The 135,166-nt window shown below is 46.0% G+C and overlaps 2 protein-coding genes and 1 non-coding gene across 3 annotated transcripts; 2 read left to right on the top strand and 1 right to left on the bottom strand.

The window, feature by feature from the left end:
- The first annotated feature begins 16,442 nt into the window (after positions 1–16,442).
- On the top strand, positions 16,443–75,481 carry MYH13 (myosin heavy chain 13). The gene is made up of 40 exons (XM_041772186.1): positions 16,443–16,491; positions 23,601–23,818; positions 25,952–26,095; positions 26,180–26,336; positions 28,210–28,237; positions 28,324–28,435; positions 29,704–29,796; positions 31,718–31,781; positions 31,873–31,971; positions 32,081–32,184; positions 34,501–34,639; positions 37,750–37,868; positions 38,629–38,778; positions 38,907–39,077; positions 39,836–40,145; positions 42,996–43,069; positions 43,170–43,257; positions 47,197–47,314; positions 48,865–48,988; positions 49,947–50,083; positions 51,721–51,976; positions 54,322–54,564; positions 56,163–56,339; positions 57,607–57,752; positions 57,857–57,947; positions 58,959–59,348; positions 61,407–61,533; positions 61,615–61,733; positions 63,946–64,142; positions 64,518–64,701; positions 65,247–65,412; positions 66,273–66,397; positions 67,400–67,708; positions 67,799–68,002; positions 70,313–70,438; positions 70,730–70,900; positions 73,123–73,227; positions 73,326–73,421; positions 74,927–75,061; positions 75,383–75,481. Exons 2-40 carry the CDS (start codon positions 23,615–23,617, stop codon positions 75,395–75,397), a joined length of 5,817 nt encoding a protein of 1,938 aa, XP_041628120.1. The 5' UTR covers positions 16,443–16,491; positions 23,601–23,614; the 3' UTR covers positions 75,398–75,481.
- A 34,706-nt stretch (positions 75,482–110,187) lies between these two features.
- LOC121500575 (60S ribosomal protein L37-like) lies at positions 110,188–110,537 on the bottom strand. The gene has a single exon (XM_041772389.1). The coding sequence runs from the start codon at positions 110,535–110,537 to the stop codon at positions 110,244–110,246; it is 294 nt and encodes a 97-aa protein (XP_041628323.1). The 3' UTR covers positions 110,188–110,243.
- A 6,810-nt stretch (positions 110,538–117,347) lies between these two features.
- LOC121501074 lies at positions 117,348–117,474 on the top strand. The gene has a single exon (XR_005990512.1). It is a non-coding gene; the product is annotated as a small nucleolar RNA SNORA25 (small nucleolar RNA).
- Positions 117,475–135,166: the final 17,692 nt, after the last annotated feature.

The raw sequence follows: 135,166 nt of genomic DNA, 5'->3' as shown, positions 1-135,166 counted from the left end.
ATAAAATAAATGAACCAACAAAACAAACTCATAAACAGAAAACGGTGGCCGATGGAGGGGAGGGAAGGGTGAAACAAGTGTAATAGCCTCCAAATAGAAACAACCCAAATGTCCATAAACAAGTGAATGGAGAAACGAACTATGGTAAATCTGTACAATGGAATGTTACTTAGCATTAAAAATAAATTACTAACATATAAAAAAGTGAACAAATCTCCAACTAATTATGCTGAGTAAGGTAGACAAACCCTCCCCCAAAAAAGTGTAAACTCTATTACTCCTTTTACATAAAATTCTAATATATAAAAACTAATCTGTAGTGACTGAAACCTGATCAGTTGTCACCAGGAGGAATTACAAGAAGCAGAGGACTTAGGGATAATAGGACATGTTCATTACCTTGACTCAGATGATGGCATCACAGCATACACATATGCCAATACACTTTAAATATGTGCTTTTATATTATGTCGGCTATACCTCCATAAAATTGTTTAAAACTTCTCATTGAAAAAAAAAAAAAAAAAAAACTTCTCATTGAGGGAAATAATACAATCACCATGTTTTGGCAAAATTAATAATCTGAATGCTGTATGTCAAACTTTAAAGCTAGAGTTTTAAATTCTGATAGGAAGTGTATTAAATCTGCTTATCGGTTTGGTAGAATTAACATATTTACTATGTTGATTCTTCCAATTCACGAATGTGGTATGTCTCTCTATCTGTATCTTCCCTGAATTCTTTAATCAGTGGTTTTATAGTTTTTGACATACAGAATTCCACTTTTTTTTTTTTAGATTTACATCTAAATTTTTCTTTTCCTTTCTGTTTTTTAGCTACTATAAATGGTACTATATTTCTAACGTTGGTATCCACATTTTCATTACTAGCATACAGCATATACAAATACAATTGATTTGTGTATGAAACCCTACTGAACTCACTTAATAGTTTTGCGGGGTTTTTTAATAAATCCTTGTGATTTCCTACCTAGACAAACATGTCATCTAGGAAAACCACATTTCAAAGTGAATCTAAATTAAAATGAAGTCCAAAACTACAATAATAAATTTGGGAGAGAGGACAGTCTGAGATTTTTACCCCAAAAATAAAACCAAAATTATTGAAATAAGTTTATTTTGTTATATTTTACAAGATTTAGCTTGTAATTGCAACTCTCTGCTAATCTTTAGACTAAATACATGCTATAACATCCCTTATGCTGAATTCTGCAATGCAATCACAAAGAATGTCCTTTTTTGCAAAAATGTGTGATGGCTTCATTGGTATTTTTAAGGGCCTTCCTAATCCTTTGATTCTGAACTCATTCTTGTGAAACAATTAGATCCATTTCAGTTCAATTGTTAACTAGTTAAGTTCAATGCTGCTGCATTCATATTGATCAATGGCTTTTCAAAATTCAAGCAGATTTCTAATACCACTTCCACCAACTTCATTAAATTCTGCAATTTTTGCAAGTAGGTTGCTGCATTGATTATGGCATATTTACAACATCTGATGATCATGATCATTAGTATTTTTTGCTTTCCTATGAAAAAACAGTCTCCATCACTGTGGAGACTCCAACAGCAGGGACTCCATTATTGCAAACCTTAAAACATCTGTAGCCTTTGACCACAAAATTTACTATTTTGTAAGTTTCATAATTAAAGATATGCATAAACATATATGTGCACATAGGTTTACTAGAATATTCCAAGGAACAAAAAATTTGAGCACCATAAATTCCTAACAATAGAAAACCAGTTAAGTATGTTATGGTACATTCACAGGATGGAGTGTTAAGTAACTATTAAAAAATCATGATGTGGGGGTCAGGCCTGGGTGGCTCAGTCGGTTAAGCCTTGGACTTGTGGTTTTGGCTCCGGTCATGATCTCAGGGTCATGAGATCAAGCCCTGCATCAGGCTTCCTGCTCAGCCCAGAGTCTGCCTGAGACTCTATCTCTCTGCTCCTCCCTCCCCCCCACCTCTCTCAAGTATATAAAATCCTTAAAAAAAAAAAAATGATGTGGAAGAAGAGTTAACATACAAAACTTTTCATCATCTCTTAAATTTTAAAGGCAAGACACAAAAACATGCCTATTGGCTGTGTATATGTTTAAAAACTTGTTTTAAAAAAATGTGTAGAGGGCAGCCCAGCTGGCTCAGCGGTTTAGTGCCACCTTCAGCCCAGGGTGTGATCCCCGGGTCCCGGGATTGAATCCGTCCGGCTCCTTGCATGGAGCCTGCTTCTCCCTCTGCCTGTGTCTCTGCCCCTCTCTGTGTCTCTCATGAATAAATAAATAATTTTTTTTAATTGTGTAGGGGGCAGGCTGGGTGGCCCAGTGGTTTAGCGCTGCCTTTAGCCCAGGGTGTGATCCTGGAGACCCCAGGATCGAGTCCCATGTCGGACTCCTTGCAGGGAGTCTGCTTCTCCCTCTGCCTATGTCTCTGCATCTCTCTGTGTCTCCCAAGAATAAATAAAACCTTTAAAAACTGTGTATATGTTTACAAATATGGGGTGAAATAGATCAATGGAACAGAACAGAGAATCCAGAAGTGGACCCCCAACTTTATGGTCAACTAATATTCGACAAAGGAGGAAAGACTATCCACTGGAAAAAAGACAGTCTCTTCAATAAATGGTGCTGGGAAAATTGGACAGCCACATGCAGAAGAATGAAACTAGACCATTCTCTTACACCATACACAAAGATAAACTCAAAATGGATGAAAGATCTAAATGTGAGACAAGATTCCATCAAAATCCTCGAGGACAACACAGGCAACACCCTTTTTGAACTTGGCCACAGTAACTTCTTGCAAGATACATCCATGAAGGCAAGAGAAACAAAAGCAAAAATGAACTATTGGGACTTCATCAAGATAAGAAGCTTTTGCACAGCAAAAGAAACTGGAGAGTATTATGCTGAGTGAAATAAACCAATTGGAGAAGGACAAACATTATATGGTCTCATGCATTTGGGGAATATAAAAAATAGTGAAAGGGAATAAAGGGGAAAGGAGAAAAAATAAGTGGGAAATATCAGAAAGGGAGACAGAACATGAAAGACTCCTAACTCTGGGAAACGAACTAGCGGTGGTGGAAGGGGGGGGTGACTGGGTGGCGGGCACTGAGGTGGGCACTTGATGGGAGGAGCATTGGGTGTTATTCTGTATGTTGACAAATTGAACACCAAAAAAAAAATAAATTTATGAAAAAAAAAGAAACATTTAACAAAACTAAATGACAACCTACAGAATGGGAGAGGATATTTGCAAATGTCGTATCAGATAAAGGGCTACTATCCAAGATCTATAAAGAACTTATGAAACTCAACACCAAAGAAACAAACAATCCTATCATGAAATGGGCAAAGGACATGAAAAGAAATTTCACCAAAGAAGACATACACATGGCCAACAAGCACATGAGAAAATGCTCCGCATCATGGGCCATCAAGGAAATACAAATCAAAACCACAATGAGATACCACCTCACATCAGTGAGAATGGGTAAAATTAACAAGCCAGGAAACCACAAATGTTGGAGAGGATGTGGAGAAAGGGGAACCCTCTTGCACTGTTGGTGGGAATGTGAACTGGTGCAGCCACTCTGGAAAACTGTGTGGAGGTTCTGCAAAGAGTTAAAAACAGATCTGCCCTATGACCCAGCAATTGCACTGCTGGGGACTTACCCCAAAGATACAGATGCAGTGAAACTCCGGGACACCTGCACCCTGATGTTTCTAGCAGCAATGTCCACAATAGCCAAACTGTGGAAGGAGCCTTGGTGTCCATCAAAAGATGAATAGATAAAGAAGATGTGGTCTATGTATACAATGGAATATTACGCAGCCATCAGAAACGACAAATATCCACCATTTGCTTCGACATGGATGGAACTGGAGGTTATTATGCTGAGTGAAATAAGTCAATCGGAGGACAAACATTATATGGTCTCATTCATTTGGGGAATATAAAATAGTGAAAGGGAATAAAGGTGAAGGAGAAAAAATGAGTGGGAAATACCAGAAAGGGAGACAGAACATGAGAGACTTCTAACTCTGGGAAACAAACAAGGGGTGGTGGAAGGGGAGGTGGGCAGGGGGTTGGGGTGATTGGGTGACGGGCACTGAGGCACTTGGCAGGATGAGCACTGGGTGTTATGCTATATGTTGGCAAATTGAACTCCAATTAAAAAAATATGTAAAAAAAAAAAACAAATATGGGGTGAAAAGTACAAAAGAATTTAGCCCAAAATTTAGATAAACTCCTAAAATTTTAGGAGTGATTTAAGTTTTTCCTTTGAAGTCTGATTCAATTTTTCAGTCTTTCTGTAACATAAACGCTAGCTGTGGAAACTTTATTTAAGCAATGTCTAGGCCCGACATGAGGTTTGAATTCACCACCCCGAGATCAGGAGCCCCACACTCCATGGACTGAGCCAACCAGGCACCCCTGGATCTTGGAATTTTTTTAAAGGCTCATATTTTTTAAGTAAAGAAACAAGGGACGCCTAGGTGGCTCAGTGGTTGAGCGTCTGCCTTTGGCTCAGGGCGTGATCCGTGGTCCTGGGATCGGGTCCTGCGGAGCCTGCTTCTCCCTCTCTCTGTGTCTCTGCCTCTCTCTCCGTGTCTCTCGTGAATGAATAAATAAAATCTTTAAAAATAATAATAATAAATCAAATAAACAAAAGTAACTGCTCCTTACGGAGATTTCACATCCACATCTCCTCAAAGAGGTGCATATAACTGAGTAGAAAGGTGAAGAGGAGAGGGTCATTTGATGGATGAGCTCAGTAGCACAGCTGCTAAAAAGCCGCTGCCCTCCTCCAAGCCTTGGGAGGGGATTAACATTCCAGGGCCAACACAGCAGCTGTCAGGGAGCAAACCTAAATTCTGCCTCTGGGGCCGGGCCGTGGCAGAGGTTAGGCACATGTGACACATACCAGTGTCCCCGGCCACCTTCGCGGCGGCCTTCAGGGGTCACATTTCCCTAAGCGGGAAGCCCAAGAGTCAGCCGTAGGCAGAGAGAAAGAACTTGACTAGAGGATGGAATTTACCAGCCTTGGTTCCTCCCCTGCCCTGCAGGGTTCCCAGGCCCCGGCAAGATGCTGCTTCGGAGCCCACCAGGAAAAACAAAGCCGGCCCTGTGACGAAGGGACAGAAACAGCTCTCTTTGGGGGAAGCACCCAAGAAAAGCGCTTTTCTTCTCTTGCGGGCCGCCTGACCTTCACAGGAGGGCGGCCTGTGTCCTCAGCCCCTTCACGGAAACCAGGGTTCAAGGTTCTCTCTCTCTCGCTGCTCTGGGAGACGGGAGTCCTAGCTGCAAAGGTTCAAAGGGCAAGGGGTCAAAAGGGGTCAAATGAGGAGACACGGGGTGAGCAGCGCGGATGGAGCCGTGGTGCCTTCTGAGCATCACAACCCTACACTTCCCCAGGATTCCACCAACAGCGCCGCTGACGCCCAGGGGGCAGAACCCGAACTAGTTTCGGCATGAGATCACAGAAGCACATTCACTTTATAACCGAACCGCATGCCACGCGGCTCAAGAACTTTCCAGAAATGTTCTTCGGGCACCCCACCCCCACCCCCACCCCCCCGCCTTCAAAATTCACTCCCCAGTCCCAATCTCATCCCTTCGCCGCCGCGCTGCCTCAGGAGGCTATTCTCTGTCACCTCCAGCAAGAAATGAATGGGGGCGCAAACCCCGCCCGCCTGGCGAACCGCCGACTCGCACACTCACTGTACGGGTGCCGCTGTCGCCTCACGCCAGGCATCGATCATGGCGGCGGACCACTTCCGGCCTTTCCATCATTCCACCCAACTCCTCCCATGATGCTCTAGGGCCCACCGGAAGTGGCCCCTCCCCTCTCTGGGAATTGAAACAGTGTTTCTTTCCAGTGGTCCGGCAGTGTGTCCGTCAAAGCTCAGGAGGGGTGTCTTTTCCCGCGTTTCCAGAGCCGTGACCCAACACCCCCCCATCCAACCCCCAACCTGAGAACCAGCTTTTTATCCCCCCTGCCTACACAACAGTGTCTTCATGAGCCATTTGTTGAGTGGAGAGCAGACACCAAATTCTGCTCTGCAGGAGGAAGCAGAGCTGCTTATAATAGGGCCAACACTCGGCACACAGCAAAGAATAAAGCTGCCATGATAATAGCTGACATTTAAAACCCAAAGTCCTTACCTTCGCTTACAGGGCTCCAAACCATCTGGCCCCTGGCCACCTCTGCCACTTCATTCCCTCTACTGTTTCCCTGGCTCCCTTCACCCCTGCCCTACTGGCCTTTTTCCCCTTCCTGTGCAGGCACACTCACCTCCCAGAGCCTTTACTTCTGTTTCCTCTGCCTGGAATAGAGTCCCCCTTTGATGTTCTCGTGGCTTGCTCCTTCACTTCACTAGGCATCTGCTCAAATATCACCCCTTTGGAGAAGCTTTCCTGACCAATCTGTTTAGACACCACACAGCCACTATAACCTTACCCTACTGTTCCTTTCCTTTGGAGCATTTATCACTAATTGACATCAGATAAGCAGTTGTTTGTTGTCTGTCCCCAGAAAACAATGCGTACATATTCGAGTAGAAGATACTTTGCCTATTTTGTTCCCCAGCACTTACAACGCATAGTAGATGCCAATGGATGATGAATAAATGATTGAAGGAGTGCATGCTCGCTATGTTGCTGATTCTGTGCATTACAGCCTCAAAATTAACAGTTCCAGGTATGAATTTTGTCACCTTCCTGGCTTGGTGGGAGATCTCAAGTTGGTTCCATCTAGCCCCGTCTCAGCCAGGTGTGACAGCGTGGCCATCATACCCCCAAACACCTTTGAAGTAGGGTGATGAACTTAATCTGGATTTGCCTAGGACTATACTGATTTTAAAACTCAAAGTCTCAGGAACCTCTTTGATCCCACACAAACTTGCTCAACCTACTTTTCAGTATCCTGGCTCCATCTTGCTTGTTTTGTTTTATTGTTGTGTGTGTGAGTTTGTGTTTGGGGGAGGGGCTGCTGTTGACTAGAAAGTGTTCTGAGCCATCTGAATAGCCAACAGGAATATGGCTAAATGCAGTGGATAGTATGGGAGGACTGGACGGACAATGGTCAGACTGTGGTCAGCCAGAGAGCTTCACCAAATAGCAACACAAAAGAAATTAAATAATAACAAAGAAGACCTTGTCTCGGCTTCCAGAGACCTCTGGCACTGACAAGAGAAAGCTCTAGAGAAAGCTCTGGGTTTCTAAATCTCAGGCTGTCCCGGTGACATGGCCCCACTTATTATTCCCTTTCCCAAACCATCGAGTCACTTCCATGGCATATCCTGCCATGCATCCATTAACTCAATTGTCACAAGAACCCCATGAGTTACGTATTGTTATCATCCCCATTCTACAGATGAAGAAACAGGCTCAGAAAAGTTAAATATTTGCCGAAACTCACATAGTTTAAATAATGAAGTCAGGATTTGAACCTCAGTATTACAATTCTCAAAGTTCACTCTTAGTTATTACAATATGTGCAGATTTAAACCATATAAATACATATTTTGGCTATGTCCAGCGAAGAATATATACATTTTACAATACATCGTTTAATACCTAAACAGTTGTAATTAGAAGTAATTGATCATGCTGTTCCTCATTTTAATGAGTCTTTAAGCAACTGAACTAACCAAAACAGAACTAATAGATGAAAATGACAGGAAATTGACAGGAGACCCTAATACTCTCAGGCATTGATCCAGGTTCTGAGGCCAGAGAGGGAAGTCTCCAGTTCACTAAACAGACCTAGCTGGTAGGGTTTCTTCCTCAAACACAGTATTCCCAGACCATCCACACAATCTCTCCATGTTGTTTCAGACAAGGATGCCTGGTTTGTGTGTAATTCTGAGAAGCATGTATAATTTTGAGAGCATTAGTGTCTTACAGGATCCTGCAAAGCCAGAAGCAGCTATCTTGTACTGAAAAAGACAAACTGGACTCGGAGACAAAGATGTTTGTCCCAGTTTCCACTCTGCCACTGACTAGCTATGTGACTAGTCCCTTCACCTTGCCAAGCCTCGGTTTTCTCTCACATAAAACTGATCAGTCCATTTCCTCATTGAGATTTAAGGAGAATCTGTTAAAATGATTCTCTTTAGGGACACCTGGGTGGCTCAGTGGTTGAGCATCTACCTTTGGCTCAGGTCCTGATCCCGGGGTTCTGGGATCGAGTCCCACTTTGGGCTCCCTGCAAGGAGCCTGCTTCTCCCTCTGCCTGTGTCTCTGCCTCTCTCTGTGTGTCTCTCTTGAATAAATAAATAAATAAATAAATAAATAAATAAATAAATAAATAAATCTTTTTTTTAAAAAAGGATAAAATGCTTCTCTTGATAATCCCCCATCAACTGTGCTTTGCAAAATTTCCATGCATAAAAGCCAGCAGTGAAGAAAGGTATGTGTTGCATTTGAACAAGTTCTGAACTAGGTCTCTTTGGTTTGGGAGTAGAATGGGGGTGGGGGTGTCTGTTTCTACCTTTAGCATTAACTAGGTACTTTGCCCAGAACCTCAATTTCTTTTTTTTTTTTTCAGAACCTCAATTTCTAAGGTAATTTGTAAGGTCAGAGTTGTTTAGATAATATTCCAAGTCCCCTTGTTCTGCAATCTAATGTTCTCATCAAAATCTTTAATTAGGCAATGCGGATGTGAATTTGTGCCATTCACTAATGTACCTGTCCATAACTTTCACCCAGAAATTTCTGTTCCTGGCTGAGGAACTTCCTGCTGCTTTTTAAAGGTTCATCTGTTACATAAGCTCTTACATAGCTATGAGGGGTAAGGTATGATCCCACTATCAGCACAATTAATTGACCTTTCTTCTCAAGTAGCCCTCTGAGGAATGACCTTGGTCACACTTGTTTCCTAGTCTTCTCTATTTGGCCCTGCTACTGATCTGTCTTTCTTGCACCATCCAAATCTACGGTTCCTCCGAATGCATCTTGTGTTGTGATTGGTGGAGAGATTTACTCCTAGGAAAACCAGGAAAACTTTTTCCTCCTCCTTAACACCTGTTCATTCCTTAATCTCTTGCATTCAAAGCTTCCACCCCCACCATCCTGCTGACATTAATGTCAAGATCATCTCCCTGACCAATCCAATGCCCTTTTTGGCTCTTGTTTTTCGCTGGCTTCTCTGTAGTGCTCTCCGTTAGATCCTCTCTCTTGAAAATATCACCTCCCTTGACTTTTTTTACACTAATAATAAAGGTCCCTTCACTTTTGAGTTGACAAGCTGATTTTGTAACAAGAATGGAGAAAGGCTTCATTCACAGAACTCATCTGGAACGTGGGAGAGATGAGATGCAGGTTGGTGTGTGAGCTATGGACTATGGGGGATAGTGGTGGGATAAGGATGAGACCCCCAAAAGGGCATATGAGTATAAAAATAGATAGTCACCAAACTTGCTAAGGCCAAAAGTGTCTTCTTTACTTGAGGACTTCTTTTTTGTTGAGTAACCAGATGAATAGGATAGGAAAGCAGGTCTATGACAGAGCTAAATGGCTCCATAACAGAGGAACAACTGGGTGCCAGCACTGGTTGGGGGAGACACCCCAGGGGAAGAAACAAAGTAAACCACCAGCATCCATGTGACGAAAAATGGACTTTGTAGAGTGACATTTCTCTCTTTTTAAAAATATTTTATCTAGGAACACCTGGATGGCTCAGTGGCTGAGCATCTGCCTTTACCTTAGGGTGTGATCTCGGGTCCTAGGATTGAGTTCCACTTTGGGCTCCCCTTGAGAAGACTGCTTCTCCCTCTGTGTCTCTGCCTCTCTCCGTGTGTCTCTCATGAATAAATAAATAAAATCTTTAAAAATATTTTTTATATCTATTTATTTGAGAGAAAGAGAGAGCACAAGCAGGGGGAGAAGCAGAGGGAGAGAGAGAAGCAGATTTCCTTCCAAGCAGGGAGCCCAATGTGAGGCTCCATCCCAGGACCCCTGAGCTGAAGGCAGACACTTAACCAACTAAGCCACCCAGGCAACCCCAGAGTGACATTTCTGATGTACACTTTGAATACTTAACTCTAGGGTTTGCAATAGAACCCTCTTCTATGTCTCCTCTATAGAATCTTCAGTAGAATCCACATTGCTCACCTGGGTTTTTAGTGCTAATGGATTATTTGCTTTGGTTTATGTCAAGGATGACACAGATGGAGACACAATGTTTGTCATTGTCTGAAAACAGACTGCATACAGAGACAGCCATATCTAGATGGAGATGACAGTATTTCATTTGATCCCCACACCATCCTCATTGTTTGAGCAGAAACAGAATTATCTACATGCTTTTGCAGCTATAGGGAAAACACCATAGTCGCTAAAAGGGGTGATGTGATTTGCCACAGTCAATAAATGGCAGAAGTAAAATATGGACCCATTGGCTCTTTGGGCTCCAACAAGACCTCACTAAGATATTTGTTTATCTATAGAATGGGCTTTTCCCCCATTCTTTCTGTCTTCATTCCCTTCTCCCACTCCCTAAACATGCAGCCTTCCTCTGAAAGCTAAACCTCCTTGATGAATTCAAGTGTTGCCCCATACAAGTGACAGCCCTCCACCACTGCCCCTTCCCTATAGACTTACATCTTCAACCTTGACTTCTTTAAACTTTAAACACTTGCCCCTCCCATAATCTCAACCTCAATATAGCAAAAATCTAAACTCATCTTTCCCTTCTTCTGTGTTTCCTCTGGACTGGGGTCACATCCCTAGATTCCCAGGTTGAAATGAGGACTAGAAGAAAGGCAGGAAAGGTCCTTCCTCCTTCCTCAAACCTGACAGCCATCAAAGTCCCAGGGATCCTGCTTTCAGGGTGTCCCTTGCGTTTTATCTTCCCTTTCATTTTTTAAAAAAGATTTTATTTATTTATTTATGAGAGACACAGAGAGAGGCAGAGACATAGGCAGAGGGAGAAGCAGGCTCCCTGCAGGGAGCCCAATGCAGGACTCGATCCCTGGACCCTGGGATCACAACCTGAGCCGAAGGCAGATGCTCAGCCACTGAGCCACCCAGGTGTCCCTCTTTTTTTTTAAGGAGGCACCACAACCAGAGTGGGGCTTGAACTCATAATTCTAAGATCAAGAGCTGAGATCAAGAGTCAGACACTTAATCGATTGAGCCACCCAGATGCCCCTTCTCTTCCCTTTTAAATCTCATTTCTATCTTAATCTTCATTTTACATCATGATTATTTTTTGTATTCAATGCAAGTAGATGTTAATATATTGATATAATGTGGGGTCAAGGCTTCAAAAAATAAGCCTACAGCACCCAGAGGTCTTTTCACCTCTGGGGTTTAGTAGTATTCTTTTCTTGCTATACCTAAGTGGGATAGTGAGGCAGAAAAACTTTGATCCACACAATGTTCTCCTTGAATCTGCAGGATGAACTCAGAGATAGCAGGGTACAATCACTGTGAAAGCCATCCCCCTGGTACTGAGGGGAGTTTTCACACAGATCTGAGTTTGTAGGGGCATCCAGGGGATAATTCCAACTCTCTAACTACTTGCCTGCACCACAGGCTCTGACAAACCTGTGTGATCATTTCATCAAGTTTTATAGCAAGGTTTTTTAAATAGTTGCTAAATGACTCTAGGCTCCCCTGGGTTCTCCCCTGTCCATTAAACCCTACCATCAGCTCTAGAATCATCTTCAAATATATATTCATATATATGCTCACTTTTCTATTTAGAACCTCCAAAGATTCCTGAGTGATCTCAGAGCAATGTCCTGACTCCTTCACTGGGCCTTGGAAGTTCTTCACAAATGAACCCAGTTCCCTTGTCTGGTCTTTATCTCCATACTACCCACCAGCCCTCCCCAACCCTCTCTACCAGGCTTGCCTGACCAACCTTCCTGAAATATACCTTGGGCAGTCTTGCTTCAAAGCTATGATCCCTAAGCCTAGAACCTCCTCCCTATTCCTCTCACCCATGTAATAATCCCTCTTTTTTAAGGCAGGGCACAGAATAGGGGTGCCTGGGCAGCTCAGTCAGTTGAACGTCCAACTGTTGACTTTGGCTCAGGTCATGATCTCAGGGTCATAGGATCAAGCCCTGACTCAGGCTATGCACTCAGTGGGGAGTCTGCTTAAGATTTCCTCTCTCCCTCTCCCGCTGCCCCTCCCCCTGCTTGTGCTCTCTTTCTCTCTCTCTCAAATAAATAAATAAATCTTATTTTTTTTTAAAGTGCACAGAATAAAGGAGACAGCAAGAATTTAGAATCAGAAACGCTGGATTTCAGTTCTGGCTCTGTTGCCCACCAGCTGTGGGGTCTTTTGGCCAGTCACTTAACCCCCTTGGGCCTCAGTTTCTTCTTTTGGGAAATGGGAATAGTAGTAACCTGAATATGAATATTATAAACCCCTGAATAATAATTGAATATGAATGCAATAAACTCCTGAATAATAATCTGAATATGAATACTATAAACCCCTTATATTGTAGAGAAAATCAAGCATAATAAAATATACAAAACTGCTATGTAAACTGGAAAGTACTACAAGAAGGTCATTATTTTCTTTACAGTTCCCACTCCCCTCCAGATCCCTTTCTCCTCCAAAGAAGTATCACTATCACTGGTAACAATTCGATAAGATTCTGCATATACAACATATTTTATAGGTGTTTCAAATGCCCTGTACATCCATCTAATCCACAGCACATCCCATGCATTTGGCACTTGGTTTAATGGCGGAAGAGTGGTTTATCCTTTCCCATTCATGAGCTCTGTCCCCATACCCCTTAACAGCTCCTTTGGGAGCAATGACCCTGTTCCACATCCCCATTCCCCATTGCATCAAAACTGATGTGCTTGCAAAAGCTACAGATTATAGGCACAGGCTCTCAGGCCAGAGAAACTTTGAATCTCATCTCTGCCACTTACTAATGTGGCCTTGGGCAGGTTACCTCAATTGTCAGTGGTCCAGTTTCATTTTCTATAAAAAGGTCAGTAGAAAAATATTAGCATTTACCTCACAAAAGACACTATTATGAAGCCTCAGTGAGCCAGTAAGGACAAAGCTGGTATGTGGTAAGTTCTTAATAAATGTAAGTCATGACTAGTGAATGAGACCAAATCTGATTCCATATTCCTTCTTATCACTTCCCAAGTTCTCCATGAATCTTCTCGACTCATTTATTCACTGGAACATTTACTGAGCATCTGCTACATGCAAAAGGCTGTCCCTCAAAGGAAAGCAGCTGTGTTTATGTCTGATGGCTCTGGTGCTTTCTTCTGGGCCAAATGCTGCTAAGGAACAGAAACAACCTCTATGTGGATTACAGCCTTCAGGCTCCCCTCTCATTTTCTGGAGTAGAAACTAAGATGGTGATCCACCACCAGATCTTTGCTGAAAGATGGCTCAGATGGTTCTGATCCCTTAATATGTGAATATTTGTGGTGAACCTCTGAGGCGGGGAACAGGGTTTGCCACGTTTCCTAAACTCAGTTAACCACGGGACTATTTATTTCACAGTTTCCCCCAGAACCAGCATTCTGTCAAACCCGCTTTGGAAAAACACCATGTGGAAGTCCTATTCCTGTCTATTCCTCCTCTACCCACAATTTTATCTCGACTCTCACCAACTGTCCTTTGGCAATACCCCGCCTGTATGAGACTATTCACAGGAGGACTGAATGAGAATCTTGATTCAGCAAACATTAATCACATACGATTTAAACAGGTCATTTGGTCTTGCTGTCAATGGGTGTAATTTCCTACATATTTGAACATCACTTCTATCTGAGAAAGAAAAATCCCCAAAGACCATGTATTTTCATTAGAACTCCAGAACTTCATTCAGAACCTACTGACTCCTACTTTAGCCTGATCTGAATGAATTTTGTAATCTGCTTCCTTGATTATGGCAGATTAGAAAGAGTAAAACCAGGCCAGTAGAGGCAAGCATACGAACCATACCTGAGAGGTTGGCCGTGAAGGTGGAGATTAAAAAAACTAAAAAATAAACACAATTCATAACAATCTAGAAACAATCAACATATGGAAAAAACCCTGCCAATAAACCCCAATATCCCAGATGACTGCATTCCATCATCTCCCAGATGTCTGAATGATCGAGAAAAAGTTAAATTCTACTCAAGATACAGATTTAAAACACAAGATAATATGTAGTACATTTTAGAAAGCCTTCTTTCATCAGTGGATTTTTTAAATAATAAATAACATTTAACACTGGATGTGTTAAATGGTCCATCTTAAATTTTCCAGAAATTTCTGAGAAGAGCTGCACACCATCCCACATCAACGCTAGGTGGTTGAGTTGGAGTTCCTGTCTGTGCTATCGATCTCCCATTGCTTGACAATTCATCTTGTGGTTCTACCCTTCACTGACCTTCTTAGCACACTCTGCCCCAGTGCACTCAGCCCCTAGGACTCTCTAAGTCTCAAAGATCTGTGTCCAACGTCAAAATCCCTACGCAGCTGACTTGGCATTATGCAGCCTCCGCTGGTCATTTATCCAAGTAATTTAACAAGAGTGAGAGATCAGGGCTACGACGCATTTACATCTCACAAGTAAATGGTGATCCCCCAAATATAGCCAAGTTAGAGTGCTGGGCTGGCAGATTTGGAAGTATAAAGGGTACTGGAGGCCCACACTCTTGAAACTGCCTCATCGCGGTCTCTCAAGGTAAGTGCTCACGAGTGTCCACTTGTTTGCTCCATGTAACTGTGATTAAACCTGGTCAGGTCAAGGAGGAACAGCCACACAGTAGTCTTTACTGAGGACCTACTAAGTGTAAGGTCTGGTGTTAAGGGCAAGACGGGGCAAAGATAGTAAGACAGGTAATTGCCTTTCAAGATACTTTCACAAGATGTCAAAAAACAAGAACATAAGCAATTATGAGACCAAATAATAATAATAATAATAATAATAACCTGCAGAATAAAACTGAATATGATGCTCAACTCAACTCTCCCTCTCCCTAATTGTCTTGGTCAGTGTTATATCATGCAGTTAGCAAATAAACATGCTAATTTGTGACATGTCTTCTGTAATTGCCTTTAACTATCATTTGAAATTATTGTGGTTACTTAAAATTTTGTTCCCACATCAGGATTTCTGGGAGATGATTGCAGGAAGAAATCCTCCCAAGCATTTTATCCCTCCTAGGATGCACCACAGTCTGGTCATTATTGGCTGGTTTCCAGACTGGTCTTGTGCAGCATGCCTTGTGGACTGTAGACTGGGTTGTGTCTGACTGCACTTTGCATTGCTCACAGGGGCTCCAAGCTTGGGAGGCTTGTGACATTTTAATTCCAGGCCACCATCTCCACCAGAGTACTTTCTGTCATACGTTCACAGGGCTAAGCGGACTATTGGAGCTTTCTCTGACCCATCTGTCTCATTTTATAGAAGAAATCAAAGTTCAAAGAAGTTACAAGAGCTTCTTAACAGAGCCAGTATTAAGAAACTGAGATTGGGTCACTAAGTCTTATTTCTTTTAAACTAAGGATTCAGGATGTAATCTGTAATCATTTAATTTTTTCCTGAAAAATTGATAAGAAGTTTACAGGATAACTGGAGATTAACAGAGACTCATGAAAGAAAGAGAAGGGAAGAGACAACCAAAATAGTAAGCCAAGTGTTGAAATATCTCTTCCTGCCCAAATGGCATTTCATGACATGGTCCTCCCTGGTTCCACGGAAGTACTGCATTATAAATGGGAAGTTTCTTTAAATTAAATTTGATGTTGGAAATGTTCAGACTCTCACAGCTCTCAGAGATCATCATGGAGGTTATAAACTCCTGGACCTGAGATGCTTTAGTCCTAGATGAATTTTCAGCTGCCCTACCTACCTTCATCTTCTCTAGGAGAAGTTAGAATAATTTAAACGAGTGCTCCTCCTAGATCCCTTAAAGGAGTCTTGCCTACAATTCACGACTTACCTGCCAAAAGAATTTGGCTACTGGTTCCAAGCATCCAGATTACAGTTTGGATCATTCCCTCTCCCTCCTTTCTTTTCGCCCTGACCACTCACAGCCCCCTATCCTCCGCCCAAAGTATCTCTCTAAGTCCCCCTAACATTTCATTTAGGCTCCTTGAGAATTTGTGTTACTCTTCTTTGTAGAGCAGAGATTGTCTTTATTCTTCTCCGCACCTCATCGTAAAGAGCTCACGTAGTACTTCACACACAGAAAATGCTTTTAAAAAAGTATTAATCATATGTTGTAATCAGCTAATTATTTAAAGAGTGATCATTTCAACCACAGAGTGAAAATGGCAAATATAATTCCATCCCACGTCTACTGTGTATCTATTTAAAAATAGAACTTGGAGCCAGCCAAGTTTCTAGATGTATTTAAACTCTTTGTAGTTCATTTGTTCTTTGTTTTTGTTTGGTTTTGGTTTCTGAAATAACTCCCAAGAAGGCACTTTGTTCCTGAAGGACGCTGACCATCACTTTGGGAACTGAGAAGGTAAGAATTAATTTCAACCAGATTGGAAATGCAATCATGAAAATTAGCAAACATTGTTTTACGTATGTTCATTCTTACTGCACTCACAAGAAGCCGAAAATGGAGGGCATTGAAACCAATTACTTAAGTATTCCTTAAAGGCAGATTTCAAAATATGCGGGTTTTATCAAAGGAAGAATAGCTCCCCAAATTTGCTTATCATACTAATAAGCATAAAATACAGTGCAGAATTTTGACATGCAAGCTCCAGGTCACTATAGTTAGTTGGCCCAGAACATGTTTATACTGTTACAATTCGGTTTTCACACACAGGCTAACTTTGCTACTCCTTGAGCAGAGTTTGTACCCCTGAATCCACCCAGCTGTGCCCTTACTCACAAATAATGCTGAGAAGGGACATCTGGGTGGTTCAGTGGTTGAGTGTCTGTCTTTGGCTCAGGGCGTGATCAGGGTCCTGGGATCGAGTTCCACATCAGGTTCCCTCCAGGGAGCCTGCTTCTCCCTCTACCTGTGTCTCTGCCTCTCTCTCTCTGTGTCTCTCATGAATAAATAAATAAAATCTTTAAAAAACAAATAATGCTGAGAGAATAAAGAGAGATCAATTCAAACCTATACTCAGTGTAGTAATAAAAAAAATCTTTTAAAAACAACCTTTCCTTGCCACCTCTTGCAAAATTTGTGTTTAATAGAGACAATTCTAGGTGAATTAGAATCAAGGAAAGCAAAATATGATTGAGTCATGCCTCCACCATTGTTGACAAGATACAGTGGCTGAGAAATTTCCAGGAGACGGATGAAAGTCAAGAGCAGCATCGGGTGTCCTCAGAGCAAACAGAAAGGAACTCAGAAAGTGGCAAATGGAGATTAAATGGGCTGGGACGGCTGTCTCAATGAGAAGACCCCTAGAGACAGGAACAGAATTGATGGTTGAAGGAACACAGCCGTGCAGGAATATAAGCAGGTCAAGTTTTTGGAAGAGAGAAGGAGCTAATTAGGAGACTTTTAGAAGATAGCGTCCAGGGTCACCATGAGTCACACCTAGAGAGTTGGATCAGACCTAACAAGGCAAAGCTTATCAGCCAAGAATGAATGGTTTTATCCTTAGGTCCTAGAACACAGGTGCACAAATATGGCAAGAAGATTTGACTTAGCAACCGCACGCAGGCAGAGGATTGAGGGGTTTTGCTTGACAGTGAGCAGTGAGTCAGCAGTGTGATGATACTGCCAAAAGGCAGTCACCATCTCAGGCATTACACCTGGGTCAAGAGAGGTGAGGCCCCAGGCTGATGGAGGGTGACATGTGGTTTGGATGTCACACTTTGAGAGATTAACAGGAGTGGGGTCACCATGACAGTAAAGGAGATTCAGAAGCACATCACGGAAGAAACAGATGAAGATCCAGCTGGGGTTGTTTAGCATGGAGAAGGTAAAGCTAAGGAGAACACAGAGCCACCATCAAATGAGTGCAGAGTCATCTTCTGGGAAATGGATTTGAACTCCTTCTGCTATTACCGAGAGCCGGAGCGAGGATCAACTGTCCTCAAGTTACAGAAAGCCAGATTTTAGTCTAAAACAAGAAGCATCTTCAACTTGTGAAAACTTCCCAAAAGGAAAAAAATATTTCCTCAAGGTGTTCAAGTAGGCGGGATAACACCTTTGTGAGAATATTGCTGACATGATTCATGCCTCATCTAGGCGGTAAAATTAGGAGATAACTATGTTCTCAGTCATGGTTAGAGTGGTGGCCAAAAGGAGAAAAATCTCCACCTCCAAAGTGGTCATGACTTGAAGCGCACATGGAATCTTATTTCTCTGAGATGCCTAAAAGTTGAGTTTGACCAACAGCTATTATAGTTAGTTCAGGCTGTATTCTTATGCTATTGTCACACATTTTTTTTTAAAGAAGTCTTTTTTTTTTTAATTTTTATTTATTTATGATAGTCACACACACAGAGAGAGAGAGAGAGAGAGAGAGAGGCAGAGACACAGGCAGAGGGAGAAGCAGGCTCCATGCACCGGGAGCCCAATGTGGGATTCGATCCCAGGGTCTCCAGGATCGCGCCCTGGGCCAAAGGCAGGCACCAAACTGCTGTGCCACCCAGGGATCCCCTACTGTCACACATTTTGTGATACCATTTAACACCAGTACTGTGAATTCACTTAATATTTTCCTTTACCTCATTCCTTTCCGCCCCCCCCCCCTTAGGTTTGTTTTTGTGGGTTTTTTTTTTCTTTTTTTAAGAAAAGCCCAAAGCAGGGCTTGAACTCAGGACCCTGAGATCAAGACCTGAGGTGAGATCAAGCGTTGGATGCTTAATCGACTGAGCCACCCAGGCACCCCTCCTTAGATTTCTTTTTTAAAGTCACCCCACCAGCATAAACCAACATAGCAAATATTACACTATCTGATCAAGTTTAATTTTCTTTACATTTTTCACAAACTATTATCTCTGAATTTGAAAAACATCTTACAATCAATGAAAGGAGCACTATAATAAGATGCATTTTTAATTTCTGAAATAATTTATCTTACAATTGATGACAATGAGATTTTGATAAAATAACAGATTTAATGAGCACATAATTATTAAAATTAAGAAATATTTGCCTAAAGTCATTTTAGGTATGATCAATGGGACCATGGCATAGTTTTGGAAAACAAATAATGACTTAAGCTAGTAATTCCCGAACATCCCTGGATTTGAGGCCCTTGGGAAAAAATTCAGATTCTCCAGACCCAGCCACAGAGATTCTATTACAGATAATTTTGATGTAGATCATTTTCCAACACTTTGGATACCATGCTTAATACTAAGGCATGCTAAATCATGTATGGTCATAAACCTGCAACCTGATAAGAATCCCTCATAGTGCAACCATTCTCAAGAGTGGCCTATGGATCTTTGGAGATTCCCAAGAACTTTTCAGGAGGAACATGAGACCCAAACAATTTTCATGATAATAATACCTAAACACTATTTGCCTTTTTTTCCCTGTGTTAACCTAATGATGTGAAAGCAAAGGTGGATAAAATTTCTGGTGCGTTATTACAAATCAAGGCATGCTACTAAACCAAGTCATTGTCATTGCTATACAACGGGCAATGAAAAACATTTTTATTTTATTTAAAAATTTTTACTTTGAGCATCTGGGTGGCTCAGCAGTTGAGTGTCTGCCTTTGGCTCAGAGTATGATCCCGGGGTCCTGGGATCAAGTCCTGCATCGAGATCCCCGCAGGGATCCTGCCTTTCCCTCTGCCTGTGTCTCTGCCCCTCTCTCTGTGTCTCTCATGAATAAATAAATAAATTTTTTTAAAAAATTAAAATAAAATTTAAAAATAAAAAATAAACATTTTACTTAAAAATTACTTGAAATTTCCAACAGTTAAAATTATTAATTCTAGTATGATTCAATTCTCACATATATTTATAATATTCTCTGTGATGAAATGGGAAGTGTGCATAAGGCACTCTAGCTGCGTACCAGAGTTTGATGGTTGTCTTGAGGAAAAGCGCATGTACAGTTGTTTGAGTTGCAATACAAACTAGCCACTTTATTCATGTGGTATCATTATTACTTGAAAGAACTTCTAGTGGACAAACTGGTTTTTCGGAGTTGGCTATTTGGCAGATATATTCTGAAAAAGGAATGAAGTGTGCTTATCATTTCAAGGAAAACAACTGACAGCATTTGTTACTAATGATACACTTAAGCTTTCAAACAAGAATGAGAATTTTGGAAAACTTGCACCTGCTATCACTAACTTGACAACTTTCTAGTACTTAAAGAATTTCCTAATGAAATCAGTGGAAATATTAATGATGGTGATTATTTTATATTCTATAATGAAACATGTCAACATTCAGAAGTTTTGTATAATTCAGTGAATCAAGATTTTCCAAATGACTAATGTATGATGTTCATCCATGGGGAAAGATCCATTCAGAGTTCAAAACCTGACCAATGGGTAGAGTACAAAATATTCATGGATACAGTTTCAGATCTTATTTCACATTGCAACTAGCCCTTAAGGAACTACCACTTGTCAAGTTTTGGTATAATATCTAAGGAGAATATTCACAATTATTTAAAAAGACAACAAAGGACCGCACCTAGGTGGCTCAGTCAATGGAGCATGTGACTCTTGATCTCGGGGTCATGAGTTCGAGCCCATGTTGTGCAGAGATTACTTAAATAAATGAATAAAGGTTTGGGTTTTTTTTTTTTTTTTAAGAAAAGACAATGAAAATGTTCTTTCCTTTTCTAAATTCCATACCTGTATAAGGCCAGATTTTCTGTATTTATTTCAACCAACCCCCCAACCCCAAAACAAAAAAAACCTTACAGCAACAGACTGAATACAGAAGCAGACAGGAAAATCCATCTGTCTTTTATTCAGTAGACATTAAAGAAAGTTGTAAAGGGGCACCTGAGGGGCTCAGTCCGTTAAGCATCTGCCTTCTGCTCAGGTCAAAATCTCGGAGTCTTGGGATCAAGCCCTATGTCGGGCTCCTTGCTTGCAGCAGAGACTGCTTCTCCCTGCCCTACCCCCCTGCTTGTGCTCTATCTCTCTCTCTCTCTAAAATAGATTTTAAAAATCTTAAAAAGGATAGTAAGTTGTGAAAACGAGAAGCAATGCTACTCTTCTCACTAATTTATTTTCATTTTGGAAAATACAGTCATTTTCATAAGAATGTTATTCATGTTAACACGCAATGCAAGTTCTAATGTAATAAACATCAATAAATATAACCAACATAAACCAACCTCACTGGGTTCTCAATTCTTTTTGAGAATGTCAAGGGATTCTGAACCACTGCTGTTGTATAAACCCACTTAAGCCACACACAATACGGGGGACCATGGTTAGAGAAGGGGTAAGCTATGTGCATGAATTCTTCTTCATCTGTTAGCTAGGAAGTGAGAAAATTTAACCCGGCAGGATGGCTGTAGGCCAGGAGCCCTCTTTGTGGGAGCCCTACTGAATTCCTATGAAAATCTAATCACTGCAGTTCAGCACAGCCTCTGGCCAAAGTAAAACTAAGATATAACTTAGCTGAATAAGGTCCAGAGGGAAGCAGATGCTTCTCTTTCTGTAGGAATAAAACCCCACAGCAGGGCAGGACGGAATAATAAAACAAGTCACCAATGAAGAGCGATTTCATAATGGGTGAGCAGGGGGAGGCCGACTTCCCAGAGAGAACCACAAAATGTTCAGTTCTCCTGCTTTTAATAGAAAACATAAAAAGCCTTATTAAAAAAATATGAACTTTTCTTAAGAGAGCTATGGGGATACGTGTGTGTAACTTCACTCCTTAATCAGTTACAGGAGAATGGGTGGGAAGGGAAAGGGGAGGAATCAGGAAGAGGAACGACATGGGGAAAAGAAGTGGAGGGCTCTGGAGGTCAGAATCCAGAGGGAGCGGGACAAGCAGATGCAGACTCAAAAAAGGAATCTGAGAGCCACACAGACTGCAGAGGCCTTAGAAATGAGCTACACTTGCTACCTCATTTAAATCAAATGGACAGGACAGCCCCTGTGGCGCAGCGGTTTAGTGTCGCCCGCCTTTGGCCCAGGGCATGTTCCTGTAGACCCTGAATCTAGTCCCACGTCAGGCTCTCTGCATGGTGCCTGCTTCTCCCTCTGCTTCTCTCTCTCTCTCTCTGTGTGTGTGTGTGTGGGTGTGTGTCTATGAATAAATAAATAAAATCTTTAAAAAAAAAAAACAAATGGTTTCTTTAAAAAATCAAATCAAATGGACAGGGACCCAGAGAAGCTAAGTGGTTTGACCAAGTGCAGTGCTAGGAATCTAAAGCCAGATTTTCTGGCTTCTAAGTAGGGAAAAACAGATAAAGGCCAAAGAAGGGGGAATGGTTTGGGAAGAGACTGATAGGAGGGATGGGAAAGAGAGAGTGGGAGAGAGAGGCAGAAACAGGAAGGCACTTATACACACACATACACGCATACGCACACCAGCCAGTGAGTTTTAAGGTGGGTATTAACCTAATTAAGCACTGCTTGTCACTGCTACACGCAAGTGAGGTTCGGAGATCACTGCACTAGACCTGATTCTTCTTCTCACGTCTGCTATGTAATCCCCTGGAGATCTCGTTAAAACGAAGCTTCTGATTCTGTAATCTGGGATTGGTCAGAGATTCTAACACACTCCTGCGTAGGACGATACAACAGATTCAAGGGCCACACTTGGAGGAGGGCGCAGGTCAGCCGTTCTCAGACATGGTCCCTGGATCAACAGCATCAGCATCACCTGGGAGCTTGCTAGGAGTGCAAATTCTCAGGCCCCATTCCATACCCACAGAATCAAAACTCTAGGGTTGGGGCTCAGCTGTTTGTGTTTTAACAAGCCCTCCAGGTAACTCTGGTGTATGTTAATGTTTGGAACACTGCATTTGGCCATCATGCCTCCCATCAGCTCACTACCTGTAATGTGCTAAGCAAGCATGGCAAGACTTTACATTCAAGTCATTGCTATTCATTGGACCCCCTGAAATTTCTACTAGGAATTATTGACATTCCAATAACTCTTTTCAGATGCCCTTAAGATTTGGGGATGTTGTGACACCTGGGTGGCTCAGTGGTTTAGCATCTGCCTTTAGCTCAGGGTGTGATCCCAGGGTCCCAGGATCGAGTATCACATAGGGCTCCCCAGAGGGAGCCTGCTTCTCCCTCTGCCTATGTCTTGCCTCTCTCTGTATGTCTCTCATGAATAAATAAATAAAATCTTAAAAAAAAAGATTTAGGGATGACGCTGAGATCACAGGGTTCAAACGTGATGTGTAATTAAGGAAGTGCTTCCCAAGTCTCCCCTTCATTGGGCTTACCTTAATTGGGCTCAATCTAGTTGGCTCACACTTCCTTCCACTCAGGGATGAAAGCAACCCTTCGAATGTTTTTCTTAGAGTACAGTCTCACTTTCAGCTCACTTCTACTTGCCTGATCTAAACCCCTACACCGGGTTCTGGATTCCTTGGGAGCTAAATAAATCCCAGGAGCTTTTGATCGGTCTGCATGGAAATAACAGGGTGAGACCCTTCCCATTCAGGCATCATGCGAGCTCCAGACTCAGCCATCTCCCTGGTCTTTCCAGCACCCCCTGCAGTCATGAGCTCTGATGCAGAGATGGCCATTTTTGGAGAAGCAGCTCCCTACCTGCGGAAGCCAGAGAAGGAGAGAATCGAAGCACAAAACCGCCCATTTGATTCTAAGAAAGCCTGCTTTGCAATGGATGATAAGGAAATGTACGTGAAAGGTATGATCCAGAGCAGGGAAAATGACAAAGTCACAGTCAAGACCCTAGATGATCGGGTAAGTGTTGATTTCAGATGTCCTGGGTCATTTGGGCATCCTCACTAGCCATTCCAGTGGGATATTAGAAATCACATGCTGGTCCATAGGAATCTGATGATAGAACATGACTTACAATAATCTATTCCATAGTGAAGTGAAGTGACAGGTGATGCTCCTATCGCAAACACCTTTATTCCCATTTCTTTCACTTTTCCAGGACTTGGGCTTTGAGAGTTGTTATGATGTTTGCTTTGGAGAAAGGGGAAGGTGAGGGTGACAGATGTTGGACCATTTAAGGGAGAGATTGGAGCTGATCACTGCTGGGTAGTCCGGGCAAATATCCTTCCCTAGGCTTCAGAGTGACTTCCAGAGAAAGCACTGGAGATGATGCCTAGCTTAATGTAGAAAATTACAATGCATCATTCAATTAAATATTGACTGGACACCCATCATGTCTAGCATCCATCACTTTGCAAATTAAAGCAAATCTCGGCACCTGCCTTCCCAAAGTTGACCATCTACTGTAGGAATCAAGATGTGCCTGGCAGGTGTGACTCTCAGTTTACAAACTTAGGCATACGAGACACATCTTTATTTTATTTCTTGTTTGTTTGTTGCACTTAATGTCTGATTTCAGCCTCTTTTCACTGGGAGGGAAATAATTTTTCTTCAGTCATTCTTGGGGTCTCCTCCTATGGGTGTACCTCATTTTCTGGACCTTACACAGTACCACACTGAGGGTCTTGTCTCCTCTCTGAATGATCTGCTAAGAAACAAATCCTTGAAGCTTCAGAATGAACAGATCTTTCCATCTCCCCTTGTGCTACTTTGGGTGTCTCTCTAGGGTAGGGCAGTGGGACAAAGGAGTCTCCTTTCCCCAAGAAATTTGGCATGTGGGGCACCTGGGTGGCTCAGTGGTTGAGCATCTGCCTTAGGCTCAGGTCGTGATTCTAGGGTCCTGGAACAGAGTCCTGCATCAGCTTCCCTGTAGGGAACCTGCTTCTCCCTCTGCCTGTGTCTCTGCCTTCTCTGTGTCTTTCATAAATAAATAAATAAAATCTTTAAAAAGACAGAGAGAGATTTGGCATGTACCAACAAATCCCCCTACCTTTTGTCTTTTCACTAAAACCCTCAAAGCTTTTCTAAGGACTTAGGCTTTGGGAAAATAGAATCCAGAAAGCCTTTTTTAAAAAAATATTATTTATTCATGAGAGACACAGAGAGAGGCAGAGACACAGGCAGAGGGAGAAGCAGGGTCCCTGCGGGGAGCCTGATGTGGTACTCGATCCCAGGACCCTGGGATCATGCCCTGAGCTGAAGGCAGATGTTCAGGCGCTGAGCCACCCAGGCACCCTGAATCCAGAAAGCCTTATAGGCTTTTTCTCTTTTCTGCCCTATTTTCTACCTCTCCTGAACTAATGGTGTGCAGAGTCAGCTGTATACTTGAATGGGGGAGTTGAGAGGGGGCAAACCCAGAGAAACAAAATTAAGTAGTAATCTCAGAAATACTGTTCAGCCATGGACCATGCTCCAAGTTCAAATGTTGTAACTATTATAGCAGAGCTGTTATAATAGTAATTCCGTTACAAGGAATTATGAAAGTCTTGAAAAGATGAAGAGACAGGAAATATGGCATGGAAGAGGTGTCCCTTGAGCTGAACTATGAGGGTTTCTGAACATAATGTCAATAAAGATATTCCAGACAAAGGAGCAGAGGTGATGAGGTGTAAATGCACAGAATACATTGGAGTATTCCTTTCCAACCTTCCAACCTTTGTCTCACTGAAGCACCCAAAGCAAATGGGGTAAACAGAGGCAAGCTTCCCTGGCCTTGTCCATGCTGAGTCCTACCTGGATCCTGAGGGCTGAAAGGCTCTGTTGCTGTGCACATCTGTAACTCATTCTTGGCACCAGGTGGCACACTGACTGGGCGGCATCAGACCAGCACTGGTTACACAGTTTGGCCAGAATTGGGTTAACCAATGGCAGTTATGTGTGGATCATCTCTGGGAATGAAAATGATCCATGAAGCTATTCATGGTAATAGGGTAATTACATCACAGTCTTTCACTACTTCCACCACACCAAGCAAAGCAGAGTTCAGATTATTGGCTCTCCTATCTATCATATGCTTTTCCTCTCAATCCCCAGACCCTCACTTTGAACAGTGACCAAGTCTTCCCCATGAACCCTCCCAAATTTGATAAGATTGAGGACATGGCCATGATGACACACCTGCACGAGCCCGCTGTGTTGTACAACCTCAAAGAGCGCTATGCAGCCTGGATGATCTATGTGAGCACCTTTCAGCCTTATTCCATCTCTCTCTTTCTCTGAGTAAAGACAAGATCCACATGTTGCACTTTCTGGTTTTCTCAGACCTACTCCGGCCTCTTCTGCGTCACCGTCAACCCCTACAAGTGGCTGCCAGTGTACAACCCTGAGGTGGTGACGGCCTACCGAGGCAAGAAGCGCCAGGAGGCCCCGCCCCACATCTTCTCCATCTCTGACAATGCCTATCAGTTCATGCTGACCGGTGAGTGATTTCTTCAATCCCTATCTTTTATTTATTTTTTTGAAGATTTTATTTATTTATTCATGACAGACACAGAGAGAGAGAGAGAGGGAGAGGCAGAGACATAGGCAGAGGGAGAAGCAGGCTCCATGCAGGGAGCCAGACATGGGACTCGATCCCAGGTCTGCAGGATCACACCCTGGGCTAAAGGCGGCGCTAAACCACTGGGCCACCAGGGCTGCCCCAATCCCTATCTTTTAAAATAGTTTTTAGTTAATTATTCAAGTCTTTTAGCTAGACTGGATCTTAGCTAATTATTCAAGCCCTTTGGAGACCTTGATTATCTGAATGCAGTGATGGTCGAGGTGACCTTAGGAGAGTCTGATGATTCCATGATGAAAAGCCAGAGGTGCATATCTCCTATTAGCAGCCATGGTGCATAGGTCAGTGCTCATGGCTGAAGCCATGCTGCATAAATGCTTATTTGGGGGAACACGGAATACAGGAAGATATCCTGCCGCTACCTCCAAAGAATCCCCCTAACATGAGCATGCTTAGAAGAAGACCAGATTAGTAACCTGGAGGATGTAAAGTTAGAGAACTGGGCATAGCAATGTCCCTGCACTGTCTTCTTCCCTAGACTTGGGCTCCTCTTTCTCTTCCCTAAATTTCGAGAATGGCATAGGAAATAGGATGTGGTAACATGGGTCATGCCACCATGTTTCATGTCACTCTCGCCTTTCCCACTTTCACCTGACTTGGTTTGGTGCAGACTTAAGAAGCAGAAGCAAGGCTCTTAGATCTGAAGACAAAGGCTCATCTACTAAACCTTGGGTTGCCCAAACCTCAGCCCTTCCTCTCTCACACTCAATCCTAACCATTCCTACATACTTAATATCTTTCTTCAAATTGGCTGAAGTTGCATCAATTTTAAAAGGAAGATCGAAAAAAATAAAAATAAAAAATAAAAAAATAAAAGGAAGATCGATAACACTATTTGTATGAATTTCCTAGGGCTGCCACAACAAGGAACCACAAAATGAGTGGCTTACACAGCAGAAATTATTGTCTCAAAGTCTGGAAGTGGAAAGTCCAAGGTTGAGGTGTCAGCAGGGTCCTCTCCTCATAAGGGCTAAGAGGCAGAATCTGTTCCCTGCCTCTCTCTCTCTCTCTGTTTCTAGTGGTTTGCTGGCCATCCTTGGGGTTCCTTTGTAGAAGCGCCACCTTGCTTACATGGTATTCTCATTTATGAGCATCTGTTTCCAAATCTCTCTTTTTGATAAAGGTCCCAATCGTATTGGATTAGGGCATCTCCCTCCCACTCCCATATGACTTCATCTTCACTAATAACATCTACAATGAACCAGTTTCCAAATAAGGTCATATTCTGAGGTCATGGGCATAAGCACCTGGACAGGTGAATTTCAGAGGGAGGGGGAGGGATACAACTCAACTCATAAACGATTGTAAGTGGAAACCCATGATCACTTTCCACAAACATGGAGTAAAGGTAAAAGAAAAACCTAATGACAGCCAATCAGTGCACACAGATTCTAATGAGGAGCTGCGTCTTCCCACGAGCCTTGAGTCTGAGACTTGCTCTCTTTCTTAGAAAAGGAGATGAGAAATTGCTGGCAAGCAGTTATAGATCTATGAACAAGAATCACATTTCCTCCACGGGATTCACTGTTCACTTGCCATGCGTGGTCCGTTACACATCCCACATTTGGGAAATCTACACAAATTGTCTCCAGGAAGATTAGACACATCCAAGTCTTCACCAAGCTAGTTCACAGCAAAGCCATGTACTCCAACCACCCCCACTATTGCCCTATTTTTATATCCCATGCATTTGCTGTTTCTTTATTTTGTTTTCTTCCCTCTGCATTTCTAGATCGAGACAATCAGTCCATCCTCATCACGTGAGTAACCTGTGTTCGCAGCATGATGACTTGGAAGCCAGAGTTGTCCCTTCCACTCCTTTATCTTATGTGCTTTTCATCGACAGTGGAGAATCTGGTGCAGGGAAGACCGTGAACACCAAGCGTGTCATCCAGTACTTTGCGACAATTGCAGTCACTGGGGAGAAGAAGAAGGAGCAGCAGCCAGGCAAGATGCAGGTGAGCAGCTCCCTGCACCTGGAGATATGCTGGAATAAGGACAGCTTAAAGATGGGGTGAGCACCAAGGGTATGCCTAGCTCAGTGCTCAGCAAGATGCATGGCACAAGGTCTTGTTCCGGGGGTGCTTGTGGGGCTAGGCAGGAGGGGGTTCCACCTGGTGGCCCCAGGCAGGAGCACTGGCTCTATCAGTAACAGCCCAGCAACCCTGAGCAACATCCCATGCTCCTCCAGAGAAGGGAAGCTTTAGGCTCTCAGATGGGAGCGTACATCAAAATCACCAGAAGGGCTTGTTAACAACCAATTGCTAGGCCCCAGGCCCAGAATTTCGAATTGAAATTCCTAACTCACATTCACAGTCCTGCTACTTCACATTTCTATCATGATCCCACTGTTCATGCAATGGGTCTAGGGATCACACTTGGAGAACATGGGGTGGGACAGTAGTTTGAAAACTGCTCTGGAGGCAAAAGGATAAACAGTCATGGGGAGTGAGAGTAAAAATTCTGCATTCTATAAGCAGACTTTTTAAAAGATTTTATTATTTATTTGAGAGAGAGAGCACTAGAAAAGGAGTGCAAGCATGAGGTGGGGGTGGGCAGAGGCAGAGGGAAAAATAGGTTCCCCGCTGAGCAGGGAGCCTGACACCAGGCTCCATCTCAGGACCCTGGGATCATGACCTGAGTCAAAAGCAGACACCTAACTGACTGAGCCATCCAGGTGCCCCAATAAGCAGATTTCTGAGCAAAAATTCTCATGAAATATATTTTGTGACTTAAAAATATTTTTTTGAGAACTGCTATTTCTACTGTATGATCTTTTCAGTGACTTTCTATTATATTTAAACTATTATTTCTATTCTATTTATACTATTAATTCTATTTATACCTCTGAACCCAAATGTCTAATAGAGGGGTCATGATGCATGCAGTAACAGAGGTATGTATTCTAAAAAATCCATGAGTTATAATGGAGTGTTATCAGAGAAGAAAGACAGTCTGAAAAATCAAGAGGAAGCCTGGAATCTGCTATGGCCAGAGTCACTGATGCTGTACTAAGGAGACCCTCTGCAGGATGGGATTTGAAGCCTCCTCAGGTGGTGGGGGCAGGGCCCATGGGTTCCTTCACCCATCTGCATTGGCCTCCAGGCTGAGCTGGTCAGCATCTTTCCCTGGACCCTGACCAGAGCATCCACACTTTCAAGTCACCATGGGCTCCTTCAGAGGATACTCTTAAGTCTTCCCTTTGCTTTTTCTTGTTTATTTTTAGGGGACCCTGGAAGATCAAATCATCCAGGCCAACCCCCTGCTGGAGGCCTTTGGAAATGCCAAGACTGTGAGGAATGACAACTCCTCGAGATTTGTAAGACCCAGTCCAATTTTAACCACCTGCCTCCCCAAGAACCAAACCCTCTCTTCAAATGCTGGAGATAGATATATATTTTTTTAAATCCCACATAAACTAGAATAGAGCCAGCCTTATTTTACCCCTAAGTGATTTAGATTAATTGAGCCCTTCTGGGATAATCTGATATACTGAAGAGTGTGTTGGCTTGTTGTCAACAGAGGGAGGATTTACCTGCTTGTTTCTAACAAGGCAGCGTTAGCTCTGAGCATCCTGAAGTCACTTGGTCTCTCTAGGTGGAAGCATTTTAAAATGCTGAAGTCCATTGAGCACTCTCCATTGCCTCGTTAACCACGGAAACCGTAGTGTGAATTAAGTGAATAGGTTTGAACTCCTCCAGGTCAAAAGGCATTGGGAGAAGGAAAAACCTGGTGAAAGCAGGAGAGCCCACAACTTGGGAATACGTTGATGTTGAAGATACTGAAGGATATGTTCTATCCTTCAACATTTCACTTAAGATTGGCCCATCCAAAGAGGCATTTACCTACCCCCTGCCCCACCAAGGGCAAATAAACAAATATCCAGCCCTCTACCTAATCTCACTGTACCATGAAGTGAACAACTACCATGAGGTGAAGCCCTTACTTATGCCTATAGTTGCAGAAGCATGTCAGGCCTTCACACATATAGAGAGCTTGATAATCTCAAGCTTGTGTTTTATTATTGCTTCTCAAGGATAAAATGGTCCCTGATGTGAAAGTACATACAGATATCAGGCTGTGAGCCCTGACCTGTCTTTCTTTCCCTTGGTCCTCTGTGCATTGCCCATATGCACATCTCTCTTCCTAGGGTACAACTAAAAACTCTTGCTTGTAGAGGATCTGGGTGTGTTTTATGCAGCAGAGATATGCATACATACTTGCACCAAGTTCATTATTGCACTAACCTGGCACCAGCTTAAAGTGGAAGAAAATGCTTTACATACCTACCCCTTGCCACTCTCATTTAGTACATGGGCCTCTCCTCTTGGCCCTGAACCAGAAGTCACGAAAAACCCACTGTGTTATTTTGTCTACCTTCCACCCAGCAAACAAACATTTGCAAGCTAAAACTTGCATCATCTTCCACTGAGAAGCTAACAATACTGAAGACCAAGCCTTACAGTTCACTCATAACTCCACTGACCCTTCACTGACTCTCCCTGAGCTTCATTCAGAAAATATTGAGAATGTGATGGTGGAGTACTGACTACATTCCAGCTTCTATGGGTGAGAAAGAGAAGGCAACATTTTTGCCTTCAGATTTGCTCACAGTGTGGTAGAGCTTGGTCACTCATAAAATTTCACCTCTTGCCTCCCCCCCTCAAAATGGAGGAACTCAGACTCTGAATGCATATTTTGGTAGCCAGAGAGCCTGGCCCAAACCTGGGAACTAGGTTTGCCTGTAGTAAGTGGTAAGAAAAACCAAAGCAAGAAATCTCACAAGGAATACCCAGAGGAAAAAAGAGAGAGAGAGAGAGAGAGAGAGAGAGAGAGAAGGAAGGAAGGAAGACAGACAGACAGGCAAAATGGCCCAAGCAGGCCTATCAAAGGTATCATGAAGCATTTGGGAATCCAGGTATCAGAGAGCAGGATAAAAACCAAAGGGACAGTCAAGAGTGAGGTGGCCCCAAGCAGAAGTTGGAGAGGAAGCCCGCAGGTGTCTCCAAAACTGGATGAACAGAGCCAGATGCTTTGGGTAGAGCTATCTGAGTCTGGCTAACCCAGCTTGGGGACTCTGGGTGCCAGGCAGACAGAGAGGAGGGAAGTCCTCCACTTCTGGCATCACTTCTTCCCCGACCCTACCTTTCCCACCCGTGGCTGGTAGCAGGTGGCAAAAGCCAACCACAATACCAAATAAATAAAATAACTGTGATGTTTGTCAACCTGCCATTGGACAGGGGAAGTTCATTCGGATTCATTTCGGAGCCACAGGAAAGTTGGCATCAGCGGACATTGAAACCTGTGAGTCCTGGCACCATATCGGGCACCATGGTACTTGGAGACACAGCCACCTCCCAGACACCTGAAACCACATTCTTTCTTATTACCTTAGATCTCTTAGAAAAATCCAGAGTGACATTTCAGTTATCCAGTGAGAGAAGCTATCACATTTTTTACCAAATCTTGTCAAACAAGAAGCCAGAACTAATCGGTAAGTTCTTGGGGGTATTGGTCTCATCCTCTAAACCAGGCACCTTGGGCAAACACCCAGAGTGCATCATGCATGTGTGAGATGCTAACGGGACCTTCGTGTTTCACAGACTTGCTCCTCATTTCAACCAATCCCTTTGACTTCCCCTTCGTGAGCCAGGGAGAGGTCACTGTGGCCAGCATTAATGACAGTGAAGAACTGCTGGCAACTGACGTAAGCATTTTCTTTCCTTCCTTCTTAATTCCAGCACAGAATTACCAAGTTTGTGAACTGAGAGGCATCCTAGCAATCTAAGCAGAAACTGGGACCCAGGGATGCTCAGTGAACAGACCCTAGATCTCAGAGATCTCAAGATGTTGAGACAATTAGCCCAGATTGCTCCCCTCCCCACTCAGCTCCACCTCAGGAGATGCCAGGGGGGGATACAGAAAGTTCTCCAAAACAGGCCTCCTGTTCCATTCTCTAGCATGGTAGAGTTGTGTTTTGCATGTATAAGGTTTTTGAAGGTTTCGTTGGAACTTCTCAGGCCATAAAACCATCTGCATGGTTCTTCTTTTTTTTTTTTTAAATATTTAATTTATTCGTGAGCGACACAGAGAGAAAGAGAGGCAGAGACACAGGCTGAGGCAGAAGCAGGCTCCATGCAGGGAGCCCGATGTGGGACTCGATCCCAGGACTCCAGGATCACGCCCTGGGCCAAAGGCAGGTGCTAAACTGCTGAGCCACCCAGGGATTCCCCCATCTACACGGTTCTTGAAGAAAATTTTAAAAATACAGTAAAGTATCAAGCAGGAAAAACAACCCACTGTGTAGCAGATGTTCCACACCTCGTGCTACCTGCCTCCTCAGACTCACATTCGGCTCCCACGTCCTTAGTGCACCTGTCAGGCCTCCAGCCATTAGCTTTGGGAAGTATTTCCAAGGTTAAAAACTAGAATAGCAATAATAATAATAATAATAATAATAATAATAATAAGTGCATTGAGCATGTATATGTGCTAGGAAATGAGTTGAGTGGTTCTCCCTGCTTTATCTCATTTAACCCCTCCAAAAACCTCAAACCAATAGGTATGACTATTGCCTCATTTTACAAAAGTGAAAGCTGAGTCTTAGAAAAACACACACAATTTGCAAATGTCGGAACACTTGAAGCCAGATCTGTCCAACCCCGAACCTGTATTTTTAACCAACAGACACCATCTCTAAGCAATTAATCTTCCTCCAAGCTTCTCCTGGGTAATGGTCTATGGCCCAGCAGAGGGGGATTGGTCTCTCTGAGGGTCTGCATTCCCCAAGAGGTTCCACAGACAGTAACCCTTTCGCCTGGTTCCTTTCGATGTCAAGTGAAAGGTTTTCTCTTTTAATCCCTTCCTACGACACAGAGATGCATTTGTTGGGGTAGGATTTGGAGTCAAGGAGGCCATCGTGGCTCAGGACCTCTCCTCCCCCAGGTGGGCTCCTGGCCTGGACTCTCCCTCTCCCAAAGGGGGCGCCACCCCAAGAGTGCCTCATTGTTCCATATCATCCTGCTGACATGGACTTACCCGCTCACTGACCTACCAGCTCACCAGACCCATCCATACATGCCATCTCCACCAGGGGCGCATCACTTAGGCTCAGGCCGCAAGCCCTGCTGCATAATCAATACATCTATCCAAGGGAAGGATTTTTTGCTTAAATCTTTGTGGTAGGACATGAGCCAAACGGCTATAAAACCAAATCAGCAAATGCTGTAGGCTCTGAAATGACCCGACGCTTGCTCCAGCCCATTTTATCACATGCTACCTGTAGGTCACTTACCCTGTTAGAGCCTCAGGTCTCACCTGGAACTTTGGAAAGATCCACATACCTATGAGGTTCTCATAGCAACTTGGTGAGATGACATATAGATGGGTGCCTAACCCCGGGCCTGTTAGAGCCTCAGGTCTCACCTGGAACTTTGGAAAGATCCACACACCTATGAGGTTCTCATAGCAACTTGGTGAGATGACATATAGATGGGTGCCTAACCCCGGGCCTAGCACAGGGAGAGCTCTGCAAAAGTTTGCCCCTTTCTTGTTTGAAAAATGATGGCATTCTCTTCGATGACCGCCCCTTCCAGTTCTAATAGCCAGGAGACCATATTGTCTCAATTCTGAACAACACCAGAATTTCTGGGTTACAATGCCACACTCTCAAGCTGTTGGGCACTATTTCTCAGACACTCTTCATGAGACTTCCTTCTTGTGGTGTCACATGATGGTTCCCAGTAGCCTCATCCAGAAAATAGCCCCAAACATATGTACAGCAGAAAAGGATTCAAATCAGTGCTTATTGGATGGAAGAAAGCAGTCATCACTTTTTCTTCCCATAATCTCCACCTTTCCACACAAACATGTTAAAGAAATGGTTTCTAACCCCTAACTTAACATATCACCCTGTCATCTACTTCTTTGGGCAAATGCTATCTCACAGGCTGTACAGAAAGGGTGAGGTCTTGACCAGGGGCAACTGAGTCCCTGTGACAACTATCCTTTCTCTAATTCCCAGAATGCCATTGATATCCTGGGCTTCAGTTCAGAGGAGAAAGTCGGGATCTACAAGCTCACAGGGGCCGTCATGCACTACGGGAATATGAAGTTCAAGCAGAAGCAGCGGGAGGAGCAGGCCGAGCCAGATGGCACCGAAGGTAATCACATCAATGCAGGGACTGGCATCTGACTCAGCACCTGTGCTTATCTATGGATGGGGCCCCATGAGATACGCTCTGGGTTCATCCCCAGAGCTGCTCTTCGAAAGTCGCACAAACTGAATGTGAGGTGTCCAAAGCTCATTGATTGTACTTGAGCTGGAGAAGTCCAGGAATCGTAGAGTGGTGGACCCTTGAAAAACAAAAGACATCATTCTCATGAATGAATAATCACTGTTCACACCGCTACCTCTCACCATCATGGTTTACCTGTTATCTTAAGGGTAGACATTTACCTGTTCTGTGGACTTCAATTTCTCTCTGTACATCCTTAAAACTCAGAATGCTGCCCTAAGCACCTGCGCCAAGTGAAGAGGTTTCCTCCTCCTGTTGCCTTCAATTCCACTCTGACATCTGTTGAACTTGATCCTGAAACAAGGACTGGTGTACCAGTGTCCGCTCCTCCCCACCTCAGGACTCTCACCGGGGTGATCTCCCCACCCCCTCAGCCTGGTCCTGGAAACAGAGCAGAGGAAAGTAGGAGGGGCTACCAGCAGTAGGACCAACCCACTATATGCCCTGCTCATCAGGCCTCATTTCTCACACTATGTCTTATAAGCTCTGTAAGTAAAAGGCTGGTTCATCTCCAATAGTTCTACCTATTTTAACATCCCCCATGATGTGTGAAACAGTGTGTCTTGAGCCCCAGATGATAGGCAGGAACAATAGCCTTGAAAGAAAGGCCAGGAAAATACACGTGACTCTATCACTGCCCACAATGGCTCACCTAATTAGGCTAAGGTTGCCCAGGATGACCTCTTTTTATTAATTCCACGTCAACTGTTAGTGACATCATCATAGGAATAATAGCCCATCAACATTCACTGGTTCAACTCCACCTCCCCACTCTCCCAGCCCCCACCCCCCCACTCTCCTCTGCAAGTGGAGGGGATTATGCAGGGAATGTACCAGGGGGTATCAATCCTTGGGGCCATGTGGGAATCAGGCCTGTAGCAGTGTGCCAGACAAGCAGCAACAGAGAAACTCAGTGTTCAGAGCAAGAAGCACTTCTGATTGGGATAATCAGGAAGTTTTCCTGGAGGAAGAGGGTACTGGCTTGAACTTTGAAGGATGGATAGGATTCTGAAAGGTGAAGAGGGAGGAGAGAAAGCAGTCCGGGCAGAGGAAATAAAATGATGAAGGGGGCACGGGAAGGAATGTGATGAGACTGAACCCCAGAGTGGTCCACTTTGGCTACAGAAGAGGATGTGTGCTGTAGATCTGTAAGAGATGGGGATTAAAAAGTGATCATCTTGGTATCGGTTGGAGAAGGCCTTGAGTGCTGGGATAAATAGTTTAGAATGTACACGTAGGCACCGGAAACCATGAACTCTCCACATAGCAGGGGAAGTTCGTGTGAATTAATCTGTGATCAGTCAGGTTCACCAAGAGTGTGGGTCCTTGAAAAGAAAGTGTACCAGCCTCCTCAGCGAGGGTGGATCATATGATAAGTATCATGGCCCAGTCCCCCTTCCAGCCCTGGAAGCCCCGTGTTCAGTGTGTAGGAGCAGTGGGGGCCAGAATCTGTCTCTGAGGTCCTCTGATGGTGACCAATCCAAGTGAATATTTGCTGAATGCTCACCACACACCAGGCCCATTTCACAACAACCCAACCGGTGGGGTACAGCCACAACCCCTCCACCCCAGTTTTCAAGTGAGAAAAATGAGTAATAAGTAGGCAAGACCAAAATCTGAATGTCAGGCCATCTGAGCCTAGAGTCCAGGCTCTCTGCCGCTGTACTATTCCAAACAATGGAAATGTCAGCTATTTTGAAGGTGAAGTGAACAGGATTTAATGCCTATCTGACCACAGGCATGTCAGGGATGAGGAGGAAGGATGTAATCACCCCAAGCTTTCAAGTTTAAGTGACAAGAAGAATACCACCCATCTACAGTGCAAAGCGAGAGAAGGGGATAGTTTGAGCCAAGAGGAAGGCATATATTTGACTTTTTATTAAGCACTTGACAAATACAGTCCTGGATTTTCATTATCTCATTCCCCAGCCATCTCTAGGGTAATGGTCCCAACCAAAGAGGGGCTGTCCCTAGAGGAGTAAGATTTCTCTATCCTCTGGATAGAGGATGTACTTGGCAGACAACCAAGTACATCCCAAAGTCAACTCAACTTCCAACAAACTATATGAAATTGCCAATTCTCAACTGCTTTTGACCCTCTCCTAACACCTGAAGACTGGGTCAAGTTTTGTAGTCCGTTCTCAGCTATGAGCATGGCATCTTGCATAAATTTCAGAAGCTGCTTAACATGTATTGTTAACTATCCAAATGGTGCTTCCTTTAGTCATAATAGTATTTTGTTGAATTATCATAGTCCAATGTCACTGTGTCACTGTATCCTCTTAAAAAATGAAATTTAGGGGGACCTGGGTGGTTCAGTCAGGTGTGCATCACTTGATTTCAGCTCAAGTCATGATCTCAGGGTCGTGAAACTGAGCTGCACATTGGGCTCCATGCTGAGCATGGAGTCTGCTTAGGATTCTCTCTCTCCCTCTCCCTCCATCTGTCTCCCCTACTCTCTTTCTCAAAAAAGAAAAGGAAGGAAGGAAGGAAGGAAAGAAGGAAGGAAGAAATTTAAATATCAGTAGGTGAAGATCAACCTTCAATTCAAGATTGCATCTAGAAGGCAAACTGGCAGTTCTGGAAAACCTGCATCCCTGGATTATGAGATGGAAGCTTCCTTGGACAATTCCAGTCCTGATGCACAGAGGCCAATATAAAAACACCAGAAAAAGGGGGCTTGGGAGGCTCAATTGGTTAAGCATCTGCCTTTGGCCCAGGTCATGATTCCAAGGTGTTGCGATCAAGTCCCATGCTGGGCTCCCTGCTGAGCGGGGAGTCTGCTTCTTCCTTCCCCTCTCCCTCTGTGTGCTCACTCTCTTTCTCTCAAATAAATTAATAAATAAAATCTTTTAAAAAACATTTTAAAAAATACCCATAAGGATTATAGGGAATATTTCTAGGAGGTCCCAGGGCCAGAATGGCCCCATCAGCCACTGCCATCTTTGTGTGACACCATTTCTCTCTTCTTTCAGTGGCTGACAAAGCTGGATACCTGATGGGTCTAAACTCTGCAGAAATGCTGAAAGGCCTGTGTTGTCCGAGGGTGAAGGTTGGGAACGAGTATGTCACCAAAGGGCAGAATGTCCAGCAGGTAAATGGAGACACTCTGAGTTCAGCCAACTCGGTTATTCTGCTGTTTTAACCACCATCTCAAGGTTCTTTCAGTTGCAGGTGTCAGAAATACATACGCAACTGGCTTCAGCATTAAGGGAAATTTCATTCTTACACCCTAGGGGTAGCTCAAGGAATGCAAATCGAGAAGTGGCTTGTAGCCAGGAACTGAAAGACCCCTCGGGAGTGGGGCAGGCCTTGGGCAGGTCCTCCCCTGGGGTTCCATGAACAGTCATTGTTCTCCTTCTCTTCTATATTCTCACTAGGCGGACAAAGTCTCTGCATCCCTCCTGCCCACGGCCACCCCATAGCTCACATCTCCAGTTGACATCTCCATAGTTGAGCCTCCCACAAGACTGAGACAAGTGTCTTCGGCCCCAATTCCAAACTGAGAGAGCAATACTCCGTGTAACCCAACTTGGATCAGAAGTCCACCTCTGGTTCAGTTATGTGCGGCCAGGGTCTAGAGTCATGTATTATAACCATGGTTGTTAGAAGACTTTGTAAATGAGATAGTTCTCAGAGGAAGGGCAACACCCTAAGCCAGCAAATGTTTTAAGAAATATTATTAATATTAATTATATTAATTAATTATATTAATATTAATATTAGGTTGGACTATATGAAGTTGCCAATCTCCAACTGCTTTTGACCTTGAAGATGTCATTGTCTTCATGCTTCAACTTAATACAACTATAAAAGCACTAATTTGAGGGCTGGGTGGGTGACCTTTCTTCCAGGTGACCAATTCAGTGGGTGCCCTGGCCAAGGCTGTCTACGAGAAGATGTTCCTGTGGATGGTCACCCGCATCAACCAGCAGCTGGACACCAAGCAGCCCAGGCAGTACTTCATCGGGGTCCTGGACATTGCTGGCTTTGAGATCTTTGATGTGAGTTGTTTGAATAAATGGCCCTTTAAGTTGTTTGAATAAATGGTATTCTACTTTGTGTCTGCTTTGCTGAATCCCCACTGGATTTTCCAAACTCACTCAAACTCTTTGCTATTTGCAACACCTAGTTCAACAGCCTGGAGCAGCTGTGCATCAACTTCACCAATGAGAAGCTGCAACAGTTCTTCAACCACCACATGTTTGTGCTGGAGCAGGAGGAGTACAAGAAGGAGGGCATTGAGTGGGAGTTCATCGACTTCGGGATGGACCTGGCTGCTTGCATCGAGCTCATCGAGAAGGTAGAGAAATAGAGGCTGCTCCCCAAGGTCAGCTCCTCCTTGGTTGGGACCATCATCTCTTTGCTCTCACTCTACCCTGATAATAGAATGGTGATCCCAACTCTACTCTTCCAGCCTTCAGATAGCTGAGTCCCCTTGCAGAGAAAAGTGTTTGGAAAGCATGCATAATGCAGACACCTAAAGAGGTACATGGGTGGTTAAGATCCAAGGGCTCAGTTCTTCTCAAGGATGGGAATGGGAGCTCAGGAGGAACTATGGCATTGCAGAGCTTTTTGACTTATTCGAAGACCCAAGGAAGATAGACCAGTGGAGTTCTTGGAATAATGTTACTATAAAAATAGGGGACATTAATAAGAAAAAAAAGAAAGAAAAACGAAAAGGAATTCCCACAATGTTTTGATCACTGGTCCTGTTGGAATGAGTTTATCTTCCTAAGGTGGCTACTAAAAAATCCAGACATTATTGTTTCAAAATGACTCATATTATTTTATGTCTTTGTATGTAATTTTCCCTTTTTTGGAAGTGGGATAAGCCTATAGCTAAAAGTGAGCTACCTTTATATACATACAGTTTCTTTCCACGTTCATTTGTTCAACAAACATTAATTAAGCACCTACTCCATGCCTAGCGCTGTATGCTGCAGTGCTCCTGGTGACAGAGCCATAGCACCAAAGAAGTTGTGTTTGGCTCCTGCAGACAACAGAGTCCTTGAAACACACTATTAAATGCTGAGTCATGGCCTGTCCTCCTACTTTCAGCCCATGGGCATCTTCTCTATCCTGGAAGAGGAGTGCATGTTCCCCAAGGCCACAGACACCTCCTTCAAGAACAAGCTCTATGACCAGCACCTGGGCAAGTCCAACAACTTCCAGAAGCCCAAGCCTGCCAAGGGCAAGGCCGAGGCACACTTCTCACTGGTCCACTATGCGGGCACCGTGGACTACAACATTGCTGGCTGGCTTGACAAGAACAAGGACCCCCTGAATGAGACCGTGGTCGGGCTGTACCAGAAGTCCTCGCTGAAGCTGCTGTCATTCCTTTTTTCCAACTATGCTGGTGCAGAAGCAGGTGAAATTCTTTCTCTCCTCCCCACTGCCCTGTGCCCCGTGTGGAAAGCTCTGTGTAATTACTTATAACCCAGAGCTGCTCCTGAAGGACCAGGATTCAAGTGCGAGTTTCAGACTAAGCTGGATGTATCGGTCTGTCACCGATAATCAATTTTCTCTCTCCTATTCTTTCTCTGCCTTAAGAGATTGAGCTCTAATAGAGGTAAACAGGGCCTCTCAGGGGACAAAAGAGCTGATACCACATTTTTAAATACCTTTTTAAAATTGAGGTGGGGTGGGTGGCTGGCTCAGTCGAGGGCACATATGACTCTAGGTTCAGGGGTCATGAGTTCGAGCTTCATGTTGGGTGTAGAGATTACTTAAAGAAAAGCTTCAAAAACTGAGATATAATTGACATGCCACACAATTTACTCTTTAGAAAATTCAGGGGTCTTGAGTATATTTACAGGGTGGGCAACCATCACCGCTATTGAATTCAAGAAGGCTTTTATCAGCTCTGTCACCCCTTCCCCTGGTCCTGGCAACTACAAATCTCCTTTCCACTTCTATGACTTTGCCTATTCTGGTCATTTCATGTAAATGGAATCATATGCTGTATGGGCTTTGGTGTCTGGCTTCTCTCATGGAGCAGAATGTTTCTGGGATTTGTCTGTGTTGGGACATGTATCAGTATTTGACTTCTTTTTATAGATGGGTGATATTCTAGTGCATGCATAGCACACATTTGTCTCTCCACTCACGAACTGATGAACATTTGGCTACTGTGGATCATGCTGCTAGGAACATTTGTATACAAGTTTATCTGTGGGCATATGTTGTCAGTGCTCTTCGATGTATACCTAGGAGTAGAATTGCTGAGTCATATGGTAACTGTTTATTTAACTTATTGGGGAATCTCCAGACTGTTTTCCAAAATGGTTGCAGAAGCCAGTATCACTTGTGAAGTTTACTCATATTTTAAAAATAATTGCCAAAATAGGGTTTGTAAAATTATGGACTATCTTAAATGCATCAAATTTTAAAGTTAATGTTCTTAATGTGAAAATACAGGCAATATAATCATTCATTCTATAATTAGATCATTTTTTTAAAGACTTTATTTATGCATGAGAGACACAGAGATAAAAGCAGAGACATAGGTAGAGGGAAAAGGAGGCTCCGTGCGGGGAACCCAATGCAGGGCTCAATCCCAAGAACCCTGGGATCACAACCTGAGCTGAAGGCCGATGCTCAATCGCTGAGCCACCCAGGTGCCCCTAACTAGATCATTTTATTTTTAGTTTTTTTTAAGATTTATTTTTATTTATTTATTTATGATAAACATAGAGAGAGAGAGAGAGAGAGAGAGAGAGAGAGAGAAGCAGAGACACAGGAGGAGGGAGAAGCAGGCTCCATGCTGGGAGCCTGACATGGGACTCCATCCCGGGACTCCAGGATCACGCCCTGGGCCAAAGGCAGGCGCCAAACAGCTGAGCCACCCAGAGATCCCCTAATTAGATCATTTTAAAAGCAAACAAGTAGGGGCGCCTAGGTTGTGCAGTCAGTTAAGTATTCAACTCTTGGTTTCAGCTCAGGTCATGATCTTGGGATCCTGGGATCAAGACCCACATTGAGCTCCACACTCAGAAGAGAGTCTGCTTGAGATTCTCTCTCCCTCTCCATCTCTCCCTGTGCTCTCTCTCTCTCTCTCTCAAATAAATAAATAAATCTTAAACAAACAAGAAACAAAAACCCTTCAGCTCTGTCAAAAGAAACCCAAAAGTCCCATTTCAGGGTTTGTAGGATGTGGCCACCACTAAGAAAAAGCACTGTGCACTGTTGGTGGGAATGTAAATTGGTGTAGCCACTATGGAAGACAGTATTGGAGGGTCCTCAAAAAATTAAAAATAAGGTTACCATATGATCCAGCAATCTCACTTTGGGGAATATATCTGAAATGAACAAAACCACTATCCTAAAGAAATATCGACAACCCATGTTCACTGCAGCATTATTTACAATAGCCAACACATACAAACAACCTAAGTGTCTATCAACAGATGAATGGATAAAGAAAATATGGTGTAAGGGTGCCTGGGTGGCTCAGTCCGTTAAGCATGTGCCTTTGGCTCAGGTGATGATCCTGAGGTCCTGGACTCAAGCCCTGCATCAGGCTCCCTGCTCTGTGGGGAGTCTGCTTCTCCCTCTCCCTCTGCCCCTCCAACCCCTACTCATGCTCTCGCTTGCTCTCTCTCTCTCAAATGAATAAATACGATCTTTTTTTAAAAAAAAAATATGGTGTACTATTCAGCCATAAAAAAAGAGAAAATCTTGGATTTGGGACAGCACGGATAGACCTTGAGAACATTATGCCAAGGGAAATAAGTCCGAGAAAGACAAATCCTGTACAATCTCACATATAGGTGGAATCTGAGAAAACCAAACTCACAGAAACAGATCAGACTTTGTGGTCACCAGAGGTGAGAGTGAGGGGTGGAGGAACTGGATGAAGGTGTCAAAGGTACTAACTTCCAATTATAAGATAAATAAGTTCTGCGATGTAACATACTGTGCCTACCTGGCAGGGACTATAGTTAACAATACTCTGTTGTATATTTAAAAGTTGCTAAGAGAGTAGATCTTAAAAGTTCTCATCACAAGAAAAATTGTAACTGAGTATGGGCACAGATGGCACCTAAACTTAATGCAACTATTTCAAAATATATAAGTGTATCTGTTATGTGAGTACACCTGCAAGTTAGACAATGTTCTATGTCAGTTATATGTCAATGAAACTGGGGGCTTTTGGGGGGGGTGGGCACCACTGTGTCCTCAGGGCTGCATCTGACACACCCTCTGTGTCTGTCTCCAGGTGATTCCGGGGGAAGCAAGAAAGGTGGGAAGAAGAAAGGCTCCTCTTTCCAGACCGTGTCGGCTGTGTTCAGGGTTTGTGTTTTGGCAGCTTCCCCGTTTCGCTGATTTTCTGCCCAGTGAAATGGCATTTGCTGATAAGGTATAAATATGCTTGTTCCGATTTGTGTCCCAGGAAAATTTAAACAAATTGATGACCAATTTAAGGAGCACTCACCCTCACTTTGTGCGATGTTTGATTCCTAATGAGACCAAGACTCCTGGTGAGTAAGGATCCATCAGAACAGGACTCCCTGAAATGTGTGCAAACTTCTGCGTGTGTGCGTGCATCCATGTGCACGTATGTGTGTGTTTCCCTGAGAAGAGGGGTATGGTGTTTATCACCTCTCAATATCCTATGAAGTAAGAAGGCCAGATTGAGCAAATAAAAATACCAGATGCCCTGTTAAGTTTGATTTTGAGATAAACAATGTCTTCCTGTAAGTACGACCCACGCAATATTTGGGATACACTAAAAAATGATTTACTGTATCTGAAATTCAAATTCACCTTGGCATCCTGTATTTTCTCTGGCTCCCCTACTCTGAAGTCATACAGAAAAGAGCAAAGTAGGTAGAGAGGCACATCAGAGCTGGGACTCTCCTAAGGTTCCCCAAAGGTTCCTTTCCCCCAAAGAGCACCTTTCCCCCAATGAGATAGGTGTTCCACTGTCAAAACAGCAGCAATTCCACCTTTTCCAGAGCCTCTATGGTATGCAGTTACTCTATCATCTCTCCTGCTTACAACAGCTAGGTAAGCAGAGTTCTCTCCACTTTACAGATGGGAAAACTGAGAATTATAGATCTAGAACCCTCTGCAGTGTAGTAGGACCCTTAACCCTCACTCAGTCCCCGATTCACAAATATTCTTAGAGGGTAGCTGTGTCTCAGTGTCATCTGTCACAAAGAGAAAAAGACACGGTCACATAGATCAGTGGTTCCGAGGCAGCTCATTTACAGCCAGGTTATCTATCCCAAATGTAAGTGTCCTGCTTCTGCAATGTGACAGGTGAACAGAGGGTTTCAAAGGCCTGAGGGAAAAAACAAACAAAACAAAACAAAACAAAACACCCTAAAAAAAAAAAAAAAACGAGCTCCACCTGCCACTGCCCATGGGACCCCCTAGCTGGGTACTTTAGCTTTCTGGGCTATAAAATGAGGATTAAAGTGGCATTTTATGCATGCATTCACTTAGTTAGCTATTCATTTATTTATCTAATGAGTGCTTATAAACTTTGTAAATATTAATTCACTCAACTTGCCTTACGGGGTTGCTGCGAGGATTGCATGAGTGAGTGCACGTCAAGCATTTCAAGCAGGGCCAAGCACGTTGTGAATACTCAGTCTATCTGGCTGCCAATTATAACAACTATTAGTATTATAATTACAAGAAGAAGAAGAATTGTGATAATAATGTTACGGATGATAATAACCATGAGGGAAATGATAACATTGTGGGGGAAATAATTGTATTACTACATTAATGATGATTGTATTGTTTATTATATAGTACAGTATAATTATATTATTAGTTCTTATTCTGATTATAATAACCATCATTATGATAATAATCATATTATTGTTATAGTAATATAATGATTATCAATATAATAATTCTCGTTACCATTATTATTATTACCAAAAACCAGACATTTTAATTCTCCCAACAACCATGTCTACTATGTGTAGTGGACTCCATCTTCTGTGAAAGCCTATGTCAAAGGCAAAAGCCAGCTGGTGCACTGTTTGGACTCGCCTTGTCAGGGCAGGCTACATCCCTCCCAGTGCACCCAGCATGGCCCATTTATCCTCCAGTGTCGAAACAGAGCTGTATCTCTGGTTATGCATCAAACGAAATTGTTGGCCTTCGTGTAGCTGGTTTGTCATCAAGAAGATGATTTGTTTTTGAGCAACGTGTCTGCACAAATCAAATGTGCCATGGCATGACTGGTTCATCAAGCATCTGCCCACAAGCATCAGGTGACAGGGAGACAGATTGCCCCTCACCTGGGGCAACCTATGCCTCTAGGTTTTGGCAATCCACTGGTTTCTTTTTTCCCTTAGATGGTAAATTGTGACAAAATCTCCATCCCTTCCTCTCTGTTTTGTGTCTCCTTTGTTCTGGCACCCCTCTGTTTTCTTCCTCATTTCTAAGAATAGACTAAGACTGATTCAGGAGCATGAGCGAGGCTTTGGAAAGGACCTAGTGGGGCGTCTTCATTTTCTAGAAGAGGGGATTGAGACTGCAGAGATGGAAGTGCCTGCCCCAGGGTGTCCAGAACTGCGGCAGGAGTCGTGGTCCTTGATCAAACCTCAAACGGCTTTTCCCACCCCGGGGAGCACACTCGGTGCATGGTGGCCTCTCTCGCATGGGGAGCGAGGGGAAAGCTTGGGGGAGGACTGGGCAAACAGGCTGAGCTGGTTTGGCTTGGCTAGTTTGGATCATTTCAGTAGGCCACAGGGTGCGGATGCTGCCCTGGTTGTCTGGTGCCTGGCCTGGAAGTCTGGAAGCCTGATAAGGCAGTGGTTGGGGGATGCAGGGTTTGGGTTGGTCAGTGTGCAGGGGTGTGAGATGCGTGCTCCCAGGGGAGCAGTTTGCCATCCTAGGAACTGGCTCTCGGGGGAGGGCAGTCTCTCTCTCAGGCCCGGCAAGGCCCTAGGATGCCAAAGCATCACACGATACACACCGCGAGAAACACGATTCACACAACTGCCCACGAAGCTGAGATGGCAGGAGAAAGGAATTTGTTGGAGATGATGAATGAGGGGTAGCAAGAAAATTATTTAGTAGCAGTAATGTGGTAAAGACAGAAGGGGACTTTTTAGAAGTTTTGCACATGGGGGCAGAGGGCAAAGAGGATTCTTTTACACGCTTTTCCAGACACTGTCTCCTCCTGGGTTGGGATAGACATGGAGAGACCCCTGAGAGAAGTCAACCCAATTTTGAGCTGCACCAACAGCAGGGACCCCAAGGAAGGAGGGAGTCCAGTCTCAGCTCCGCAGGAAATGGGGGACAGAAAGTCCAAGGGCATACAGCTAGAAAGCAGCACAGCTGGCATCTGAGCCCCTCAAAATCCTCATCCGAGAAATATACTGGGAGTTGGACTGGGTGACCCCTCAGGTTCGCTCCCACAAGAGGTCCTCTGAGTGTCTAATGTGTTTCTCCTCAGTCTTAACCACTGCTTTCTCGAGAGAATCAACAGCCAGTGGAACCTCCTGGAAAGATGGAAATATTCCACATCTGTGCTGTCCCATACGGCAACCACTGGGTACAGGACACACAGCTAGTGCAGCTAAGAAAAACTTCTCATTTTAATGAATTTTAAATTTAAATAACCACAGGTGGTCAGAAACTATTGTATCAGATGGCACAGATCCAGCAGAACAATGATAATTGCATAAATGAATAGTCATCTCTCCTCCCAGCCACCAAGGAAAGCTGTGAGCCTCCTAGAAGTTTCCAGAAGGTTCATCAGAGACAGTTTGAGTGCCCTCTCTCCCCAACAACCTACGCAAAAGTCATTATGCAGCCATACTACTTTTCCTAACCACTCACACAGCCCCAGAACAGAATTTTCTCAGTCCTCATTTGATTTGTGCCTGACCCAAGAAGATCCCTGGTGAGGGCTTGTCCCTATGGGTCCTCTTCTTCCTCCCAGAGTTGATGCTCCTTCTTCCTTCCCAGAGCTCATGCTCAGCAGTTAGCAGATGATCATCCTACATTCAATTCCCTGCACCCTCTGGCACAGGTGTCCTTCTCTCTGTTCCTCTGCTCCCACTAAAGGCACAGCCCACAGTTGCTACATCACTGACCTTGAGTAAAGAAGGGCATCTCAAGGTATCTAACGGGAAGTCCAAGAGGTACCCATATTCATTCTCTCCTCCTTTGGAGCCTAGCTACAGACTCAAAGGCCATGAACAGGGTAAAGACCAATATTTTGGCTTTTAGCCCAGAGCAGTGGGGTGCTCGAGTGTCCCCCAGGAAGCTGGGATTATTTCTACTGTGAGGACTGTAGTCGGGCTCCAGGCATTCCCAACCTCTCCATTGTAGAGCTGACACTAACTCTTTCCACGCAAGTCTGGGTGTATTGGCGTGTGTTCTGGTGGCCGTCAAAGACACTGAAAAAGCCACTGACATATCCCCCGGGGACATTCTCTCCCCAGGTGTGATGGACCACTACTTGGTCATGCACCAACTGCGCTGTAACGGGGTCCTGGAGGGCATCCGGATTTGCAGGAAAGGATTCCCCAGCCGGATCCTCTATGCTGACTTCAAACAGCGGTAGGTCACCTGGCTTTGCATCTCTCTCCTTTTTTTTTTTTTTTTTAAAGATTTTATTTATTTGAGAGAGAGTGAGAGAAAGAGCACAAGTAGTTGGGAGGGGCAGAGGGAGAGGGAGAAGGAGGCTCCCTGATGAGCAGGGAGCCCAATGTGAGGCTGGATCCCAGGACCTAGGATCATGAGGTCAGTTGAAGGCAGATGCTCAACCAACTGAGCCACCCCAGGGCCCTCCATCTCTCTCATATTGAGAGTGCCTTGTGCATCTCCCAGAGGTGCTCCATGCACTGGGTGTTTGGTGAGCTCACAGCCTCCCAGAGTTTCTGTGAGCCTTGTTTTTTGCTGGAGGGAGGATCTACGCCCAAAGTGAGTGCTGGGCCAGGATCAGAGCCTCCACCCTCAAGCTTAATTGTTCCCCCAGAACAGAGTTTCTCCACTTCTGCACTATCAACGTTTAGGGCTAGATAATCCTTTATTGTGGGGGTTGTCACGTGTGTTGTAGGATTTGAGCAGCATCCCTGGTCTCTACCTACCGTGTTGGGAGCAAACCCCACCCCACCCAAGCTGTGACAATCAAAAATATCTCCAGCCCTTGCCAGATGTCCCCTGGGCAGGAGGGGGAGGAAGGGGACGGGGGGGGGGGGGTTTAAGTTGTCCCCAGTTGAGTTCCGCTGCTCCAGACCAGCTCTCTCTTCCCAACTGCCATCTGAACCCACAATTCCAGGCCTTGTCTGGAGTAGAGGAAAGGAAAGGACCCTAGAGACCCTTGCAGACCACAGATCTGCAAGTCACTGATGATTTCAAGGTTCCTCTACATCAGATAAGAACTCTTCCCTCTGGGGGCACCTGGGTGGCTCAGGTCATGATCTCAGGGTCCTGGAATCAAGCATCACATTGGGCTCCCTGCTTATAGGAGGAGTCTGCTTCTCCCTCTACCTCTGTTCTCTCTCAAATAAATAAATAAAATATTTTAAAAAAAGAACTATTCCCTGTGGAAGCAAAATTCCGGCTGTGTAGCCCCTCAGACAGACATGCTGTACAATCTGCCATTTCCTCCTAAGGCTGAAGCAGGAAAAGGTTCTTGAAGGCCTGGCCTTAGGTAGAGGGACAGGACTTCTCTCTGGTATGGGGCCCTTCTCAGGAGATTGAATCCCTTCAAGAAATTTTGTCCCTCAACCGAAACCACTCCCCACCTAGCGCTGCCAAACAGACAAAGTGGGGGCCCTAAGTAGATGCTAGGCCTGATCCAGCTTCCAAAGCCAGACTAGATTGAGGTAACTCTTGTTACCTAAACCGAGGTGGCTCTCCAGAGTCTGTGTCCACGCTGGGGAAGGCCTATATGCCTGAGTCACTGCAGAATGGGCTGGGCCGTGGCAGGGCTGAAGACCCCTGGGCACAGAGGAGCAGGGTGCAGCAGGGTGCAGCGCTCAGGAAATTGTGAGGAGAGAACACCCTCCCAGCTTCATGCAGCCAGAGGCCCTCTGTCCCTGAGACTTCTCTCACCCAGCTGCCAGCAGGTGGCCCACCCACCACTCTCCCCCTCCCCAACCCAGGTACCGGATCCTCAACGCCAGTGCCATCCCTGAAGGGCAATTTATTGACAGTAAAAATGCTTCTGAGAAGCTTCTGAGCTCCATCGACGTGGACCGGGAGCAGTATAGGTTTGGTCACACTAAGGTGAGAATATCTTAAGCTGGGACACCCTACCTCCACTCCACCCCCATGTAACCCATACCCCTGGGGCTGCTTGTCCTCTGGTAGGAGGAAAGGTCTTTCCCTGTCCAGCCAACCTGATGACCCCATTGCATAGGAGCCCAAGCAGAAGGAACCAGGGTCTAGGTATGGAGAATCCTGTTTCCATGTTGGTTTCTAAGTGTCTAGAGGCTTCTCCACCCACCCTCCCACCACTACCCTCAGCAATGGAAGAAAGCAATAAAAAGTTCTAGTGTCCTAAGAGAGCAGAACAAAGGCATCTCGTGTGGGACTTAAGAGCCAAGGAAAGAGGAGAATACAGCAGACTCCGGGAACCCAAGGGTGATAAGGCTAGTCCTGACCTCGTGGGGTTACAGGTAGGGCAAGGGAAACAAAGGCTCCCAGAGGGCAAGAAACCTGCTCTTGAGGTCACAAGGACAGAGACAGGCAAAGGCCAGCTTCAGATCCTGGCCTGTCTCCAAGGCTCTCCTTCCTGGAAAGGGCTGGCCGGGGCCTGTGGAACCCCCAAGGGTGCCCTGCTTCCTCGGAACATGGGCCAAGGAGGGCCGTGGGTGAGTGGGCCTGCAGGTAGGACCAGTCTTCCCAGATGGGCAGACAGAGGGGAGGACAGGGAGGCAGACTGTGAATTTCTCCTAACCTGGGCACAGCTGAGCTTTGAGGGTACTTTCTGGACTCCTCTTTGCCGCCTCCTGTGTGTGAGCTCTGGCCCAATCCGTCCATGAGGATTGGCAGGCCCTGGGACGTCCTATGGGAAGGGCCAGAGGAGAAGCCACCGTGGGGTGCAGAGGACTGCCAGCCCCAAGCCGGGGCTCCAAAGGCGGCGGGCTGGGTCGGGCACACACAGGCTCCCAGGGTGCAAGAGGGGTGCCTGGCTGGCACACGGGCTGAGAACAAAGCAGGGCTCGTCTCTTCTGTGATGCAGGTGTTTTTCAAAGCTGGGCTTCTCGGACTCTTGGAGGAGATGAGGGACGAGAAGCTGGTGACCTTGATGACGCGCACTCAGGCCGTCTGCCGGGGGTACCTGATGCGGGTGGAGTTCAAGAAGATGATGGAGAGGAGGTGATTCGGACCCTTGGCCCACCTTATCCTGCCCTCCCCACTTCACAGCTGTTTTGGTCTTAAAGCATCAATGTTTTCTTTCATTCACTGGACCAACACCTGCCAAGGAGCCATTCTATGCTAGGGACCCTGCATGATGCTGGGAATACAGAAAGGAACCCTGCCAGGGTACCTGGCGGGGGGCTTAGTGGGTCAAGCCTCTGCCTTCAGCTCAGGTTGTGATCTCAGGGTCTTGGGATCAAAGCCTGCATTGGGCTATTTGCTCAGCAGGAGAGTCTGCTTCTCCCTCTGCCTCTCTCTTTCTGTGCTCTCTCTCTCTCTCTCTCTCTCAAATAAATAAATACAGTCTTGAGAAAGAAAGAAAAAAAATCTGCCTTCCAGGAGCTCAGGGATAGGCTGGGAGCGGACCCCTGCATGGCTGACCGTAACACGCATGACAAGTACAAAGTCAGAGTCACATTTGGGGCGATGCGGCATAGTGATAACAAGCCCTCAATTGGGCTGGGAGTTTGTGGGGGTGCTGCAGGGGTCAGCAAGAGGAGAGAACTCTCGGAAGGAAGCTTTGCACAGCCTGGAGGTCACCGTGGGGCAAGCAGAGGGAGAGGCACCCAACGCAGGCTCCCCTGCACCCTGTTAATGAGGCTAGACCCGAGCGTCTGGCTGGGAAGCCACAGAAAGCACGTACAGGGACTAGTGAGAGGATCAGGTTTGCAGAAGGTGACAAGGATCTGAACTAATGAGGAGTCCACCCATGAGGGAGCAGGGGATGCATTCAGAGGACACTGAAGAGTCTTACTCCTTGGGTAATTCAGCAGCAGTACTAGGGATTTCAGGAGGGGTAAACCTTGAGGGGAGGCCCATTCTCGCCTATTTCCTGATGCCCTATATGGCTCTAACACTGGTGTCACCACATGGGCCACCACTGTGCACCTTGCAGGCATCTAGCTGGGTGAAGAGAATGGAAGCCAGCATGGAAATGGGGGAGAGACGACCCCTTAGCAGGCGCCAGCTTATGGGAAAGAGAAGCATTTTTTCAGGCACACGTGAGCTGTGGGGGATACAGCGTGAGATACAGCAGGTGGCACTGGGACAGGCACTAGTCAAAATCAGGGAAGTAGGCCATTCTAGGAGGGCAAGAGTCGGGGAGACCGCCCGGGCGTACACCCGCGGGTAGGCAGGAAGAGGAGCCCACATGCCGAGTACCATGAAGCCGTGAGCACGGAATCAAAGGCAATGGGGTCTTTCAAAATGGTGAGAGTCAGCCGTTGAAATGTGGGAGAGGGGCGCAGGGGGCTTCGGCTCAGGTCATGATCTCAGGGTCCTGGGATCCAGTCCTGCCTCGGGCTCCCTGCTCCGCGGGGACTCTGCTTCTCCCTCTCCCTCTGCCCCTCCCACCCGCTTGTGCTCTCTCTCTCTCTCTCTCTCTCTCTCTCTCTCTATCAAATAAATACATAAATAAAATCTTTAGACTCAGGGCACTAGGGATGAAGATGCTCATGGTGTCGGGAATCAGGACCTCGGGCATCGCGGGGGTCTCCAGGGAAGGGTAAGGGGCATGGGCCCCCCACCCCCGGAGTGGGCAGGGGTGGACAGCGTCCTTGCCATGGGTCATTAACCCAGCCCACCTCAATGTCCAGGGAGTCCATCTTCTGCATCCAGTACAACATCCGCTCCTTCATGAACGTCAAGCACTGGCCCTGGATGAACCTGTTCTTCAAGATCAAGCCGCTCCTCAAGAGCGCGGAGGCTGAGAGAGAGATGGCCACCATGAAGGAAGACTTCGAGAGGGCCAAGGAAGAGCTGGCCAGATCTGAGGCTCGCCGCAAGGAGCTGGAGGAGAAGATGGTGTCCCTGCTGCAGGAAAAGAACGACCTCCAGTTGCAGGTGCAGTCTGTAAGTACCTGCCCGCCTCCCGGGTCAGTTAGAAACAGTAGCGAGGCCCAGGCCCCTGCAGGTGCCTCTATTCGAGAGGCCGTGGTGCCACCTAGTGGGCCTACGGAGTACTGCAGCTCCCCCTGCGGGGTCCCAGGACGGAGGGGGCGAGGCTTGGCCGCTGCCGAGCTGCAGGGTGAGCTCCTCTGCACAGTGGATTCTGCTCACCCTCATTTCTGTCCGTCTTCCACAGCGGCGTTAGGCCTACTTTGCTGTGGACATGAGGGCACTGTGTCTGTCCCCGTAATTAAAGCCTGTCAGGGATGCACCAGGTCTTAAGAAAAACAAAAATTCCAAGTAAGTCACTACAACAATTCAAATTAGGAGTGATCGTATATACTTGAGTTTGGGTAATACGATTATACTAAAAATGCCTTGAAGATAGGCCCTTTTTAAATCAAGAAGATAGGGACCCCTGGGTGGCTCCGCGGGTTAGCGCCTGCCTTCAGCCCAGGGTATGTTCCTGGGGTCCTGGGATCGAGTCCCACATTGGTCTCTCTGCAGAGAAGCCTCTGCTTCTCCCTCTGCCTGTGTCTCTGCCTCCCTCTGCATCTCTCATGAATAAAAAAATACAATCTTTAAAAAAATAAAATGAATCAAGGAGGTGGGGGAAATGAACACTCTGGCAGGGCAATTTTATCAATTCATGAATGAATTGCCCTTTTTAAATAAACCCCCAAATGCCTCACATACAAAGCATTTTCTCCTCCCCTTCTTATTCTCCCAATCAGTACAGCCAGCGTGGTCATTGGAAGCACTTTCCCAAGCTGAGTGGGAGAGAAGACAAATTTTAGAACCAGGTAGCTGGATTTATATCCCAGATCCTCCATTGGATAGCTGTGTGGCCTCGGGCAAGTTTCGCAGCCTCTCTGTGCCTTGCTCTTCTCATCTGTAAAATGGGCACAGTAATAGGATGCACATCATAGGGTTGTCAGGAGAATCGGGTGAGTCCATGCTTCTGAAATACCTGGCACATAGTACATGCTCAATTAACACTGACGCTTATTCTTACCCATAATCTTGAAATGTGGGCCCAGTTTTTACAGCACTCTTACACAACACGGTATAGCCCGATTATTAGCTGATCTTGACCTATCCAAGAGACTCATTACAGAGCCCTCTGGGACATATCTCTACATATTCATTTTATTACTATTTTGAACTTCCTGCGCTGTGGCTCGAGGAGGCAGGGCTCACAGGGCATAGACTGCAATTTTTATTGGAACTTAAAAGGTAGTAATGTTTTGAAAATACCAGGTAGCTTGTGGTAACGAGTAGATGAGTCATTTTTCAAGTGGTGGTAAAAGGAAGAGTGAAATGGCCGGCCGGGCGATTTGGGGCAAATTGGCAGAAGCCTCGTGAACTGTATGGAGTCCTGTGCTTGAATTATTTCAGGTGAATTTCTATTAAGTGGATGTCCTTGGTGGTTAAAAAAAGGTATACCAGGATCCCTGGGTGGCGCAGCGGTTTGGCGCCTGCCTTTGGCCTAGGGCGCGATCCTGGAGACCCGGGATCGAATCCCACATCGGGCTCCTGGTGCATGGAGCCTGCTTCTCCTTCTGCCTGTGTCTCTGCCTCTCTCTCTCTCTCTCTGTGACTATCATAAATAAAAATTTAAAAATATATATTTTTAAAAAGGTATACCAATGAGATACAAGTGATGTGCGTGTGTGTGTGCATTTATGTATGTGTGTACGTGCACATGTGTGCACATGCGTGGGTGCATGTCTCTACACATGAGTGTGTACACAGACATGCACCCGTGCATGCAAGTGTGTGTGCATATTCATAGGTGCACATGTATGTGTACATGCGTGAGGGTGCATGTGTGCACGTGAGCATTGTGTGTGTGTGCGTGAATATATATGGGTACACATGTATGTGTACATGCACAAGGGTGCAGGTGTGCAAGTGTGTGCGCGTGCATGGGTGCATATGTTCGTTCATGTGTTCACATGAGTGTGCATGTGTGCGAATGTGTGCACATGTGTACATGTGCATGAGCGTGTGTGTGAATATCCATGGTTGCATATGTTCATGTGTGCACATGTATGTACGTGCGTGAGTGTGCATATGTGCATGTGTACATGTGTGTTCAACTGTGTATGTAAGTATGTGTGTATGCATGGGTGCATATGTGAATGTGTGTGCACACCTGAGTGTGCATATGTGCACGTGAGAGCGTGTGCGTGCCTGTGACCCATTCCTTGCCATAGGTCCAGGTAGTGGGCTCTTGGAGGGCAGAGCACTTCCCCTCACGGGGTTTGCTGTAGTCTTATGGGAACACGATGATCTGGTTCTTTCAGGAAACGGAAAACCTGATCGATGCGGAGGAGCGCTGCGAGGGCCTCATCAAAAGCAAGATCCAACTGGAAGCCAAAGTCAAGGAGCTGAACGAGAGGCTGGAAGAGGAAGAAGAGGTGAATTCTGACCTAGTGGCGAAGAAGAGGAGCCTGGAAGATAAATGCTCATCTCTAAAAAGGGACATCGATGATCTGGAGTTGACACTGACAAAAGTGGAAAAGGAGAAGCACGCCACCGAGAACAAGGTGGGCAGTGCCGGGAGTCCTCACAGCTTCTGGAATGGTCCTCACTGCCTCCCAGTGGGGAGCAGACGTTGCCCGGAGTCAGAGGTGGGAGCAAGCGGACAGGTGGTGAGGTCCCACCAAGTTCTGTCCTCTGCCTTGTTGTCTACACTGAAGGCTCTTGTCAACCCTCCTGCCTGGCTGGGTGTATCCCAGACTTCCAGCCCCAGACCCTCCTGCATGAAGCAAGAGAGCCTGGAGAAGGGTGGCATCTTACTCATCCTTGTTTGCATTTGGCCCAGGAAGAGCAAACCAAAACACCTCCAGGGGGCGGGTGGACAAGGAGGGAAGGAGGTAGGTGGCCAAGGGGGCAGACAGCTGGATGACACCAGGCACTGGCAGGGACCCTTCGTGCATTATAGGCAAAGTGCAGAGTATCTGGAAATACCTGGTCAAAACGAGAATCCTCACCTTTTACAGAAATCCGTGAAAAATCACAGCACTTGATTCACGTAATAATAGTTACTAATGAGGTAGAGTAAGGGAGGGGGTTGACCTGGGGTGAGACCACCCAGGGTTAGTGTTGGATGGACACTCTTGAGTTGGGTAAGGGACAACGGGGAGGTGTCGAGACTGCGGCAAACGGGTGAGCACCTGCCCTGTCCAAGGCAGCACGCCCGACCCAACAGCTGCCATGTGGGAATGTGAATCCAGCATCCCCAGAGCTTCTAATTTTCCATCAGCAGCCAGGAATCCGGGTTTTATGCGAAATTTCACTTCTTTTTTCAATATTGATAACTTATTGAGAAGTTGTAAACTGGGACGCCTGGGGAGCTCAGTGGTTGAGCGTCTGCCTTCCAGCTCAGGTCATGATACTGGAGTCCCGAGATCGAGTCCTGAATCGGGTTCCCCCCAGGGAGCCTGCTTCTCCCTCTGCCTGTGTCTCTGCCTCTCTCTCTGTCTCTCATGAATAAATAAGTAAAATCTTTAAAAAAGAAAGAGAGAGAGAAGTTGTAAACTACTGTATGAACTAGAAAATACACGTCCGCGGCCAGATTCAACCAACAGGTCAGGAGGTTAACAACCTCCTCCCTCATACGTAGGTTGAGGTTCAACTTAGGCCTTGAAGCTTCATGTTTGGTGCCCCTCTCCCGCGTCCTGGCGGCCCAGGCTCCCATTCTAGATATTCTTGCAGAGACACTTGGTATCTCTCCTTACTCTTCCTGCCTTAGTCTGAACCCCAATAGCCCAACCCGGAAAACGCATTCCCATGGGTACATGGTGATACATAGAGATCAATGGGTGGCCCTTCAAAAGCATCCTACTTGCATTTATCAGCACCCTCCCTTATAAGACATAAAACCCTCTCTGGAGGAATGTTCCTAACGGGAGGATCCGAGGCTCCTGGGCAGGCCAGAGAGGAAATTAAGACCTGAGGGGCTGCCAGTTTCCGAATGACACAGCCAACAAGTGAACACCTGCCATAGAGCTAGAGAAGCAGAAGCCAAAAAAGAAAGAAGGAGAAGAAAAGCACAGGGTGGGGTGGGGGAGACACACCAAAAAACCCAATAGCTGTGGATTGAATTGTTTAAGCACTCCATATTGTGTTGGTATTCTCACAGGTCAAGAACCTTTCTGAAGAAATGACAGCGCTCGAGGAAAACATTTCCAAACTGACCAAAGAGAAGAAGTCTTTGCAGGAAGCCCATCAGCAAGCACTGGATGATCTTCAGGTGGAAGAAGATAAAGTCAACGGTCTAATCAAAATAAATGTCAAGCTGGAGCAGCAAACGGATGACGTAAGGACATTTTACTACTGGGTTCTAACAGCTGTTACTCTGCAGAGGCAGGGGTTAGGGCTTAGGAAGGGGGAGTCTCACTTCTGATTCGGAGTCAGACTCGCTGAGTCTGGACCTCGGCCTGTTCTACATGAGTCTGGAATGCTGAGCCAGCCACTTAAAGTAAAGTGGGGGTAAGACCAGCTCCACCTTGGAGGGTTTCCACCAAAAGCTCAGCTTCGGGGGCGCCTGGAAGCCTCAGTCGGTGAAGCCTTTGCTTTTGGCTCAGGTCATGATCCCAGGCTCTTGGGATCAAGTCCCAGCTGGGCTCCCTGCTCAGTGGGGAGTCTGCTGCTCCTTCTCCCTGCCCCTGCTCTCTCAATCTCTCTCAAATAAATAAATAAAATCTGAAAGAAAGAAAGAAAGAAAGAAAGAAAGAAAGAAAGAAAGAAAGAAAGAAAGAAAGAAAGAAAGTTAGTTAATTCAGCACATAGAGCTATCACCATCATCATCATCATTGTTTTTAGCATCCACTTGCAGGTCCTTGGGTTCCAAAAGCTCTGATCCTGTTCTAACATTATTAACAATGAGTCCTGTTTGTGGCCATGACAATTTTCATTTTTCCCCATCATGTTTCATTTTTGTTCTTCTTCTTTTGTTTGTTTAGTTTCAGAGGTAGAATGCAGGGATTCATCAGTTGCATATATGTTCTAGGTTGCAAGAGCCAGGCCTGACGTTTTCAGGCTTACTCACAATTGTTGCTGGAACTTGTCCAGATTGCATGTTCCCCTGAGCAGGCGTGCTTCACCCCTACAGCCCTGGTCCTCACACACACATGTGTATGTACACACATGGACACACACACACACACACACAAATTTGCCCTAATCTCCCTACGGATGCATGGTGTTGGTTGGGGAGGAGTGACGGTGCACAATCTAGACCCTCATGGGCCTGGCTGTAGCAGAGCCCATCCACGGAAGCTCCCCCTTGCTCCCATCTGGGCACGAGCATGCATCTATGGGCACCATGTTTCTAGGGAACGTGGCCTAGGACAGGCCAAGTGGGAATCAGTGGAAAGAGGCACCAGAAGGCCTCCGAGAGATCCAGCCCCTTGGGGTAGCCTTTGCTGGAGGAGGAAAGAGTGGAGAGGCAGGGGAGACTTGCTCCCTCCTGGGGCCAAAGACCAGCAAGCACACTCCCAGGAGCCCAAAGTAGACCGCCAGTTCATGTGCATCCTCACTGGCTTGAGGGGTCAGCCCCAACCTTTCTGCCTGTGTCTCCCCAGCTCGAGGGCTCCTTGGAGCAGGAGAAGAAACTGCGGGCAGATCTGGAGAGAATAAAGAAGAAGTTGGAAGGGGACTTGAAACTGTCCCAGGAATCCATCATGGATCTGGAAAATGACAAGCAGCAAGTGGAGGAGAAATTGAAGAAGTAAAGATTTCGTGTTTGACTTCTGTGTCTGAGCCCAAGTGCCAACTTATCCCTTTAAATGGCTGGGATTTTATGTTATTTTAAACATATGCATCTATTTTCAGGAAGGAGTTCGAAATCAGTCAGTTGCAAACCAAAATTGACGATGAACAAGTGCACAGTTTACAATTACAAAAGAAGATCAAAGAACTGCAGGTAGAAGTGCCAAAACCTTCTGGAACCCTGAAAACCCTCTGGAGGGGCCCCTCCTACCCTTTTGCCTTTGTTCCTTTTGCTGCTTATTTTCTCTGTGTCCTCGGAGCTGGAGAGGATGTCCTGTCCTTTTTATTTTTTCTGAAATTAACACTTTGATTTTGCCAGTAGCACACACATAGATTTCCTTGAGAATATCGCAGTGTTACCAATAAGGCTAAATAAGGATATTGATAAGGACACTTTGATCACCACCTATAATCCCCCTTCTCAGAGGTCATTCCCACTTTCAGGTGGATTCATATTCTTCTGGATCTTTTGCTACAGGTTTATGTACGCATTTAAAACCCAAAGAGGGACACCTGGCAGGCTCCATTGTTAGAGCATGCAACTCTCAATCTCAGGGTTCTGAGTTCAAGCCCCACACTGGGGTGTAGAGATTACTTAAAAATGAAACTTAAAAAAAAAAGACCCAAGGAGACTATATATGGAAGATATATATATAGAGAGAGATATATGTGTATATATATATGATACACATATACATATGGATATGTCCATATATATTAAAATATAAAGAAACAGGAACATAAATATATGCAAGCATATATTATCTATCTTTGCATGTATATTTATGCATGTAAATATATTCATTAAATAGATGTAGATTTTATATTCTATATGCTTTATATTTTTTAGTTTAAATATGGTAATACAGAGATTATGGTTCTGCAACTTGCTCCTTTCATGCAGCAATGCATCCTGCAGAGCTGGCCGTGGTAGACACGGGTCAAGTCTAACTGCTCATGAAGTTCTGGAGCGTGGCTCCATCATGGTGGATTTGGCCGTTCCCCTACTGATAGACATTGGGATGGTCTCCAAGTTTATTCCTCACTACGTGAATGTTATGTAGTCTTTCCTTTGTGATGCCCACCCCCAGCCCCTCACCACCCTGCCCCTCCCAAAGTGGGCTGCTCCCTTTTCCCAACATTCCTGACGCAGTGACCCTTTCAGGCCCGCATCGAGGAGCTGGAGGAGGAAATCGAGGCAGAGCGCGCCTCCAGGGCCAAAGCAGAGAAGCAGCGCTCTGACCTTTCCAGGGAACTGGAGGAGATCAGTGAGCGCCTGGAAGAAGCCAGTGGGGTCACGTCTGCTCAGGTGGAGATGAACAAGAAGCGGGAGGCCGAGTTCCAGAAACTTCGCAGGGACCTGGAGGAAGCCACCCTGCAGCACGAAGCCACCACGGCTGCTCTTCGGAAGAAGCACGCGGACAGCGTGGCTGAGCTCGGGGAGCAGATAGACAACCTGCAGAGGGTCAAGCAGAAGCTGGAGAAGGAGAAGAGCGAGATGAAGATGGAGATTGATGACCTTGCCAGTAACATTGAGACTGTCTCCAAGTCAAAGGTACCTGAACCCCTGCTCTTAGCAAACGTTGAGGTGGCCACATACACCACCCCAGGGAGCAGGAGAATTTGATCCCCCCAAACTCACTGCCCATTCAAAACTGAAAAGCCCTCTTGCCTTCTGCCTGACCCTAACCCCCCAAATCCATTCCTGTCATTCAACCTTGACACAATGACCCACTATGACTCAAGGTCTCATCATCCTTCCAAAGTTTCAGAAAGCTTTCAGAATCTTCCAATCCATTGGTCATTTTCTAGAACTAAACCTGTGGATGGATTGCACCAAACGGCTTTCTACGTGCCACCTCCTTAGCCCATGGTATTGATCTCTGGGAGGCATAACCAGCATGAAGTTATGTGTGAGAACAGGGGTAGATACAAGTTTTGTGCCACTTGAAGCATGTGAAATTCAGGAGGGGAGGGTCTCTCTAAGAAAACATATGCAAAATTATAAATACAAAGTTAGGCATGAAAGCAAATATTCATTTAGAGTAGAAAAAGAAGTTACAAATTACTGGCACCCTGGAGACTCAGATCTCTGTCTTCTGAGACCTCTTTAAGCCATTTGCCAGTGATGTCTCCCTACAGATATATTCTGCTTGCATCTAGCCTCCCTTCCCCACCTGGAAACTTCTATACCACCTGCATGATCTAGGGCCCATGCACGTGAAGGTCTTAAGCTCCAACCTCCCCAGCTTCCTGGTAAACCCACCCCTGTGTTTGACTTCAGGGCAAAAGCTTCCTTAGAGAACAATGGTGGGCTCTTAGATCCATGGGGCCTCTTGCTGTCCTACTTTAGGATCTGGACTCCCACAGCCTGGGCTTCCTCTTGATTTCTTTCTCACTGTTTGATTGCAACTCCTTTTTCTCTCTTGCTTGCTTCCCCATTTTTCTGCTCTTCTTGGCTTTTTCCTCCCTCTAAGGAGTTATGTCTGTATGTATTCTCTGTCTCTATCTTTGTCTCTCTCCCCTGTAGCACCCAGGCCAAGTTGCAGGGTTTTCTGGGTTAGAACAGATGACACCACCACCCACATGCAGCACCTCCTTGCCACCTCCCTTTCTCTGCCACTGGTTCATGCTATCTGTTCTCAATTTTAGAATCCAGTGGAAGAAGTACCTATATTGCTTTATATTTTTTAAATTGTTGTATCCTTTGATTTTTCTCCTTGTGAGTTGCTGTCTCTTTTTCAGCTATCCCATATAAAGTTGTTTTATGTTCATGTGTCATTTTCTTAAAGATATCCTAAACCCCTTGAAAACTTCCTTCAAATTTAATATTCCTGCCTCTTATACCACCATCTTTTACTTCTCATTCTGAGGAAAAATAGATGCTCAACATATTTGTTTTATGTTATGAGTTAGGAGGAGGGAATCTACAAACTTCACAAAAATACAGGCCAACTAGAGGCTGGGGGAGTGAATCCCTCCATGCCACCTCCACCATAGGAATCCTTTGTATAAACAAATGAAATATTCAACACTATCATCTGAATATACTGCTTTCAAATAAACAAATCAGGTGGTAATATTCACATGACAACAGAATTACTTATATTACAAGAGGATTCTGGGGTTCCTTTGAGTAGCATCTTCTCAAAGGTTTTTTTGTTTTTTGTTTTTTTTTATAAACCAATCAATACTTATCTACCTAAAGCTATTGCTCCAACCTATTGGTGGTGACTAAGCAATAATCACAGATAAAAATAAAGCAGATCTGAAGTGATTATAATTTTTTAAAGATTTATTTATTTATTTATGATAGACATAGAGAGAGAGAGGCAAAGGAGACACAGGAGGAAGGAGAAGCAGGCTCCATGCCAGGAGCCCGATGTGGGACTCAATCCTGGGACTCCAGGATCGTGCCCTGGGCCAAAGGCAGGCGCTAAACCACTGAGCCACCCAGGGATCCCATGATTATAATTTTTTAAACTGACATTTATGTGCTCTGCATTTTTATTTTTATTTTACCTGCCAAGGGGCTAGACTATCAAACTCCCCAGCTCAATACACCAGAAACCCATTTTTCCCATTAATGTTGATTTTTTTTTTTTTTGAAAAGAGTAACGTGGAAAGAATGTGCCGGACTGTAGAAGACCAATTTAATGAGATCAAAGCCAAGGATGACCAACAGACACAGTTAATCCACGATCTGAACATGCAGAAGGCAAGACTGCAGACCCAAAATGGTAAGGATGGGCAGGGCTTCTCTAGCCCAGCCAGGCCACGAGTCAGCGACAGTCAGCAACACTCATGCATCTGTTTGGTAGGGGAGCTGAGCCACCAACTGGAAGAGAAGGAGTCTCTAATTTCACAGCTAACCAAAGGCAAGCAGGCCCTCACCCAGCAGCTGGAGGAGCTTAAGAGGCAACTGGAAGAAGAAACCAAGGTAAGAATGCCTCTTTCTGAAATGGCAGAGTCAGAACGAGAAGCCACAAAAACTGTTTGGAGGCAATGCATGAAGTCTGATGCTTCTCCTCTCTACTATGTGGCAAGGTGGGAGCCCATTCTTTGAGGCTATAGGACTTTGGCGTTGGATTTCCTTCCTCAGAGTCAGGGTGCTCCATCCTCTGGGCTCCTCTGTCCCTCACAGGGTGGTCTGATAAACACCCCTCTCCAGCCAGGGCATCCCCTCCCTGCCGCCGCCCCAGCTTGACCATCTCTGCTGCTGTGTATTCTTTCACTCTGCTCAGCCATTCATCCTGGCCACCTGAAATGCCTTCCTTTTTCTTCCTCATCACTCATGTGTCACCTGCTACAGCACCCGATTTTAAATTCTCCTCCTTCAAAAAGACTGCACAGCTTTCAGGGGCATGCTTGGGACATAAACATGACACCATCATCGCGTCTTGACTTTAATACCTAGATTTTATGTTCATAATGCCCATCTCCCCACTGATCTGTAAACTCTCAGACAAGAATAATTTTTCCCTAGTGGTAAACATGTACAGTGCACAGTAGAACAGTACACACATCAGGTGCCTAATAAATGCTGTCAATGTGTGTTCAAGCATGAGAATAAGAATCCAGGAGTCTACAAAATTACGTTCTGTGATTTTGAGATTGCCATGCACCGGGTGGGACTTACAAGGCAATCTTCTAGAATTTTCCCAGGCTCTACTTCTTCAAAAGACGAAACCAAGCATTTTATTAGTCTCCCATCTTTCCACTATATGGTAAGGGTCTTCAGGGAACTGGGGCAGGGTTGTGGCAAGACCCAGAGTCTGAACAAGCAGTGAGAAAATCCATTACAGGAACGAGGCTGTCTTCTGGCCAGGGTACAGTAGCAACTGAATTCTCTTCCTTGGGCAAAGTTTCGCTGTCTATCTGTGTTTCCAAAAAGATGGAAATGTGCACATGACTGTGCTGGGTGAACAAAACTTTCTTTGATGGTGGCATCAAGTGTTGTGTGGGGCACTTGGCTGGCTCAGTCTGTAGAGCACACAACTCGATCTCAGGGTTGTGCATTCAAGTCCCACGTTTAATGTAGAGATTACTTAAAATCTTAAAAAAAAAAAAAAAAAGGTGTTTTGTGATCATCAAGAGGAGAGCTAAATTGTCCTCCTGACCAAGTAGGAGTATGCGAGGGAGGCCCCTGCCCAGGAAGAGGTAGGACAGCCATGGAGACAGAACAGCTCACATCAGAGTTCCCCGGTGTGGGGACACAGCCCCTGCTGACACCAAACAATGCTTTTGGGTTTTTCATGGCGACATCTTTCCATAGCATTGCATCAGTAGCAAGAAAATTATCCCCTTTCTAATTCTGTTTTAATTCTTCTGATCACATAAAGAAAAGAGCTCAATTTGGATACTGTCTCTCTAGCAAGGGCTCATTTTTCTTATCAAGGTGTACAGAGAGTGGGCTTCAGGCACAGAGCCGAGCCACAGCGACCAGGACCTAGCTAGAAGGGGATCGAGAACACTGCTTTATCCCTGTTGCTTTTATTCTTATGGCTTCCTTCTGCTTGTGGCAAATGTTAGTGCTTGTTTATTTAATGTAGTTTAATAGTTTACTGGCAAAATCTGAATATTTAAATACAATCAGGAGGGCAGCCCCGGTGGCGCAGCGGTTTGGCACCGCCTGCAGCCTGGGGTGTGATCCTGGAGGCCCGGGATCGAGTCCCGCGTTGGGCTCCCTGCATGGAGCCTGCGTCTCCCTTTCCCTCTGCCTGTGTCTCTGCCTCTCTCTCTCTCTCTCTATGAATAAATAAATAAAATCTTTAAAAAAAATACTAAATACAATCAGGGAGTCAACTTGAAAAAAAATTAGATAACACAGGACATACGCAGGTACGGCTAAGTTTGTAAAGGCAGGTCGGGAATAGTTCACATTGGGAGAAGCCGGTTTATTTTATTTTATTTTATTTTTTATTTTTTTGTAAAGTTATTTTTTATTGGTGTTCAATTTGCCAACATATAGAATAACACCCAGTGCTCATCCCATCAAGTGCCCCCCTCAGTGCCCGTCACTCAGTCACCTCCACCCCCCGCCCACCTCCCCTTCCCCCACCCCTAGTTCGGAGATGCTGGTTTAAACGAAGATACTTTGGCTTGGTAAGGGCCAAATGTCTTTGCAATCTGCTACCACCATCCTCCCACAGGCCAAAAACGCCCTGGCCCACGCCCTGCAGTCCTCCCGACACGACTGTGACCTGCTGCGGGAACAGTATGAGGAGGAGCAGGAGGGCAAGGCCGAGCTGCAGAGGGCGCTGTCCAAGGCCAACAGCGAGGTGGCCCAGTGGAGGACCAAATATGAGACGGACGCCATCCAGCGCACGGAGGAGCTGGAGGAGGCCAAGTACGGGCTCCCCGGCCACGGCAGCAGAGGTGACCCCAAGACATGAGTGAAGGGACAGAGAATTCTTCCTGCCTTGAGAGACCCTCTCTTCCTTCCCATGCCCTTGAGTTTTTGTTTAGCATCCAGGTAGGGCATCCCTGTCCTTCCCTTGGGACTGTCCTTGTTCCCTTGGCGGCTTCTTGGTGACCAGCTTTGCCACCAAGCACTTTGGGATTCTCTAGGTGATGCTTAGACCCTGCCCACTCATCCAATTCTAGGTCTGGCTCTTACCAAGTTCCAGCTCCAAATGGACTGCCCATCCTTGTCCGATCCGACAGGTAGGTCTGAAATAGTCCACCTTTGTCAAGTTAAAAAAAAAAAATCTGGTTCTCCTAGGAAAAAACTGGCCCAGAGACTCCAGGAAGCAGAGGAGAACACAGAGGCTGTGAGCTCCAAGTGTGCCTCTTTGGAGAAAACCAAGCAGAGGCTTCAGGGGGAAGTGGATGACCTGATGCTGGACTTGGAACGCACCAGCACAGCCCGTGCCATCCTAGACAGGAAGCAGAGGGACCTTGATAAGGTCTGTCCCCAGGGAGCCTTGGCCTCTCACACTTGGATGTGTATCTGGGAGGTCCCCCGAGCATCAAGTCATAGTGTGGGGAGTGGTTTGTGCAATACGTGTTTGCTTTGCTGACACTTCCAACAAAGTGAATTTTCAGTTGAAGCTAATTCAGATTACTTCGAGATCCAAATACCTTAAAGAATACAGCAGATGCAGGCGCCTGGAGGGCTCAGTTGGTGAAGCATCTGCCTTTGGCTCAGGTCATGATCCTGGGGTCCTGGGATCAAGCCCTGCATCAGGCTCCCCGCTGGCCTCTCCCTCTACCCTTCCCCCTTCTTGTGCTCTCTCTCAAATAAATAAAAGAGAAATCTTTAAAAAAATAAAGCGGATAGCCTGTAGGAGCATGAGTCTGAAGCCCGTGCTCTAGAACCACCCTGTCTCTTGAGTCCATAGGACAGAAGGTTAAAACCTTGGCGTTGCATCCAGACAGCCCTTGTTTTTGTGGCCTCTCCCAGGTGCCTTGGTCCTTCCTGCTGTTCATGTGTCCCTTTGTCATCTCCAAGGTCCTTGCAGAGTGGAAGCAAAAGCTGGATGAGAGTCAGGCTGAGTTGGAAGCTGCTCAGAAAGGATCCAGGTCGCTTAGCACCGAAATCTTCAAGATGCAGAACGCCTACGAAGAGGTGGTCGATCAGTTGGAGACGCTGAGGCGGGAGAATAAAAATCTGCAAGGTGAGCTATCCATGCCACCCCAGGTGTGCACCTGTCCCGCTCTGGCTTCCTTCCTCCCACTGCCCCACAGGACCCTCCTGTCTGCTCTGCTGACCCTGGAGCTCAGCCCTGCTCATGTCACAGACACAGTGGTGGCTAAGTCTTAGTCTTGAGTGAGTTGCTAAGCTCACCTCTTCTTGGACAATGAGATCTTTCACGAATCTGTCCGTACACGGCTCTGTGTCCTTGGGCATGTCACCAAATCCCTTAGGACCTCGGACTCCTGATCCGCAAAATCAGACCAGACCCGATGCCCCCTAAGGCTCCCCTCTGGTTCCGAAAGACTAGGACTCTATATTCTGTGCTTTGTCTCCAGAATTTTCTTCTCTGGTCCTCACGGTGACCGTTTTTATATACTTTGCGAAATTTTAGGGCCACACACAGCAGTGTTCTTGCCACTCCTGTGTCTGCATAGTTCAGGTGAGACAACACACCTGTGTCGTGCTGATACCTCACCTCAAGGGCTCCACTGTATTGTCTCCCATATAAACGTGAATGAATCCCCAATCCCAAATTGCCAGGCAAAATGCCTCTGCTGTCAACTGGAGCCTGATAAAACAAGCTAAATCAGGATGTCTGGGTGGCTCAGTCGATTACGACGCAGGTCATGATCCCGGGGTCCTGGGATGGAGTCCAGCTTTGGGCTCTCTGCTCAGCGGGGAGTCTGCTTCTCCCTCTGCCTCTGCCTCTGCCTACTTTCTCTCTCTCTCTCTCTCTCTCTCTCTCTCTCTCTCTCTCTTCCTCTCTCTCCCTGTCAAATAAGTAAATAAAATCCTTAAAAAAAAAAAAAAAGCAAGCGAAATCAATCCTGTCCTTTGCAGAAGAGATTTCCGACTTAACCGAGCAGATTGCAGAAACCGGCAAGCATCTTCAGGAAGTGGAAAAGAGCAAGAAACAGGTGGAGCAGGAAAAGTCAGACCTCCAGGTCACCCTAGAAGAGGTGGAGGCAAGTGTTCGGGATGTGACCCGCGGAAGCGCAGGAGGGCAGGACACCAAAGGAGTGGGGAGCCACTGGGCCTTTGGGGTTGCTGCCTGCCGGGAGTGCGGAAGTTCCGTGGGGAGGAACATCCAGTGGTCCCTAGGGGACCAGCTGTGCTGTGCTTCATTTCCTGGGTGTCCCCTAGTTTATCACTTCTCCCTCTTGGAAGATAAATAAATAAATGCGTTCATTATGTCCTTGCTGGCTTCCTCTCAGGAAGCAAGAGCTCAGTCACGAAACATCCTGAGAGCTGGCTCGGAATTCCTCTGCTTTATACCAGAGTCACACGCCAGATGGACTTTGGGAATTCCATCAAGTCAAAGTAGGCCCAGTGTCCTGAGGCCCCAACCAGTGTGGCCAGTGCAGGGTGGAGGGTGGAGCTATTTCTGGGGGAAATTTGCATAATGCAGGGTGACCTGACCTGACCGGAGAGTGATTAACCTGTCCCTCCAGAGGATTGGTGGTCTCCTGAGTTACAGCTGCCTTTAAAACACACACCCAAGAAAAGTTTTACTAATTCAAAAAGGTGCTCTGTCCCTCTCCAGACATAAAATTGTTAATAACAAATGCAAAGTTTTGGTTCCAGTTTCGTTACTTGTTGGGATATTTGAGGGCACATTGTTTCTCCTCTACTCATCTATAAAATGGGTAGAGTGATACTGATTTTATCATTATCGGGAAGGAAAATACCTGTTCAAGTAGATGGCTGCTGGGGCACCTGGGTGGCTCAGTCGGTTGAGCATCTGCCTTCAGCTCAGGTCGTGATCTCAGGGTCCTGGGATCAAGCCCCACATCCTGTTCCCTGCTCAGTGGGGAATCTGCTTCTCCTCTCCCGCTGCTCCTCCTCCTGCTCTAGATCTTGCTCGCCCTCTCTCAGATAAAGAAATAAAGTCTTTTAAGAATAAAAGAAGAGGACTGCTCATGACTCCCCCTATACGCACCCCCCCATCACTCCTCTGCTTTTATCAGGGCTCCTTGGAACATGAAGAAAGCAAGATCTTGCGCGTCCAACTGGAATTGAGCCAGGTGAAATCCGAGCTTGACCGCAGGGTTACCGAGAAGGATGAAGAAATCGAGCAGCTGAAAAGAAACAGCCAGCGAGCAGCAGAGGCCATGCAGAGCATGCTGGACGCCGAGATCCGCAGCCGCAATGATGCCCTGAGGCTGAAGAAGAAGATGGAGGGGGACCTCAATGAGCTGGAGATCCAGCTGGGCCATTCTAGCCGCCAGGTGGCAGAGACCCAGAAGCACCTGCGCACAGTGCAGGGCCAGCTCAAGGTGAGCACGTGCGTGTGCGCGGGCTCAGGTGGGCCTGGCGGGCGTTGCACCTGTCCTGGGCTCCGGCCTCACACCTGGCTTTCCTGGAAGGACTCCCAGCTGCACCTGGACGATGCCCTGCGGAGCAATGAGGACCTCAAGGAACAGCTGGCCATCGTGGAGCGCAGGAATGGGCTCCTGCTGGAAGAGCTGGAGGAGATGAAGGCGGCCCTGGAGCAGACAGAGCGGACCCGCAGGCTGTCGGAGCAGGAGCTGCTGGATGCCAGCGACCGCGTGCAGCTGCTGCATTCCCAGGTGGGTGCCTCCTCCCTCCACCCGGGGCCCACCCTGGGCCCAGGTAGGACCCACCCTTCCTCCCAGACTAGCGGTCAAGACCAAGGTGCATCAAGCTTCGCTCTTGGAGGGCTGGCTGGCTGGCACAGTTCAGTAGAGCATGCAACTCCTGATCCCAGGGTTGTGAGTTGGAGCTCCACTTCGGGTATAGAGAGTACCTAAAAATAAAATCTAAAAAAAAAATAAAGCTTAGTTCTTGGAATAACTATGCTCCAGATGCACAGATTTCTGAGCTTTATTTAATCTGAAGATAAAAGGTGCATGCATCTTGTGGGAAAATCAGAGAAAGGAAGGATGAATGATTCCATCAAGGGGCTTGGAGGAGGCTTAGACGGGGGAAGTTGACAGCTAAGCCACAGCCTGGGAAAATTAGAATTGCATTTCAAAATAATTATTTTTATTACCTTTATGAAAGTTTTTGTTGTTTGTTTTTTAGTATATGTGCCGCCGAAGAGAGCACAGTTGTTGTTTGTTTTTTAAGGAGATAGAAGTTTCTTGAATACGCCGCAAGGGAGCAGTGAGCGGGACAGCAGAGGCGAGGCTGTCTGCCACCTTTATAAAAGTTTTCTAAAAGAAAAAAATCTTTGTTAGAAAATAGAATATAAGCAAACAAATAGAAGAGAAATACCAACTACCGTGTTACCATTTTGAGATCTTTCATTCCAGGCTCTTGTCCATGTGTATAAGTATTATACTTTTGTAGAAATGTGATCAATTTTTTTTGCAACGTCTCATTTGAATTTTAACACTTTGTCACAAATGTATTCCCACACCTTTAAATAGTCTTCTAGGACTACTTTTTTAAAGATTTATTTTAGGAAGGGGCACCTGGGGGACTCAGTGGTTGAGCATCTGCCTTGGGCTCAGGGCGTGACCCCAGAGTCCTGGGATCAAGTCCCGCATCGGGCTCCCCACAGGGAGCTTGCTTCTCCCTCTGCCTGTCTCTGCCTCTCTGTGTGTCTCTCATGAATAAATAAAATCTTTTAAAAATATATTTATTTGAGGACGAGAGAGCACATTCATGCATCAGTGGAGCAAGGGGCAGAGGAAGAAATCTTCAGGAGGACTCCCTGCTGAGTGCAGACCCCCCACCCCCCCCCACCCCCTCCACGCAGGGCTCCATCCCAGGACCCTGAGATCGTGACCTGAGCCGAAACCAAGAGTCAGTCGCTTAACCCACTGAGCCACTCAGGCACCCCTCTATGACTATTTTTAATGGCAGATAAGTGATCCGTTACAGTAGGGTGGTATGGCACTTTTATTTAATTGGTCCTCCATGGCTGGATGTTCTAAATTATTCCCAATAAAATGTTTACAATCAAAAAAATTTCTATGATGAACTTAACTTCTAATTAAAAGTTCACATTTTCCCCATTATTATTGTTATTATTATTATTTCCTTATTACTCCTAGAAGTAATTAGATTGCTGGAAGCAGAATTTCATGGTCCAAATGATAAAGACATTTGTAGCCTATTAGAAATTTGCCTTCACGAAGTGGCCCCAATTTTTATTCTCATTGGGAGAATATGTAAGACCTCTTGCCTCTAAATCCTCAAAGACCCCCCATTATACATCTTTTAATCCTTACCGGCTATATTGTTAGAAAACACCTCACCTTTTTCATTTTGATTTTCGTGAGGTGTCTGGCTGGCTCAGTGGGCAGAGCATCTATCTCTTGATCTCAGGATCATGAGTTCAAGCCCCACACTAGGTATGGAGCCTACTTAAAAAAAAAAAAGATATGATGAAATTTTGATTACTAATGAGTAATTATTTCTTCAGGTGCATTCCACCTATCTGTACTTTGTGTCTTGTTTTCTTACTTGCACGATTTTGTCCTTTTTATATGTTAAGAAAGAGAATGTTTCTCCAGAAACCTACATTGCAAGTGTTTTCCACTTGTCATGACCCTTATAATTCTATGTATAGTGTGTTTTGATCATTAGAACTATTTCTCATTTTATATACTTATGCCTACCCACCCTTTCCTTGCTCTGATATCTTTTACTGAATTCTCTCTTCTTCCTCAAATATGTGAAAGTCTACCTTTATCAGTTACTCACTTATTTTATTTACAGTTAGTTCCTGGGTCTGTTTCAGGACCTTCTGTTTGGTCAAGAATGAAACAGCACCTAGCAAATCCCTGAGATGAAAAATAAGAAATGAGATGGCGATTAATTTCCTTCCCCATGCAACAACTGTCTCCTGCTCAATTTGTCTCAAGCATCCAAAGATAACCTACACCTCTGGGATCTGATTTTTCCTGTAGAACACAAGCCTGATAAATACCAAGAAAAAGTTGGAAGTGGACATAGCTCAGTGCCAGGCAGAGGTGGAGAACTCCCTCCAGGAGTCCAGAAACGCGGAGGAGAAAGCCAAGAAGGCGATCACAGATGTGAGCTCCATTGCTTCTTTTAGGAGCAGGTTTTTGGATATAGGAAAGGGGTTTCTGGGTGGGGACCAAGCAAGTAGGTTCTTTTGCCTGGTGACCTCTAGAATCGTGTTGGCTTCCTAGAGTTAGATGAAGCCTCAGCAGAGACCAAGTGGGGAGGAGATGCATCACCAAGTGATGGCAGGATGAAGTAGGCAGGATCAGCATGCACAGTATTGACCTTGACAGCATCCTCTGTATCCTCCTGGTGGGGATGCCAGGTGACCTACTAATACTTCCTATGAACTTCATCAGGCGGCCATGATGGCCGAGGAGCTGAAGAAGGAGCAGGACACCAGCGCCCACCTGGAGCGGATGAAGAAGAACCTGGAGCAGACGGTGAAGGACCTGCAGCATCGTCTGGACGAGGCTGAGCAGCTGGCCCTGAAGGGTGGGAAGAAGCAGATCCAGAAACTGGAGGCCAGGGTAGGGTGACTTGAGAGGATTCTGACCTTCAAAGTCCTGTCTGATTCAACCATCTCTGACGGGGCCACAGTCCAGAAATTAGGTTGCAGGAAAGTGGGCATTGGTGGAGTGGATGTGAGTTTGGTCTGAGGACTACTTGCAGACCTCTCTGTGAGCCGATTTTCCCACCTAGTTCTCCTGTTCTCCTTCACTGGTTCCTCCATCCCCCACAACACACACACACACACACACACACACACACACACACACACACGCTTTGCAACACTTAAGTCTCGGGAGCTGCAGTGTGAAGACACTTGCAAATGTTCACATCCTGTGTTTATAGGAATTCAGCTCCACATAAGTGAGGGGAAATGTACTTTACATGCACAAAATCACATATTTGGTGTAAGTTACATTTTCTCCAGCCTCCACTTGGGTGAACAACAGCCCATCCTCTGTAGAGTCTAGAGTCTCTCTTCACCTCCCACCCCCGGCTCACATTCGTCCCAGATTTCTCAGTCTCTGAATGAAGTCAGTCCGAAATGCTGGTTTGCTTCTCACTTGCTCTGTCCTAAGTGGCAGGTGGCGGGTGCTCTGCAGCCCACTGCCCCAGGAAAATTCTACCCCCTGCTCAAAGCAGTCCTGCTTTTTCTTTATCTGGGAGCCTATTTGTATTTGTATTTGTTTCTGTATTTGTTTTTTCTTTTTTTTTAAAGATTTTATTTATTTCTTCACGAGCTACACAGAGAGAGAGGCAGAGATACAAGCAAAGGGAGAAGCAGGCTCCCAGTGGGACTCAATCCCAGGACCCCAGGATCATGTCCTGAGCCAAAGGCAGATGCTCAACCACTCAGCCACCCAAATTCTTTAGATGCTTACTTTTCCTTCTTCCCAGTCATACTCTATTACATGAGCTTAGCCTGTCTTCCTCATGGATCCCTCCACTGAGGGAGTGAGGGATCCCATGCCACCCTCCAGGATTCTTTGATTCCTGAGCTGGCAGGTAGCCCTCGGCCAGCCCCCCTCATCCCATGGGAGGCACCTCAGCCAGTCTCCAGTCCCAGCTGCCCCTTTATCTTTAGTTCCACAAACCTCACAGAGGCTACAAGGGCATTGCCAGGAACATAGATGTTTGCAAGAAGCTAATAGTAGTAAACAGCTTCCCGGGGCTTATGGGGTGGCAGGGGTGGCAGTGGGGGGAATATTTTTGGAACAGTGCCCAGAGTTACCCTGTTCCACTGGTAGATGTCAAGGTCGATCTGGTGAGTCCCCAGGCCCAGAGCTGCCTGTGTCTGTGGCCACTGGGATTCCTCCCAGGGGCTAGGCTGCCACCCTCACTTCTTGGCTCTCTCTGGACCATGGGAGTCCGGGGCCAGAGTTAGTGACCTGTGTTCTCAGTGGCCATCCTGTCCCCTCAAGACTTCAGGGAAAGCCCTATGCAGCTATGAAAGAAACACCTGCATAGAGATTTATCATTTAAAACACACTTGCATGTGCTTTGTCTAATTTGACCCCCACATTTGAGGTGGTGGAGCAGGAATTAGAGCCTCCATAGAAACAGAGAACACATAGAAATTCATTCTTGGGGCACCTGGGTGGCTCAGCAATTGAGCATCTGCCTTTGGCTCAGGGCGTGATCCCGGAGTCCTGGGATCAAGTCCCACATCCGGCTTCCCTCAGGGAAACCTGCTTCTCCCTCTGCCTGTGTCTTTACCTCTCTCTGTGTCTCTCCTGAAAAAATAAATAAAATATTAAAAAAAAGAAAAGAAACTCATTCTCAGGGGCAGCTGCTGATGTGCTTTGAATCAGCCAGCTCGACCCAGGGCTTGAACACACCTTGAGCATTGCTGGCCCAGGCTCTCTCCATGACCCACCCCCCACCATAGCTTCACTTGACTAGGAATCAGGGCCCCCTAAATGCTCATGCAGGCTTCACCTGCGGGGATGGGTTGGGGCTGAAGCCCAGGCCTCACGAAGCTGCTGGCCCCAGAGGAAGAGGCCTCTCCTGGGAGCCCAGCCTGGTGGCCCCACTGTGTGCACCTAGGAGGGCTCCCTGTTCTCATCTGCACCAACAGTGGTGGCCCTGCAACTAAAAAGTGGTCCCCCAGCCTTAGGAAGAGACATTTTTACAAACTATAATGAGGGGATCCTGAGTCCTCCCTAAAATGACCGACTTGGGAGTACGTGGGAGAAGCCTGGCTGCTCTGACCCCAGCCCCGTGCTCTCTCCACCAAACCCAGGTGCGGGAGTTGGAAAGTGAGCTGGATGCTGAGCAGAAGAGGGGAGCCGAGGCTCTGAAGGGGGCCCACAAGTACGAACGCAAAGTCAAGGAACTGACGTACCAGGTAGGGGGTCTCCAAAGCCTCAGTAAGCAGGTGTGGCTCCGACCCCAGCAGAAGCAGCGGCATGTCCGGGGGACCCTGGCATGGTGCTCTGTTTACAGGCTGAGGAGGATCGCAAGAACATCCTCAGGCTCCAGGACCTGGTGGACAAGCTACAGGCCAAAGTGAAGGCTTACAAGAGGCAGGCGGAGGAGGCTGTGAGTAGGGGGCCCCTACTCCTAAGCAGGAGTACATCCTGTTCCATAAAGTCCACAGAGCCTGAGGCCCAGGTTTTCATGTGCAGGCTGCAAACTCAGAGCCTGCCTGCACCTCCTTGGTACCTCCTGACTCACCTCATGTAGCCAGCACCCTCACTTTAGCCCGCACCTCTGCCCTCTAGAGCATCCTAGCCCACCCTGCCAGCCTCACCTCGCCCTGACCTGACACCCCGGCCATCCCAGCCCACCCCACCAGGACTCCTTAGACCCCCCCCCATCCTGGTTCACAGCATCCCACCTTGCCTCCATCCCCATCCCCACGGCCTCCTCCTTCTCACCCTTCCTCACCACCACCCTCCCATTCATCCTTCCTGACCTGCCCCCTTATCAAACAGGTCTAAGAGATATTACTAGCAGGAAGCTGGGGTGGGGGGCTTGGGATGGGGGGGGGAACTTTCTCTTTTACAGAAAAGAAACAGTTTAGTTGGCAAATTGAATTTAAATTTTTAAAAAAAATTTTAAAAAGAAAAGAAACAGTTTGGGAAATTCTAGGTTAAACAAAGTTGAACTGGTTGCTTTCAGGGATTTCTCAGATTTGGCAGGTGACATGTCATGCACTCTTCAAAGTGGACAAGCCATTCTAGAATGCAGCATGGCCCAGCCCTTCCCATACCTCCCCGCCACTTTAGTGGAACTTGGAACCTTTTTACTGTATGCAGAGCAGCCCACAGGACCGGTGTTCTGAGGAACAAAATTTGGGAGACTCTGCTGTTGATAAATGAGCATATGGCTCCTCTGTTGGTCCTTTCTGCCCTCCCTGCCTAGGGGCTGGTGGTTCCACCCTGACCACAGGGAAGCAGATCTGAGCTGGTTCAATGGGGGACGGATGTGTGCCCATGGGATGAGCATGGTCGCAGCAGGACTGCCTGGGAGGGTGGGTGCCAGGGGGCCACCTTCTTTGAGAACCCTCAGATCGCCTGGGGGCACCTGGGTGGCTCCGTAGTTGAGCCTCTGTCTTCGGCTCAGGGCAGGATCCTGGAGTCCTCAGGATCAAGTCCCGCATCGGGTTCCTCAAAGGGAGCCTGCTTCTCCCTCTGCCTGTGTCTATGCCTCTGTGTGTGTGTGTCTCATGAGTAAATAAATAAAATCTGAAAAAAAAAAAAAAAAAGAACCCTCAGATCACCCTCAATAGACGTGCACAGTGGCCTGGCCACAGGCAGACAGTACTGGGTCAGGGCATTGGTCTCTGACCCCTCCAGGTGCCTTAAGAGTACTCAGAACTTGGGGAGCCCCAGCAGGAGAGTCGGCACAGAGGAGGGATGTGGGGGGCCAGGCAGGGATCCTAGGAGTGGCGGCTGCACCCTCGAGGTGACCAGACAGCGTACATTGGCAGGGGCGGGGAGCGTTGTCCTCACGCCAGGAGAGGACAGGGAATCTGAGGCCCAGGAGCCCCAGACGCAGAGTGAGGGCCTTCCTCAGCCTCCACCCCTCCATCTCCTGGTCAGGAGGAGCAGGCCAACACGCAGATGTCCAAGTGCCGGAGAGTCCAGCACGAGCTGGAGGAGGCGGAGGAGAGAGCGGACATCGCCGAGTCCCAGGTCAACAAGCTGCGAGCCAAGAGCCGAGACGTGGGGGCCCAGGTGAGAGAGCAGACCCCTACCCTAGATTCCTGAGACTGGGACCAAGGGGGCATCCAGGGAGAGCTTGTGGGGCAACGAGCAGCAGGGCTCAGGGAACCCAGACCCCCTATCACCCCCAGCCCTGCCCAGAAAGCCTCTGCTTTTGGGGGGACCCTTCCCTCTCCAGGGCCTGCACAGCTTTGTGTCTACAACGTGCAAGGGCAAACAGTGCCATTCCTTAATATTTTAATGGAACTTCTGACTCTCCAGCTGCTCCACGTGAAGGCAAAGCTCAGCCTTGCCTTTGGTTTGACTCATTTCCTGATTGTTTTTCTCCCACAGAAGATGGAAGAATGAGGCCTTCCAGACGCCCGTTGCCATGCGACACGTGGGGGGAGAGAGGAGGGATGGTGTCGTGAGAAATAAAGTCTCCTAACGCTGTGTCTGTCTAGCTCTGCGTGTTCATGATCACCGTCCGTCCTGCTTGCTCAGGGTGGTTTGAGGGCCTTGCCTCATCTGCTGTACATATAAAGAAAGAAGGGATGAGAAAGTGGCCTCCTGGCCCCGAGCAGAAAAGGTGGAGAGCCAACCCTCTGCTAAGCGAATCACCAGCTTCCTTCCCACTAGAGAGAGCAGAACCCCTCCCGCATAACTAGAGCACATTTTCCTCCTTGGAACACAGAGTGGTTTCAGACTCACTTCCCCAGTGTCTCTCTAAACTGTCAGGTGGGGAAACTGACTCCAAAGAGATTAAGGCCCCTCTGGTTACCCAAGGCAGGGTGGAGACCAGATGCCCAGGTCCCAGACTCCCAGGCAGGTGCTTTCTGCTAAGAAACTCTACTTTTTCATCCTGTCCTTCTTAGGGGCCGTGTCGTACAACCACTGCTCCCCATGACATCTCAGCAGGGAGCAGGTGTACCCCCAACTCATTCGCTCCTGGGAAACACTGGGTAGGGGCTTGTGTGTCTTCTTCTTCCAACTGTGTTCACTCTACCTGTACAGATCCTTCCCATGGTGCCTAGAGCCAAACTGTGAAGGGGGCAGGTCGGCCTGGAGAGCCGTTCGCTTCCAGGCTGAGGCTGGCCCAGAGTAGATCCTGCTGGTTTAGGGGCTCACTCCTGGATCCTAATCAGATTGGGTAGATTTGCTTACACCAAAGGGTTAAAGCTATAACAGAATATAAGGACAGGATTAGGAACCAAGAATTAATTTGAGCCTCATCACTTCACAGCTGTAAAGGCACCACCTTGGGTTGGCCTTGAGTTGGCCACACATTCTCTGAACCTGACTTGCCACAGTGGTTGTACTGCCAGGGGCATGGGCTCGGGTTCTGGCAAATCTGGATGGAATCCCAATGCAGTTGGGAATCCAATCCCAACTGTGTGGCCTTGAGCATGTCAGTGTTCTCTCTGAGCCCCATTTTCCTTATTCTGTAAGGTGGAGATAATAAAAGTCATAGCTTCGCTGGGATGGGGCTGGGCCTGGGGTGGTGACAAGGGCTCTAGGGTTTCTTTTTGGAGTGATGAAATGTTCTAAAATTGATTATGGGGATAGATGTGTAGCTGTGAATATACTGAAAGCCACTGAAATATATGGTATGTGAATTACATTTCAATAAAACCAAAACTGGCTTACTCTGTACCAGGCACCAAGACAAGTACACTATCCTTTAACATCTTGGATCAGCCCTTCTCTCTAGCCTTCTGGATCCAATCCTCCTTTCCATCTCACCAGCCCACCCCACATGCTTTCAACATAGTTGAGTTGGAAGCTGAAGGCAGCTGGCAGCAGTGATGGTGGCAAGAAATAATCCTGAGGTCAGGTGACATCATATGTCTGACATTATCATCATCATCACCACCATCATCATCACTATCACCACCACCACCACCATCATCATCATCACCACCATCATCATCACTATCACCATTATCACCATCACCATCATCATTATCACCATCACTACCATTATCACCATCATCATTATCACCACCATCATCATCAGTGCTAAACTTTGGACGAGTCTATTTAAAAAGATCTCTTCAATTTCCTCAATTTTATAGTCAAAGAAACCGAGATGATTCTCAAGGTCCCCAAATATCAGCCCCAGTCCAGCCCTTCCAATAAGAGTAATAGCGTTTCAAAAACACAGGGCAATTGTATATGTGTTGAATGTTAACATGCTCCTTTTTCTCCTTTCCATTCAAGCCACACAACAAACCCATCAGGAGATAAGGCCTATATCAACACCCTAATTTTTAGACATGTTGCAGACAGGCTGTGGCTTGTCCAGTGTTGAGAAGAAGAGATTGCAACCCTTCAGACTCTCTGTACAGCACACGGTCTCACAATGATGGGTACTGGGTGTGATGTAGTGATAAGAGCTCTTGATGCCGACCTGCCTGGATCCCAGACCTGCCCCCCCCACCCCACTAGCTTTGTGATCTGGGGCAAGTGAGTTCACAATTATAAGCCACAGCTTCCTTTTGTGTAAATGGGGGTGTAACACTGTACTTTTCTAGGGTTATTTTGGGAAGTAGAGAAGATAACACAAGAAGCACCCTTGGCCTAGAGCCTGGCACATAGTTAGCATATCATGATGGGGAAGGGCAACGTGGCCTCAGGACACAGGTGGAGTATAACATAGGGAACCAGGCGCACCACAGTCTGGGGTTTGGCTGTGTCTCTAAGGGGCTTCCTCTGGTTTGAGGAGATCATATACCATGTAGTTGGGGAATCATCAAAAAAATTCCTATGAAATTACACTTCTCTCTGGCATCCCAACAAAAGCAGATGGGGATCCCATCTCCTCAAACACTCCCCAGTTCACCTGGGGTTCCCTAAAACAAAGCCACTCTCAGACATCTCTGCACTTACCTGGCTCCCCACATCCCAGCTCTGGGCCCCCCAGATCTCTGAGTCAGAAAGAAAGGACATTCCTATATCCTTCCCAGTGCATGACAGTGTTTCTACTACAGCAGAATCCTGATCACGGAATGAGGGTATGAATGAATGACCGAGAATCTTCCATATCTAGACACCAAGTACGTCCTGATGAGAATAAAATAAAAATAAGTGTTTTTAATTTTCTTTTCTGAGGACTGGAAGAAGACAAAGGAGTAAAGATAAGGTTTCTGTGCTGAGTTTTATTTTCCAGTGTCTCCATGTTGAATTCCAGCTGGCAGCTGAACCCTTTGGCTCTTTGGTTGGGCCCCTCTGACCCCTCTAATTCTCTGGAAAAAACCAAGAGGGTAGCAGAAAGTGCCTTGTCTTGGGTCTCCCACGTGGTGAGGGAGTGTGCATGGGACCAAGGCATGGGCTCCTGTCTCAGCGCCCCATACTTTCTAGAAGTCCTTGGGCAGGTCAGGTGATATCTCTGAGCTGCAAGAGGGAGCTGGAAGTCCTGGCACTGCCTACTCATGGGATGGGATTGTTGAAAAATTTCTAGGTGATATTGTTGTGCAAAAGGTTTCCTCAACTGTGCATGATGCCCAAACTGAAGGTAGCATTGCTATAGCCTCACTAGCAATAATGGCAAAGGTAATGACACGGTTGTCATTATCACCAAGTCATTCTTCAGTGGCAAAGCCCAGCCATCATACCCTGGACCTGGGGCTTTGGGCTTTGGAGAGCAAAACCCACCCTGGCCCCTTCAAAACAGAACTTTGCTGCCATCTCCTGGCTGTAAAAAGACACAGTTTTCATTATGCAAATGACCTTGACACCCCACTCCTAAAGTCTGCAATATAGGTATTCGGCGAATGCGAGGTGTCCTTGGGAATCATGGTCTTCTGGTCCATCTGGGATGCTGGCTATGCAGATGAGAAAATCTAGATTAGTGGTAGGGTCTTGTTATGCCTGAGGATGAGTATCAGAGCCAGGCACCAGGGTCTCCTGGCTACTAGGCCAGGGGTCCCCACACTGAATGTCCATAGAAGAGGGCCCCATAGAATAAACTCCAAGTGGAGGGCCTCCTAGCCAGGCAGAGAAAGTGAATGGTCCCTGGGGATGGCCCTGGCAGCAGAGGCTGGGAGCACAGCAAGGGTCTGCTCCCTAGTCGCCTTCTCCTCATCCTGGGAACCTCTGCCAGACTGGGAGAGGAGTGTTGGCCCCAGGGTGGAAGGCAGTACACCTTCAGAAACAGCCCCCTGCCCCTAACAGGGGCCATGACCAGACCCTGAATGGTTCTGGGATGAAGGTGGCCCAGGATAGTTTAAAAAGTCAAGTTCCTTGACCCTAAGAAAAAGGATCTGCGTGTCGATGCCTCAGGGAGATACCCAAGATGAAGAGTTGTGCCATTGGACCCATCAGACACCCTCTGCCTTTCTGCAGTCTCCCCAAGAGGTGGAAAGGGCCAGCTTCCTTGCCCTCCGGCATGTGAGTGGGTCCAGCCAATGCAGAGCTGAGATAGAAAAGCAGAAGGAAGGAAGAGAGTGAGGCCAAGGATGTTTGCTCCCTGGATCCCTCTCTACAGATCTGCAGGCAAAGATCCCATTTCCTAGGAGACATCCCACTCCCCCCAGCCCTCTCCATCCCCATCTTCTGTAACTGGTCCTCACACCCACTGCTTGCACATTCAGGCCTAGGGTGACGGGAGCCCTGAGGTATCAGATCTGGCCTCTGGCTGCATCCCTGCTGCTTCCCCATACCTGGCCACACCTTTGGGAGGTGCATCTCCAGCAAACACTCCTCACGTTATGCTAATCTGGGCACCCTGCCTATTTTCTGCAGGACCTCTGCAAGGCATAGGAACCCCCCAAGTCTGCACACCTATTTTAGGGCTCTAGAGCTCTCCTGTGGAGCAGACCCAGCAGACCATGCCAAGTTAAGAGTTGCAGGCCAAGAAGAGGCTGCAAAGCAACCCAAGCATTTATTTGGGGTCTTCAGGATTGAAATCCCAGAGGCACACAGTTTACACAGAATCGAAAGGGTGCTCCAAATTACAAGCAGGGAGCTCAGGCTTGTAATGGCAAAACCCACAAGATCACATGGGTTCTTTTGAAAGAAGTGTGATTGGCACTGACAGAGTTAAACTATCTCCTGCATGATTGGCTATTCAGAGAACAGATGCTACATTATCTCAATTCCAGCCCAAAGCAGAAGGATGTGTTCTAGAAGAGGAGTTGGGAGGAGAGGTGCACTTGACAAGTTGCAATTGATAAAAGTCAAAAGTCCAGGGTGTTTCAAAAATCAAAACAGGAGGTGCACAAAAGCATCTTGTCCTCCCCACCCTGTCTGAATGGTTCTCTGAGCTGTGCTTACTGAGCTTTTGGAAGCTTCTTTCAACAGAGAACTACCTGGCTCCCCTGCAGGGACATCTCTGCATCATAATCCCATCTAGATAGCTAATTCCACATTCAGGTTCATTGCACGCATGGGGCCGGCACAGACCTTCACCAAAATCAAGCTTTTTAAGATTGCTTCCAGGTCCTTTGGTTTTCATTTAAACCAGAACTCACACGCATGCAGGCATAGCTCTTGAACCCAGTCATTTCTTCTGGGATCCGAGTGGCACCGGGGGTGTCCTGCGACTAGCTCGTACCAGCTCATGCCAGCTCATGAGGGCTGACTGTAACCATTGTAGGAATTTCCTGAGCCACTCAGCGCTCCATTGATATTATTAAAAATTCAACTACATGAATTTACCAGGAGATAAAGCGTATGAAAAACAAAGGTCATCAAAAACTCAAAACTTGGGACGCCTGGGGGCTCAGTGGTTGAGCATCTGCCTTTGACATGATCCCGGGGTGCCAGGATCGAGTCCCACATCAGGCCCATTGGAGGGAGCCTGCTTCTCTCTCTGCCTGCATCTCTGCCTCTCTCTGTGTGTCTCTCATGAATAAATAAATAATCTTAAAAAATAAAATAAAAACTCAAAACTTTCAACTTCCTAATTATTTGCTACATTTTATTATGGCTTCTGCTCTTAAGGTTATTGACAACTATTCAAACTGGGTGGTAGGAGGACTATTTAACGATGTGCTACATGGATCTCTTTGGAAGCCAGCCTTCAGCTAATGTCATGCTGGTAGCTTGACCTTGGCCTTGGTGGAAACACAAACTACAGAAATGGGTGAACACAGCAAGGCTGGGCTGTTTTATCTGTTTGCAGGTTACACACTGACCAGCACCAAGGGGAACCAGTGAAATCCAAGTAAAAACCAATCTGCAATTCTGTACATAGATACAGGGGTATTAGGGCCAGCCCCCCACCCCCACCCCACTGGCCTCCGACCAGGCCTGCTAGGTCCGCTTATTCAAGGCAGCAAGTTGAGAGGTCTTCTCAGGGTTAAGGATCTACGTCCTGCAGTGTGTGGGGCACCCAGGAGAACCAGGAAAGTGGACCCTGTTGCCCCAGTCCCAATTCCTGTGCCCTACGCCAGTCGTAAGAATTCATTCTGCTCTGACATAAAGTCAGCTCCAGTGTCTAGCCAAAACGAAGATTTATTGGTTCACCTAAATGAAAATTCCGAGGGTAGTCAATCCTCAGGCTGCCTGGCCCCGCCAATATGTGGTTGGGGCTAGGTTTTCAAATGATTTCTTATTTTTCTCTTTTCTCTCTGTATCTCAGTTCTGCTTTCCTCTAAATTAACCATATTCCCAAGAAGCCTGCCCCTTTGGGATTCCAAAACAGCCACGCTTCTGTCTTTGCTCTTAAACTCTCACTCCAGCAGCTGAAAGTTCTCTTTCCCAGGAGCTTCTGCAAGAGCCCGGGGCTGGGTCTCACTGGGCTGCCTGTCCAGGTGGTCGGGGCCCTGGTCAGGAGCAGGTGGGAGCTTAAGATTGGCGGGGTCTGAATCATGGGGGTCAGCCCCAACCAGACCCCATAAACAGAGAGTAAGGAGGGGTGTTCCTTCCTCCTCCTATTAGACAAGGCTCCTGCTGGGGCCCCTGGGGGGCCCAGTGGTTGAGCATCTGCCTTCGGCTCAGGGTGTGATCCCAGGGTCCTGGGATTGAGTTCCACATTGGGCTCCTCACAGAGAGCCTCCTTCTCCCTCTGCCTGTGTCTCTGCTTCTCTCTGTGTTTCTCATGAATAAATAAATAAATTTAAAAAAGAAAAAAAAAGAAAAAAAAAAGATGAGGCTCCTGCTCCCAGAGGGCTGGCCATGAAGAGGGCTCAGCAGCATGTGGCTGCAGGCTCTGCTGAGTCGGCCTTCCCACTTTTGGAATTGGGCCCATGGTGCCCTCCCATGGTGTGAGCCAATCCGCACAATGGCTGGGGCCCCCTGGCACAACAGTGGGCCATCTAGACATGCCAGCTGGCATCTCCCCTTTACTCATCTTCACGTGTCCCCTTCCACAAAAGAGCCACCCTGCCAATATACGACTCCGAGCTCTAGGAGGTATATGGGGTGTCTTTGCTCCACTCCCCCCCCCCCCTTGAACCAGCTGGCACTCAGACCCAGCAGACACTGGGTCCTTCCACAGTCCTGCTGAGAGCCTAACTTCTCCTAACATAACACCACTTCCTCCCCTCCATGGTGACCTGAATTCCATGTAGGGCCTTTCACTGCTGATGGAGGAGGAAGACCATTCATTGCTCAGAGGCGCTGCCCTGCAGCCCAGGGAGCTTCCTGCCCCGTGAGTCAGGAAGGAGAAGAAGAGAGGGCCGGGTGGGGCCAGACAAAACATCTGGGCCTGTGTCAGGACGAGGCTGGGATCCGAACCCAGGGCCGGCCCCCAGCAGGCGGCCCTGTGCGGGGCGATGCTGATGCATTCATTCCACAGGGAACTGACACATTGACAGAGGGTGTGTGACCAGCCAGGAGCTGTTCTAAGTACTGGGAACATGGCTGGGAAATAAATAACAAGTGTGAGAAGTGCCTTCCTCTCAAAGACATTCCAAATTTATCTAAAATGTCAGCTGCTCCGCCGAGTGGCTTCTGATTCTCACCTGCCTCACGTGCTCTCTCCCGGGTCTCTGCAAATGCACGGCTCTTCCCATCAGGGCCCTGTGAATTCTGCTCTCTCCCCCCCGGAACTGCCAACTCCATCCAGGGCCCACCCGCTGTTCATCATCGTAGGATGCTCTTGTGTGCATGAGGCAGTCCTTAGACGTTGCCAGAAAGGATGACTCTTCACAACAGCATTTTTATAAGAAAATCATTGAAAAAAAAAAAAGAAAGAAAAGAAAAAAGAAAGAAAGAAAGAAGAAAGAAGAAAGAAAGAAAGAAAGAAAGAAAGAAAGAAAGAAAGAAAGAAAGAGAGAAAATCATCACAAATAACCTAAAATGCTTAGTACTAGAGGACTGTCGGGATACATTATGGGCATAATTACAGTAATAGCTACTAAAATGAACTGAGCTCTTTTTTATGTGCTGGATGCTTTTTAAAGAGCTTTACATGCATCGTCTCATGTCTCACCAAACTCTTCTGATTTTATTCTCATTTTATTTTTAAGATTTTATTTATTTATTCATGAGAGACACAGAGAGAGAGGCAGAGACACAGGCAGAGGGAGAAGCAGGCTCCCTGCGGGGAGCCCGATACGGGACTTGATCCCAGGACCCCCAGGGTCACACCTTGAGCCAAAGGCAGACTCTCCACCACTGAGTCACCCAGGTGCCCCTTATTCTCATTTTAAAGACAGAAGCTCAGAGAGGTTATGAAGTGGCCTAATGTCACACAGCCAGTAAGTGGCAGGGCTTGAGCTTGCAACCACCATGCTAGTCTAGGATTACATGGAGGTTATATATATGGTAAAAGGCAAAAGCACAAACAACATTTGGCTACATCGACATGTACATATTAATTTATTAAAAGAAATTTTTATTTTTTAAAAAAATTGTATTTATTTATTCATGAGAGATACAGAGAGAGAGGCAGAGACACAGGCAGAGGGAGAAGCAGGCTCCCTGCAAGGAGACTGATGTGGGATTCAATCCCAGGACCCCGGGATTACAACCTGAACCAAAGGCAGACCTTTCAACCACTGAGCCACCCAGGTGCCCTAAAAGAAATTTTTTAAAAAGAAGCCTAAGTCAATATATCCGTACCGATCATAGCCCTGTGAAAACATATGGATGTGTCAGACAGGCCCCTGATCAGAGTAATGAAAAGGAATTTCTAACCTTCATTTACCTGTGAAGCTGTGTATAATCTCTTACAGTTATCTGCCCGTGAGTTTTATGCCCCTGAGACCAGACAAAGTTATTACTAATTTGATGGAGGAATCCTTGCTGAGATTTAAGGTGTAAGACTGGTCCCGTTCTGCTCCTTCCCAGAAAACATATTTCACAAGTTTTTCTAAAACAGAACCTTGGTGGAGGCTGGCTCTGGGGGAGTGCCCTTGGCTCTGGGCAGTCCCAGGAGACTGGAGAGGAGACTGTGGGGTGGTGGGGATGAGGGATCCTTGTGAGGTGTGCCACCAAAGGGTCAACCCAGTCACAACGGCTACTTTGTCTTGGCCTGGTGAGAGAGCTCCTTCTCCCCAGCAAAGAAAGGATGGGCCCTCGGCTCTGTACTACCCCTGTGCTACTCAGAGCCCTGGGATGCTCTATGGGGCAGCAGAGACAGGAAAGCCCAGGCTACTGGTGTTGATCTGAGTTGACTCCAGAGGGGGTAGGCGGGAGCCCTTGGAGGGGGTGGTGGGGGTGGGAGGCTCAGCAGGGCGTGAGGCCAGGTTGGGCAGATGCTCACTGCACGGTCCAGCTCTGTAGTGATTTCCTTCCTCTTGCCTGAAGAGTTTCCCAGAAGCGTGAACAATCTGAAAATTCCCCCCCAGAGGACCGGAGCCAGCCTAGAAAATGCTGAAGGAAACAGCTCCAAGGGCCAGGAACAGGGTGAAAGAGGATGAAGAGAGAAGAGACCGCACCAGCTGAGGGCCAGGGAGTGGATAACATCTGTAGGAGCAGCCTAAATTGGGGGAGGCGGGGGGTGGGAGAGGTTGGTGTGTGGAAGCACAACTGCCTGCAGAGTCGTTGAAGAAACTGGTCATATCAAGCCCAGAGAAGAAGCCTGGGAATGAGACTGTGATTGATGGCTGGCTTCACACACGTAGGTGGACACTCATGAGAAAAGACAGCAGGCTCTAATCTAGAGCCTTGCTACCCTAAGTGTGGTGTGGCAACATCAGTATCCCCTGGGAGCTTAAGGGATGCAGAATTCGGGGTCCCTCCCAGACGTAGTGAACCCATGTGATGCTGCTGTGATGTCCAGGTTCGTGGTCAGTGGACCCATTCTTACCACTGAACAGGACACATCTGCAGGGTGGCAAAATGGGCATGGTGGGTTGTGTACGGTGTGAGCTGCATTCTCACTGCACGGGGTCGGTCTCAGAGTCACTGCAAGAGCTTGTGAAACTGAAGGCCGCCGAGTACCATGCCCGCAGTTTCTGATTCATTCATTCTAAGGGGGTGGGACAGGGGATCTGCATTTCTCATATGCTTCCACATGAGGCCGATGCTGCTGGTCCTGGGACATGGGGAGAGGACCAGTCCAGACCAGTGGGTAAGAGTTACAGCACCAGGTGCTTGCTTAATGGAAAGAAGAATGTCCTACAGGTGAGTGTTGTCCAGCACAGAAACAGGTGAGCTCACTCTCATTTTTTTTAAGATTTTATGTATTTGAGAGAGAGAGAGATCGCATGTGCGCATGAGTGGGGGAGGAGCAGAGGGAGGGGGAGAAGCAGACTCCCCACAGAGCAGGGAGCCAGATGTGGGCTCCATCCAGGACCCTGAGATCACACCTTGAGCCAAAGGCAGACTCTCCACCACTGAGTCACCCAGGTGCCCCTTATTCTCATTTTAAAGACAGAAGCTCAGAGAGGTTATGAAGTGGCCTAATGTCACACAGCCAGTAAGTGGCAGGGCTTGAGCTTGCAACCACCATGCTAGTCTAGGATTACATGGAGGTTATATATATGGTAAAAGGCAAAAGCACAAACAACATTTGGCTACATCGACATGTACATATTAATTTATTAAAAGAAATTTTTATTTTTTAAAAAAATTGTATTTATTTATTCATGAGAGATACAGAGAGAGAGGCAGAGACACAGGCAGAGGGAGAAGCAGGCTCCCTGCAAGGAGACTGATGTGGGATTCAATCCCAGGACCCCGGGATTACAACCTGAACCAAAGGCAGACCTTTCAACCACTGAGCCACCCAGGTGCCCTAAAAGAAATTTTTTAAAAAGAAGCCTAAGTCAATATATCCGTACCGATCATAGCCCTGTGAAAACATATGGATGTGTCAGACAGGCCCCTGATCAGAGTAATGAAAAGGAATTTCTAACCTTCATTTACCTGTGAAGCTGTGTATAATCTCTTACAGTTATCTGCCCGTGAGTTTTATGCCCCTGAGACCAGACAAAGTTATTACTAATTTGATGGAGGAATCCTTGCTGAGATTTAAGGTGTAAGACTGGTCCCGTTCTGCTCCTTCCCAGAAAACATATTTCACAAGTTTTTCTAAAACAGAACCTTGGTGGAGGCTGGCTCTGGGGGAGTGCCCTTGGCTCTGGGCAGTCCCAGGAGACTGGAGAGGAGACTGTGGGGTGGTGGGGATGAGGGATCCTTGTGAGGTGTGCCACCAAAGGGTCAACCCAGTCACAACGGCTACTTTGTCTTGGCCTGGTGAGAGAGCTCCTTCTCCCCAGCAAAGAAAGGATGGGCCCTCGGCTCTGTACTACCCCTGTGCTACTCAGAGCCCTGGGATGCTCTATGGGGCAGCAGAGACAGGAAAGCCCAGGCTACTGGTGTTGATCTGAGTTGACTCCAGAGGGGGTAGGCGGGAGCCCTTGGAGGGGGTGGTGGGGGTGGGAGGCTCAGCAGGGCGTGAGGCCAGGTTGGGCAGATGCTCACTGCACGGTCCAGCTCTGTAGTGATTTCCTTCCTCTTGCCTGAAGAGTTTCCCAGAAGCGTGAACAATCTGAAAATTCCCCCCCAGAGGACCGGAGCCAGCCTAGAAAATGCTGAAGGAAACAGCTCCAAGGGCCAGGAACAGGGTGAAAGAGGATGAAGAGAGAAGAGACCGCACCAGCTGAGGGCCAGGGAGTGGATAACATCTGTAGGAGCAGCCTAAATTGGGGGAGGCGGGGGGTGGGAGAGGTTGGTGTGTGGAAGCACAACTGCCTGCAGAGTCGTTGAAGAAACTGGTCATATCAAGCCCAGAGAAGAAGCCTGGGAATGAGACTGTGATTGATGGCTGGCTTCACACACGTAGGTGGACACTCATGAGAAAAGACAGCAGGCTCTAATCTAGAGCCTTGCTACCCTAAGTGTGGTGTGGCAACATCAGTATCCCCTGGGAGCTTAAGGGATGCAGAATTCGGGGTCCCTCCCAGACGTAGTGAACCCATGTGATGCTGCTGTGATGTCCAGGTTCGTGGTCAGTGGACCCATTCTTACCACTGAACAGGACACATCTGCAGGGTGGCAAAATGGGCATGGTGGGTTGTGTACGGTGTGAGCTGCATTCTCACTGCACGGGGTCGGTCTCAGAGTCACTGCAAGAGCTTGTGAAACTGAAGGCCGCCGAGTACCATGCCCGCAGTTTCTGATTCATTCATTCTAAGGGGGTGGGACAGGGGATCTGCATTTCTCATATGCTTCCACATGAGGCCGATGCTGCTGGTCCTGGGACATGGGGAGAGGACCAGTCCAGACCAGTGGGTAAGAGTTACAGCACCAGGTGCTTGCTTAATGGAAAGAAGAATGTCCTACAGGTGAGTGTTGTCCAGCACAGAAACAGGTGAGCTCACTCTCATTTTTTTTAAGATTTTATGTATTTGAGAGAGAGAGAGATCGCATGTGCGCATGAGTGGGGGAGGAGCAGAGGGAGGGGGAGAAGCAGACTCCCCACAGAGCAGGGAGCCAGATGTGGGCTCCATCCCAGGACCCTGAGATCATGACCTGAGCCAAAGGCAGACACTTAACCAACTGAGCCACCTACGTGCCTCTGGGTGAGTTCACTCTTTACAAAATGCCTTAACATGCAACACGATAGCCAGGTGAGGCACGCCGTTACCTTACCATTTCTGTTTCAGGGATAGGGAAACTGATTTGCCCACAGTCAAGTGTATCAGATGGAGTCTGAGGGGCCTCCCTGTGGGTGGTGCTGAAGGGATTCTGGCATTGCGTGAGAGTTTGGGTCTGACGGTTTTAAGGCCCTCTCCTACCTTGAAGAAGCTGGAGCCTCTTTCATGAATTCTGGCCAGCTGGCTTCCCTGGAGCTCATGCAGATCTATCATCCTAGTACTCTCCTTCCCCAGAGGTGAAGCTCTCCTTTCATTGGGAGTCAGGCTCTAGGCTAAAGGACTCAACTATCTTGAGCCACAAATCTTATAGTGGGCATGGTGGTGGTCCTCCCAGGTCCCCTTCAGATGCTCAGACAACCATCACTGCCACTACTGAGCATGTTGGTAGCTGAGAGTTCTCAGCCAAGGCCCCCCACTGCCACCAAGAATTGTACCTCACCTGGGGTCATGGCCCTGCACCTAGGCAATCTGCATCTGGTGACCAGGCAGAGAAGGGGCAAAGAACGATCCCCTAGCCCAAAGCAAGAGAACAGCCCAGCTGCAGAGTCCCACCCCATCACCCCACACACATGGGATTGGCTGAAACCTCTCTTGTGGATGCATCACGATCCAGCATCTTCCATGACCAGTCCTGCTGCCTTCATCTCCCCTGAGTTGTTCAGGAGAGCCAAAGAGATAGAGCTCATAGCTCCCCAACTCACTCACCAGACAGTCTCAGGCATAGTAAACCTGTCTACCCATCACCAAAATGAAAATAATAAACTCTGTCTCATTACTGGACCCAGGTGGCAGAGATGGGGGCCTCCCAGGATGGAGGTGGCCTGGGTCTCTGAATTGCAGCACAGAACAAAGTTGCTTGGATGGCCACTGGACTGCCTTGGATGGGCTCCAGATGGTCTCTCCAGAGAAATCCCACAAGAACCCATAACCAGCTAGGGCCAGCTCAGTAGCATCGTCCAGTATCTGCTCTTCCTTCCTCCCTGACTCTTCCCTGTTCCTGTCACTTTTTCTGCTGAAAGTGAAGCCAGTCAATAAAGCATCAGTGCATTAAAAAAAAAAAAGAAAGAGGAGGAGGCACCTGGGTGACTCAGTTGGCTAATGACTAACTCTTGATTTCAGCTCAGGTCATGATCTCAGGGTCATGAGATTAAGCCCTACATCTGGCTCTGTGCTGGGTTTGGAGTCTGCTTGAGATTCTCTCTCTCCATCTCCCTCTGCTCCTCCCCCAGTTCTTACTCTCTCTTTCTTTCTCTCTCTCTCTCTCTCTCCCCCTTTCTCTTTCAAAAGAAGGGATGGGTGAGGGTTAAAAGAAACAACTCATGAGAAATGATTAAACAAGAGCCGGCACACACTCTGCACTCTTGATTAGTAGTAGAAATCACCATCACCTTCATCATCACCCTCACCTTCATCATCATCATCATCATCATCATCATCATCATCATCTTGAAGGCTTATTTTTTCTCAGGAATTATCAAAAATTTCTAGATCCACTTGAGTTGATGTCATAGTGCACGCATTCCTGGAGTGTGGCCCACGGACCTCTGGAAGTCCTCAAATGTGCAAGACCACGACAACCTTCATTGCAATTCTGACATGTCACGTCCTATTTCTCTATGTCACTGTTAGTCTTGACAGCACAAAAGCAGTGGTAGACAACTGGTGCTTTAGCTGAATCAAGGCAGTGGCCACCATGTTCTACTAGTGCCATTGTATTCTCTCTGCCTGGTGCTCTTAGGAAACACAAAATTCAGTTTTCCTTCTCCATGTCCTCAATGAGGCAGGATGACCATTACTTTTGTTAAACCACAACCCTTGAATACACTTTTAAAAGACTCTGTGAGGAAATGGAATGAATGCAGAAGTATTTCTACTGGGAGCTGAATGAAGTAGGATGGTTGTCTTGAGAGAAACCACTCGTGCAACTGAGTTATAGGTTGAGCAGACACTTTAGTCACCCAACACCATCTTTCCTTCATTCATGGCGCTGGATTTTACAAACTGTGGCTGTTCAGCAGAAAACATCTCCAGAGCAGATCACATTAAGGAACTGCGAATGACAGTATTTGTGGTCAATAATCACACTTGACCTTTCAAATGAAAATTCAAATTTTTGAAAACTTGTATCTGCCACCCTAAGTGCTACAGTTTCCCTACACTTTAAAGGCATTTCTGATGATAATGGAGGTGATGTAAATAAATGTGATGTTTTGATATTGTACAATGAAATGTGTTAACATTTGGAATGCCTATTATAACTCAGTGAACCAACATTTCTTCAGTGACCAGGAGCGTGATGCTACAAAATCCTACGTGGGTGCAAGATCTTTCCAAAGTGCAAAATAAACCCGTGGATTTTAATGTGACAGAGTACGGAAGTTGAAGGGACAGGGCTTTAGATTTCACACTGCAACTCACTTTTTTTTTTTTTTTTGAGATTTTTAATTTATTTCAGAGAGAGAGAGAGAGAGAGAGTGCACAAGCAGGGGAAGGGGTAGGCAGAGAGAGAGAAGCAGACTCCCCACTGAGCAGGGAGACTGATACAAGGATCACAACCTGAGCTGAAGCAGACACTTCACTGACTGAGCCACCCAGGTGCCCCTACAACTCACTTTTAAGAAACTACCAGTGGTGGGCAGCCCGGGTGGCTCAGCGGTTTAGTGTCCGCCTTCAGCCCAGGGTGTGATCCTGGAGACCTGGGATGGAGTCCCACGTTGGGTTCCCTACATGGAGCCTGCTTCTCCCTCTGCCTGTGTCTCTGCCCCTCTCTCTGTGTGTGTCTCTCATGAATAAATGAATAAAATCTTAAAAAAAAAAAAAAAAAGAAACTACCAATGGTCAAGTTTGGTGAACATTCAAAAAAATCCATAATAATCTAAAAAGCTATTAAAATATTCCTCATTTTCCAACTATATATCTATGTGAACCTAAATTTTCATCCCATACTTTAGAAACAAAAAACAAAAAGCCTTACTGTAATAGATCTAATACTAGAAGCAGACATGAGAATCAGCTATCTTTTATCAAGCCAGAAATTGAGGAGATTTGCAACATCGTACAGCAATGCCACTCTTCCCATTATTTTTTTGAAAAGTCTAATATTGTGAAAAGTTATTTTTTTGAAAATGCAGTGATTTTTCATAAAAGTATATAATTTTTGTTCATTTTAATAGATTAATTTTTGTTATTTTAACTGAATTAAATATTTTTAAATTTCTCAGTTTTGTTCTTTTAGCACAGTAAATATCAGTAGATAGGATCCACACAGACAAAAGTCCTTTGAGTTCCTCTAAAACTATAAAGGGGACCAGAGAACAAAACTTTTTGAGAACCGGGGCACCTGGGTGGCTCAGTGGTTGGGTGTCTGCCTTGGGCTCAGGGCGTGATCCCAGGGTCCTGGGACTGAGTCCCCGCATCAGGCTCCCTGCGGGGAGCCTGCTTCTCCCTCTGCCTGTGTCTCTGCCTCTCTCTGTGTGTCTCTCATGAATAAATAAATAAAATCTTTTTAAAAAACAAAAAGCAAACAAACGAAAAACCAAATGGCTGTGTGGACTTCCCCATCACAGAAGATGCTGAGGATGTCTTGGCCAAGCTGGAGAAGTGAGGGGTGGAGGGAGGCTGTGTGGCCAAAGAGCAAGAATTGCTTATTGTCGACACTTGAATGCTGCTTCTGCTGCTTCCGGCCCATACTCCAAGGAACAGCTTTGCAGTGACTATGAATGTCGCTGCTCTGCTGGGCACTTGGGACTCTCTACCTTGGCTTTTTATGATCCCCCATCTCCTTTGCAACCCAGAAAGCAAGCTCCTGGGGGCACCTTCCCCAACCTCTGCATATCCCACAAGAAGAACTGGTTTCCTGCTCAGCTGCGGTCAGCCCCCCACTTCCAGGTTACAGAGCCCTGAGAGGATGAGACAGACATGTATGTGCTCTACTTGTTACTATAAATGGCTAGACTAATCTACTAGGGGCTCCCCGAGGCTCTGGAAAAACCAGCGCGGTATAGGTGGTCTGGTTGTGAGACACTCAAGTCAGGATCCCCGTGTTTCTTGGCCATCGACACCCATGGGAGTGAAGCATTTAAGGAAGACATAATTCCAAGCTTACCCAGACCCTTCCAGAGAGCAAAGTAAGGAAAGCACATGCCCCAGCTCATCTTATGAAGCCAGCGTGATCTTTGATATCAAAACAAAAATTGTAGGTCAGTTTCAACCAAGAACATGAACATAAAAGCAAAAAACAAACAAACAAACAAACAAACAAAAAAAAAAAAAAACCCACCCTCTAAAAATATGTTAGGAAACTGAATCCAGCAATATATAAAGAAGATGATGTATCTTGGGATAAAATTGGGTTTATTCCAGGATTCTAAATTTGATTTAATGTTAGAAGATCAATTAGTGGTGGAGCACCTCGCTGGCTCAGTCAGTTAAGCATCTGCCTTAGGCTCAGGTCATGATCCCAGGATCTTGGGATCAAGCCCCACCTTGGGCTCCCTGCTCAGTGGGAGCCTGCTTTTCTCTCTCTATCTGCAGCTCCCCCTGCTTGTATGCTCTCTCTCTCTCTGTCAAATAAATAAATAAAATATTCTTAAAACTAAATAAATACAATAAAATCTTTAAAGGGCATCTGGGTGGCTCCGTTGGTTAAGCATCTAACTTCGGCTCAGGTCATGATCTTGGGGTCTTAGAATCGAGTCCCGCATCGGGCTCCCTGCTCAGTGGGAAGTCTGCTTCTCTCTGCCCCTGCTTATGCTCTCAAATAAATAAAGAAAATAGTTTTAAGAAAAAAGAAAAACAATTAGTGTTAATACTCTACATACATAGGAGTGCCTGAGTGGCTCAGTCAGGTAAGTGTCCAACTCTTGATCTCAGGGTTGTGAGTTCAAACCCCATGTTGGGCTCCACACTGGATGTATAACGTACTTAAAAAAATACTCCACATACATAGATTAAAGGAGAAAAATTATGATGATTTCAGTGGTCCAGAAAGAAATGTTTGATGAAAGTTAACACCCATTTACTATTTTAAAAAATGCTTCTTAAGCTAGGAATAAAAGGGAACTTCCATGATCTGATAAAGAGTTTCTGCAGAAAGGCTTACAAAAACATCAGACCCTAATGGTGACATTTTTAAAGCTTTTTCTTTACAATCAGGAATAAGACATGGATTCCCACCACCATTATTTCTATAGATCAGAGTCCCACCTAATATAATACAGCAGGAAAAGGAAACAAAAAAGACAAGGATTAGAAAGGAGAAAACAAATTTGTCATTTGCTGGTTGTATACATAAACTTTTCCAAGGAATCCATATGTAAATATTAGAATTAATAAAAGGACTTAGCAGATACCTGTTTTCAAAATCAAAATATACTAAGTGTGGTGTAGTAGCCACGATTGTATCTTAGAACCAAAAAAAAAAAAAAGTCACTACTGGAAAAACTGGTGAAATCTAAATAAAATCTCGAGTTTATTTATTGGTAATGTATCAATGTTGATTCTTAGTTTTTTAAAAAAGGATTTATTTATTTATTAGAGAGAGAGCAGGGGATCCCTGGGTGGCGCAGCAGTTTGGCACCTGCCTTTGGCCCAGGGCGCGATCCTGGAGACCCAGGATCGAATCCCACATCGGGCTCCCGGTGCATGGAGCCTGCTTCTCCCTCTGCCTGTGTCTCTGCCTCTCTCTCTCTGTGTGACTATCATAAATTTAAAAAAAAAAATTTATAGAAAGAGAGCATGAGCAGGGCGGGGGGGGGGCTGGGAAGGGCAGAGGGAGAGGGAGAAGCAGACTCCCGCTGACCAGGACCCTAGGATCATGACCTGAGCCACCCAGGCACCCCAAAAGTAGTTTACTTCTAACAAAGAGCATCCTATGGAAAATAGCTGATGTTTACTGAGCGCTTACATGTGCCAGGCACCGTCCTAAGCCTTTTTTGGTAAAAATTCTCATTCTATCTTCCCCAACACTTCAGGGAGGCAGCTTCCATTATGGCCACATGTAACATCTTCAGGGAGCAGCAGCGAAGCCAAGAAAGACCAGTGAGAACAAGGCCCACAGGGGAATCCCTGGTCCCTAAAGGGCTCTGGCTGCCAACACACTGGGGAGAGATTCAGACGCGCCCTGAGCTCCCCATCTGAGCTCACCTGCTTTATACATACTGTCTCCTCAGGGCAGACCCAAGAGAACCATTGGAACCTCTGGGAGCTTGTTTCAGGCTCAAATCAGCCCCAGATGCTCCCAGTGTTGGAAGGTGTTAGGAGGAAGGGGGCGGGTGGGGTGGAGGAGATGGGGATGCTGAGTGAAGCTTCCTAGAGCATTAAGATTCTTACTGGTGCCAAGGACAAACTGGGAATTCCCAGAATATTTCCTTTTGTTTTTTCCTCTTGAGGGTGAGTGCCCTTCAGGAACCCCCTGGCACTTAACAAAAGCAGCCAAAATTCCAAATGTGATGCAAATCACCCCTCCTGCTCCAAGCACCACCCCCACTCCTCTGGTTAGGGCCAAGGGAGAAACTCAGCAGTGAGCAGAGAGAGGATGGTTGTCCTGGCAGCGCAGAGTCTAGGTGGCATCATGTCATGGGGGCGCCAGGGAGGGGCGGGGACAGGCAAGGACTGTTACAATGTTCCTTCCGTGATAACTATCACCCGGGCTTCAGAACTCCTGGAGAAAGGGTGACAAACTGGGCTTCCTTGTTTGCAGTCCTCCTGGGAACATTAGCCCAAGGTGACCCCACCCTTGGAGACTCACCACTTCTCTGGAATGAGGAAGGAAGTGGCAACTGAGGAGTCTGGGATGTCACATTAAGGTTTGTCCTTAGATTTCATCTTGCCCTGAAAAACTCTGGTTGCCCTTGAAACTAAGGAACAAGGGGAAATGGTATATCCTGAAGAGCATGTGCCCTCCCTGCGCCAAGCAATCCCAAGAGTAATACCAACAAAAACAATTATTTATGTTTATTGAGTGTTTACAATGTTCTATATAAAGTTATTTTTAATTTAAATTACATTTAATTTAATTTTTTAAAAATATTTTTATTTATTTATTCATGAAAAACAGAGAGAGAGAGAGAGAGACAGGCAGAGTAAGAAGCAGGCTCCCTGCAGGGACCCCCACATGGGACTGGATCTCGGGACCCCAGGATCACGCCCTGGGTGGAAGGCAAGCCTAAACCGCTGAGACCCAGGGATGCCATTAGTTTTATTTTTTTTAAAGATTGTATTTATTCATGAGAGACACACAGAAAGAGGGGCAGAGACACAGGCAGAGACACAGGCAGACTCCCTGTGGGACCCTGATGTGGGACTTGATCCCAGGACCCTGAGATCATACTCTGAGCCGAAGGCAGACGCTCAACCACTGAGCCCCCCAGGTGCCCTCCATATAAAGTTCTTTTCAGCTTTTTGATCCCCCCCCAGAACACCATGAGGGTGACAGTCCAGTGCCCACTTTGTGGAACCTTTGCAGAAGCAGAGGTTAGAATTTGCCCAAAGCCACCCTGCAGAAAGGGAGGGAGCCTGGATTTGGCCGTGGGGGTGACTCTAGAGCCCACACTCCGTGGTCCTTCCTTCCACATCAGGAAAGGCAGAAGATCCCAGCCCGCTGTTCCCTGAAGCCCTCTGTCACTCTCTAGTCTTCCCTTGAACCAGACAACAGGACCCCCTGCAGCCTCTGGGGTCACAAGGGCTCCCTCAGGACAACCGTGCTGTGCTCTCACGTTCACTGGTTCTCTCTTCTCACCTGGAGGCCTTGGGGTCAAATTCTCAGGGCTACAGGCAGTCCCTGCTCCTCCCTGTCACCTGGACCCCTGTCTGGTGGCCTCTGGGCCCCCAAAGCCGGTGCTCAATGCCCTGCTTCTGATCTGGCAGCGTCATAGTGCTTCACAGAGAATCATGAGCTGTGAGTCCGGCACTCAACATCCCCACCTGTCTTGATGGTGGACGTCCCCTGTGGAGGCGGTTCCAGCCTTTCCCCTTGGGTGACTACAGGGTGCAGAATTGCTCATGACAGGGCACCTGGGTGGCTCAGCGGTTGAGCATCTGCCTTCAGCTCAGATCATGATCCCCAGGGTCCTGGGATCGAGTCCCACATTGGGCTCCCAGCAGGGAGCCTGCTTCTCCCTCTGCCTGTGTCCCTGCCTCTTGTGTCTCTGCCTCTCTCTTTGTGTCTCATGAATAAATAAGAACCTTTAAAAAAAAGAAAAGATTGCTAGTGACAATCATTCTGCATTTGGGGTAGGGGTGTCCTCCCAGTCCCTTTCTCTCTCTCTCCCCTCCTTGTTTCTCTCTCTCTCTCTCTCTCTCTCTCTCTCACACACACACACACACGCACAAGCTTCTTATTTCCTGTGCCCCACAATGGCTTTCCTTATTCGACAGAAGAACAAAGCCCTTTTAAGCCTTAGCCTGTACAATCACCGCCAGCCTATTTCCAGGCACTCGTGAGAATCCCTTTCATTACCACTGGCTCCTCTTTCTGCCCTGCCAGTGTTTTAAGGCTTTTCTTAACCACCCTATTCTCTCTGTGCAGTGCGGACGCGTGCTCCTCAGACCCCTGTCGCTCTTTTCCGCTCTCCCCTCTTTCGTTTTTCCTTTCATGGTTCAGACTGATCTCTGCCCAGTAGGTTTTGTGAAGCTTCCCGCTGCGATCCCTTCATCTTCAGCCTGCCTTGTCTGTGGTATTGTAGTAGTAGCACCCTGTCGCGGGGCCCATCCTCTTCCCATCCTCAGGCCCAAAATATTGCAGCAGGCCTGCTTGATTTCTATAACTGTGGGCCCATTCATTTTTTTTTCTCACTTCTCTGTTGACTTTACTACCCTCACTGGGACTGGAATGTCAACCCCATGAGGACAGTACCCTTCCTGCCATATTCTAGCCTCCATCACTGGTAGTACCAAGGACAGCTCCAAGCACCCAGTAGTGGCTCAGCAAAGGATCTGCAGACTTCATGAAGTTAGCTACTGGAGTCGTCCATCCTTCACTATTCAAGCCATGTCCTAATACAATGCACTTGGGAGGGAAAACGTAGCCACCCTGGGCCTGAATTTCCTTGTCTATAAAATGGGGTTATTGGGGCACCTGGGGGGCTCAGTGGTTGAGCATCTATCTGCCTTTGGCTCAGGGTGTGATCCCAGGGTCCTGGGATCAAGCCCCGCATCGGGCCCCCCGCATGGAGCCTGCTTCTCTCTCTACCTGTCTCTGCCTCTCTCTGTGTCTCTTGTGAGTAAATAAATAAAATATTTTAAACATAAATAAAATAAAATAGGGTTATCAGTAGTACTTATCTAGGGGTTATTAGGAAGAGTGAATGGGTCAATCCATGTAAAACACCTAGAACTCTGGCATGAAAGCGAGTTTCCGTAAGTATTAGCTATGACCGTCACTGTGTATTAGAGGCAAAAGATGGGAAGGACATAATCCTGGCATGTGGGACAGCTGGATAAGCTGCTGTCGAGGAGGTGGGAATGAGGGACTGTAGGGTCCCTGGGATGAGAGCAGTTAACCCTATACAGGCAGTGGGGGGTGTTGGGAAAGTCCACCCTGGGTCTTGAAGGTTGACTAGGAGAAGGTCAGATGCAAGGTCAAACTACTCACAGGAAAGGAGGTGGACAGAAGGCTGGACAGTTAGTTTTGGACCATCTTGTTAAAGACTAAGTACGTTACAGTTCATGTACAATTACATAAAATGAAAGAAGTTCTCTACGTGGGCTATGCAGAGCTCTGTCCTCGAAATATCCCTAAATTAGACTTCCTTTATTTTGGAGTCATCTCAAAGTCCAGTAGAACTTGGCTGGGAGGTCACAGGGAGTGGTCACTTTCTCTGAGCCCATTCTCTATAACTGCTGCCTTTTCAACTAATTTTAGGGTATCTAGTGACATGCAGACCTTAAGACTATTATTTTTAAAGACCTTAGAGGAAGCAAAGTGAAATCCACAATCAAACCAAATGATCAGATCACAAACCTCATAGCTTTGTGGGATTCTTTAAAAGATTTATTTATTTATTTGAGAGTGGGGGGGAGAGAGTGATGTAGGGAGGCGCAGAGGGAGAGGGGGAAAGAAACTCTCTGCTAAGCACAGAGCTGGATGCAGGGCTAAATCTCATGACCCTGAGATCACAACCTGAGCCGAAATCAAGAGTTGGACCCTCAATTGACTGAGCCACCCAGGCGCCCCCTAAACCTCACAGTTTTTAATTTGCCAAACCTTTTGCTTTCAAGTTAACAACAGCCTCTTCAGGCAACGTCTCAATAATTCACTCATTCAACAAATATTTAATGAGCACCTACTACATACAAGGCACTGTTCGGGAACCTGAGAATAAAATGCTGAGAAAAACAGCCAGAAATCTATACCCTCATGGAACCTGATTCAGGGAAAGGAAAATTTTTAACTTGCTACTGAGGGAGGCACAGGTGGCGTTTGCCGCAACAGTATCTTGAATTTCCTATAAAAGAGATTTAATGCATTGCAACTCAAGTCAAGAGGTATTTGAAGATGCAGAAATTAGGGACACTGAAATAGGAAGATGGTCAGAAGAATCCTTTTATCAGGGGTGCCTGGGTGGTGGCTCCATCAATTAAGTGTCTGCCTTCAGCTGAGATCATGATCTTGGAGTCCTGGGATGAAGCCCCATATCGGCTTCCATGCTGAAAAAGGAGTCTTCTTCTCCTCCTGCCTCTGCCCGCCTCTCCCCGCCCCCCACCCCCGCTACTTGTGCTTGCTCGCTCTCTCTCAAATAATTAAATAAAGTATTTAAAAAAGAAAGAATCCTTTCATCAACCATTCCCCAGGTTTTTGACTTCCCACACCCTTGGTTCTTTCCAGGGTCTGGCTCTGGGATCCGCATTCCCACCTTCTTGTTGCTCATCGCCATCCTTCAGCCAAGCATGGCCAGACCACACATTATGTATGTGTTTGGCTGCAAGTATCAGATGACTTAACAAAGATGTAAAGGATGTGGACATTTTTAGAAAGTGGTCTCTCTATTGGTCTGACAGCTGAACTGTGCCATTCTAGCTCTCTTTATCTTCTTAGTTTTCTTTTTTTTTTTTTTGAGATTTTTATTTATTTATTCATGAGAGACACAGAAAGAGAGGCAGAGATACAGGCAGAGGGAGAAGCAGGTTCCCTGCGGGGAGCCCAATGTGGGACTCGATCCCAGGTCACTCCCTGAGCCAAAGGCAGATGCTCAACCGCTGAGCTATCCAGGTGTCCCTATCTTTTTAGTCTTCTATTCTTACTGTGTTGGCTTTTCTTCCACATGCTTGCAGCATCATGATCTTGGGATGGCTGTCCTAGCTCCAGATCTCACTTCTGCATCCAATATGGATAAAGGAGGAAAAGACAAGAACAGTGAGCTCTCGACTTGTTCCTTATATCAGGAAGACAAATTTTCTCAGAAGTCCCAAGAGGATAACCTTTTCTGATCTTCGACCCAAACCAGATCACATGGCCACACCTAACTCAAGGAAGATGGGGAAAATTCTGTATTTGGATTCCCAGCTTTCATAGTTGGAGGCAGCAAGAGGAAGAAGGGCACCAGAAATGCCTCGTGTAGGTAAACAACAGTGTCTACCGGAAAAACCTGCACAAGAGAAACCACAAGACCTCGGACTGAAGGTTACTCGAGACACTTTAGGCTGGGACATTTTTGAAAATGGAGAAAAAAAAAGGCACATTAAAAAAAAAGATTTTAATTATTTATTTTAGAGAGAGAGAGCATGAGCAGGGGAAAGGGGGGAGGGACAAGTAGACTGCCTGCTGAGCAGAGAGCCAGACACAGGTCTCAACCCCAGGATGCTGAGATCCTGACCTGAACCAAAATCAAGAGTCAGCTGCTCAACTGACTGAGCCACCCAGGCACCCCAGAGAAATGGCACATTTTAAGCTGAGGTTAAATACTGGGTTAGACAGAGGTAGGTCCGCCATAGGAAAAACCCTAGACTGGAAAGCCACTGTGCTGGAGGAATGTTCTGATGCATGGCCCCCAATTCTGTGGCCCAAGCAGAAAGTCAGTCCCAGGAATGAAGATGATGGGTTCCACTGTGGAGGAGGCAAAAATAAAAGATTTTTCCTGCTAATAACATGGCTTCATCAGTTGTTAGGGATGAAAAGCCAGAGGAGGACACAACTCCCATCTTATGCAGATCACACAAACCCAGCAATCTAGGACATGATTTTGTCAGGAATAAGGATGGGACCAAAGAGCCAAAACCACTTTCCCATCAGGAATATTCTTTTCACCCAACCAGCTGAATTGTATCCTTTACCCAAGTTAAGTAAACACTTACTTCCATTACTATTATGGGTCCAAGTATTTCATTTATGCCAACTCATGGAGCTTTGGCCTCCCACCCATGGGAAATTGGAAAGTGATAATCCAGTCAAAACAAAAGTTTGGCATGACACAGTAAAAAGGAAAAGAAAAACCCCAAAATTATGTGCGTGTCTCTGCACATGTGTTTGTGAGAAAACACACCCACACATAACATTAAAAGGCCACATTGACCTGATTACATCCTAAGCCCAGGCATGTCCTTGTAGTTCTGACCATATTCAAGTGTTTTAATTCAGTGTGATTTTGGATACTCACAAGTCCTTTTGGCTGGACAAGTAAAGCCAAGTTGCTCTACAGAAAGAATACAGCTCATCATCATGCTTCTGTGTTGGGAGACAGTCTCAGTAAAATGAGCCCAGCTTCAAAGACCTGTGGATTTATTTATTCTCTATTCGTTTATCTACCCACCCCCACCTATTTTATCTATCATCTAAACATTCATCCATCCATCCATTCGTCCATCCATCCATCCAAACTCTAATTCATTTCTTGAGGCTTCCATTATCTTCTCTTCCTTGCACAGTGGTAAGCCTTCACTTTTCACATAGAATAACTTTCTCCCTTTTCCATTTTGTGAAATCCCACTGGTGCTTAAAATTTAGGTTCAATTTTTTTTTTCTTTTAAGTAATCTCTATCTCCAATGTGAGGCTCAGACTCATGACCCCAAGATGAAGTGTCCCGTGCTCTACCGACTGAGCCGGCCAGGTGTCCCTGGTTCAATTCTTCTTTGGAAGATCGTTCACAGACCTCTACTGCAAGCCCACAGTGTTATCTTCCATCTTAATTTTATGGTACTTATATTTTGTATCCTTCTTTTTAATGGAATATATCACTGCTTTCAACATCTCTTCATTGTTGTGCAGCATTGTTCTTGTCTCTCACAATTGAAATATTCTGCACTATTTCTTATCTCCCCGAGTAAATTGCAAGCTCTGTGAAGAGAGAGACTATGGTCTTTACCCTTTTGTGACCTCCCTCCACAGCTTATCTCTTACATAACATTTTATGCAAATCATTAGGACTCAACAAATATACTTTGATTGGGAGTGCCCTTTCCTCATCTGTGAAGTGAGGATACTATTGGTGTTGTACCAATATGTGGGGATTGAGGTAATGTATATTAAAAAGCATCTTAGGGGCCCCTGAGTGGCTCAGTGGTTGAGCATCTGCCTTTGGCTCAGATGGTGATCCTGGGGTCCTGGAACTGAGTCCTGAGTCAGGCGCTCCGCAGGGAGCCTGCTTCTCCCTCTGTGTGTCTCTCATGAATAAATAAATAAAGTCTTAAAATAAAAAAAAGTATCTTAAGCTGCAAAGTCCTCAAGACATTATTATTGATCGTATTGCTCAATTTTTTAATAAAAATAAATGATTAATAGCCATATGCCAAGTTATCCACAATCTGAATGAACAAGGATTTTTCAACAAAAATGTCATTAGTACAGGGGCACATGGGTGGGGTGATTTTGGCTCAGGTCATGATCTCAGGGTTATGAGATGGAGCCCCATGTCAGGTTCCATGTTCAGTGGGGAATCTGCTTCTCTCCCTCTGCCTCTGCCCCTCCCTCCACTTGCTTGCAATCTCTGCTCACCCCCACCTCCACCCCTATGCCCCTCATGCACCTGCAATCTCACTCTCTCAAATAAGTAAATAAATCTTTAAAACAAAATTTCACAAGTACACACAGAATCATCACCTGCGTAAGATACTGGAGCAACAAGGTGGATGAAATGTAGCCCTTGTCTTTAAGAAGCCCATGGTTCAGCAGAAGAGCAGGAATATAAGTGCCTGTGGTTGTGCAGTAAGGAGGCAGAAAGCACCAGAACACAGACACAAAGTGCTCAGAGACACTTAAGCGATTCCTTAATTCTGCCTAGGGATTAGGGAAACACTTCAAAGAGCAGTCATCACTTGAGCTGATCCTGGAAGATGAAAAGAAGTTTGGTAGATGGAGAAAGCAAAAAAGAACATTCTAGAGGAGAAACAGCATAGATGTGCAGGATGTTTTAAGGGACGAGGAGGCAGGATTGTGTAATCACTGAGGGCCCAGGGAAAGTGGTTAGGAGGTTCTAAGGCCCAGGGGCTGATGCGTGGGTCATGAGCCCACCAGGGGCTTCACAAGTCACGGTAAAGAGTGTGGCCCTGATTCCAAAGGCGAGGCAAAGCCACAGAGGAGGGGAACCACTAGATTCATATTAACTAAGTGCTTTCAGGTGCAAATAACCCAACTAAACCCAGCATAAACAATAAGGACATTCATTATCTCACCTAATCCAAAATTCAGGGGTAGGCAGGCTACAGGCATAGAGTAATCAATCCCCCAAAGACCCCTGATATTTCTGCATCTCCACTGTGCAAACACTAGTTATCACTTTAGTCTTGCATTTGAAAAATGTAAAATGGCTAGTGTCACATTCAGGCACAACCAAATCCTGAGGCATCCCCCCAGCAGATACCCCTCCCCAGGTCTCATTGGGTCATGTGGCCCCTTCAGAAGATAGAGGCATTTGCCAGGGCTGACTTGGACCACCTGAGATGAATGATAGTGGAGAGTCAACCATGATGCCCACCATGAAGACCTCGCTGCCAGCATGCAGATGGGCTCCGGGAAGACTGTGAAGACAAGGAAACCAAGTGGGAAGACAGTGCAAGATTCCTGGCATAGGGACGCCTGGGTGGCTCAGTCGGGTAAGCCTCTGACTCTTGATGTTGGTTCAGATCATATCAGGGTCATAAGATTGAGCCCCACATCAGGCTCTGCACTGAGCATGGAAACTGCTTAAGATTCTCTCTCTCCATCTCTCTCTCTCTCTCTCCACCTGCCCTTCCCCCATTGCTCATACTCTCACTCTCTCTCTCAAAAAAAAAAAAAAAGATTACTGGCATAAAGTCATCAGACCTGGATTGGAGATGTGGCCATGAGCCCGAAGCAAGAGGAGAAATTGAAGACACCCTTACGTGTGAAAAAGAAGTTGGCAACTCATCATATGTGAAGTGAGAAGCCAGGAGTTGAGAATGCTCTGGGCTTCCAATCTTAGGTGACGGAGGGGTGAGGGCACTACTGGGTGAGATGGATGTCTGGGCAAGAGGGGCTCACTTGGTGTGACCCCCAGACTTGCCTGACAAAAAATAAAAGCATAAGAAAGAGAAGACTCATGCAACTTTTCTTTCTCCAAGAGTCAATACAGAGTAGTGGCCAAGGATTGACTTTGACTTTGGCTCCTTATTCTACACGTCTTGCCTTCCACAACTCGATCTCAGTCCCCGTCAGTTATGAACGGAGAACCTTGAGTAACCTTCCATCTCCCGATTTGTGAAATGGCTATAATAATGCCTAATTTGTAGAATTGCTGTGTCCAGGGCTCAGTTCAGTGCCCAGTGGGTAGGAGACATCGTGGTATAATAGAAAAGGGAGGAGGTCAGTGTTCTAGCCCTTGTTAGGTCGCTCACTCACTGCCTGACCTCAGTTCAACTCTGTTCCTATCTGAACCTCCATTCAGCCACTGAAAAGATGGAGGAAATACCCACTCATGGGGTACCTAAGACAATTGGATTGGAAAAATATGTCAAGTGCTAATGTGGACATTGGTGGATTGACCTCCACCCCGCCAATTAGATGCTCACGCTCCTAGCTCTATTGATTGATTGATTGATAAATTTTTATTTTTTAATTTTTAAATATATTTTATTTATTTATTCATGAAAGACACAGAGAGTGAGGCAGAGACACAGGCAGAAGGAGAAGCAGGCTCCCTATGGGGAGCCCGATGTGGAACTCGATCTCAGGACCCTGGGATCACACCCTGAGCCAAAGGCCAACGCTCAACCACTGAGCCACCCAGGCATCCTGCTCATGCTCCTAGCTTTAAATGAGAGTGCAGAGGGGAATTAAAACTAGGAGAGAGGCCTGGGGTGGGGCTGAGAGTGATGGCCACATACAAGTGATGGTGATGCCAAACTTGGTGTTCAGTGTCCAGGCCAGAAGAGTCAGCAGTGTGAGCTCTGGCCTCTAGAGCTTAAAGGTGCTGGCACAGGAGTGCCCCAGCGGCCAGCACCTTTATTTTTTTCTTTTCTTTTCTTTTCTTTTCTTTTCTTTTCTTTTCTTTTCTTTTCTTTTCTTTTCTTTTCTTTTTTCTTTAACTGAACCAGTTCTGTGGCAAGCTTTTTGCTTCTCTGACTGCGAAGCCCCATTTCATTTCTGCCTATTTGCTCTGTCTGGTTATCTAATCTTTCTGAGAATTCTGTACACTACCCAAGAGCCTCAAAATTATGTGTTTTTTTCCTGCTTTAATCTGATTCAGTCAATGTCTGTGCTTATGCTAGGGATCCTGCCTACACAAGTGCCCAGGAGATGCCTGGTATGGTGTAGGAATTGTGAATTGATTCCTTTCTCCCTTTGGTTCCTTATTCTCCACGTCTTGCCTTCCACTCAAGTTTTGTTCTAGCTACATGATGCTCTGATGTGTGGGAGGAAAACCACTCCCATGCAAAGAAAACATGGAGTCACTCCATCCCATAACTGCTTTTCCTAGGAAAGATCATTCCACAGGCTCACAAACCTGGGGTTTGGGGAAATTTTGCAATTTTCAAAATGAAAGGAGTTTTGAGGGGTACCTCGGTTGCTCAGTGGTTGGGCATCTGCCTTGGGCTCAGGGCGTGATCCCGGGGTCCTAGGATTGAGTCCCACATCAGCCTCCCCACAGGGAGCCTGCTTCTCCCTCTGCCTGTGTCTCTGCCTCTCTGTATGTGTCTCTCATGAATAAATAAATAAAATCTTAAAAAAATAAAAGAAAAAAAGAAAGGAGTTTTGAGGGCAAACATGAACTTGTTCACCAAACCCCAAAACATGACACTAGGGAACATCTGTGAATATTTAGAAGCAGAACCTTGGGAAAGGAGAAACAGAAGTACCCATTTACATGAAAAGTGGCTTTCGGATTTCAAAACCCATTGGACCTAATCAAATATCCAGAAGATGCAGAGTATAACAAAAGGTCTGGATTCACCAAAGATTTGTTTATTTTTTTTTAAGATTTTATTTATTTATTTGAGAGAGTGAGTGAGAGAGACAGCACACATGAGGAGGGGCAGAGGGAGATGGAGAAGCAGACTCCCCCACTAAGCAGGGAGCCTGACGTGGGGCTTGATCCCAGGACCCTAAGATCATGACCTGAGCCTAAGGCAGATGCTCAACCCACTGAGCCTCCCAGGCGCTCCCAGAAAAGCTTCATTTAATTCATGGATAGTGAAACTGTATCAGATAGTGAAGAGGACACCAGAGAGTTTTCAGAGGTACATCCTTAATATTCTTGGATGAAAATTACCACCGGTTTCTGCATAACACCCTACGTATGACTCAGAATATTCTTTCATTTTTTTAAGACTGTTTCCCCAGGCTCTTTGCTATGAGACACTTCAAATCATCCAATAATTGTTTTTTTCTTGCATAGGTTAACTGGAGTCTGTTTCTATTGTTGGCAAACAAGGAACCCTGGCGGATTCAACTCATTATGGCCATAGTAACAATCCCTCGTTGTTAGAAAGTTGCTCCCTAGAGCAAGCTCAGCTCTCTGCTCTTTGTAACTTCTACCCTTTTACTGTTTTCTGAGGCAAATCTTTCCTGTTTCCTGGAGCAACATTGAGCCAATGTCCTGCCTATGATGGATATTCAATTGTTTGAGGACAAGACACTTTCCCTTATTTGTTGATTTACTAGGATAAACAGCCCCCGGTCTCTCACCAGTTAGTTGTCGAACATAATTTCCAATTTTGTCAATGTCCCGGTACCACTGCTCTGAACTCTTAAAATGTGACCCCCACCAGGGGAACATGAAAGTTATAATAGGATCATTGTTTCTTCTAGTCTCTTCCCTAATTACATAAATGACCACTTTTTTTTTTTCACATTGCCTCTCCAGAACTTGTTAATCCTATAATCAGAAATTTGCACCCTTTGGCCACTATCTCTCCATTTCCCCAACTCTGTAGTGCCTGATAACCACCACTCTGAGCTTGGCTTTTTTAGATTCTGCACATAAGCCATATCATACAGTATTTACATTTCTCTAACTTAGCATAACTGATGATTTCTTAAAAATTCCAAGAAGTTGGAGGACACCTGGGTGGCTCAGTTGGTTAAGCATCCCACTATTGGTTTTGGCACAAGTCATGATCTCAGGGTCTTGGGATCAAGCCCCGCGTCAGGCTCCGCACTTGGCTCAAAGTTGGCTTGGGATTCTCTCCCTCACCCTCTCCCCCACCCTCCTTGTGCAAGTGCTCTCTCTCTTTCAAGTAAACAAACAAATAAATAAAATATTTTTTAAAAATTCCAGAGTTTGAATTGCTAGTTCGAAAGATATATTTTTAGGACACCTGGGTGCCTCAGTGGTTGAGCGTCTGCCTTTGGCTCAGGGCATGATCCCAGGATCCTGGGATCAAGTTCCGCATCGGGTTCCCTTCAGGGAGCCTGCTTCTCCCTCTGCCTGTGTCTCTGCCTCTCTCTCTCTCTCTGTGCCTCTCAGGAATAAATAAATAAAATATTTTTTAAAATATGTGTTTTCTTGTAAGGCTTTTAAAGAAACCTATACTCCCTAGGTTTATACTCCCATGATAAAATATTTTTTCCTGCTTTGTGGGAGGAAAACCACTCCCATGCAAAGAAAACATGGAGTCACTCCATCCCATAACTGCCTTTCCTGGATTTAAGACTTTTATAAAAGGCTTTAAGACTCCTGGATTTTTCACATGATAGCCCGCCAAGCCAGGTGTCTATAAGTAGTCGTTGATTTTAAACCAAGTGAGATACTGTATTTATACCTCTTTAATTTTATTTAATTGGCTCTAGTGTCTCTTTCTCACTTGTTGAGATGATAACTACATTAAAGATTCGATCTCACCTCTTAAGAGTAAAGTATGAGGTTGAAGAGTTTTGAGGTTCAGTCACATATGCTCATCCATTCTGATTTTGCATCACCTGCAAATCTGACTCAGTGTCTCTGCTGTTCTCATCCAAGTCACAGATGAAACCCTTGAAGAGAAGACAGCCAAGAAGTAGGTCCCCTGGCGATCTACTAGGCATGCCTTCAACCTGAGAAGTACTTATCTAGGAACCTACCTAGCAGCTCTGGTGGGAATTTACATGTCATCAGGTCTTTCTCAAGGACCAACTGACAGTCCAGCAGCTGATGCAAAGGCTGGGACCTCGGGATGGGACTCCAGCCCTACACTCTGTGCCTGTTCTGAGTGGTCGATACGCAGGGGCTGTCAGTTGCGGAGTATTTCTAAGATCATGCTTGCATCCATGTACCCACTACTAAGACAAAACAGTTGTTAGTGGTTAGTCATATTTGTCTCAAAGATTTTTGGTTGGTTGGTTGGTTGGTTGTTTTTTTAGAGGAAATAGGATGTCTCAAACACAATTCAAGGCCCATTCTCATCCCCTTCCCACCTCCAAAAGGAAGAGTACATCATTCCTTTGCATTTGTACTTTTATGTATTTTTTAAGATTTTACTTATTTATTTGAGAGAAAGCATGATACAGCAAGAGCAGAGTGTAGGGGCGGAAGGAGAGGAAGAAGCAGCTCCCCACTGAGCAAGGAGCCCAACATGGGGCTCGATCCCAGGACCTCAAGATCATGACCTGAGCCAAAGGCAGATGCTTAACCTACCAAGCCCCCCCGGTGCCTCTACATTTTGTGCTTTCAGCATATATATATTTGCATAAGTAACACTGCATGTCTGTGTCTTCCCAGGACTCATCAATACTGTGTTTTTGAACTATATCCATATCCATACATAGAGATCTAATTCGTTCATTTTAACTCTTTCATAATCTCACCTTAAAAAATATATATATCCCTTGTTGAAAGGGAATTGCTGTGTCATAGGGTGTGAGCATCTTCAAATATATGTTCCTGGACTGCTTTACAAGTACCAGTTAGTTCCAATGTATATTCCTGCCAGGACTAGAGTTCCTTTCTTCCCCCATTCTCACCAACATTTGAAATTGTCAGATCTTCTAACAGCTGCCAAAAGTTTGGATTATGAAATAGTTCCTCAATCTTTTAATTTGTATTCTCCTGGATATCAGTGACAGGGGGCATCTTCTCACAAGTGTGTTGGTTGTTTGGAGTTTCTTCTTCTAGGAGCTGTGTTGTAACTGTGCTAAGCCAGCCTCCAAGATGGCACCAATAATCTCTGCCGAGTGTCCACACCCTTGTGTGGTCTCCTCCCAAACTGTGCCCCGGGCTGGTCTGTGAGGTTAATGGAGTATGGCAAAAGCATTGTTACGTCACTTTTAAGATTAAGTTGTAAAAGACACTGCAGTTTCTATCTTAGTTACTCTCTTTCCCTTGGATCACTCCATGTGGGAGAAGCCAACTGCCATGCTGTGAGGATCCCTTTGGGGAGGCCCACATGGCAAGGAACTGAGGTCTCCATGAAAGCAGCTACATGAATGAATTTGGCAGTGAGAACAATATGGATGACTCCAGCCTCGGAGACATCTTGCCTTCTAGAACTACCCAGCTGAGAGACCCCTGAATTCCTGACTTTCTGTAAGACAATAAGCCTTCATTGTTTTAAAACTACCATTTGGGGGTAATTTATGTAGCAACAAATAACTAAAACAATATTCTGGGGACTTTTTTCTATTGGGTTGTTTTTCCTCTTTCTTACTCATCTGTAGAAATTATTTTAAATATTCTAAACACTAATCTTTTGTTAGTTATATGGGCACAAATGTCTTCTCCCAATCTTGACTCATCTTTTTGCCTTATGGTGCTTTTTGATAACAAAGGTTTAACATTTAATATCATTGAATTTAGCAGGGTTTTTTTTTTCCCCGTTCTAGTTTATGCTCTTCATATTTGATGTTGAAAATCTTTCACTACTGGGATGCCTGGGTGGCTCAGTGGTTGAGCATTTGCCTTTGGCTCAGGGTGTGATCCCGGGGTCCTGGGATTGAGTCTCACATCGGGCTCCCTGTAGAGAGCCTGCTTCTCCCTCTGCCTATGTCTCTGCCTCTCTCTCTATGTCTCTCATGAATAAATAAATAAAATGCTTTTAAAAAGATAGAAAGGGGGTCCCTGGGTGGCTCAGTGGTTTAGCGCCTGCCTTTGGCCCAGGGCGCGATCCTGGAGTCCCGGGATCGAGTCCCGCGTCGGCTCCCGGCATGAAGCCCGCTTCTCTCTCCTCCTGTGTCTCTGTCTCTGTCTCTGTCTCTCTCTATGTCTATCAAAAATAAATAAATAAATCTTTAAAAAACATAAAAATAAAAAGATAGAAAATCCTTCATTACCTCTATGATAAAAAAAAAAAAAACAGATAGTCTTCCACATTTTGCTTTAAATGTTTTAAAGAATTTCTAGATCTTTAATCAGTCTAGAAATAGTTTCAGTCTGGAAATAGTTGTTGAACTGAATTGACCAAACCCACTCCTAACACTTTTCTTCCTTTCTTTTACCAATAATCCCTCTTGGTAGATCAGCACCCGAACCTGTTTGTCTTGAGAACCCCATGCTCACATAAGTGTTAGCACAAAGCAGAGCTAATCATTACTGACCTTCACTTTCCCAGCGTCTCCTGCAGCAAGACTGAACACATCACCTGGGATCTGCCAAACAGACATATCTTCTTGGACTTTTTAAATTTTAATTTTTTTTAAGTAATCTCTACACCCAACATGGGGCTCAATTTCACAAACCTGAGCTCAAGAGTTGCATGCTCTTATGGACTGAGCCAGCCAGGTGCCCTTCCTCCCTTCCTCTTGGGCTTTGAATGCAAAGAATCATCAGTGATAATGGACCATGCTTTTCTTTCTTTTCTTTTTTTTTTTTTTTTTACTTTTTAAAACCAGAACGTTTATTTTGACTAGTCGTTGAAATCCTTAAGATGAACTGGATGCTGCAACAGCTGCCCTCTTGGGCTTAGGTGTCGTTCCTTCACGGAATCCATGCCTGAATCTGCGGTATACAATTTTTAGGTGCCTCATTCGACCCGTCCCAGTGGTATTCCGTCTTTTAGCCTTGGCACTCCAGTTATACTTTCTCTTCCGCTTGGCAGGGTAGCCACACTTGCCGCAGGTGGACTTCTGAAGGTGGTAGGCCTTAGAGCCACAGTGGCGGCACAACGTGTGCATCATATTGCGACGCTTTCTGAACGATGACATCCCCTTCGTCATCTTGTTTCCGCGGCAGACCCCAAAGAGCTGGACCATGCTTTTCAACCTTACTTTCAGTTTTTCTCTGCACACACATCTATATTTGAGATCATACTGTATATACATTTTGTAATGCTCTTTTTTTCATTCCAACAATGTAAGTAAATATTTCCCCCATCAAGAGGATTGCACAATATGATTTGCACAAGGACAGGGCATTCCAGCATATGATGTGCTGTTCACATTCAACAAAGCCCTGCTATTTGACATGTAGGTTGATTCAAGTTCACTGTTATAAACAACGCTACCAACTTCTGATTCAAAATGGCACGTAGTGAGCAAGTTCTACTACAGCCTCTCCAAATTCCCAAAAACTCATTCATCCAACAACTTTTTCTTGAGTGTCTACCATGGGCCATGCACCATTCTAGTTGGTAAGAATAAAGAAATGAACAAAATGGACAAATACTTCTACTTTTGTTAACCTTGCATTCCTGTATGGTGAACAGTAATAATGCTACATGTCAATAATATACACAAAGATATGCTACACTAACAAAATACCAATAATGGTGGCAGCTACCATTTATTAAATGTTTGCCATCTGCCAGACATTATGCCAGGTCCTTTGTGCAGTTAATCCACAGACACTATTATCAGCGCATATTTTTCAGAGAAGGCCACTGGCATTTTACCTTTCTCCTGCCCTATCGCTAATGCAGGCAGACTTGGGGCTGAATCAGTGGAATCTGACTTCTTCCCAAGGTTATGACGGGAGCAAGAGGAAGGAGCTGCCTCATAGAACTGTGCAGTCCCAAGTGAGAGCCTGTTTTCATCAAGGAAGTGAACCAGGACCTGTGCTTCCAAAGTCTTGCTTCAGCTGTAGACTGGGAAGGACATGGGATCCTGCCCCGATGAGAATACAGGCAATTTGCCTTCTACTCATTGACAAACATCAGGTCACACTTTGTTCAAGAGCAAATTAAGAGATCAAACAAACAAACAAACAAACCACCAAGCAGAAACAGACCCATAAGCACAGGGAACAAATTGGTGGTTGTCAGAGAGTGTGGGGGAATTGGGAAGCCCAGTCTTCTAGTCATGCAATGAATAAGTCACAAGGATAAAAGATACAACATCAGGGATATAGTCAATAAGACTGTAATAGCATCATGTGGTGACAGGTGGTAGCTTGTGAACATGGCGTAACATATACACTTGTTGAATCACTCTGTTGTACAACTGAAACTCACGCAGCATTGTGTGTCAACAATGCTGCAATTAAAAAAGAAGAAGAAGAAGGGACACCTGGGTGGCTCAGTGGTTGAGCATCTTCCTTTGGCTCAGGTCGTAATCCCGGGGTCCTGGGATTGAGTCCGGCATCAGCCTCCCCACAGGACGCCTGCCTCTCCCTCTGCCTCTCTCTCTCTCTCTCTCTCTCTCTGTCATGAATAAATAAAAACTTTAAAAGAAAAGAAAAGCAATTGGGGCCTATGAAAAAAAGAGAGAAGAAAAAAAAGCAGATGTGAGATTGTGGACTTATAGGAAGAACAAACTACTGGGAGCCATCTGTTGCCAGATCAATGGAGGATGTGGGCAAACTTTTTCTGCAGCCACCATCGGGTACAAGAAGATGTAGCCTTCAGGAAATATAGAATCATAAGAAAAAAAATAGACTCAGATGCAAAGGCAACAGACCAAGATAAATAAAAGTAGTACTAAAAAAAAAAAAAAAAGAGTAGCACTAAACTGGTGACAAAGGGTGGCTCAGTGGTTTAAGTGTCTGCCTTCAGATCAGGTCATGATTTCAGAGTCCTGGGATGGAGCCCTGCATTGGGATCCCTGCCCAGCAGGGAGTCTGCTTCTCCCTCTCTCTTTGCCTGCTCATGGTTTCTTTCTTTCTTTCTTTCTTTCTTTCTTTCTTTCTTTCTTTCTTTCTTTCTTTCTCTCTCTCTTTCTCTCTCAAATAAATAAATAAACAAATCTCTCTCAAATAAATAAATAAATAAATAAACAAACAAACAAACAAACAAAATCTTAAAAAAAAAAAACAATGTTAAAGGAAGAGTGCAAGGAAATCATAAAAAAAAAAAAAGCAGGGGTACCTTGGTGGCTCAGTCGGTTAAGACACACTCGATTTTTCAACTCAAGTCATGATCTCAGGGTCCTGAGATTGAGCCCCGTGTTGGGCTCCACCCTCAGTGGGGAGTCTGGTTGAGGATTCTCTCTCTCTCCCTCTGTCCCTCTCCCCTGCTTGTGTGCATGTGCGTGCACTCTCTCTTTCTAAAATAAATAAATAAACCTTTTTAAAAATATAAATAAATAAATAAATAAATAAATAAATAAATAAATAAATAAATAAATAATAAAATTCTGGTGTCCAAATTAGGAGTGTCTGGCTGGCTTGGTCAGTAGAGCATGAGATTCTTGATCTTGGGGTTGTGAGTTCAAGCCCTACATTGGGGATAGAGATTGCCTAAAAATAAAGTCTTAAAAATAAAATAAAATAAAATTCTGATGTCCATATTAGACATTGTACTAGTTACATCAGAATGTCTTGGGGATACAAACCACATATCAATAGTTCTTAAATTCTCACGTGACTATAATGTGCAGCCAAGTTTGGGCATGATGGCTCTAGAGACATCCTTGCCTATGTGCACTGGATGACATCTACTAGAATGTTCACAGCAGTGTTGTTTGTAATTGCAAGAACTCAGGAATTTCTCAGTGTCCAGGGATAGAATTGATACGATGTGGTGCATTCACACAGTGAAATATTAAGGCACAGTAGAAACTAATTGCAGCCACATACGTCAACAAAGATGAATGTCACGGAGACATAATGTTAAGAAGGAAGCAGAAAAAATTCAGAGAAGAACATATGCAACTTGACTGCATTTACATAAGGGAAAAATTGCATTAACTAGACAATGAATTGTATACAGATTCATATATTTGTTGCAAGATTATGATAAACACAAACATCAGAACAGTGGTTACCAGTGGTGGGGTGGGAGGTCAGGAAGGAGGAAGCCTCGAAGAGACTGCTTATTGTTTGATTTCTTAACCTGATGGTGGCAGTTTGTATTTTATATAACTTATAAATATGTTAAAAATGTTATATAATTAAAAGTGTTATAAATATTACTCCATCTGCTTTATCTCATTAAATATTTTCATAGAATTTTTAAATTATAAAAGGTGAGTATTCATGTGTAGGGACCAATTTGAAAAATTCTTTCAAACTTCAGAGAAAAAGAACAAAGAAACCAGAAAGTGATAAAAAAAAAATTGTAGCTATAGAGGGCACTGAAAGGCCATAATTATACCTTTTTTGATTATAATGCAAAAAAAAGTAGAAACTTAAAAAAAAATCTCACCACTCAAAAAATTAATTTAAGTAAATTTAGATGAGCATAAAAACTTCTGGAACCAGAAACCACTAAGAAATATTTCCTAAATCTGGGAGTGCCCGGGTGGCTCAGTTGGTTGGGTGTTTCAGCTCAGGTCATGATCTCAAGGTCCTGGGATTGAGCCCTGCATTGGGCTCCCTGTTAAGCGGGGATCTACTTCTTCTTCTCCCTCTGCCTCCTCCCCCTGCTCATGTTCTGTCTCTCTCTCAAATAAATAAATATTTTTTTAAAAAAGGAAATATTTCTAAGTCTGAAATGCAAACAAATGTTAAACAACATTAAAAATATTCGGTAAATAGGGACACCTGGGTGGCTCAGTGGGTTAAGCATCTGCCTTCAGCTCAGGGCATGATCCCAGAGTCCTGGGATCAAGCCCTGTGTTGGGCTCCCTGCTCCCTTGCCTCTCTCTCTCCATCTGCCCCTTCATCTGCCTCTCGCCCTGACTCATGTTCTCACTTGCTTTCTCTCATTCAAATAAATACATAAATAAAATCTTTTTTTTTTTTTTAAAGATTATCAGGTAAATATATTGGGTTAAACTGATTGAAGCTAACTCCTTGCTCATGGACTTGAATATCTCCTTAAGTAAATTCTTAGAAGTAGAATCATTGACACATATTAAAAAAAAATAATAATAATAATGGTGGGCAGCCCGGGTGGCTCAGTGGTTTAGCGCCACCTTCAGCCCAGGGCCTGATTCTGGAGACCCGGGATCGAGTCCCATGCCAGGCACCCCACAGGGAGCCTGCTTCTCCCTCTGCCTGTGTCTCTGCCTCTCTCTCTCTCTGTCATGAATAAATGAATAAAATCTTAAAAAAATAAAATAAAATGGTTGTTAAAAAGCATGAACCATCAGGGAAGATTCTGTAAAGGTAAACATCCATATAGAAAATTCTGTAAAACCATAATGTTAGAGCTTGCTTCAAAATGGTGAAATAAGAGATGACTTTTTCTGCTTTTTTACTTGTCTTTGTGTTTTCCTTTTCTGCACTTAATACATGTTACTTGCATAATAATAACAAGACGTAATTTTATAAGGTGTATAAGGTAGTTGTAACAAAGAGCATTACTGGGTCTTTCCTGGAAAAGCTCGTGCCTGGTAAAAACAACCTGCTTGATACTGAGAGGTTAAGTTAAAAGACAGCTTGATGCTTAGCTAGATCCTCACAATCAGTAGACCTCATCATGGCAGCCAGCCTCTATCAACCCCCAACATCTCTGCCTCCTGGGGTTCTCACCCTTAGGTCCCCCCCGCCCAATGCTGTATGAAGATTGGTCTGACACTAACAGAATATGGAAGGAGACACTGTATGTCACTTCTGAGATTAAGTTATAAAGGACAGTTTCATAATGCAGCAAGAAATCAAAGCCTCTGGTCCACAGGCTTGTGATTGCGCCATATTAGGAGTGGCACCTCTGGCCCCACTTGAGCCTTCAGATGAAGCAACTCCAGCTGACATCCTAATTGAAACCACGTGAGACACCTTGAGCCAGAACCACCCAGTTAGACCACACTTGGGTTCCAGACCCTCAGAACCTATGTTCTGATAGGGAGAGATAGTAATCATTTTTTCTAAGTGTATTTATTTAAGTAAACTCTGCACTCAATGGGAGCCTCAAACTCAGGACCCTGAGATCAAGAGTCCCATGCTCTTCTGCCTGAATTATCCAGGTGCCCCAGATTTGTTGTTTTAAGCTGCTAAGTTTGGGGATAATTTGATCCATAGCAACAGATACCTAATATACCCTTTTAAACTGGGTCAGTAGCTCCAAGCACCAGGAAGAGAGAAGAGAAGCAGTGAGTGGACAAAAGGGAATGAAGGATGTCTTTGAGAAGGAGCAGAATTCTTTATGAAGTAATTATATCTTCAACTATTGCCCCTACCTCACGCAATATGGGGACTCTTGATCTGTGTTCTCAAATTGGTGGACTCCAAGGGAGGAGCCCATAAGATAGAAGAGAGAATCTGGAATGGGAGCATGTAATCCCTTTTTTTTCTTGAGGTTATTAACTAGCAGTTGGCAACTCACCGGTGTATGCAGCTATGGGGTAGCACACCTGGGCACACAGAAGATGGTGCCTCATCCCTGGCATTTCATACAAGAAAACCCATACTGGAAGGTCCCACCATGCTGGGTAAAGGTGGGCTGACCTGGGAATCCAGCCCATCTGACCAAGGAGGGAATCTCCTGCTGAGAGGCAGAGTGGCCAAGCATCTGAAAGCTTGACTACCTGCCTTTAAAGGTCCACCCAGCCTAGGACGTTGGATAGACACACTGTCAGGGTCATTGCCTCTATAGAGGATAGCATCACAGCCGAGTACTACCTGGGATCCCCACTAGTGCACAGCTACTACCGGACACTGAGGGATCCATCAAACAGAGAAGCCCAGCCTGGCAGAGAAAGGAGAGATCCTCCTTCACTTTCCACAAAGGGACCCTTGGAGCAGACACGAGGGACTGCAAGGACAAAGGGAAGGGACCCCAGTGGACAAAGCTGTCCTCTACTTCTCAAGCCCAGAGCAGGGGCTCTGAACTGGACTGTCATAGAAAATACCAACCTGAATATGCCAGAATGTGTTCTCAAAATGAAACTATTTTAAACTGGAAGTAGCTGGACATAGCTGATATTTATAAGACTGGGCTAACTTCAGTTTTTCCACTGCTGAGCATGAATAGGGTCTTTCTTTCTTTCTTTCTTTCTTTCTTCTTTCTTTCTTTTTTTGAGAAAAGGAAGTTAGTTTAAAAATAAAGCAAACCTCTTGTTGGCATAAGGCTAAGTGGAGATTGTTCAATTAAAACTGTTAAATGAGCAGTGAGACCTGAGGCATGTATCCGACTGCCTCTCGAATATTAAGTCGGTCAAGTTCCCCACGTAGGCATGCTGCCCTCTTCCAAGACCTTCCACGATTATAAATGCAGATTTTAAAAAAATTGTTTAGTGTCTCTTGCCTCTTGTAAGTACCATTCATTTCTTCTTTGTCTCTAGACCAGCTGTCCAATGGAACTTTCCTTAATGGTGGAAATGTCCTGTCCGCCCTATCCAATATGGCGGCCACCAACCACACATGGCCACTGAACACTGGGAAAGTGGCTGGTACCAACTGAGGGACTGACTTTAAAACTATATTTTAAATAATTTAAATGCAAGCAGCCACATGTGGTTAGTGCTACCCCATTGGACAGCGAGGCGCGAGATGGAGTCGGATGTATTTCTTTCTACTGAACTTTTGGAAATCTGGTTTCCTCCATTTGGGGTACATCTTTGTTAGTTCACTGTCTCGCACTTGGTTCAAGCTTTCCACACCACCCACCAATTCTTCCTGATGTGTCCTCAGAACCAAATCAAGGAGAACATTTACAGTAATGTTCACATGGGGAAAATTTGAGCACAGACTGAATTCCGATAATATTAAGAAATTCAAAGAGGGAATTTGGGGGGCTGAAGCCAAGAGCTCTTAACACTGTGACCAAATATTGAAATTCTCTATAGGATGTAATGGTCACTCAATAGTGCTGTGGTTTCCTGAGGAGATATGAGATAAAAAAGAAAAAGAAAAAGAAAAAGAAAAAGAAAAAGAAAAAGAAAGAGAGAAATTACTAAAATTGCATACTGAAGTCTTTACAGATAAAATAAAGTGCTGTCTGCAATTTGCTTTAGATAATGGAGTAGGGAACAGACAGAGGAAACAAGATTGCTTGCTAATTGTTGAAGCCGTGTGATGGGTTCCTGAGCTTGCCTTGGATTAGTCTCTCTATTCTACATGTGTGTACTTTTTTTAATTAAAAAAAAAATTAAGATTGGGGGTTGGAGTAACTAGGTGATAGGCATTAAGGAGGGCACTTGATGTAACGAGCACAGGGTGTTATAAGCAACTGATCAATCACTGAATCTACCCCTGAAACTAGTAACACACTGTATGTTAACTAACTTGAATTTAAATAATTTTTTAAATTAAGAGTTTTAAACAAAATAGGAAAAATCTTGTCTTATGAAATCAAGTAGAAGGGGAACAAGAGGGGCGCCTAGCTGGCTCAGTCAGTGGAACATATGACTCTTGATCTCAGGAACATGAGTTTGGGCCCCAAGTTGGCTGTGGAGCCTACTAAAAAACAAACTAACAAACTAAAAAACTATTTTAAAAAAAGAAGAAGAAGAAAAAGCAAACCACAAGGGGTATTCTGGGGGTGCTCAATTGGTTAAGCATCTGCCCAGTGTCCTGGGATCGAGTCCCACATCGGGCTCCCCGCTTGGTGAGGAGGCTGCTTCTTCCTCTCCCTCTGCCCCTCCCCCTGCTCATGCTCCCTCTCTCGCTCTCTGTCTCTCTCTCAAATAAAGAAATAAAATCTTTTTTAAAAAAGCCATAAAATGATAAGCATACAATAAAATGAGGAATTTACATAAATGGAAGGAAATGCATAACATAATGTAGTGGTTAGGAGCCAGATGGCTGAGTTCAAATCCTGGCTAGAATACCAACCTGGTTTCGGGAATTTATTTGAGCTTTGCTCAACCTCTGTTGCCTTATCTGTGGAATGAGGCTCAGGCTGGAATGTACTTCTTAAAATTGTGGTGGAGATTAAAAGAGTCTATTTACAAAATATTTGGCCAGCATCTGGCAGACAAGTCCCATCACTTGTATCTGGGAAATTGATGTATGAATGGCTGCTGTTGTACCCACCACCTTATCAAATTTTCAACAAAAGAGATGTCTTCCTTTCATATTCAAGGAGGAAAATGAAAAAATTAAAAAAATTTAAGAGAACAGGGGCATCTGGGTGGCTCAGTTGGTTAAGTGCCTGCCTTTGGGTCAGGTCATAATCTCAGGGTCCTGGGATCGAGGCCCACGTTGGGCTCCCTGCTCAGTGGGGAGTCTGCTTCTCCCTCTGCCTCTGCCCCTCCCCCTCCTATGCATGCTCTCTCTCAAATAAATAAATAAAATTTATTTTTTAAAGATTTAAAAGAATAGTTCCTTCCAACTCCTATGTTCTGAGAAACTGTTAGCAAAGTAAGTTGATAATTTATCAGATGTTCTAAGCTTTAGCAAAAGAATTCCAGCTTATGTCTGGGTGAGTGGAATTCCCCGTGAAAACCCTGTTTTGTGACCTTTGTGATATGTGTTAGGAAAGCATCCTCTGTAAGCTTCCTCTGGCCTGGGGGGGTGGCTGGGTGTGGAGTGGGGTCTTGTGTCTGTGGTTCTCCTTGTCAGCCCTGACCCCAAAATGCTCCAACTGATGGACATATCTTCTTTGCAGGAGATGCTACACACTTTTCTCTTTCTATCAGGCTTGCATCTTTTAAAAAAAAAAAACATTTTATTTATTTTAGGAGAGAGACAGCATGTAAGGGAGGGGTAGAGGGACAGGGAGAGAGAAAATCTCAAGTGGACTCCACACTTGGAGCCCATTGTAGGGCTTGATCCCATGACCCTGAGATCATGAACTGAACTGAAACCCAGAATCAGACATTCAACCAACTGCACCACCCAGACACCCTAGGTTTGGGTCTTTTAAGTAACATACAGCCTTCCACTGGCACAGCTTTGTTATGAATCGCCTCCAAGTGACAGTAATGTTTATGATATTATATTTTGCTTCTTTCAGGAACATGAAAATCTTGCCTTAGCCATTCTCTAAACCCTTTGCATTGGGAGATAGGGATATAAGGCCATAAAGTCCAGCCTTCTCTATTTTTGCCCAAGAATAATGACACTGTCTCTTTTGGACCGTTTTACAAAGGCTGTCTTCCACTTTCTCTTCAACCATCAGTGGTAGTAAGTCAACTGAAACTACAGTAAACCAGAGGGGGAGAGGGGAATATTGACATGCATAATTGAAAAGTCCAAGGGTAGGGTTAGCTTCAGGTATGACTAACTCTAGCTACTGTGATGTTTTCAGGAGTTTCTCTCTCTCTGTCATCAGGCTCACCTTTCTGCTATGTGCAGCTTCATTCTTGGTCTCGTTAAACAAGGTGGCATTCAGCAGCTCGAAACAGACAATTGACCATCTTAGCTGCTTGACTAGAAAAAGAAAGCGTACCTCCTTCCCAATTATTTAAGCAAATTGCCAGCAACAACTCTCATTGGTCCAGATAGTGTCATGTCGTTGAGATTTTGGTAGACATTTTTTTGGTGCCAAAGGATGAGATCGACCCTCTTTGGCCACATAGTCTATGAGTTGAGGATAGATGGTCTCTCCCCAAAGATAAAGAAGCTCTTGAAGGAAGATGGCAAATGGATGCTAAGCAGACAGAAACAACAGCTTTCCAATCTGTGTCCCATAACAATCTTTTCTTCAGTGCCCTTTGATAGCATTGAGAAATCTGCCAAGCACATTCTTCCTTATCTTTGTGGCACCCTGTCCTTTGCCAGTAGCCTCATATTCCACTGTGTTGGCCTCTTGCCAGGAAAAGAAAATCCTCTTCAACACCATCAACATCGCCAGCTATTCACTCCCAATATCCCTTCCTCTCTCTTCCAAAGTCACAGGCATCCACTGAATGAAAAGATGGAACACCAAGACGCCTGGGTGGCTCAGAGGTTGAGGGTCTGCCTTTGGCTCAGGTTATGGTCCTGGGGTCCTGGGATCGAGTCCTGCATCAGGTCTTCTGCAGGGAGCCTGCTTCTCCCTCTGCCTGTGTCTCTGCCTCTCTCTGGATCTCTCATTAATAAGTGGATGAAATCTTTAAAAAGAAGAGAAGAGAAAAGGAAAGGAAAGAAAAGATGAAACACTATTTGTATCCCCAACCCTTCAGAGTCCGTCTCAGAGCTGTAAAACTTCCAGAGACATAGTTCAGACTTCTTTTAACCACACCATTTATCTACACATGGATCAGAAGAAGCAGGTAATGGCTGGAGATCCTGTACAAATATCCCATCACATCCTCTATTTGCGCTCCAGAAGCACATGTCCCTCCAGCGTGCCGCACTTGGTCTCAGAAGGGAATATCTCCTTATTCTAAGAATACACAAGTGTCTGCCCCCTCCACTCAGCCATGCCTGCTTCTCTCAATATGCTGGCATGATGCTGAGGACATGCCAGATATTCAATGATGTATACCCTGCTTCCATTCTTGCCCTACCCAACTATTGTCAAAACACCCAAAACGAGAGGTGCCTGAGTGGCTCAGTTGGTTTAGCATCTGACTCTTGGCTTCAGTTCAGGTCATGATCTCAGGGTGGTAAGATCAAGCCCTGCATCGAGCTCTATGATCAGCAGGGAGTCTGCTGGAGATTCTTTCCCTTTGCCCCCTCCTCACACGCACACTCTTTCTCAAATAAATAAATAAATCTTAAAAAACAAAAATCAACACACCAAACAAACAAAAAAACTCACTAAGTTAAAGATGGAATCAGGAAAGAGGCACAGGAACTTTACTCGTATTTTTCAAGCTAGGTGGTAGGGTATGTAAGTGCTTATTGTATTCCTAGCTAGTCTTCTGAAATATTTCATAAGTTAAATAAACTTTAAAATTTGCAGGGTGCGAGTCAAGCTGACACACCAAAAAGCTAATCCCATCACGTCACTCCCCGCTTGGCTCTCCAAAGCCCACAAGATGACAACAGCTCCTTACCTGGCACACGAGTTCCTTTCTTATTAAAGCTTGAATGTTTGTGTCCCCACCCCCCCTCAAAAAATTTTTATGTTGAACTCTGATGAGAATTGTTTTTTTAAAAAGATTTTATTTATTTATTTATTTATTTATTTATTTATTTATTTATTTATTTATTTATGAGAGACACAGAGAGAGGCAGAGACACAGGCAGAGGGAGAAGCAGGCTCCCCACAGGGAGTCCAATGTGGGGCTCAATCCCAGGACCCCAGGATCAGACCCTGAGTTGAAGGCAGATGCTCAACTACTGAGCCACCCTGTCATTCCACTCTGATCAGAGTTAAATTAGGTCATACAAGTGGATCCTGTGTGATGGCATTAGTGTCCCTATGAGAAGAGGAAGGGAACCTAAGCTCTCTTCTCCTGCCGTGCAAGGACACAGTGAGAAGGTAGCTTTGATTATAGCATCCCACCCCCACCCCACTGCCAGCCATAGCTTCAGATATCTTGAACCACCCCTAGTTCCCTGAATGGGCCATATTTTCTCTCAACTGGATGTTTCAGAGTCTCTTCTCTCCTTTGTCTCACATCGCTAACTCCTGTTTCCTCATTACATTTAGTAGAGTAGACTAATGAAGAGGCCCCAGAATACAGCAGCTTAAAATATATACATTTCTTTTTGCTAGAGTAGTAAGTTCTGAGATGAGCTGTCCAGGTGAATGGACCATTCAGCTCCTCATGGTCATTCAAGGACCCAGGTTCCTTCCAGTCATTGCTCACCCTGCCTCCAGACCCTCAGGGTCCCCCTGCATGATTGAAGCTGGGTCACTTCCTCATGCAGATTCCACCTGCAGGAAGAAGGCACACAGGGATGCTTTGTGGTCCAGACCTAGAAGTGGTCCAGGTCATCTCCATGCATTCTATTGGTGATAACTAGTCATGTGATCACAACAAACTGCTGGGGATGCTGGGGAATGTAGTTTCTACTTGAGCAGCCATGCGTCTGCCTATAGTTCTCCCATAATGGAAGAAGGAATTTTGACAAGCGATGGAAGTTCAGACTTGGATTCCTGAGGACACTTCTCTGCCTCGACCTCCCTGTGTAAGTCAGATGTCCCTCTTGCAAACACTTCGTGCATTACCTAGATGTTTCAGTAGCTGCTCACCTTACCTTCACTGGTCCGTCTCCCCACTTTCCCTACTAGATTGTGTGCAGGTCCTGTGAGGCTCTGTAAACTCAATGCCCTGCACTTTCTTCTGCATTTTGGATACATTTTGAGTAAAATTATGGAGGGCCCAGGACAAAACACAAACGTGGAGCCTCTGGTTCAAAAGCAACTAAGAATTTTCAGATGATAGAAGAAACTTAAACCAAGCATGGCGTCCTTTTTTGATGCAGATCCCTGCTCACTTGCACAAGTCATGTGCCCCTGACGCCAGCCCTGAAAGTATGAGCCAGTAAATTAATTGCATTGAACAGCCTGCATCATCCTCCACGAGAGAAGCCACTTATCTGCTGTGTGATTGCGGGCTGTGGGTGGAGATGAGTCAAATCATGCTTGTGAATTTCTGGGAAGTCCATCTTTGTTGTCTCCACAGGCTAAACTTAATAGTGACCATGTCCATGGTGAGGGCATTACCCCACGTTCCATTGCCTTGACCTTTGGAGGGTGGGGACACAGCTGCTACTGGGCTGCCAGTGCCCCAACAACCAAGATGCAGAACATCCTACCTTTCCCTCACCTGCGAGGTCTTCTTTAGTGTGTCACCACTGCAGAAGCAGTCATCGTGACAATTTACTACCAGCTTCAGACATCCCTTGGGTTGCTGGGGAGACTCTAGAGTCATTGCCAAGCAGTTCTCCAGCATCTGCCCAAATCCCTCCAGTGACAGAGAACTTCCTGCCTTCCCAGGCACAGCTCCGTCTGTTTCTGACAGCTCTGTGGATGGAGATCTTCCTAGAGTTGAGCCCAAATCTCCTTCCTCGTGACTCCTACCCCCCCACCCCCACCCCACTGGCTCAGAGCCACACAGGAATTATAATGTCTCCGCCGTGCCCTTCAGGTGCCTGGAGGGTTCTGATGTTCACTTGAAGGCAGAGGTTGCCAATGAGCAGCGCAGCAGCACAGAGATGGAATATAGACCACAGATGTATTGTGTTTGTTCTTTTTTTTTTTTTTTTTTGGTTGGTTGCCAATGCTGAAAAATCTGGAAAGGGTTCATACAAAATGTAGAACTGAAACCTCTAAAACTTGAAAGCTCTGGTAATACTGGGCTCATCATCCTACAATCCTACTTGCACTAAAAGATACTATAAGACTAGATATGGGGTGAGTAGTTCTGCTCTCTGTCACAGCCTGCTGCTTTGGCTTCTTGATAACCATGCATGGACACTGAACTAAGGGTCAGAGCCCTTATTTTGAAAAGTATGTTAATGTGCTCCTCCTCCACCATAGGAATAACCAAGGAGTTATAAACCCAAGTATTTAAATCGGTTCCAGGAAAAGTTATTTGAAGAAGTATGATTCCTTTTTTTTTTCTTTTTTTCCTCCCTGCTCATAATGCAGAGGTGTTGGCTGGTGTTCCAGCAACTATCTTGTGATAGTGAGGCAACCCTGAGGATGGGGGCCACATATAAGAATGTTGAAAGCAACAAATAGCAAGGCGCTGGTTCATTAATGATGATAGAATGGCCACATCAGCTGTATCTACCTCCAAACTTCCTTTACCTAAAATAAATAATTAAAAGCACAAAACATATCTTGTAGAAGTCACTCTTAAGTAGTTGTTCTTAGCGAGTACAGGCCATTCCTATCTGGTATATAAGGTTTTTTTTTTTTCAGTCATTGCCTTTACTTAAATTAAGCTTTCATTATGGGAAACTCTCAACACACACAAACATAAGTGGACTAATATCGACATGCAAAAGAATCAACGGAGACCTCCTACCTCACAACATACCCTAAAATTAACTCAAAATAGATCATACACCTGCATACACAAGCTAAAACGATAAAAACCCTTAGAAGAAACCTTAAGAGTAAATCTTCACGAAATTGGCGTAGGCAATGATTTCTTAGATGTCACACACAAAAGAAGCATAAGGCACAGAAGAAAAAATAAACAAGATTTCATCAACATTTAAAACATCAGTCCTTCAAACAACACTCCAGAGAGTGAAAAGACAACCCGCAGAATGGGGGGTAAATATTTGCAAATCGTTTTCCTGATAAGGGCCTTGGACCCGGAATATAGAAAGAAGTGTCACAACTCAATTAAAAATATCTTTAAAACCCCCATTTAAAAATGTACAAAGGACCTGAATAGACATCTCCCCCAAAGAAGATAGAGAAATGGCCAATAAGCACATGAAAAGATGTTCAACATCATTAGCCATCAGGGAAATGCAAATCCCAACCACAATAAGATACCACTTCACACCCACTAGGATGGCTAGGATCAGAAATAACAAGAGTTGGCAAGGATGTGGAGAAGTTGGAACCCTTGTGCATCGCTGGTGGGAATGTAAAATGGCGCAGCTGCTGTGGAAACCAGTTTGGCAGGTCCTCAAAAAGCTATACATAGAATTACCATATGATCCAGCAATTCCACTCCTAGGTAATATATCCAAAAGCATTGAAAGCAGGGACTCAAACAGATAACTTCTCCACCAGTGTTCATGGCAGCTCTGTTCAGAGATCGGGATCGGAAAGGTAAAAACAACCCAAGTGTCCATCAACGGATGAATGGACAAACAAAATGTGACCTAGCCGTACAATGGAATGTCGTTCAACAATAAGAATGACTCACTGATATCAACCCCAACGTGGATGAACTCAGAGAACATTATGCTAAGTGAAAGAAGCCAGTCACGAAAGATCACATGCTGTATAATTCCCTTTATGTGAAATGTCCAGAATAGGCAAATCTGTGTGGACAGAACAGATATTACTGGCTGCTGGGGGTTGGCCAGAGCAGGGAAAGGAGATGACTGCTCTCGGGGACAGGTTTTCTTTGGGGATTTAAAAGCAGTCTAAATTTGGATGGTGGTGGTGGTCACTCAACTCTGTCAATAGACTAAGATGCATTGGACTGTATACTTTAAATGGGTGAATTGGATGATATGTAAATGATATCTAAATAAATCAGCTTTTAGGGGCGGCTGGCTGGCTCAGTAGGTAACACATGCAACTCTGGATCTGGGGGTTGTGAATTCGAGACCCACGTTGGGTGTAGAGATTACTTAAAAAATAAAACTTTTTTAAAAAATCTGTTTTTAAAAAAATAGACTGTTTTTAAAAAACCCTCTCATTTATCTGCTCCAATTTCGACCATTATTAACTTGAGGTCAGTTTCTTTTCATCTATACTCCCATGTGCTCTCCCCTCCTTATATTATTTTGAAGAAGATCCCAGGCACCATTTTTTTTTTTTTTAACATTTTACTTATTTATTCCTAAGAGACACACAGGGAGAGGCAGAGACACAGGCAGAGGGAGAAGCAGGCTCCCTGCGGGGAACCTGATGTGGGACTCCATCCCAGGACCTCAGGATCACGCCCTGAGCTGAAGGCAGATGCTCAAACGCTGAGGGGACCCAGGTGTCCCCTCCAGGCACCTTTAATGCAGAATTTAAAATAGAGTTCGTGGTGCGGCAGTCGGCACCCTGGTTCTAGCTGTGAGACACCCACACTGGGTTCTCCAGCCTCCTTGGACATGTTGTGGCACGATACCTTGGAGTAAATCTCTCTCTGCTTAAATGTTTCCCTAAGAACCTCAACTATTGTGTTCACAGCTGACATGGACCTTTAGTGACAAGACTTCGGATGGAGCTGTGGGTATCTGAAAAGCAGTGTTAGAGACTCTCCCATCCTTAATGATGGAAGCCCAGAACCTTCCTGGAGGCCATATATAAATTTAAACCTGTTCCAGGTGAAGATGGATTATAGGAGGAGGCATGCCTTCCCAGGGGAGACATACCCACCCCCGCAATGGTAATAAGCCAATAAGGTTGACCATAGTTCTCTACTATCTTGGATTCTGACTCTGATTCCCTAAGGAGAAATGCTTCCTTTCCCAAAAGTTCCTGGGTGGGACACCATTCCCCTGCCCTGGAGAGTTGGCTCTTGTCATATCTTCTACAACCTGGACCCTCCCACCAGCTCCTCCGTGTACTAGGAGTATACTTGGTAGGCTCTGGTTAACTTCTCCACTCAACCAGGTTTCTCATATAAAATAGGATCCGTGGTCTTTACAGAGTCTTGAGCTCAGACCCCCTCAAGGGCTTGTGTTCAATTCCTCATTCTGACTCCTGTTCACTGCATGACACTTAGCAGCGTACTTGACCTTTCTGAATCTCTGTGGCTTCATCTGTGAAATGGGTATGATAACTCCTATCATGTAGATTCACTTATGTGGGGTGAGAGGTAGCTACCTCTGTAAGGCACCTGCCCCAATGCCTGGCCTGGAATAGCCGTGGGACAACTGCCTGCCACCCTTTATTAGTAAATGTGAAACTGGGTTAGATCTTATCTTCTCAACCAGAGAAGATTAGGCTTTTAAAATTGGTGTTGTTTTGATTTTAAGGAATGGACTCATTTCCATTTCTTTCTTCTTCTTTTTTTTTAAGATTTTATTTGTTTATTCATGAGAGACACAGAGAGAGGCAGAGACACAGGCAAAGGGAGAAGCAGGCTCCCTGCAGGGAGCTCGATGCGGGACTTGATCCCAGGACCTCAGGATCACGACCTAAGCCAAAGGCAGATGCTCAACTGCTGTGCCCCCCCCGGTGCCCTTCATTTCCCTTTCTAAATGTATTACTTTTATATAATAATAACAATAATAAATATTTATTGTTTGCTCTTTAGCAGACACTATATAGGGAACAGAGGGCTTCTAGCATCTCATCTCATCTTCTCAGCCTTACTGTGGGTTAAGTATCATTTTAGAGAAGAGAAAACTCAGGTGTGAGGTCAATATACTCACCTGAGTTCCCCCAACTGACAAATGGCTGGGCTGGGATGCTAAGCCCACCTGCCTGGTTCCAGAACCTTTCCTGTGCTGCTTGTCCATCTGCTCTGAGCTCGGCCGCTAAACTGCCCCCTTCAAGGGCCCTTCCAAAAGAGTGTCACTGCTCCCCCTCTTCAAGCTGTGGACTCACCAGGGGCTAGGCACAATCTTTATCAGGGAGACAGTGTGCAAGGGGCTTCCTGGCTCAGAGGGACCTTACGAAGCTGTAAAATTGTCCCACTGTCCTGACTTATCTCTGCAGCCTGGGCTGCTTGAGCACAGAGGCTTTCAGGGTCCTGGGGCATCCTTCCTTACTTGATGCCACACCTTGCTGCATTATGGCTCCCATGGCTGCCTGATTCTGCAGCCCCCTCCTGCGATGCCTTGATGACAGGTCCCCAGGCGCTGGCCAGATGGTCCAGAATCCACCCTCCCTCGACCACCCATGGCCTGACCTGTCTGTTCCCTGATTTTAGCTTGATCACTGCAGGAGGCTGCTTCCAAAGCGGTTCCCAAAGATCCTGCCTTCCGGTGCCCACCTAGGTTGTCCTACGGAAGACAGTGCTGCAAAGGTGATAGGAGGTCATTCCCGAGAGTAGGTCACGAAAGGCTGCAACTTCTCTCCTGCTCACATAGTAATTCTCCCTTCCTCCCTCCCGCCCTTTGTCTCTCCCTGTCCCTCTCTGAGGAAGCAAGCTCCCCTGCTGCGAGCAGCCCCGTGGAAAGGTCCGTGAAACAAGGGACCACGTGGCGGGGGGCCTCCCAATAGCAACCACCCAGAAACTGAGGTCCTTGGCCCAACAGCCTATAAAGGACGGACTCCTGCCAGGGATCAGTGATGAGCTTGGAAACCATCCTTCCCCACCTGAGCCTCAGATGGCTTCAGCCCTGGCCACCGTCATGGTTGAAGCCTGTCAGGCGCTCTGAGCCCCCACCGGGATTCCTCACCCGCAGAACCTGAAAGATAATGTGTGTCTTGAGTGGCTAAGTTTCAGAGTAATCGTCATGGAGCAACAGGTGCCTGATACAGCCACGACCTTGTGTGCACCTTCATCTGCGCTGAAGCTGCCGGCCCCAGGTGAGAGGGCTGTCCTCCCAGAAAAGATTTAATGGCCTTGCTGAAAGGGGCTTTAGCTCGCAGCCAGGGACCATTGTACTGCTGGTCAGCCGCAGATGGGCTTGTTCTCTCAGGAAGCACATTCTCAACCGGGGCGATTTTCCGAGGAGGCCAAAATTGGCTCCTGGAAGGTGGAAGACTCCCCCCTTTTTATGTCTAAAGCACAGATGTATGTTCAATATGTAAAGATATACACAATGTTGGGCACCTGGGTAGCTCAGGGGTTGGGCATCTGTCTGCCTTCAGCTCAGGGCATGACACAGGGGTCCCAGGATCGAGTCCCGGATGGGGCTCCCCGCAGGGAGCCTGCTTCTCCCTCTGCCTATGTCTCTGCCTCTCTCTGTGTGTCTCTCATGAATAAATAAATAAAATCTTTTTAAAAGAGATATACAATGTCTATGATATTAATATTTCATCGGTGGGGGAGGGGCGGTAATGGGAAAAGGCTAAAAAAACCTCGATTTTGGATAACAGCTTGGGCTGCCCCGTGAGGGAGGGGCAGGATGGAGAAGCATTTAGAAGCCAGGACGGGAGATTAGGGAGGACCCAGAAGGTGCCCAATAGATGCGACTTCCATCAAGTAACAGGTTCCATTACCATGGATATTGAGCCCATGACTTCCCATCACCTTTGCAGTGCTCTCTTCCTTAGGACAACCTGGGCGGGCACCAGGAGGCAGGATCTTTGGGAACCACTTTGGAAACGGCCTCCTGCAGTGGTCAAGCTAAAATCAGGGAACAGACAGGTCAGACTGTGGGTGGTCGAGGGAGGGTGGATGCTGGACCATCAGGCCAGCGCCTGGGGACCTGCCATCAGGGGAATGCCACAGACCAAGAGATCCAGTTCATCTCTTACCCCCAAAGTCTTCCTTCTCCCTTGAGTCATTTCTCATGTTGGCTTCCAGGAATACTGGATATGTCTTTCCCCAGGCCACCTCCCAGCAAGAGAGATGCCATGGCCCAGATCTGGCCAATGAGATATAAAAGGAAATCTGTGGGAGGTGTCTGAGAAATGTTTCCTTCTTGGTAAGAGAGATGTTTGAAAAGATTCCCTCATTTGGTGCTCTGGTATAAAGATGAGGTGCCTGGAGCTGGAGCAGCCACGTTGCCACCATGAGGGAAGAGCCACGTGGACTGCAGAGACTGGGACTCCAGTACCTTGATATTAGTGATCGCTGAAACACTGGTCCTACCCTGAAACCTGTCCACCTCTTGCCTTCTCATTAACTAAATAACTCAATTCTTTTCATTTTAAAGTGACTATAGGTCTCTATGCTACTTACAAGCAAAAGTCTCCTAAGTGTCTTAAAAGTAGCTTGAGTAACATCACAAACGAAAGAATCCTTATGGGGCCACCTAACGGGCTAGGTCAGTAGAGCGTGAAGTTTTTCGTCTCCGGGTCCTGAGTTCAAGCTCCAGGTTTGGTGCAGAGCTTACTTACAAACAGAAACAAAGGAAGAAAGAATTCCTTTTGTATTTTTTAAGATTTTATGTATTTATTTATAAGAGACACAGAGGCAGAGACACAGGCAGAAGGAGAGGCAGGCTCCCTGTGGGGAACCTGACACGGGACTTGATCCCAGGACCCCGGGGTCATGCCCTGAACTGAAGACAGATGCCTAACTGCTGAGCCACCCAGATGTCCCGGAAGAAAGAATTCTTGCAAAATAACAAATTCCTATTTCAAGGGTGAAGAAGCTGGAAGAAATGTGGTAGGAGTTTTGAGGATTCATTACCTATTTTATTTTTAAAGACTTTATTTATTTATTCATGAGAGAGAGAGAGAGGCAGAGACACAGGCAGAGGGAGAAGCAGGCTCCATGCAGGGAGCCTGACGTGGGGCTCGATCCCAGGATGCCCTGGACCACACCCTGGGCTGAAGGCGGCACTAAACCGCTGAGCCATTGGGGCTGCCTTCATTACCTATTTTAATCCTCATAAAAACTCTGTGGGGCAGGTTTTAGCTCTATTTTCAGAATTTATTTTATTTTATTTTATTTTATTTTATTATTTATTTTATTTTATTTTATTTTATTTTATTTTATTTTATTTTATTTTAGAGAGAGTGCACCAGCAGGGGGGAGGAGCAGAGGGAGAAGGAGAAGCCGACACCCCACTGAGCAGGGTGCCGACATGGGGCTCCATCCCAGGACCCCAGGATCATGACCTGAGCCCAAGGCAGACACTTAACCAACTGAGCCCCCCAGGAGTCCCACTATTTTCAGACTTCTTTGCAAGTTTAGAAGGTTAAAGGACATTTTCCACACAATTAAATGGGGGAGGTGGGACTTGAACCCAGGTCTCTCAAATCTAGATACGGCTTTCTTCCCGATGTCCTTCAGTGCCACTGCTCTGGCACCAGGATCTTCCTGGACACATCTGACGATGTTGAGTCAGTAAAAATGCGGTCATCCTAATTCAGGTCATGTCAACCTGAGCATAATTACGCTCATCGCTTAGAAAGTGCGTTTACGAACAAAATACTAGCCCCGATGAAAAAGTGGCGACAGCTGGATGAAATTCACAGTCCTGAGACCCGCGTGCCAACCTATATTTCTGTCTGCAGGCTCTTGGAGAATTTATATTCCCGATCCACACTTCAATTGGTAATTGCCCGGCATCTGTTCTTTTTAAGTCTTTATTATTTTTTATTCTCGCCCAGATGTTGAGTGGAGCTGCCTCGGTTGCGGGATTGCAGCGAGAGGTCCAGCTGCTGGATTTGGGAAGGGTCCACGTTTTGTTTCTTTTCAGCTCTTCAGCTTGAATTTATGATGAGGTTTTGATGAATGGTACCCTTCTCCCAGCCCGGCTCTCTTTGCATGTGTCTGTGTCTGCAATATCTTTGGTCTAATTATGCGGATGCATCTCTTGGTTGAAAATTTATGTGATGCCTCTTGCCAGGAACCAGGAGCCAGGACCAGGGATTTGTGGTCTAAGCAGCCTTGACTCTACTCTCTGTGATATATCCAAAGTGAAGTTGGGGAGACCAGGAAGCTTGGTAATTTAGGGCTCCAGCAGGTTGAGAGTTTGGGCAAGTGTCAGCCCTGCAGTGAATTGCAGACACACCATGGGAATCAAGGATTTGCGGGGGGGGGGGGGGGGGGGGGATGCCGATCCGAATTAGGGACAGAGAAAGGAGGTAGGGATAGGACAGACAGGACAGGGAAGATGGGGTGGATGGGTGGGTATTTAGTATGTTCACCTAGATAGGACCTTATCTGCTGGTACCATCCAATAAACTTGGTTAATTCACTCATTTCTTGGCTTTCCAGGTAGATTTTAAGTTCCTTCAAGTCATGAGCTAGTCTAGTGAGCTCTTGCTGTGTAACAAACCACCCCAGGATTCACATTATCGTTCAGTTTCTGGTACCCAGGAGTTGAAGAACGACCCAGCTGGCCAGGTCTGGCCTGGGGTCTCGTGCAGCTGCAATAAAACAGTGACTGGTGGGGCCCCTGGCCGGCTCAGTGAGTGGAGCTCGTAACTCTTGATCTCAGGGTTGTGACTTCAAGCCCCACACGGGGTGTAGAGATGATTGAAAAATAAAACCTTAAGACAAAAAAACACACAAAAATACAAAACAGTAATGGAACACTGGGGGCTGGTGAGCACTTTTCTTTAAGTAGCCTGAGGGTCTCTCCACCAAGGGGGCTTTGGCCTTCTTCAGAGCACAGGGGGCTCAGAGCAGGTGCACCTCTCATCTCTGAAAACAGGCGAAGCGACTTCTCCAGAGTGAGGGGGCCGGTGTTGTCGTTTGTTATGATCTTTCTGCCGTCCTTCATGGGTCACAAGAATGGGTACAAAAACACGCCTGGTTTCAAGAGAAGGGGCAGCAGACCACTTCCTGATGAAAGGAGCGTCAAGGCTGTGTTGTCACGAGAGCTCCGGGTGAGAGAGGTTCGGGTGGCCACGCTGGAAGAGGTGCCTACACAATGCCAGCCTGTTTTGTTTCTGTTTCTTGATTACTTTTTTAAGATTGTGTTTATTTATTTGAGAAAGATTGAGAGAGAGAGAGAGAGAGAGAGAGAGCAGAGGGAGAGGCAGAGGGAGAAGCAGGCTCTTCGCTGAGCAGGAAGCCAGATGCAGGGCTGGATCCCAGGACCCTGAGATCGCAACCTGAGCCAAAACCGAGAGTCAGACAGTGCCTGTCACTGAGCTGCTGTTGGCACAAGTGTTCAGGGGATGTCGACTGCTCGGCACAATCTGATGCTACCCACGCCAGCCTCTGGGTCAGGCACAGGACACCATAGTGGCGCCCCTGCCTGCCTCGTGGGTCCTACCATCTACTCAAAAGGACCCAGCAGTGATCGAGTAATCGGAGAGACCCAGTGGGCTGAGCTGTAGGAGCGGAAGCAAACCATGGGGTTACGATGGGAGTATGTAGCCGGGCGGAGGGTCGTCGGCGTGGAGGGGTGTGCAGGGCCCGCGGTGGCTATCCTGGGGCCTCTGCTTGAGGCGGGAGATGAGGAGCCCGTGCCAGGGGGAGGCACTAAGGAAGGGAGGGAGGCTTGGGAGCAGGTGGATGGAGGGCTCCTTGACGTGGCTCGTGAGGATGTCACCATCTTGCTGTCCTGCGAGAGCATGTCATTCAGGGGGATGGGGCAGAGGGTTGACCCAGAAAGTAGAAGCCACTGGAGGGAGTTAAGGGATCGATTATTAGAGACAAATGGAAGTGTGTGTGTGTGGGGGGGGGGAAGGCCAGGAGGTCACTCTAGGAAATGAGCCAGTGTGGGCGTCTTGCCCTGGTTCCCAGCAGCCTCAATCCCACTGTGGGCGAGCTCTGGAAGGTACCTCAGGAGTGAAGGGTGTTGCTGCGGGTGAGCCCGGCTCTGGGCTCAGTCTATCCCAGAACTACACTTGCAAGGGATTCAAGGACGTGATGGGCCAGGCAGGTGCCCCCTTGCTGGGGGCTCCCATATGTGGGACCACACATGGCCAGGGCCGGCTCTGGGAGCCGCGAGGGAGACTGCTAAGTTGCAGAATTTTTTTTTTTTTAGATTTTATTTATTTATTCATGAGAGACCCAGAGAGAGAGAGGCAGAGACACAGGCAGAGGGGGGAAGCAGGCTCCATGCGGGGAGCCCGATGCGGGGCTCGATCCCAGGACCCCAGGATCACACCCTGAGCTGAAGGCAGATGCTCAATCACTGAGTCCCCCCAGGTGCCACTGAGTCCCCCCAGGTGCCCCCAGAATGTAAGGAAGCACCCCCAAGCCGCACGACCATGAGAGTGATGCCTTTTGAAAGCTTGTGCCTCGAACCCCCAGCCCTGTGTCACATAGATGTGCCACCGCCTCCCAATCGAGGGAGGCACCCCCAGTGAAGTTCTCAGAGCCATGTCTGAGCTGAGAAAGAGCTAGCCAGGGGGAGGGAAGATGTCAGCTAAGAGAATAAAGAGAATAGTATGTAGAAAACCCCAGAGAAAGAGAGAGAGGGAGCCTGGCTCATTAGCAGGACTGAGTGATGGGTAACTGATCCTCAGTCCCCGGGGCCCCGGCATGGGCTTGTGCCTCCTAAATGTGGGCTCTGCAGAGCTGGTATTCTTTAGGGTCCTGCTCAGGGACCTCCTGGGAGTTGCAGGAACATGAGCTGCCCACAAAGATTTGGGGGCAGGGAGGGTTTAACTCCTTCATGGAAAAGTTGAGGGAGACTCATCAGCTCAGACTTATAGCTTGATGGAACTGCAACCAGGAATCCTCTTCCCTAGGTGGGAGCAGAGATCGGGAGACGTGGAGGAGGGAAGATGCTTTTGTACAATTCTGGGGGCACCTGAGGGGACTCAGTGGGATGGGGGTGGGGTTCATTCTCTGTGCCACAAACCACCCCCAGTCTCCTGGGCTAACGCCAGCCTGGTCCGATCCACCTCCTGCATGGATTATAACAGCCTCCTGCTTCGGCCTCCAGCCCTATGGTCTACACAGCAGCCAGAATGCTAGGCAAACCTAAACAGGTCCGGCTTTGTATTTACTGTGAGTAAAATCCCATGTCCCTAAAGTGCCCTGTGAGCCCTGAGCCCTGCGTGGTCTGACCTCCCCGTCTGTCCCCCCCGACCCAACAATGCATCATAACTGTACCAGGCAGCTCTTTCTCCCCACGCACACTACCTCCAAAGCTCCATGGAGTCAGAGATTTTGGTTTTTTAAAAATATATATTTATTTGACACAAAGAGAGAGAGAGCACGTGCATGCAAGTAGGGGGAGGGGCAGAGAGAGAAGCAGGCTCCCCCCTGGGCAGGGAGCACCACCTGGGATCACGACCTGAGCCAAAGGCAGACACTCCACCGACTGAGCCACCCAGGCACCCCTTGGCTTATTTTGCAAACAGCTCTGACCAGGGCAGAAGCACAAATTTTCCAAGAGAAATTCCGTATCTGGATTTTGAATGCCAATCTGATGTTTAAGGACTGGCACGGAATAACGTTTCACCTTTCATGTGCCGCTGGCCACTGGAGCCATGCGTCTCTACTTCATGGTCTCTGACCTCATAAGAGGAGCAGTGGCCAGGTTTGGGAAGTGGGTTTAGAGAGGACAAGGCCTTGATGCAGGTGGTGTGGACCTGAGT

This window comes from Vulpes lagopus, chromosome 10 (assembly GCF_018345385.1).
Source record: "Vulpes lagopus strain Blue_001 chromosome 10, ASM1834538v1, whole genome shotgun sequence".
NCBI lineage: Eukaryota > Metazoa > Chordata > Mammalia > Carnivora > Canidae > Vulpes > Vulpes lagopus.
The sequence above is the reverse complement of the archived record's forward strand: the minus strand, read 5'-3'. Positions and strand labels throughout refer to the sequence as shown.

What these genes read in the sequence shown, in the direction of transcription:
- LOC121500575 (XM_041772389.1), bottom strand. Translation starts at nt 110,537, where the DNA reads ATGACGAAGGGGATGTCATCGTTCAGAAAGCGTCGCAATATGATGCAC.
- MYH13 (XM_041772186.1), top strand. Translation starts at nt 23,615, where the DNA reads ATGAGCTCTGATGCAGAGATGGCCATTTTTGGAGAAGCAGCTCCCTAC. An exon ending in ATAGGTTTGGTCACACTAAG is followed by an intron (nt 48,989 to 49,946) that starts GTGAGAATATCT and finishes TCTGTGATGCAG; the next exon opens with GTGTTTTTCAAAGCTGGGCT. An exon ending in AAGACTGCAGACCCAAAATG is followed by an intron (nt 61,534 to 61,614) that starts GTAAGGATGGGC and finishes TCTGTTTGGTAG; the next exon opens with GGGAGCTGAGCCACCAACTG.